The 144,179-nt window shown below is 40.6% G+C and overlaps 6 protein-coding genes and 2 long non-coding RNA genes across 12 annotated transcripts; 4 read left to right on the top strand and 4 right to left on the bottom strand.

Annotated features, from left to right (window-relative positions):
* Nucleotides 1-10,799: 10,799 nt before the first annotated feature.
* Nucleotides 10,800-20,100, bottom strand: LOC145433814 (uncharacterized). 3 transcript variants are annotated; one of them, XM_080311069.1, is made up of 7 exons: nt 19,668-20,100; nt 19,470-19,544; nt 17,281-17,439; nt 16,851-16,886; nt 16,677-16,721; nt 16,532-16,558; nt 10,800-12,336 (listed from the first exon to the last, which is right to left on the bottom strand). In XM_080311069.1, the coding sequence occupies exons 1-7, from the start codon at nt 19,792-19,794 to the stop codon at nt 12,251-12,253; spliced, it is 555 nt and encodes a 184-aa protein (XP_080167195.1). In that variant the 5' UTR covers nt 19,795-20,100; the 3' UTR covers nt 10,800-12,250. The 3 variants fall into 3 exon arrangements, with proteins under 3 accessions (XP_080167195.1, XP_080167196.1, XP_080167197.1); XM_080311070.1 differs by having other exon boundaries at nt 16,686-16,721; XM_080311071.1 differs by lacking the exon at nt 10,800-12,336 and adding an exon at nt 12,349-12,696 and having other exon boundaries at nt 16,686-16,721.
* Nucleotides 20,101-31,362: 11,262 nt separating this feature from the next.
* On the top strand, nt 31,363-54,007 carry LOC145433813 (uncharacterized). Its single transcript, XM_080311068.1, has 9 exons — nt 31,363-31,555; nt 31,618-31,695; nt 32,446-32,604; nt 38,923-39,048; nt 43,625-43,750; nt 43,818-43,940; nt 49,383-49,505; nt 49,584-49,703; nt 53,129-54,007. Exons 1-9 carry the CDS (start codon nt 31,432-31,434, stop codon nt 53,410-53,412), a joined length of 1,263 nt encoding a protein of 420 aa, XP_080167194.1. The 5' UTR covers nt 31,363-31,431; the 3' UTR covers nt 53,413-54,007.
* Nucleotides 54,008-62,176: 8,169 nt separating this feature from the next.
* Nucleotides 62,177-73,681, bottom strand: LOC145433811 (ectonucleotide pyrophosphatase/phosphodiesterase family member 7-like). 2 transcript variants are annotated; one of them, XM_080311067.1, is made up of 10 exons: nt 73,487-73,681; nt 69,393-69,523; nt 68,731-68,882; nt 65,483-65,615; nt 65,427-65,449; nt 64,236-64,381; nt 63,713-63,879; nt 63,534-63,655; nt 62,794-62,892; nt 62,177-62,467 (listed from the first exon to the last, which is right to left on the bottom strand). In XM_080311067.1, the coding sequence occupies exons 1-10, from the start codon at nt 73,588-73,590 to the stop codon at nt 62,264-62,266; spliced, it is 1,281 nt and encodes a 426-aa protein (XP_080167193.1). In that variant the 5' UTR covers nt 73,591-73,681; the 3' UTR covers nt 62,177-62,263. The 2 variants fall into 2 exon arrangements, with proteins under 2 accessions (XP_080167193.1, XP_080167192.1); XM_080311066.1 differs by having other exon boundaries at nt 65,427-65,615; nt 73,487-73,679.
* Nucleotides 73,682-76,343: 2,662 nt separating this feature from the next.
* On the bottom strand, nt 76,344-94,819 carry LOC145433807 (xaa-Pro aminopeptidase 1-like). The gene is made up of 17 exons (XM_080311064.1): nt 94,687-94,819; nt 91,062-91,138; nt 90,873-90,989; nt 88,243-88,411; nt 86,874-86,966; nt 86,649-86,806; nt 84,889-84,970; nt 84,690-84,833; nt 84,173-84,306; nt 84,012-84,098; nt 83,530-83,717; nt 83,274-83,406; nt 83,038-83,212; nt 82,912-82,980; nt 76,857-76,933; nt 76,697-76,795; nt 76,344-76,642 (listed from the first exon to the last, which is right to left on the bottom strand). Exons 1-17 carry the CDS (start codon nt 94,709-94,711, stop codon nt 76,442-76,444), a joined length of 2,028 nt encoding a protein of 675 aa, XP_080167190.1. The 5' UTR covers nt 94,712-94,819; the 3' UTR covers nt 76,344-76,441.
* On the top strand, nt 77,232-79,548 carry LOC145433809 (uncharacterized). 2 transcript variants are annotated; one of them, XR_013913194.1, is made up of 3 exons: nt 77,377-77,965; nt 78,040-78,198; nt 79,372-79,548. It is a non-coding gene; the product is annotated as an uncharacterized LOC145433809 (long non-coding RNA). The 2 variants fall into 2 exon arrangements; XR_013913193.1 differs by having other exon boundaries at nt 77,232-78,198.
* Nucleotides 78,895-80,182, bottom strand: LOC145433810 (uncharacterized). The gene is made up of 2 exons (XR_013913195.1): nt 80,060-80,182; nt 78,895-79,338 (listed from the first exon to the last, which is right to left on the bottom strand). It is a non-coding gene; the product is annotated as an uncharacterized LOC145433810 (long non-coding RNA).
* Nucleotides 94,820-102,407: 7,588 nt separating the features above from the next.
* LOC145433808 (ectonucleotide pyrophosphatase/phosphodiesterase family member 7-like) lies at nt 102,408-132,093 on the top strand. The gene is made up of 9 exons (XM_080311065.1): nt 102,408-102,611; nt 103,653-103,783; nt 113,320-113,471; nt 114,886-115,068; nt 117,737-117,882; nt 129,566-129,717; nt 131,421-131,542; nt 131,615-131,713; nt 131,799-132,093. Exons 1-9 carry the CDS (start codon nt 102,499-102,501, stop codon nt 132,000-132,002), a joined length of 1,302 nt encoding a protein of 433 aa, XP_080167191.1. The 5' UTR covers nt 102,408-102,498; the 3' UTR covers nt 132,003-132,093.
* Nucleotides 132,094-139,773: 7,680 nt separating this feature from the next.
* On the top strand, nt 139,774-141,578 carry LOC145433806 (uncharacterized). Its single transcript, XM_080311063.1, has 4 exons — nt 139,774-139,864; nt 139,974-140,196; nt 140,259-140,404; nt 140,891-141,578. Exons 1-4 carry the CDS (start codon nt 139,857-139,859, stop codon nt 141,420-141,422), a joined length of 909 nt encoding a protein of 302 aa, XP_080167189.1. The 5' UTR covers nt 139,774-139,856; the 3' UTR covers nt 141,423-141,578.
* The last annotated feature ends 2,601 nt before the right edge of the window (nt 141,579-144,179 follow it).

Here is a 144,179-nt window from a genome sequence, read left to right as displayed (position 1 = left end):
TAAATTAAGCAAGAATGTTGACCTACGTCGACAACGTCTGCACAAATATCCCGGCTTATCTCGTATATTTCGGGAAGCACACATCGTTATAGGCTGCTGTCGATTCTGTTGGGGAGCGGATGGCGGGAGCACAAAACTAGATTACATCAGTTACAATTTGACACTTTACGAAGTACCAAAATTAAGGAGCTACCGATGTCGTTTCGAAGGCTGTGGTAGTAATTTATTGAAATCAATCGACTAAAATACGAGATTTGATCGTGAATTCCTACCGAACTGTTGGAAGTTCATCTAGGTCAGGGGTTCCTGTGGACCGTGGCGCCTTTTGGGACATGAGGAAATGTGAAACAATTATTTTATGCATATGCCAAATATATATTGGATCCTAGGACTGCAATTTATAACCGCTCTTGCGACTACTGGAATTAATTAAAAATGGACTAAAATGAAATTTCAGCGAATGTTACTTTTTTAATAATTCCATTTTATTAAAAATAAATATATCTCGCTTTGGAAATACGTAGGCAAATGCTGGTATTTTTCTCCCATGGGTGGATACTATAGGGATGGTGTCAACGTGAGGTTCACGTTCGCGTTCTGCACTGTGAACTTTTTTCATGTAATACAATTTTACACGTCATTATAAGGTCTGCGGTTGAAATTCTTTGCATTTCATCTTCGGACCACTTTCCGCGTGGCGCTGGCCGCATGAAAAGAAATTCAGCACTAAACGAGCGTGCACCTAGCCAATTTCAAACATTAATTCGCTCAAAATTTTGCTCGTAATATTAAGCTTGCCGTTTGTGAATCTTTGAGATAATATCGGGCGCAAGTACGGAAACCGATGTTTCACTCTTAAAAATACACCTGTCCGGTTTATCAGAGTCCTCGTCGAATTTGTTGGTAAATCGATCTTGTGGAATTATTATAGCATTTGATTGTTTCAGTTGATACAATAGGTCGGTGCTCTTCAACCTTTTTCGGCGTGGTATACACTTTCCAAGATCACTCAAAACTCGTGCACCCCTGAATACATATTACGCCGATTCCGTACTAAGCCGAATTTCCATTACATATATAGCATACGGCCGCATTCTAGTGGAGTCGTCAAGGCTCAGCTAGACGACAAATAGCCTACTCATGTGGAATTGGGTACTGGGGACATTGCGCCGCAGAGAACCCTTGGAGTTTTATGTGGCATCACTGATTTCTTCAGATATACCCTGCGTATAAAAGTTTCTAATTGAAGAAGCAGAACATCCCCGCAGGCCCACTATGTGCACCAAGTCGCGCGTATATATGCCCGGAAAAGCTATTGAGATCAAACTTCTAATCGCGCGAAAAAATGTTCTATATATCTCTTGAATGAATTTCGTCGATAATGTTGGTAGTTTCACAAATTGCTGTCAAATTTTATTCATTTGCAGCCCATGTGATCAGATTAACTAGTAGAGCTGATTGAAACGGTGTCTGCGAAAAATTTGGGCACGAAAATATATATTGATGTTATATCTTCCGGTTTTTATTAATCACCTTTTTTTATTTTTTTTTTATTTCTTCACCTCCCATCAGGATTGTCGGTATAGTCAAAATATATTGGAATCGCCCAAACGTAGCAGAAAAACCTCTGTTCGTGAGACGCACACGATTCCAATTTGGTATCTTTATGGATCGCATCATTCTTCTCTGCGCTTCGCATTTGTACAGTGGGGCTCCGACTGCACGGACACTATAATGTTAAAAAAAAAACGAGAAATCCAGTCACCCTGAATCGCGCTAAGCGTTAAGAGGTTGAATTGAAATCTCTCAAATATTTGGGAATCAATTCGTATATTGAAATGGCATATTGACGGCCGCCAAGACACGTTAATTTAATTACGTGTGGACTAGGGTTACCATATTTTTGTAACCCAAATTCCGGACGCTTTTTAGCGCCCACTGGCGGATTTCAAAATGGGGTATCAGCACATTGACGGTCAATATGACGTCACACCAGCAAAGCTTTGTCTAACGACTAGAGGTGGTCACGATCCGGTTCAGGAGTACGTGGTTGTGTGTTGTAAGTTGTAACCAGGGCCGAAGCCACATTTTTCCCGTCCCACAAAATAGACACTGATCTTCGGCCCACCGTAGGGTAATCGATACAACTTCTGGTGGCTGACTATGTGCATCTGGTTTCTATATGCATCTGGTAGTTACATGATTTTTATGAATTATATGCATAATATCGGTTCTTCCATATATTACTATATAATTTGATCCTCTCTCCGCCCACGCAATCAGAGTTAGCGGTAGTGCTGGTGGAGGATTATGACTTCGAAAATGCAAGGAGCGTAATTGTACATCATTAAGTCATGTTCATGTCACACTGATAAGATTATTTATCAGCCTAATGCATCTGCTCACCGCACCACTGAGCTATATAGACACCGCACATCCGGTGGTTTCCATTTCACACGTCCTATTTTCGAAGCTGATTTGATTACGTTCAACACCTTCGCGAACCCCGGGATAAAGGCAAACTACCCCCAGGTTTAGAACCACTATCTTCGAATAAAGCATCCAAACGGCCTAAACCGACTCTATGAATATACCGTTATCTTGTAATTGAGATTACAATTAGACTTATTTCTGTAAATTAATGTTAAATTTTTATTTAATTTTGATCGCAGTTTTTGCGAGGGTGGTAGTCCATATATTAAGACCAACGTGTCTGGTTGGCGAACGTACATTAACGATCCAACTGATGTGGTTAATTCACGATAATATGAATTTCCGGGCTGTGAATTGGGGATATCACAATCTCGATCCGCTGGAGTATGACATGTAGGATGCTTCTAAGCCGCCTGGTATTCTTTCGAGTTGGTATTGAAAGGAAAGGACGTATAGTTTATTTTTGTCCTTGATGTTATGCAGGTCGATGTCGCTGATATTCAACTTAGCGAGTCATCGTGTAACGAGCCCGTAGCACTAGGATTTTGTTGATCTGCCGTTTCCAAGTATACGTTTTTATCAGCATAATTTACCTTTCAATCTATAGCATTTACAGTAGTTAACATGTAATCTCATTCTATATGGCTCAATTAATTCATCTTTTGAACTATATTTATGGGCATCATCCATTTCAGAATCATAGGTATAAAGCAATTACGAACAATTATGATGTGCCATAATTACACACTTTGCCATTTATCCAACACCACCCCTACCACAAGCAGATGGGTCTATAGTTGCAAGAAAACTGGGTATCGTGATCTGAAGCATTTGTTAGGGCGTGTGAAAGGGAAAGCACACCAAATTTCCCAAGCGCATATTTCGAGTGCAGCTGAATACAAATTGTTGGGCAGAGTGAATATCATTTCCAGCTCAAAAAAGGTTATTCCTGGTTTGTTTGCCGGTAAAATGAGCTTGGAGATAAGAAGTGGCATGATCTCTCTCCGGTGACTGTGAGATTTAAATTGCGATACTGCGACAGCAGAAAAGGACACTCTCAAGGCACCTGTCAAAACACACTGGTTTGAAAGCACTGATCGAGACGCAGTGGTTCTCAACCACCGGTCCGCGACGACTTTTCTGCCGGTCCCAGGGTGTTTTAAAACTTCATAGCTTAATCTCAGGATGCAAAATGTTGAAGACTTGTCAATTCATGAAATCAATAAATCATCAACATCAACAACAGATTCAGAACTTCGTGAGGTAACATTAGGCCTGGAAATATGTTCGATTCAACTTGAAGTTCAAGCAATGTCCTTTGACGACATGCGAGCGACAAGAACGAGCTGAATCGGTAAACCGTGCAGCTTCCACGGTCATTCGTTTTCGATTCAATCATTTTGTGGATAAACCCATATCTCGACTGCCTGATGTTTTCCTGCGGCGTATTGCATTCATAGTACGTCTAATGTTAGTGGGAAATGAGCAAGGTAGCACGACAAGGTGCTTAATCCAGTGTTGGGATCAAGTCACTACCTTCGATTCACAAGTCAATTTGAGTCCTTGCACATTCCTACTCGAGTCAAGTCAAGTCACTCAATTTTTGCAGATGACTCGAGTCATGTCGAGTCACAAGTGAGTCAAGTCACTCAAATTTTGGGAATGACTCGAGTCAAGTCGAGTCACAAGTGAGTCAAGTCACAATATCATGTCAAATTTTCTAAGTTCGAGGTATGATTTAACCATTTCATTTTGCAAGGTGATTGAAGCATACATTGATTTACAATGAATTATGAATTGAGTAACGAATACCGAGGCAAATATATATTCAACAGAGCATTGTATGGCTCACATATACGTTGAAGTGGCAGAACTATGTGGCCACGTCAGTAACTGTCCGCCAAATAGATGACAGAATATGAAATCTCAGAAGTTGAAGCAAATTGACATGATCGAATATACAATCCCTTATATATCCATACAATACGATTGAGGCCTGTACCAATTGCTGACGGGTAATATAAATATCTAAACTAGTCTACCAGTCCGATTTCAATTATGCAAGAGGTTCCATAAGATTATGTACTGAGCACTGTTACAGATAGAATACTACTATAGTCTATGACCACGTAAGGTCTAATCATCTCGTTTGCGGTCAATTTATTTGTGACTTGCCGACGGAGGCTGAGTCAAACCAGGTTGCGCAATCGTTGAATGACTAGTTGCTCAACATATCAACATGTCATATCAGCATGTACGTACAAGTAGGGGAGATGTGGTACCGATGGATCAAAAATTGGAAAATGATCGCTGGCCCCAAAATGTTCAGCCGAAAACAGCACTTTGATACAAGCTCTGCCTATCGCGCACATATACATGAATATCCATCTTTTCAAAAAATATTTATGGACGTTCAAAATTTGTTGCTCGAACGTGTCATCGGTCCCCACCCGGTGGGTCCAATGGCACACGACCCGGGGACCTATGACACATATACCCTAAATACCTCAGATGTGACCACTTTTATTGCTCAGTATTATAATCTAAGCTACATTAAGCCAAAGAAGAATGTTTGATCGCAACCGTCAAGAAATAGAATAAATATTAACTCAAATGTTGTCATAAAATCACGTTTCGATTTAGGCTCGGACTTATAAATTTGAGGGTACATACATATTGCCCGAAAATCGACAGTGTGACTTCCAAACACCTCGTTATAGCGATAAAACATCATAAGCAATTATTACATAAAGATTTTCTGTACGTAGGCATGTTTCATTTGTTTTATGATTAGTATGCTTGATTATTTTGCTTGATTTGACTATTGTATCAGAATTTTATACATGAATCGAAAAAAATTCCACTCAAGGAAAGTACTGAAAAAAACAATAGGTGCCATTATATAGCCTGCTAAAAGCACTGCACTTCACAATAAAAATAATGGCTGGTTTGTTCGTGTTGAAGGTTACAAAGAAAAATGTATATGTCGATATAAATTTACTTTACACCCCCCAAAACAAAAAACATCTGTGAGAGACCCCATAGCTCGCGCACTTCGAAAGTTTTTGCATATGAGGAAAGATTTTGCAAGCAAGCAATTGTGGACAAGTTCACGGAGTGTAATCATGGAATTATCATGGAGAATTTTCAAAGTATTTTCGGTCCCAGTGATCCATCGGTACCACATCTCCCCTACAGCGAATCCGTCGACACCGATTATTTGATAACTTGAAATCGACTCGACAATTTCACTTCGAGTCACGAGTAAATCCATATTTTTGAGACGCCGAGTCACGTCAAGTCATTTTTTCAAGTTGAAACGAGTCAAGTCGAGTTATCTGAAATAGTTGACTCGAGTCAAGTCATAACTCGAGTCAGCCCAACATTGGCTTGGTCCGACTCCGAAACTCTTTGTCTCCACATGTTGTCGAAGAGAAGAATATTATTCAAGTTGGCGTAGTTGGGTAATCGACGATCTTTATCGCGAAAGACTGTAATCCAGTGCTTTTCCACCTTTTTGAGCTCCATTCGCACTTTTTTAAAATTTCATTCGCACCAGCCAGCCGGAATTTATTACACAAAAAGAAAATTTAGAAAATTATCTCTTTTGTATTCGAAGAGCTTGTTGGAGGTACAGACCTTCAATATTTTATATTCAGCGTATCGTATCATCGATTAATCAAGTACTAAAATCACTGCAGTAGAAAAATCTCAGATATCGCACTCCCGTTGTTCGTTGCTTTATCATGCAGTGATTTCCTTCAAAGATTAAAGGGCGAACCCAAGAACAATATTGTGGCGGACCTGGTTCTGCTGTACACTTTGTTATTTATGTTATCTGTGGTCATGAACTGTGCGCGTGATTTCTTGTAATCATGAGATTCGCTCTTTCTGGTCGTCTGAGCGCCGGCCTAAGGCCGTTTTATTTTGTGGTGTCGATACGTTGCAGTTTGCGTGTGAAACTCTGAAATAAAGCATTACGAATCTGAAGACCCGGCCGTTAGAATATTCCCTCGCAACAATACCACTTTTCCACTAAATCGAGATGTTACGTTATCGCGATGTGAATGCGTTCGCATTTAGAACGCACAAAAGAGTAAAACTGCACTTGAATCGTAGCATCAATGTTGAGACCAGCCCCTTTGGTTAATTTTCTGACAACATTCGAAAAGATGCTTCACGTTCACCGTACTAAGGTATGTTAGCCGATTGAATCATACGGTGGCCGTTGAAAATAGGAATGCATTACTATACAAACCCACACAGTCGGAGTAATTGAACACGGTTATTTATGGATAGGCTTAGGCTTCATTCACTTCTTAGATATGCAATACACAAATCAACATATCTTTCAGGAACAACGTGCGGTATCCTTGTGGTTGTCACAGCCAACACTTCTTGAATAATTAGGACTTACATTTGCATTGGTTCATTTTCTGACAACATTCGAAAAGATGCTTCATGTTCACCGCACTAAGGTATGTTAGCCTATTGGATAGTACGGTGGACGTTGAAAACAGGAATGCATCCATTCACTTCTGATCTATGCAATACACAAATCAACATATTTTTCAAGAACTACGTGCGGTATCCTCGTGTTTGACAGACTGCCATCTTCTTGAATAATTAATACTTACATAAGATTCATGATTAACACACAGTTATATCGGCCAGGGTTGCCAACTGTGGGATGACTCTTAGGGCAATCGTACAATATTGACAAACTGACTGAAATAATGCCAAATTATCTTTAATATCCCAAATATCCTTATACATAAAGAGGAATAAGTTTCAACAGTCTAATTAAGCTTAAAATGGGCTGCAGAAGGAATGCCGCAAGACATACGTCTTGGTGAATTTGATTTTGCTCTGCAGAGGGTGCTAAAGTTAAATCGGTCGAGTTCGTAATATTACAGAGTTTGTAGTACAAACAAAGGTGGTACGAATACGAGCTGGACAATTTTTCCTGTGAATCAGCAAGCTTAGTAGCATCACCAATCGATTATATATAGGCCTATGCCTTAACGCAGGGCATGGTATGGTATGGTATGGAACGAGAATTTTCCATACTCCATAGTTGCCTTACTCTCTCCATACCATACTTGCAATTTTCCATACCATACCAACATTGTTCCATACCATACTTTCCATACATTCCATACTTTCAAATACTTCAATATCATAAGTATAGTACCTTTTATAGCACCTATATTATTGATATTTCGGATGTCATTATTGCTTAAACTAGCGAATCTAATTCGAATCTAAGTACTGGTAATAGTTTTACAGAGTCTGTTTTGGTGAGGTTTAGTTCACGGTGGTGAGGTGCCGTGTACGTCTACTCTACAGCTTCCGCGAGCAAAATGAGATAGTGAGCAGATTGTTATCTAGTACTGTCCATAAAAGGGACTGGCAACCTACGGCCGGCGGGCCGGATGCGGCCCGAAACAAGAATTTTTCCGGCTCGCGAACAGTTTCCCGTCTTACATAATCACTTGCCTAAACGTAAAATTTTAGTGACTGTATGTTATTATATAGGTGTGCGCACTGTGCAGCGTGCGATAATGGAGGTTACGCGTAAGTTCGTCGAAGCGAGAAGACTTGCATTATCGGCATTCACGATGTGCTGAACCCTAATGAATTTATTCTTGGTAAATTTTGGGTACCGGGCTTATCAAACGCTTTGAAATCTTAATTAAGGATTTCACCGTGAGTTATTTGATCAGAAAGAAGCAGACACGGCGGTGCCTGTATGACACTGCTATATTCTCAAATCAACGTTGTAGTCATTATCGGCGAGAAATGGCTTTGAAGTGACATTGCTGTCGATAAAATACAGTCATTAAATACGATTTATTCCTTGCATACATGGGCGAATAATTTATCCATTCAGCATTCCGGCCCGCCAAGTACCTAATTTTCCTATTTCCGGCCCGCCGACTGGAGAAGTTGCCCGCCCCTGCTCCATGCATATCATCTCATTTCCGGTACATTGGAATGAGGCACATGCAAGTTTGAAGTAAATACTTCCAAATAATTTATAGTATAGGCGCACCCATAATATATCCCAGCTGCAGGCAATCTGCAGCGATCTACATGATTGTTAGTACAGTATTTGGTCGGGGTTAGCGTGGCGAGAATTCCAAACTTACATCTACCCCACTCCCTGATCTATAATCCTAATGCGAGATCGATGATTTAGTTCGTTGCATCATGATTGCTTGTAAGCTGTCGTCACTCAATGAATGAGGTAGTTGGAGTAGCCGACATTACCAATCATTGCGTCACATGACAGACTCTACTCGGAGACGTCGTGTCTCTCTCGACTCGAGAGAATATCGGATCAACTAACTTTACTGCTGTCATTATTACATCACAAAATCATGTCATTCCAAGTGCTCCTAAAACCGTTGCACAAGCGTGTATTTGTTCCTACACAGCGTTTAATAGTTCACGTTCACACATAACAAAAGCGATCGACGATCATATTCCGTGAACAACGAACAACGTACGCTTCATGAAGCTTGCACAGATCACGATAAAATATATAAAGCACCAATGTATGGAAGTATGGAAATGTCGTTCCATACCATAGATTAAAATCTTCCATTCCATACCATACTTGCATTGTTCCATATTCCATACCAAAATATCGATCCATACCATACCATACTTCCATACCATACCATACCTTACCATGCCCTGCCTTAACGATCTAGACTCGGCCTGAGATCATCAGTCCATGAACAGGAAAGCGTGTCTAAGCCTAAATGGTGCAGTTCGCATTACAAACAGGCTATCGTAATGGTCGGTAGATAGACGGCCCAGTGACCTAATAATTCGATGTAATGCAAGATAAAGATTCATCGGACGTAAGACACCAATGTACTCACTCTAATTTTATTTTTAACAGCCTACAATACTTGGTTAGGTACACGAGTAATCAACACTTGTTACAGATCTAATGTGCTAATTGTTATCGTTGAAGAAAGTAGAAATTCCCAACGTGATAAACGCAAAATTCTGGTGCCAACCAACACGAATATGTGCTAAAAATTCCAATACTTTGCATTCAAATATGCCATATGTCAACACTGGCATAGGCTGCTTTCACCTACAACAGAGGTCTTAAACTCAAATGTGATCGAGAGCCAATTTCCAGTTTTTGACGACGCCGTGGGCCGCAGCATCAGCAGGGTAATCTATGTCTTTCCAAGTAGGCCTTATTTGACGGGATGAAATTGTCCTATTCAAAAGCAGCCGACCTAACAGACTGACATTCAACACACATCGCAAAAATGTGATTTACTTTTATAGCAATTTGGACCAGGCACGAAAAAGATAATCACGTTTATAACTATATGAATAGGATTGCCGTTGTACTTGATAGATAATAATTATAAGATATAGATACCATGCGGATGGACAAATGCATGATGTCATCATAAAAGCTATCGCGTTTTTGAAGCTACTATGAATATTTTGAATTTAACAGATTGATAATAGATATTGATCTGATATCACAGCATTTAGGGTTGAGCAGTGTAGCCCAATCCTGGAGTGGGGTACACTCCTGATAACTGGGCTATTAATCTCATGATTGTCCTTGGTCAAATACCGTGGAATATTGGGGCATATAAACAACAATATAAATATAATAATGAATGTGTCATAGTAATAAAAATGTCGGAACGCCGAACATCGTCACATCGTTGGAGCGTACCACTGCGGTATTCAGTACCTTTAAGTGGCCTTAATAACATGGATATAGGGACCCAAGATGTAACAAACAGATTGGCAATTGTTGCCATAACGAGTTGCTCAGATAGCGGAATACCAAGTTACTACCTTCTGATCTATAACTATTCCCCATGACACGTGAATAGTTTGTTGCGTCCATATATTTGTAACCAAGTTACGGCGTTCCGAGTCCACTTGAGTCATTCTCATTTTGACATCGAGTCTGCCGGAGACCGAGTAATTCTACGAAAGTTCCCGTCCAAGTCACAATAACTTACAAATTTCAGTCACGAATCATCTAAGGGTCCGGTTTTATCATCATGAATTGGAAATGTGGCGAGATAGTGAATTTTTTACAGCATGGTAGCGTTTGCAATTGATGTGATGATGAAGTTTGATGAATAGTTTCAGGCTCTCGGAGCAATTTGAGAAGGAATTCTAACTTTTAAACCTAAAAAGATATATATCTGACTTATCTGTCACTTATATATTATTAAATACTAGAAAATCTAAAATGTCTTCGCGGGCCGCACAGAATGATCTGGCGGGCTGCGTGTTTGAGACCTCTGACCTACAAGGTCCGTAAACAGCGGATATTTCCAATCAACTTATACCGACTCCTCTACTTCTTTTTTTTTTCAGGCAGTGACGTAATCCGCTCGCGCGGAAAAACTCTCTTGAACTTACAATATTAACGCACCGGGAGCGTTCCTCACTTGTGAACTAGAAAAGCGCAGCCATCAACAAGTTTTTTAGAATTGCGTCGAAACGACAAAAGTTTCGGACTCACTGTACTTAAAATCCTATCAAGTTTATTTGAATGATTCCACGTCAGAAAAAGTGCGAAAGAGGGACAATTTTGATTCGCCCTCATCCGAAATTTCATTCGCACCATTCGCACCACGCTTGTAATCCGCCCCAATTTTTTTTTTTTCATTCACACAAGTGCGAGCCGTCACACAGGTTGAAAGCACTGCTTTATTTGATGTTTTGACGACTCATGTTATTAGGGAGTCAGTTTGCAATTCAACTGTCCTTTATTTGTATTACTTTTTCTTTTTTCTAATCAACAATCCCAATTGTCCGACTTTATTCGATTTCATTGTTTCATTACTATTTCACTTGTAAGTTCGCTTGCAACATATATTGTCTTTGTGGATCTCTACTTAGAACTTACTCTTCCATAGATCATCAGACGAGCAGGCACTATTGTGAATCATGCTTAAACATCTACGACTTTATATCAACAAAATCTTAATCTGCAATATTCATCGATTTGGATTGCTCGGTTGTATTAAGTTAAATGCAAGGTCGACGTGCAACGTTTGATTAGAAACAATAAAAGGAGATTTCAGCCGAGCAGGCAGGATTCGACGTCTGAGAAATCGGCACTCATTGACATTTGACATTCGTATTTATATATCTTTCGGAAATTTTCAATGACCAGCATAGGCATAATGCGAAATAAAACAACTTCAGGGGATTATAGATACTTGCAATAGTCTGAACTATGTTCTGCGCGCATCCTGTTGATATTTATAGAATATTCGTATGCCAAAGCAATAAGCCCATTTAAAGTGAACTCGGATGTTCCAGGTGCTAACGCAAACAAACTCGTTTGGGTAATTCCTCAATAGAAGAGCTTCTGCGTTTGAACATCTCTACCGATATCAAAAGATATCCGCTGAGACTAGAAATCCGTTGTCAAGGCATTCATTCCCAAACAGGCCCGCCTATGAATGTGCAAGCATATGGTAATTTGCGCAACATACCCCGAAAGCGTGACGAATACATGTTCCCAAGTAACATTTGTAGTGCAACAGATGAACAACGGATAAATATGTAGTGGAAATTGTAGTATGAAAACCCCCCATCGAACATTAATTCACAGTGACATTGCATATTTTAATCACTGGCTGCCCGACATATAGAAATAAAACAAGTTACACACCGACACACCAAATATCGTGCCGAAATATCAATATTATGTAACATTCTGATCTCACTAAAAGTATGGCGTAAGGATAACATTCAAAATCGGTCAATTCCGTCTTTCCAAATGCATCCTCACTATTTGTCATAATGAGATTAGAAGCATTATTGCGATCATGACAAGATAGACGATGTCGTCATATGGTGTTGATGAAGTCGCTCGATTCGTACCTGAATGTGATAATGTATTGTAAGAAGAACATTGCCACAAACGCATGGTTGCATTCTTTCAATAACAAGTGAATTCTTCAAGACAAGAATATGAGCAAAGTATAGTATAACTCAGAGCAGTGATAGTTATGAGTAGTGCGATTTTTTTAAACATGTCAAAGAAGTCAAAATTTTGTCAAATTTGTAGCGTTAGCGTTTACTAAGTCAAAAATTTTTTGCAACCCACAGTCAGTTTCTATCGTAGATGTTTGCACTGTCGGTGAACTTATCATTTAACATAGTGGTTCTTAACCTTTTTTCCTCCAGCGCCCCCTTTCATAAATTATCCTGCTCCAGCACCCCCACCTCATATTGTAAGGACTGTAATAAAGACAAGGGGTAAGAGGGAGGGCCGTAACTAGGGATGGTGTGAACGTGAGGTTCACGTTCGCGTTCTGTGTGTGAACCTTAGTAATTTAGAGGTTCACGTTCACAAACGAACCTTGGTAGGTTCTGTACTGTGAACCTTATTCATTTATTACAATTTTCACTTCCTTATAACACCTTTGGTAGAAATTTGTTGCATTTTTACTGCGGGTCACCCTATGCATAGCGCTCGCAGCATAAAAAAAATCAATATTAAACGAGCATGCACCTTGACAATATCAAAGATTTACTTGATTTGTTACAAAAGCTTGCTCGAAATATCCAACTTTCCGTTTGAGAATATTAATTACCCTTAGTTGCGAGCTTGACCCGCAATCATTATCATACAACATCAAGAGCGAAATACACTACATATATGTAGTAAGCTAATGATGCTTATTCAACCAATCAATGGGATTGATTGATATCGTTATCTGATGTAAAAAAATCAAGCAGGCGTACGGTGTCAATCTTGATTTCATATGTTTATAGTATCATAAAAACCAAATTAGTGCGATTGGCTGTTGGCTTGTTGCTGTATAACTTATTGGTAATGGGGTAATATCGGTAGCAAGTATAAACACCCTTGCAAGTCGTCATCGAAATGGCTGGCGAAGCAACGGAAGATATTGATTTTATGGGATTAATATATGATTCGATTGCCCTAGTCATGAGGTTCACGTTCGCGTTCACACAGAACCTTTCAAAAAGGTTCGCGTTCACACGAACCTGAACCTTTCAGAGGTTCACACCATCCCTAGCCGTAACAGCACTTCGTCAGCCCGCTCAAAAACGATTGCCTTGCACACCAATAACCTGATGAACCAAACTTCTGAGGGCTTCACCCCCAAGAACCCCGTCGCGTGAGTTCGATGGTCAGCAAAGTTTTGGCGGCCTGGTCGCCCTAGACGCCAAAATTTTCTATAATGCATAAATGAATAGGTGGTAATTGCATATATATGTCGTTATAAACTTTTTATCCGCTCAGCCCACGTAATCAGATTTACCAGTAGCGCTGAGTGAGCTGTTATATTGGAAAATGAAGGCCATGTAATTAATAATTGATCATTCGGGCGTGCCCGTTGGTACAATTACTTCGTTACATGTTGTTATTTTGTTACCTCTTGACCGCTATATATTCAAAAGATATTGAAACGCAAACTTTGGACAATTAGACTTATATACATCAAAGTTTACGGTCAACCTAAGGGCAATCATTTTCGGCTAAGGTTTTCTCGCTGACGATCTTTTTTTTGACACACTTCTCGGAGTCCCATATTGGTCCGAACTTCATATGTTTTCGTGCATGATGGCGTGGTTATGGCCGACGCAAAAATGCCTATTTCTATTTTCTATAATTATGCGTATTTTTTCATGAGGGAGTAGTCAAAACATGATGTGTAATTTATGTTCATTCACCAAATAATTTAGGGCACCCTTCGAGCTCACCGGTTTGGGATTTGGGTTGCAGCAGTTTCGGTCCTGGTAAGAAGTCAAAGTTCAGTCGGTCTTTTCGGGACTTTGGTATTGGAAATATTTCAAGCTTTAATCGCGCTCGAGGTCCAATCGACTATAATAAACCATACAATAATTGTGTATGGATATATTCAGGGTCAACTCAAGGTTGTTATACCAACAGTCGGGTACGGTTTCATACTTAGTGGTTCGAGCCATCCTAAATTCACATCGGCGATTGACAATATGGGGAAATTAAGGGTATTGGATTTTGTCTTAGTGGTTTGTGTGATCAAGTAAGTCAACTGAGAATTGGATGCATATATATGCTCGCATTGAATTTAGTATTGCACCCAATTATTAATTTTAACATGAATGTATTCCAAGCAAAGCAACTAATAATATATAACGTTCACTTGAGGCTGTGAACCACAACACTCCCTCAAAGACAAGTATATTTAGTTATTCATTTTGTGCACAAGGCTTCGGAACATATTTTATGTACAAGGGGCTCTCTCACTCTCAAAAGTAGGCCTAATATACTGCCTCCTTGTTCGATTTTAAAACGCTGTGCGCTGCAGGATATAATATATCTAATTAGAAAAATTATGTTTGAAATAACCCTAACAACTGTGACGGCATCCAGTGTCTGAACGGGAAATTGGCGATCTAAAAGTACGCGCAATTCGTTTTACAGAAATTATAATAACCCACATCGCGACCAAAAATTTCGGGATTTGACATTTTTGTGCAATGTTAATTTGCTCTGAATAGCTATAAGGGATATGTCATACTACTATATCATCTACTTCGAAGCCATTTTGCTTCAGCGCCCTCCATATCGCCCCCTGAGCCCAGCGCCCCCCATATCGCCCCCTGAGCCCAGCGCCCCCATTTCGCCCCCTGAGCGTTTCCGCCCCCTTCAAAATCGCCAGCGCTGGAGGCAAGGTTAGGAACCACTGATTTAACATTTTACAGCGAGGTTCGGCAACCCTGGCACCCGCGGAGTTTGGTATAGTGACGCAACACTGCCGTCTGGAATAATACGGCCAGGCTCAGGAGCAAGTGCGTATGAGAGCGAGTGTGTGAAGGCTCAAGGGCTTGCTCAACAATCGCCAATACGCTTGCGGTTTTCGCTGCTCCTCACCTGCTCCCAGACGGCATTGCTGCGTCACAATAACAAACTGCGTTACAATGCAACATTCGAGACTGATTTTGAGGGGTTCTAGGACCACTAGGACCAAGAGCAGAATAAAATTTATAGTTTTGCAATCAGTACCGCGGTATCTTTCGATTGATACCAATTTTATTAATTTTCGCCCTCGGCAAGCCGGTAAAAAACTACCGTGAAATTGCCTTTGGCCAAATGGAAAGCGTGACGTAGACCATTCGCAGTGAGCCGTGAGATTTGCTTGTGTCCACACCATTGTAGGACACTATGATGGTACCGAACACAGTTGACTTGACAACAAACAAATCAACCACAGAAGATCGATCATTACGCCACTAAAATTAAATGGTGCAAATATTACGTATACGTATACGTTAGGCGACAGGTCTAGTGCGGCAGTGACCAAAATCTATACTCTTCGCGACCAATACTGTAAGAATCACTGGCATAACTGATGCCGTAGCCAGCTCCAGATAAGCGGTTGGTGGGATTCCTTGATTTCGACGCTAATATTGACAAAATAAAAATGTTTGGCGAGCCAGTTGGTAATATATGACATTTTTTGACATTTTGGCACACTGCATACGAATATTTACCGACCCCTGTTTTACAGCTTGTGGCCTAATTTATAGGTCTGTCGTTCGTTAAAGACGTCCCATTACCTGCTCATAAACGTTCATATGAAGCAAATAGGTTGACATGGTGCTATGCTCAACGTACCGCAGTATCCTAATTGATGCAAGACTGCGTGGGCATTGGCTCCTATATTATCTTCCGTTGGACTGCATCAAATTTGAATTATTTCCACCATAATGCGTGATGTAACTACTGGAATTATTCATAGGTCCAGATTTCGTCAAAATTAAGTTTTTTCATGTAAAAATTTGTCAGTTTTTAAGTCAAAAAAGTTTTTTCATGCCAAACTACTTCGTAAGGACAGACAGCCCAAACCAGAAATGAAGATAAGCGAATAATTTTAACATTATCTGCGGGAATACCTGATTTGCATACATGAGGGCAAAATTTGATAAAAATCAAGTTTTTTCAGGTAAAAAAATGTCGAGATTTTGATTTTTTTTAGGTTAAAATCTTCTTTTTATAGGTCTAAAAAAAATCCCCCCAGTTATGATAGATGGTTATGAAGATTACTATAACCGCACATACCTGTTGGCATTTCTTCAGTCGGTGATGCTGTAACATATGAATAACGATACTGAGATTTAAAGCATATTCTGACATATACGATACCCGCACACACTCACACACATTTCGCATGAGATGACTAGGGTTCTATAAAGATAACTATAACCGCACATACCTGATGGCGTTTCTTCAGTCGGTGATGCTGTAACCTCTGAATAACGATACTGAGATTTGAAACATATTGTGACATATGCGATACCCGCACATACTCACACACATTTTGCATACTACTGCGATGAGATGACTAGGGTTCTATGAAGATTACTATAACCGCACATACCTGTTAGCATTTCTTCTGTCGGTGATGCTGTAACATCTGAATAACGATATTGAGATTTAAAGCATGTTGTGACATATGTCAGACATCCTAACACATATATGGGTGTAACCATTACAATTTTTTCAGAATTCGGCTATTGAGCGTTGATCTTCAACTTGATACCAATTTAACCAACCTGCTCAATTTTTATTGACACCGAAATCATTACATTTTGTATCCATGTGCTCGCGGCAAAAATGCGTGCTGCACTGTAAAATCGTATTCTGTAGCTAAATGCGGGCCAATCTGGCCAGTGAGTTATCTGCAGTTTTCCTGCATTTTCTGAGACATGATGTGATGGTCCAGATCGAATGCCGTATATTGTTGGAATGTCGCATAGCCAAAATATTTTTCCGATAGTTAATTCCATGCAAAACGTTGGATCACTTACTCTCGCAGGAATATGAAGTATAACTCTTATTCTCCAAGTAATGACTTTCAGTGCATGCGCACGTGTAATAAAGACTTTCGTTATTTCCCGCTGTGCATTCTCCGTGTTCACTGCATGTTTTTACGGGATAGGTAGTACACGCTTTGCTTCCGACAATCGCTAAAAGTATATGAGACATCGAAATGTTGTTCTGCTTTATTCGATTAGGGCGCAGCTTGCAGAAGAACCATGGTTTTTATAAATGTAAATCTCTACAGCAGTGGTTATCAACCTCTTTGACATCCTTTGAAAGGAATAAATAGATCGAGGTACCCTAGTACTTTAAGTATCCTGAGTGCGAGCTGGTGAATGTATGTGTATGTATGTGGAGGAGGGTTAGCCTATGTCTCGGAAAGTGAGACCTTTTGCACCATGCTATTGCTATTGCTATTGCTAATTCCAACTCTACATTTTAGTGAGGGGACAGCCTTTTAATGTTAATGTACGTACACGACACTTAGCGACGACTCGGGCCACATAATGCCACAATGCTGAAGTTCATATTGACGTTTTAAACGTCGCCAAATGTATTAACTGGGCCAATCAAATGATATAATAATCCCATGAAACCAATATCTTCCGTCGCGTTGCCAACAATTTCGACGACGACTTGCAAGTGAATATAAGCTTACTCAAGGGAATATAAGCTTACGCATTTAACGGTAGCCACACCGGACCATGTATTCGGCGTCTGAGTATTGCTACATTAATATTGAGCAGAGTGTAAAACAGGTTTCTATTTGCTACCAATATTACCTCATTAACAAACAAGTTATACAGCAGTAGCCAACACCCCCATCGCACGGATTTGGTTTTCATTATACAATAAACATATGAAATCAAGATTGACCCCGTACGCCGGGTATATATTTTACATCAGACAGCGATATCAATTTCATTGATTGGTTGTGTATTTAGTTCGTGATGCTGTGTGATTGCGGGTCAAGCTCCCCTCCCAGCAGAGAATCACTACATATTCGCAAACGGAAAGCTAAATATCTCGAGCAAACTTTTGTAACGAAGCCAGAGAAATATTTTAGATTGGCAAAGTGCATTCTCGTTTAGTGGTAATTTTTTATTCTGCCTGTGCCACGCGTAGAGTGATCCGAAGTTAAAATGCAAAGAATTTTAACCAAAGATGTCATAGAGCAGTAGTTCTCAACCTGGGGGGCGCGAAGAAGCGGTCAACTACAAACATTTTTCGCGCTCTGCGCGATTTACCTCCAATTCACGCATGCTTCTTTATATATAGAACGATTTTCATATTTTTGAATTCTCTCATCAACAGTCATAACCTTCCACGCCATCAAACAATCTGTTGGGGTTGCTAGCATCCCCGTTGGATTTTGTGATACAACAATAAGGGGAGGGCGAAATTTTTCACTATCAGAAAGGGGGGCGTGACTGAAAAAGGTTGAGAACCACTGTCATAGAGTGACTTGAAAAATTGTAATATATGATAAAGGTTCAGAGTGTGTAACCACCAAGGTTCGTTTGTGAACCTGAACATCTAAATTTTCGAGTTTCACACACAGAACCTCAGGTTCACACCATCCCTAATGGTCATCAATCCAGTCATATCATATTGTGGTCATGTTGAGTAAAAATCGGTAATCAACTTCGCTCAAACTGTCATATCACAGTGTCATAACAACTTGGAGTTGTTTTTAGTGATGACTCGTTATTAGTCGCCAGCTCCCTAGATGCTATGCTACATGTCGACGGCAATCCATATCATCTCATTCTTAGTGCGGCACTGCGTTTTAAAACCACTTCCCTATGGTGTCACGGACAATGTAGTAAGAGTAATTTCAGTATTTGAAACATGAGGAAAATACATAAATGATGATTTACGATTCATTCTGGGATTGGAAAGATATCTTCTAATTCCGTAGAGTGACTACTGAAAACGTTGTTCGGGTTTTCACATAGATTTTCGTATCGATATATCATTGCAACATAATGATTGTTTCACAGCAATAATTTGTAACAATAATTGGCATCTCACTCTTATGTTTCAAGTCATAACTATAGATAATCTCATCCGTAATGTAGGCTACTAAGCGCTGTTCAGTCTGTATTGAGAGGAGAAATTATGGGGTGAACTATCAAGTTTTTCATAGTCCTGTATTCTAGAATTTTAATCTTACCGTTAAAATTCAGGCTTTTACCAGATTTAATACCTTCTTCAACATCTGCGACGGTGGGGTAACCTCTTACGATCTCTGTGGATAAAGCAATGAATTAATACTGGTAACGAGCAAGCGTTGCAGTGAAGAACTGGAAACTGGAAGGCTAAAGTTTCAATAGCTAATTATCTTTCATACATCCATTAACTTTGATCTTACTTGACGTTTCATCTTCAAAAAGTACATAATATAGGCAGTCGGCGTTAGTACAGAACGTTTGGCATGACCTTTCCTGCACCAGAATCAGTAAGAGGACAAAACAATACAAATATATAAATCGACTCATTTTACTAGCAGCCTATATATTCGAAAGAAATCTCCATTAGTTTACTCAATGAAATCAAGTGTTTGTTATTCATTGATTCAGATTAATTGACTAGCCCAACAATTCATCCACTTTAGGAATTGCGGCAATATTTCCATTGTCAAATTTTAATGTCTTCTAACATTATCTATAGACAATTCCACCACTTCGCAAACTAAAAACTATACCGGTATCTTATATTTCGTAACGGTTGCAATACGGAACTTTTTGCTTATGATAGCAGTGAATTCTGTAGAGCCGCCAGCCTATAGTCGCACCTGTCTAGATACATCATCATGTGTACCATTTAAATATGATCTAAAATTAACTAAAGGAGTGGTGTCAACATACAAACGAGCCTGTCATGACGCGTAACGTTCGGGTTTGGCTGGTCTTTTGTTGGTCGTTGTAGCGGTAAGAGGTCTTGCGCATGAACCTATTAATAACATGCATTCGTAAATACGCTACTTCCATTTGGTTGCCCGACATATGAGCATGCGACAAAATGGAAAACGACAGCGGAGCATGGGACACTTTATCTTCCGTCACTTCTATGCTTGTTACTTTATAACCCTAAAATTAACCCTAACCCGAAACATAACCCTGAAATTGACCTCTATATAAATCCTAACCCCAAGTCTTACCCTAACTCAACCCTAAACCCATCATTAACCCGTAATTTATCCCACATGCTCATGTGCTGCATGACCAATTGTCACATGCCGAGGTATCGCATGTTATAATGTCGCATGCTCATATCTCCAGTATGTCCAGTCCACGGACCCTTCCAGCTACCGGATAACCTCTAATCATCAGAAACGTGAAGCAAGAAAAATAGTAGTAACGTACTAATTCAGGTCTGAATCGCTCAAATTCCGTCCATCTTTGGTTTGGACTTGACTGGGAGAATGTCAGTTTTCTACATCATTCCTGTGTTACACCGTATATTCCATACAACTGGTTCCTGACTTGGAAACCGCACATCATCGGTGCCATTTACAATGCCCAATGATACCGTGAGATAGTTAATGCAATAATATACCATTTCCCTATTGTCTTGTTGGACTTTAACCTGTTAGGGTATAAGTTTGTCGCTTTGTTATCCCGGGACTTCGGGATTTACAATTTTCGAGGCACTGCCTATTTTCGGACTAATGTGACGATGTAATGTTAATCAAAGGGATTACCACTTAGCTCCAACTAGACGCATTGCTGTACACAATCTACGTGGAACGAAGAGTAACGGGTGTCCGTTAATGGACATCGCTACGAATAATTGCCAACCGGTTGCAAGTGATATACCTATAGGCAGGGTTGCCATCGATATAGACCCAAAAATAAGGACAGTCTAAAAATTAGATTAGCGTGAAAAAACGTTTTTGAACATACTTTGTATTTATACAAGCCGTGGCATATTACATTCCACACTTTTCGCCAGAAACAGTCTGCTCCAGCAACTCCTTGTTATTAGAAAGTGCTTCGTGGATCTCACGAGAGCTCAGGTCTAGATTTACCTTTACTCAGGGCCGAAACAGCACTTCGTCAGCCCCCCTTCCCAAAAAAACGTTGAACTTGACCCCGCCCATAGGGTGATAAACCAAACTTCTCCACCTCGTTGTGATTAGAGGCGTCAACCAAGATGGAAAAAGGCCACACACCATGTTTAGAAAAATCGTTTTTGAGGGTATGGAGCAAGAACTCGAGTAACAATGCTTGTAGTCTTGGTCCTGGCCGAATAAAACATATTTGCGATGTTGGAATCGGGGAATATTGCTTTGAACAATTGCGATGTGCAATCGTTGGTGAGGAGTGATTGCTGGTGTTTGACGGTATGGAATACCCAGGTACCATCTGCAGCAGCTGCCATGTCGTCTGTGGTCGTTGGTGCTGATCAACTTGTGGAAAATTTATTCATCGACTGGCTCCAATTAATCATTACGACACACTTCTTGTGTTTTGGGGTATCAATGTGAGTAGAAATAGCGGTCTTTCCTATGGCCTACAGGTTAATGTCACAATTGCAGAAATTGCTATGTGCGAAACACTCGCCCTTCAAACTTCGTTAGATACCTGTGAATTCTCTCTCATAATCGTCACGAAAAACGTTTTTACGCCTGCTCATTTTAACTAAATAGATTTAGCCCTATTATTAGCTAAAACTATATGCGCAAGTGCAATATAATTTAGAAAAATTTATCAATGAATAATAGCTTTACTACTTTTTAACCAATGTGTCGACTGCACTGCTCCTTTTTTCACTACGCAATAAATGCTGCCTTCCCCACAGCTTGAGCTTATTCTGCTGTAGACCAAACAGCAGGAACCTAGTACTGCTGTTTACTGCTAAAATGACGTCCGCCATGGTAGCTTGGTACAGACGAAACCACGCACGGGAACTGTCCGAGCTATCTCACCACTTAGAAGTCAAATTTTATGGTGTGAACGTCACGAGAGTTCCTTTCCTTTATGATGTCATAGAATATCGACGCAAAAGCATAATTTATGAATATTATGTAACACAAATACCAGAGGAAAACGATAAAAGTTCTGTAGTGGTTGAAAATAAGACAAAATAAGGACGCAAGTCGAAAATAAGGACATTTCTTAGAAATAAGGACAGTTGAGTTTTCTAAGACGTGGTACTTCAAAATAAGGACAAATCTTAGAAATAAGGACGGTATGGCAACCCTGCCTATAGGAGAGAAGATTATTTTCCATATGCAGCCCAGCCACTGTCGCTAAAGTGGTCGTTTATTCAAAATTGTAGCAATATATTCTCCATTCTATATTCTTAACACAGTTGTCCTTAAACAATCGATCATACACTTAGTCCAGGTTGCTTACCTCTATATGTACCCAATTAGAACTCAATTTTGAGACGTTAGCTGGGCTAGCATGTTAACTGACCATTGTGTTACCCCTTAGTCTGTTGAATATTTGGTTTATCTTGTAACCGCCATTTGTAATATTTGAGTGATGAAAAACTAATTGATAAGTTGGATTGTATACCAACATGCGCAATACCGGCAAACTCATTTTTCATCACCAAATTCTCCGGTATTGGTTAGTTTTATTGTTATTTTCTTCATTTCAAAGCACCACAAAATTGCGATACAATGAAGAGATAGGAAGATGTCGAATCGAATCGCAGTATCGTCTTTCAATCAGACACCCACCTTGTCTGTATGTCAGCGTCAATCCCAAATACTCAGCATGCGTTGTTGTCGATATGACGTCTGATATGCATCGGTGAAATCAAATGGCTGACTGGACGTGGTAAAAATCAGGTCCAAAGAAGTGTCTGACGATGGGAGAATGGTCTGGAATGAACGGTGAAAACTAATGTAAACAAGCTATACGGGATATTACGATACAGGAAAGGATAATTTCCGTGTCATTATTTTCCGACTTGATATGCATCGATGTACATGAAAATAATCCGGGCAGTGCTAAAGTAGTCTTATCAATTCCCTTAATTTAGTCAATGAAAATGAGGGCGTGGTAATACGCTATGCTGATTCTTAAAGATATCTATAACACTGACAAACACCAATGCCTGAAGGAATATCGATAACGACGGTTGGCTTTTCTCGATGGCTCCCAAATATAGGCTGACCAGTGAGAGATGAAGGATGATTTTAAATAACTGCTTTCAGTAGAACACTGCAAATTATGACATTATACGAAAAAATATAGTAAGGATTTGGGGTTTAATTTTTAAGGCAGTGGTGGTCACCCACGTTCGCGGACTCGTTAAAACCGTGGCGGGTGTTAGGCGAGTCTACGAGATTATCAACTAAACTGTATTAATGTGCTGATAAATCGGAAAGAGCAACTTTCTTCCGATTATCTTGGAATCCAGGGATTTTGAAGCTAACGGTTGTTGACTAAAACTAATCATGTTATCTATCTTGCTCTATAATTCCGTATACTTATACCATCAGTCGATTCTCATGTCATCAGACACAAGAACTTCGGTATACCTGTCGCGATTTGAGAATCAACCGATCGACGAGTCTGTTGCGTCACTATGCATACCACCACGAAAGCAGCAATGCAACAAATTATTCGCGGGTCAACGGGAATAATCATGGATCAGAAGGTCGATACCAGACGTGGGGTGATCGCGATTAGTAATCGCAATCGATTCCCTTGATGACAGCATTTTCAAGTTATCGTAATAGCGATCGATTATTTCATATCTAATCGAATTCGTCGTAAACGAATGGTTACTTTTTACTTGCACAAGGACTAAGACATAGACTGAACATTCGAGAACAAGAAATAGTGCGATTTTATATCAGGTTATATATAGCAGAAACGTTGGGTTTTCAACAGGGTTGTAACCAAGTCACAAGGCTCCGAGTCACAAGTCAATCTCAGTTTTATAGTTTTGACTCGAGTCAAGTCGAGTCAAGTCATTTTCAATTCACCACCGAGTCAAGTCCGAGTCCAAGTCACCGAGCAGAGGCTCGAGTCCGAGTCATGGTATTATGACTCGAGTCAAGTCCAAGTCATTATGTTGACTTCCCAGTTTACAGTTAAAGGCTTGTTAAATCCACGTTTTATAACTCCGTTTGGTGATATCGAATGGTTCGCATTTATAATATACTAATTTTCGTCATTTTTAGCAGTTTCTGGACGTGTTTTCAAGTACCAGTACCAATAGACGAAATCCCCATAGTGTGATTACTGTACTATTCCTCGAAATTATAATGAAACGTCGGTCTTGGCCGTCTGAGTCTCGAGTCATTTGACTTGGTTCGAGTCATGCACAATGACTCGAGTCCAAGTCGAGTCAATACTCAAATTGACTCGAGTCGAGTCGAGTCATTTTCGTATTTTGAGAAAATGACTCGAGTCAAGTCGAGTCATCTGAAAAACGTGACTCGAGTCATTACAACCCTGGTTTTCAAACTCCGCTGTTATCATTCACAAGTACTACCTTTGCGCTCGTCACTGCGTATCGAATTATCCATACTGACCATATAGGGAGTAAATAAAGATTTCAGCATGCAGTATGATTGAAAGTACCACCGCAATGCCCAGTGTCAGGTTATAAATAAACACTAGACCAGGCGTTCTCAGCTTCTCATGTATATCGGGCCGCGTGTGAACAGTAAAAGACGCTGCGGGCCGCAGAACATTATTACCATGTATCTGTGTGCGATTATTAAATTTGGGCTAATGTACACTGTACAAGTACAGTCGTATACGGGCATTTAGTACATTTTTATGCATTCTAAAGAAATACCAGACAGTGTTCGTAAGTTATCAGTTGTTGTTTTTTTCGTGATAATATGTATCTTCCAACAGCGCAAGTAAATCCCTTCATGGGGCGTACATAGCATGTAATGCCAAGTCGACAGATGCACCCCCTCCCCCAATCCTTCCACCAGAGAACGGAACACTCCGTTCCAATGCGTGAGCGAGCAAGTATAAAATCACGGTAACTTTGTCGTTACAGTGTGAACTGTCGTCTCGATAATTATTCGCACAAATCGGATTATCTAACAGATATTCCGATAATTCTGCCATCGGCAAACATTTGTTAGATAATCCGATTTGTGAGAATAATTATCGAGACGACAGATTTCGCGTCGTTGGGAGGGGCCGTTCACACTTTCATTTGTGTGCCTTAGAGTCGACTTTTATCAAAATACACCAACCAAAACTCTGTCAACAAAAGGAGTTCGTGTACCACCTAAAAATAATACATTGAACGATCACTCATTTGAAATTTCATGCTGGTTACGTCATATTTTGTGATACGATTGTTGATATACAATGTTCTTCCCAATTCTCTACTAGCTGCTGACGATTACCCCTGACGAGTGTCAGCCGAAAATATTCGGGTTCATTTCAATATGAATATACTATTCAATTGCATATTGAAGGTCTGTACCTCCAAGAAGCTCTTCAATTATACTGACAGTGGCGTAGGAAGGGGTTCGAACTCAAAACCCCTTCCATTTCAAACTTGAAAGCCTGCCCTTTTGAAATAGCGATTGTATATCCAATCGATTACTTCTTGGCTGATTCGAAATTCCGTGAATCGTATTATCAGTTATTAGGTAGTTGTGCGTTAGTTAGTTAGTTGCGAAGTTTTAAAGGTCGTTAGTTTTAGTTTTTGCTCTACTTCTAGTTACTCATTTTCAAAATCCAGTAGTGTGTGCATGTGCAAGTCTGACCATTCGCAAGTTCCGCAACAAATGAATTATAGGCAGGGTTGCCATACCGTCCTTATTTCTAAGATTTATCCTTACTTTGAAGGGCCACGTCTTATAAAACTCAACTGTCCTTATTTCTAAGAAATGTCCTTATTTTCTAATTGCGTCCTTCTTTTGTCTTATTTTCAACAACTACAGAACTTCGATCATCTCCCTCTGGTTTCTGTGTTGCATAATATTCTAAAATTATGCTTTTGCGTCGAGATTTTATGACATCATAAATGAAAGGAACTTCCGTGGCGTACGCACCGTAGGATTTGACTTCGTAGTGGTAACATAGCTAGGACAGTGAGTGGTATAGCAGTTTCGGATGTACCAATCTATCGCAGCGGACGTCATTTTAGCAGTAAACACCATTACCAGGTTTCTACTGTTAGTCTACAGCAGAATAAGCTGTGGGAAAGGCAGCTTTTATTGCGTACTGAATAAGGGCGCACTGCAGTCGACACTTGAGTTAAAAAGTAGTGAAGCCAGTGGTGGCTGTTGGGGTCGGCCAGGTGGGCGGTTGCCCAGGACCCCCTGGTCGACGCCCCCCTCTATGGTCAATCAGCTAATGCATTTGTTAGAAAAGATAATCATCCAGTCTCTGCATGTGGTAGAAGTAGGCTACTTAGTTTTGATGTAGTCAATCCTTGCACCCATGCAATAATAGTTATGACCTAGTCCAGCAGCGCCCGGCTCAAACCTTGACGTGGTGTGTGTGCTGGCTCATTACTATAATATCAAGTATGGAATACGATATGCCACGGCTCGTATTAATATCACGTATGTACAATAACGCTTTTAATACTAATCTAACTTTTCGACTGTCCTTATTTTTAGGTGAATGTCGATGACAACCCTGATTATAGGCAATAGGCTGTTCAGTGTTCATTGCTCAACTATACGATAAGCATTATTAATTATGGCACAAGTTTATGTTCACTCAATTTTTTTTTCTGATATGGCCCTACTTCCACCAATCTTCATTTCGCAATTCTTTACTCAACATATAAATCTTCCGCTGTAGCGAACCGTTGATACACCATGTTAGCGTGGGTTTTAGCTAAAATGATAAAATTGCCCAGGGCGAGAAATCGTCAGCTCTAAAGTACGGCAAATGATGTCACGTTTAAAATGAAAATTTTTTTGTTATACGAGTGCTTGACAATGCAGTCGTATTATTGTCTTCCAACATGTGATCAAGGGTCAAGCTCTAAAATGGACAATAAATGTAATCGTGAGTAATCGTGATCACTTTTCAACGTAGTCGTAATCACAATCGACTACTTACTTCGATATTTTGCTGTAATCATACTCGTAATCGCGTGATTCAGAAGTAATAGTAATCGCAATCGCTTACATTGACAAACTAATTACCCCATTACTGGTCGATACCTCGGTACGGTGGCTTGGTATATTTTCCATACCATTGCCCAATGGTTTTGGTCGTTATTTCTGGTATTCATGGAGTTTGTCGAATACTGATATGGTCATTTACACCAGGCCCATTTTCTTTAATTTTATTCCTCCGAAGCTTCCACGGCCCACTTCTATAGGTTTTTATAAGACACCGTTTCCATCGATGAGATGGCCAGGAGGAGTCTGGATAAACCTCAAACACTTAGGTAGCAATTTCCCATTGGTATTATGTGGCCCATTTGAAGTGTAGTTAGCTGCGTCTTGAGTCCGCCGAGTAATAAACCCAGTTGAATAGGTGAAAAATATAAACTATATCCAATGGCAGTGGCGGCTCGTGACAATATCGGGTGGTGGGGCAAGGGCTGCAAGCGACTTTTTATCAAGATGACGTCACAATGGCGTTTTCCAACGTAAACAAGTAACTTGGTGGTACGGACTACGGTAACACGAACTTCCCGACAACAGTGATTTTAACGTATGTGCCGCGAGAGGTCTGCCGGTGAGCTGTGACTTGAAGTGTGGTAACTGCGTAAACGGCGTACGGAACAAAGATTCGACACGGTTCATGTTCGCACTATACCTGACTAATTATCTGCAGCAATGGAAATGACTATAACTCGAGAGATTGCGTAAGCCTAACTGGAAAGGTCAACGAGTTCGGACACATACGCAATTGTTATCTCATAGATTGGACATGTCATATTGAATCCAAAACATAATTCTGAAGAACTACGGATAGCGGCCTCGGAAATTCGGTCCCGGTACAGCATAGGAGATTTTGGCCTTGAGGCTGGAGACTGTCACACGACACATACGGCTTACGGTCTATACTCTATAGCAGGGGTTCTCAACTTCTCTCGTATAACGGGCCGCATTTTAACAGCAAAAGACTCTGTGGGCCGCAGCACATTATCACCATGTATTTTATGGGCTACTAATAATTTTAGGGTAGTCTAGCCTATTTACTAGTCTTATACGGGTATTCCGTACATTTCTATGCATTCTGTTGCATTAATGGACAGCGTTCGTAAGTTTGCAGTTGCTGTTTTTCTTGTGTGTGTGAGAATATCTTTCTTCTAGCGGTGCAAGTAAGCCACTTCATGGAACATGCATTGCTTTCGTTGCCAAATTGGTGTATGCACCTCCAAGCCCTTCCACCAGAAAACCGAACTCTCTGTTTCAATGCGTGAGCGAGCAAATATAAAATTACGGCTACTTCTTCGTTACAGAGGCCATTATCACTTTGAGCTCTCAGTGATATGAAAAGAAGTCAAGAGCTCTGGCTAATTTCTGAGCAAACCAATCAGCCCTTCTCATTTTCTTACATGGCCGGAGCGCTGCATCAATAATTACAAAAGTCAGCTTTGTCAAGTTGATATTTTTCACTGGTCCCCTTCCCAACTTTGCCTAGTCAGCATTTCCTCCGGAAATATGTCCAGTGTAATAAAATGCACCTGAATAATTAGCTCTGCAATGTGTGTCAAGTAGGTGGATTCGTCCAATGTCAGACTAAAGTAGTCTACGTGGGAACGTGTTCAAGAACATGCGATAAAAATCGACTGACATTGCTGTTAATCTTCTGGTGACGGTTGATCCAGACAACTGTATATAGCTTCGAAATTGGTCAGGCGATGTTGGTCTTGCTGTTAAATTCCGGAAACAGCGAATTTACGCACAGTATACCTTAAAGTTTTATTGAAGTCACATCTTCTCTAGCCTATTCATGGTTTTAGCAATATTCCAAGCAATTTTGAACAATGCGTCTATAACGTCGTCGGCAACTTTAACAATGTCTCGAAATGTGGATTGCTGGGCTTGACACCCAACTATAACAACGTTTTCTTTAACATCGGGCGATATGTTTAACTCCAGAAGGAGCTGGAATCATTAAGCTTTTACGCTTCGTTACAACAACTGTTCTTCGACAAATATGGCACATCGGTCTTCCATAACAATACTGTACCAGTAGTAATTGCGTTCATAATGAAAGATGTCGCGGGCCGCAAAACAATCGTCTGCGGGCCGCATGCGGCCCGCGGGCCGCGGGTTGAGAACCCCTGCTCTATAGTGTCTATATGTCTGCTGCAAAATCGCCTTGGGAAAATATATTACCGAATAAATACGTGGATGAAAGCCGAAAACTTGGTACACTGTTACATGAAATCATCGAGAAATAGCCTCATGACCGTTTTCGGTATGGTACACTGTCAAAATTAATACGAACAGACCAACACCGAATTTTGCGTAAAATTTATTGAGGAATAGGCTGATCAAGCGATCAGCTCTTAGCCGCCATCGAGAACGAAACAGCTATCGCGCTTGACAGGGGTTGTAATTGTAAGCAAATGGCCTGAAGGCCACAATTTCACGGTGAAATTGACATTGGAGAATATAAAATAAAAGTAAATATTTGAATGCAAACCGAGGATGTTAGTAAACTGTTTCATGATATCATCATCTCATCACCTATCTCAGTATGGAACACAGTTAGCGTTAACACAGATACACCGGCTTTTGCGTGAAATCCGCAATGCGTTAGGTGGGCTAAGTGTCAGATCAGCGCACATCTCTACCATACTCGACCTTGATAACGAAATTGCTGCCCTAATCATTGAGTGCCAACCTTGAGACCAGGTACAGCGTTCGATACTAAAATCAAGACATACCATGCAAAAGCTCATGACGGATCTAGGTAAGGAGCATCGTTAAAATCAATGGAGACCAATACCGGCTTTACGTAAAATATGTTTGCGATAAATGACGAGTCAGCTCTCACTCGACTTAGGAAACGAAATTACCACAAACACAGTACAGTGACAAACTTGAAACTTGGTATACAGCGTTCGATACTAACATTAAGACTTACCGTACCAAATGTCATGCGACCGATCTCGGTATGGAACATCGTCAAAATCAATGTATACCAATACCGGCTTTTGAGTAAAATCTGTTTGCGATACATGATGGTCAGCACACACTCAACTTCGGAAACGGAATTACTACCCTAAACTTTAAGTAGAAACCCTGTAACTTGGGACAGTGTTAAATGCCACCATCACGACATGACATACCAAGTTTCAAGAATTATCATGGTGTGAAACACCATCAAAATCGACCTATACCAGCAAAGGTCGACTAAACGGCACGCATATGACGGTTACCGAGTTCAGATATAGATACGATTGTTACATCACACCTTGAGGGCGACTAGGCTATGTTGCCCCGGTTGCTCGGTAATTTTATGAATAGGAGAGAGTAAATCACTGTTTCTTTATTGTGCGCGGCTTTGAGAGAATAGACAGTGAAAGCTTGTTATGAGCGCTACCGGGGCATGCCCCGGCTAGGCATTCGCAAAGCGAAAACACGGAAGAGAATTCGATTTTCGCAGAGACTTCGCTATATATGGGCATTTACAAGCGAAAGGACAAGAAGAATACCATTTTCGCTGTGATTTCGGTATATATAGATTGCTGTGCGTCTCTAAATGGTAAAGAACTGTTATTGAACAGAATTTTAGGTGGGGCAATGCCCCAGTTGCCCTATAGGACGAGCCGCCACTGTCCAATGGAGGCCTTAAACCAAAGCCTTCGCAGAAATGGACAAGGCCTGATGCAAGCACAATATTTGTCAGAATTACATAGGCTCCTTGCTAACAAGAAGACATCTTGGCCAACTACTGATCTCGATTATCCATACTTCTACTATTGATATCGGTGAATAAGGTGGACGGAATTACAAACACCTGTTTGTTCCAAATATCACTATTATTAAGTTTCAATAAGTTAATTTTTTATTTGTATAGTGCTTGAGACTGCAAATTACATTAATCCACGGGCCAAACACGTTGAGGGCCCTGGATTTTTTAGGATATTCTCCGTACACCGATTTTTCCAACGATCGAATTTGAAAAGCGCAAGCAGATATACGAACCAACATATCTATTGCAGGAATTAGTGTATCTTGGTAATATTCCCATCAAACATCAGCGATGTTCGGAAAACTGGACTTTTACATTGTAGCAGTAGGATTTTTGCTATCAGCAGAGGTAACAAGGATCGTTGCCCAAGACTGTCCGACATGCGAATACTACGCGCTATTTGCGAATGAAGGAAGTATACGCATGGCTGCTGTCTTTGTTTCGTAATATGCAAAGCTGACAGTTTGCATTTTTCAGGTCGTCTGCTCCGTGGAAGGGAGACGGTGGATGCACTTAATGCTCTGGTGTCGCTCTCAGCCAGTCTAAGTTTTCAAAGTATGTACATTGTATGTATTTGCAGGGTTATAATCAAGTCACAGGGTTCCGAGTTACAAGTCAATCTCACTCTTAACTCGATTCAAGTCGAGTCATTTTCAATTCACAAACGAGTCAAGTCCGAGTCCACGTCATTGTGTCCACTCTTTAGTTTAGAGTTCCATCCGGTTCAACCCACTTTTTCAACTTTGCTCGAGTGACATAGAATGGAGCGCATTCATAATCCTAGATTTTCTATTGATACTACAAATAGGTACGAAAATACATTCAGTGGCCATGGTATACTCTATATTTAATGCAGTTCTTGTTGAAATTTGATCGATAACAGTAATGTATACTTATCAAAAAACCTGGATTGTAATCCGGCCCGCCAAGTACTTAATTTTCCCATATCCGGCCCGCCGACTGGAGAAGTTGTCCGCCCTTGTACTAGATCCACCAGCAATGAGTGCGAAGTTGATATGTCAAAGTCGAACGTAGGACGCACACGGGAATACGATATCTCTATCGATAGTATTTCATGGTGTTACACATACGATATCGATCATGAGCAATCCGGCAAATGTACATCACAAGACCCTCAATATGAGTTTCCCGTCAGTCCCTGATAGTTCTTTGATCCTCACTCGGTGCATACGTCATAAAGCTCATTGCGATGCTCATTCCACTCTGTTTTCGATGGCATCGTGAAATAATTCAATAGAAAATAATATGCATAGATAAAGTTGGACGTGTAATTTGTTTTTGCAGCCTTCAACGCGACCGAAGCGTGCCCAACACCAGATGCTGACGCCTGTGGATCGAACACAGTGTGTTCAACAAGCGACGGGTTCACGTACGCATTCAAGTGTGCGTGTACTGAAGGCAACTTCGTCGAAGACAGAAGTAAGGATTCGTACGCTTGCAACGGTAATATTGAACTTTATGTTTCGTAGAACAATCATCGGGTTACGGATTCGCACTACTTGAGATTTATTAAACGCTCGTAATTACGGCGGAAACTACGGAATCGTTGTATGCTTATGTCTCTGGTGTGCTGATTATTCAGGCATGATCTGTAATGAGCTAATGCAGTGCTCTTCAACCTTTTTCGACGTGGTACGGCCTTTTAACGTTTGCTCAAAACTCGTACACCCCTTCATTAGGGGTCTTCAAAAATGACTTTTTTTCTCAAATCGTACTGGCTACTTAATAAAGTAGTTAGGTTACCTAACTGAAGCCTACACACCAAATTTTGTTCAATTCCAACCAGTAGCCGCATTGCTACAGAAGAAAGTTCTATTTATAATATAAAAATAAATAACAGAAAATTTGAAAAATTTTCTTCATGAAAGTGTTAGGGTGTCTATAGAAACGATGCTCACCAAATTTGGTTCAAGTCCAACCAGTAGCAGCGGAGTTATTGCCGTCAAAAATTTTGATTTGAATAAAATAGTATTTGGTCACAGAGACTATTCGCAGATAGTTAGGCCGTCCGCCACGCCAATTGGAATTTATTTCGTGTCAGCCAAAAAACAGCATGACATACGAACGATAATCAACCTAAATGTAACAGTATCGGGGAGAGAGTAGGTAAAGCTAGTGCGGCAGAAGCGGTAATTCAGATCAGCGATGATAGCAGACGCACCAGCCTACTGCGTATCAGGCCTGCCCCACACCACACACAGTCGATAGTAGCACACGGGCTGCAAGAGATGTCAGTAACCTCAGATCGTATGCCGCTATACACAGTCTATTGTCGCTAATTTGCATCACTAATAACAAAATACTAAATTGCAAACGTATGGTGAAATACTGGACTTAAAATCGGCATTTTAAAACGAAAGGGTTTCGATTTCAACATGGAAGCTGTTTCGACCCTGGCTGGCTACGTCACTTCATTTATGTGCGTTGCGGTATTTATTAACATCGGGTAGGAAGTACCGATTCATCAAGTCTGAGCTATCGCGACGGTTTCCTCAAAAATCAATAAAAGTAGGGTTACCATACGTCCTCTTTTAAGAGGATTTGTCCTCTTTTTTAACTTTTTTGAAAGTGTCGTTGGAGGACGCCCTTTTGTCCTCTATTTTGAGATTTTGCCCTCTTTTTTTAAAATTTAGGTCACATTTAGAGCAAAATGCGATTGATATGCCGTAAATTAGCACAGAAGGGACGCTCCGGCGGGTATTTCGGAGTGAAAAAAGATGATTTGAGCTCTGAGCGAAAACCTTTTTTTTTTGTTTTAGTCAACCACGCAGCAACGTGGAGAGGAAAACGGTATTTTGAGCTCTCAGCGGAAAGTTGACCTTTTTTTTAGTCTACCAATTACAAAGTGGGAAAAATTCACCGATTTTTAAGAATTCTTCTCCGGTTTTGCAAGTCTCAAATTTCTGAAAAAGTGTCCTAATTTTAGATTTCCAAAATATGGTAAGCCTAATTAAAAGGCAAATGACTAGCTGAACACATGTCTGTTAACTGCATACTTTCCAACACCAAACGGAACCATTGGTCTATTGCCGACGGATAAATGAATAGGAGAAATATTTGCTTATGACATCACAATCAAGCGGTGTACAGTAATACACTTGCGATAACATCGTACGATATTGCTCAATAACCTGTGCGTTAACCTGTAATGACCCATAAACCTGCCTTTGTGATAGCTAGCCATCGGCTCATTGTAATTTGGATCTGGTACACCCCTGTACAGTGTACACCCCATCCGAGTGGTACACCTTTTGCAAATTCTGGTACACCCTAGGGCAGTGGTTCTCAACCGCCGGTCCGCGGACCGGCACCGGTCCGCGACGACATTCCTGCCGGTCCGCCAGGTATATTACTATTTTATACCTTAATTTCAAGATGCAATGTTGAAGGTGATAAGTACAGAACAGATACGAGCTCATTGCTAAACAGTGCGGTTTGCGCGATCATTCGTTTTCAATTCATTCATTTTGTGCAGGGCCGTAACTGGGGCACTCCAAACCGCCCAATTGGAGAGGGGCCGAGCTTGAAAAAGGCCCAAAATTATTTTGCAAAATGAACATAAATCATAGCGTGTTTTTTTAAAAACTTTTTCCAACATTTTTCAATTTCTTTTCGTGCTTTGTGCGATTTAGTGTCACCGAATGCCTTGCATATTAGGTTCCCTTCTCCGAGAAATACGCATGATTGATAGAAATAGGCATTTCGGCGCCAGCCATTAGCGCGCCACGACGTACCAACAGTCCAACACATATAATTGTTTTACGCTAACATGTGACTCCGAAAGGCCGGGTTGTAATGACTCGAGTCATGACTTTACTCGAGTCACGGTATTCGGATGACTCGACTTGATTCGAGTCAGTGTACATGATTTGAACCAAGTCATATGACTCAAGACTCAGACGGCCAGGACCGACATTTCATTGTAATTTCGAACAATATTAAAGCAACCACATGCAATATTGGGATCTCGTCTATTAGTACTCGTACTGGAAAATGCGACCAAAAACTGCTCAAAGTGAGGAAAATTAGAATATTATTAATGTGAACCATTCGTTATCATGAAACAGAGTTCTAAAAAGTGGGTTTACCAAGACGTTAACTGCGAACTGAACAGTCAACAAAATGACATGGACTCGGACTCGAGTCATAATACCATGAGTCGGACTTGACCCTCTGCTCCCTGACTTGGACTCGGACTTGACTCGGTGGTGAATTGAAAATGACTATAGATTTGATTCGAGTCAAAATTATGAAAGTGAGATTGACTTGTGACTCGAAGCCTTGTGAGTTTGTTACAACCCATCCGAAAGGCGTGCCAAAATTTCGGCACGAGAAAACCGATTGAGTCATGAATGATTAAAAATTTTCGCTGTTGGCGCGATTAAGCTACACAAACTTTCTCCTTACACTGAGTAGAATGAATGTGCTCACTAGTACAGGTGAAAACCTCAACCCAACAGCAGGGTCTGGGGCCGAAGCTCCCGGAAGTTTCGCTTATCGTCTTGTTGGGGCCCAAGACCAACGTTTTTGGGAGTGGGCTGACGAAGTCCATTTTCGACCCGGTTCTGTGCATGGCCGGTATAGCTGCTGTAAGGTGTTTTCTTGAGGTACGCATTGTATTCGTATAGCTGCCAGAATAGACTGCATCTGGTGGTAGTGGGCAATGAGCAAGGTAGCACGACAATGAGCTTGATTCGACTATAAAACGCTTCTTCTCTCGATATTGTCAAAAGGAAGAATATTATTCGAGTTGGCGTGGTCGGTTAAACCCATGGCCTTCGGCGCGAAAGACTGTAAACGCCTCTCGGCGGTATCACGTTTATCTGGACAAGGCAATTCTACCTCGACTCAGCAGACTCACTACCATAAAATGTCACTCTCTAGCACCATATAATTGCAAAAAACGGTTGCGTACTCTACATTTTGACTTCATATCAATTTTGAAAGTTCACCGGTCCGCCACACATTTTTTGAAATTTTACCGGTCCGCGGGGTGAAAAAGGTTGAGAACCACTGCCCTAGGGTGTACGACAACCCCGGTTGAAGAGCACTGAGCTAATGAGTATAGGTCAACCTCGCGACATGCTTATTAGCAATTAGTGAACAGAATTTATATGGTAGAGGAATACAGATTGTCGTTTGAGCGTCCTATACTGTATTTGTCTTCACTGCCACCAACGGGAAATTCGGTAAATGACACGGTACAACCATCTTGCTTTTACATTATAGTTTATTGTGCTGATGCGCTACCTTATTTGCATGAATTTGTGAGATCGACTCGGGGAAGATTAAAATGTTTGCGTTCGAGACGAAATCTTTTGTCACCAGCTAGTATTATCCTGTCATCATTTGTGATGAATATTCGTTATTGGATATAAGTACCACGGGTAATTTCCTAAATTTTGAAAAATTTCATACGACTCTCACACAAATAAAATTGCAAATATGCATGGCTTGCAAAAAGTTGCCGACCCCTGTAGCTAAGCTAAAGTGTTGCAAGCTGAACTGTCGTTTTTCATTGTGTCGCATGCTCAAATGAGGGGCTATCGGTTTGATCAGTGCGTGCTTGTATCATCACAGCATTGCCAACGCAGAAAATATGGCTCACGCAACAACTCCCGTGAAGTGAACTTTGATTTCGTGACACTGTGACATCAAGAATCTTAAATTGTGACGTGTTAGTTTATTGATATCGTTGTATGGGTACTTGGAAGTTACAATTGCAAATATCGGGCCGATAAGGCTCTTTTGACAAAAAACGTTCCCGATACCTCGGCTTACACAAATTACGACACTAAGACAGTAAGGTCCATGGTCATCCGTATGCGTCCTTCCTTAAAGTCGTGCATCATGCACCATCGTACATTTTCTGGACTTATTCAATCTAAATCTTTCCCTCACGGGAGAATCTGCTGCCGAGTAGCGTAGTCGAGTCGTACGTTCCACGGCTGTCTTGCTGGTTCGAGTCTGGTCCAGCTCGACTGCAAAATAAATCCCTTCCTAAGTGGCGAGATAGCGTAGTGGTAATCAGTGTTGGGATCAAGTCACTACCTACGAGTCACGAGTCATCTCGAGTCATTGCAGATTTTGACTCGAGTCAAGTCAAGTCAATTGATTTTCGAAGGTTACTCGAGTCAAGTCAAGTCAGTCGAATTTTGGAGGTGACTCGAGTCAAGTCGAGTCAAGTCGAGTCAAGTCACGAGTCAAGTCACAATTCAAGTCAAATTGCATTTTCGAAGTATGAATGATGGTTCAAAGTCATAACATTTTGCCAGCTGTGTGAAATATAGATTAATTTGCCTTTATCTTGAATCAAATAACGAATATAAAGTTAAGTATAGGCCTACATGCAAAAGGTCGTTGTATCGCACACGCACACGTAGAACTGCTACTAAAATACGTGAGTATTTTGGTGGGTAAATTGGTATGGTACAATAATACCCATCTACACATCCGTAAGAATATAAACGCATAAACTGTATTCATTAGATTTAAATGATTCAAGAGGGTTGGTAAATGTGAGCACTGCGCAATGTAAGCACTGCGCCATCTTAGAAACAGTTCTTGGATTAATCTACTATTACTACAACACCGTAAGCTGCGACCATTTCGTTTGCGGCAAATTTATTTGTGATGAAACAATGGAGGACCGGCGGAAGTGGAACGTACAATAAGTGAAAGACTGGTTGCTCTCACAAGTGTCACCAGCGTATCGAGAATTATCCGAACATACACACTTACACATGATACATTGATTTAGTCGACACCATTTACTTATTGATGACTTGAAATTGACTCGTAAATTTTGCTCCGAGTCACGAGTCAATCCACATTTCTGAAGCGCCGAGTCGAGTCAAGTCAAGTCATTTTTGCAAAGTGACTCGAGTCAAGTCAAGTCATACGAAAAAGTTGACTCGAGTCATCCCAACACTGGTGGTAATATCCACAGCTGCATCACCAACGGGTTGCGGGTTCGAGTCCAACCGAGGTCGACTCCAGAATTCCTGCCACAGTGTTGAAGGTTTATGTAGGCTCCTCATCGCGATCTCATCCGTGTAAGCGCTGTGTCTTATAAAGTCATAGAAGTGGGCCACGCTGCAAGTCGGCATCTACGGAATAAAAAATGAAGAACCATAGCAGTTGATAAACACCACGAATACCTACAACAAACAACAACAACAACAACACCAAGTGTTACAGGTGCATCTATTGGTGCGGAGAGGGTCGACAAATTCTCAGGTCCGACTCCGATCCTGTTTTTCAATTCTCTGATCCGGCTCCGGCGAAAAATTAAAAAGTCCCACCGGATATTCAATTCGGCTCCGATCCATGCTCCGCCCTACACGGAACGGTGGTTTCGTGAATATATAAATATGACTCGTTTATTTTCGCACTGGCTTGGCGGTTACTTGCGTGTGAATGGTTTGTGAGTATTTAGTTACAAAAGTCGTGCTTATCAATAATAATGATTCTAGCTGGATTTTAAAAAAAGTACTGATCCGGCTCCGATCCGGCTCCGGCCAAAATTGAAAAAGTCCGGCCGGATATCAAATCCGGCTCTGGTCCATGCTCTGCACTACTATTTATACACCTCATATCGCCATCCGAACAATATAAGCGTAGAACAATACTAGGACGTGCAATATTTTCAGGAGCCATGTTAAAGAATTTTGACATTATGCAATATGCAGTAACCTGATCAAGTGACCATATATATCGAAACGCCACGGATACTAATACAGCGAAAACTATATTATTCAGATGTCGACGAATGCGCGGACGAATCGAATAATTGTCTGCATCAAGCGGTTTGCCAAAATACGGTGGGATCTTACAATTGTGCATGCCTGTCCGGCTACAGCGGTGATGGTGTGTCGTCATGCACAGGTAGGTACAACTCACCTTAAATCAAAAGTGCATAGTTGTAGGATTGCTACTAGTGATATAAGAAAGATACCTATCATGCGGACTAGAAACCAAACAGTTCAGAACTGATAGTGCCCTGATTCAATATATCGAGTTTGCTTATCCGTTGCTACAATTCAAGGCCTGCATATGTTACATAAAACGTACTTCTACTTATTTTAAGTAGTTATGTGGATTTTTGTCGATTTCCACTAATTTCTTAAGTCTTTATACGAATTTACACTATATCCACTTCTTTTCTACAGATTTTGAAATCGAAGCACTTGTAATGTTTCAGATTATGACTGTCACAAAGAAAGTTGTACTTGAATAATATATTCATATTATAATAAACACTAATATTTTCTTCTGACACAGTTCTAGGGTAATCGTCAAAAACTAGAGAAGAATTCAAGAACCTTCGTATCACCAAATATGGTTGTCCGCCCCTTTTGTATTTCATTTTATTACCGTAAAACGTACCAACAATAAAAGTACATTATTTTGATGTGCAAGGCTTGGGTCCCGAGATGTCAATAAATCTCAGATTTGAGTTGCGGTCTAAAAAGTTGAAGAACCACTGACTTAAGCTCAATGCACGATTTCTAGCTTATATACGAAGTTGTATGTAAATAGATTTTCATCACTTTCGTTGGCGGAATAGTCGTGGCAACTGTACGATGCAGACCCTGTATGACGGCAACAGATTATTATTCCGAAAACTGCAACTATTTTGATGGCCATTATAGTCATTCTGTGTTAGCCGCGAAGATGCATCCAGGGTTGTAACAAAGTTACAAGGCTCCCAGTCACAAGTCAATCTCGTCTTTATAGTTTTGACTCGAGTCAAATCGAGTCATTTTCAATTCACCACCGAATCAAGTCCGAGTCCAAGTCAGCAAGCAGAGGGTCGAGTCGGAGTCATGGTATTTAGACTCGAGTCCGAGTCTAAGTCATTGTATTGACTTCTCAGTTTCCAGTTACGGTATTGGTAAACTCACTTTGTTTGGTGATGTCGAATGGTTCGCATATATAATATACTAATTTGCCTTACTTTTTGCAGTTTCTGGTCGCATTTTCAAATACCAGTATCAATATACGAAATCCCAATAGTATGGTTACTTTACTATTCTTCGGAATTACAATGAAATGTCGGTCTTGGCCGTCTGAGTCTCGAGCCATATGACTTGGTTCGAGTCATGCTCGATGACTCGAGTCCAAGTCGAGTCAATACACAGATTGACTCGAGTCGAGTCGAGTCATTTCCGTATTATGAGCAAATGACTCGAGTAAAGTCGAGTCATCAGAAAATCGTGACTCGAGTCGGACTTGAGTCGAGTCATTACAACCCTGAATGCATCCATTTTGAACGCTGTCACAGGCATTGGACAATACGAAAGTCTTCGACGTCTCTTCCGAATCTACCTAAAACCACTCACTTTATACTCACAACTCTTCCTCATACTTGAGAACCGCCAACGACTATACTTTGGAAACCAATTTTTCTGAATCAGTATTAATGTCATAAATTTCGACACAATGACAACTCTAGATTTCGTGACTTCGCAGAATGGTCAACGACGCCGGATATGGATAGAATTTTAGGACTTACTGTGATGAGGGGTAGGAATGATGTGAACCTCTGAAAGGTTCAGGTTCGTCTAAACGCGAACCTTTCTGAAAGATGTGTGTGAACGCGAGCGTGAACCTATGACGTCACATGACGTTATATTGCCAATTCCAACCCTACATTTCAGTGAAGTGATATATTAATGTACAGGTACACGATACCTAGCGACACCTCAGACCACATTATGCCACAATGATTTTTGTATCAACTACAGCAGTGGTTCTCAACCGGTGCGCCGCGGCACCCTAGTGTGCCATTTACGACTCGCAAGGCTGTCGAGAGAGATTTATTCGAAATTTTGAAATTATGCGCAAACTAATTCTAGTCTATAGCAAACAATTAATAATATAAATCGGGCTCGTGTAAAGTTTGTAAATTTGTCGAAACAAAATTGCTGTCACGCCCGCAATCAATATCTTCCTAATCACCAGTGGAAAATGAACTCCTTTGGAAGTGATGTTCACGTTAAAAATTCGAATTATAAACGTAGCCATCCACATTGCGATTACTAGGTAGTGTGCAGTGTCGGCACGGCCGGTAAAATGTAGGCTCGAAGTGCAACGCTATATTACAGGCGACGACTTTGAGAATTGAGAAGTAAAGTTGATCAAATTATATCAGTTAACAAATTTCCCTGCCGCTAAGGTTATTATCCTGGTTTGTTGGAACTGATTGAACTGCGTGTGACTGCCAGTAGCACTATTGAGGCATTACTTTCCTCACGCGTGTTATACGATCAGCGTGGAAATGCATTTTGCATCCCTGCATACAGTGCATAGTGTGTACGCCTCTACGCCGTTGTATTCGTTAGTGGAGATCGTGCTTGGCCTCTTCGATGCAATGGTTAATTACAACGACAATACAGTAGTGGGTAGAGTTTATTGTCATCACACCAATCTTATGAAATAGTATCTAAGCACAACCCAAAGTTTCAATGAGATCGCAGCAGGCCAGTTATGTGGCAGCAGACGTAATAGCTAAAAATTTAAAACCTCACACTGAAACGGAGAGTTATTCTTCCGGCTTGCGCTTGAATTGTAAAAGAAACATGTTTGGGAACTCAGCTGCGGAGGAATTATAAACGATTCCCATGTGAAATGATACCATTCGTGGACGAATTTGTGACATGACCGCGGATTTAGAAGATACCGTAGTATCTTCTTTGAAGCAGAGCAAAGCCTACTTCAGTGCTGCGAAAAGTTGGAAGGTAGAAGTAGTTCTGTGTACGACTGTGGGTGATGCTAAGTATTTTGATAGTTTGCAAGTGCCGTAAGCCAATAAACGTTGAAAACCATTGTGCTAGTGTGCCGCGAACGATTTTCTGTTTTCAAATGGTGCCGCGAGGTCGAAAAGGTTGAGAACCACTGAACTAGAGCAACACTCCCATAAAATTAATATCTTCCGTCTTTTTACCAACAATTTCGACGAGGACATGCGAGGGAATATAAGCGTACGCATCAACGGTCTATGCCAGACCGGACAATGTATTCGGCGTCTGACTATTGCTGGATTGATATTAAGCAGAGTGTTATACAGGTTTCTATACTTGCTTTCAATATTACCAATTAACAATTTAGGGTTACCATACGTCCTCTTTTAAGATGATTTGTCCTCTTTTTTTAATTGTTTGAAAGTGACTTCAAAAGACGCCCAAATGTCCTCTTTTTTGGGAATTTTGGTTAAATATAGGGTAAAATAACTCTCGGGCGGCTATTTTGGGAACTGCACCGGAAAGGTTTTTTTAGCCTACCAACCACAAAGTCGGGAAAAATTACCCATTTTACTCGAATTTCACTCCAGTATTGTAAGTCTAAAAATTTTGAAAAAGTGTCCTCTTCACATATTTCCAAAATATGGTAACCCTATATAGTAACCATTACACCAATCGCACGGATTCGGTTTTTATGATACGGTAAACATATAAAATGATTATGGATCCCGTACGCCAACTAGATTTTTACATTGGACAGCGATGTATTTTTTATAACAATTTCATTGATTGATTGAATAAGCATAATTCGATGACTACTTACATGTAGTGTATTTCGCTCTTGATAATGCGTGATTGGTGGTCGAACTCACAGCAGAGAGTCACTATATATTCGCAAACGGAAAACTGGATATTTCTAGCAAACTTGTAACAAAGCAAGTAAAATTTTTGAGATTGGCAAGTTGCATGCTCATTTGGCGTTGATTTATTTTAGGCTGCCAGTGCCATGCATAGATGGGACCTAAGTGGATGTGTAAAGCATTTCAACCAAAGATGTTATAATGACGTGAAAATTGGAATATATGAAAAAGGTTCACAGTGCAGAACCTACCAAGGTTCGTTTGTGAGCGCGAACCTCTAAAATTCTGAGGTTCACACACAGAACGCGAACGTGAACCTCACGTTCACACCATTCCTAGCGCATTGCCAAGTTTCAAGAATATGTCATTCATAAAAATGATGAAAATCCACCGAAATGTAGTTGCTACGGCGCAAATCTTGGAATGTAGAGAGGTATTAGTTAAAATTAAAGTTGTAGTGGAAGTCGTCTCAAAATACAGCCACTTTATAAATAATGTAGCACAAGCCATCAAATCAGACTTGATCAATCAGGACGAGTAGATGTACTTCGTAGCTGTCGCTGTTGTGTACTAATATAGTCGGTGTCAGTGTGCCACTTCGTTGGCATTTACCACAGTCCTGTAATATATGGGCTTTTTTTTAAGTGATACATCATTTTAAATGTAGCAATTACAATGTACAATGTACAAGTAGCCTCATGTCATATATTTACACATGCGTGTACAATGTACAAGTAGCCTCATGTCATATATTTACACATGCGTGTACAATGTACAATGCACAAGCAGCCTCATGTCATATATTTACACATGCGTGTACCTGTACACTGTACACTGTACATTTTGTTTCTTCGAAAGATATCGATGAATGCGCACTCGATATGCACCTCTGTGGGGATTTAGAACTGTGCGAAAATACGAACGGCTCGTACACATGTCGGTGCAACGACACAGGTTACGCGTGGGATGGAGCTACATGCTCAGGTGCGTGAAAACTTTACATTATCCGTAGGAATATCGTGAGCATGATTACACAATACGTCGTGTACAGATATTGATGAATGCGCGGATAACACCTCGTGCAGCTCAGGTGAGACATGCAGCAACACATACGGATCATTCGTTTGTAATTGCAGTGACGGCTTTACAAGGATCTCAGAGCTCAGCTGCGTCGGTAAGACTCTTTCTAAATTCAGTCGGCAATTTAATGATTGCTGGTTGTATAGCCTTAGGCTTGACGTGAACTTTGTTCAATGTTCATTTCTCACGCGCAATCCGATTCGTCTAGCAATTTCATTTCGAATTTGCAAGGCTACCACAAGCAACCAAACTCCATTCAATCTTATAATTTAATGATTTATAGAGAGATAGTGTGAGCAACTTGTAGCAAAATCTGTGATTCCGAGCCAAACACTTGATGCCGCTATAATAATTAACGTGCAAAATGATAGCGTACGTACCAACGTGCGTAACAATGTGCCAATTTCAGTATTGAAAAATTAAAAGACGACTACCGAGTCAATTATTTATAAGTTCACCTCACAGTTGCAAGAGATACTCCTGAATGCCAAGAGGGGGCCGGATGGTGGAAGGCCGTACACATATACCTATCACACTTGCCACGTGCACCGACAAATGAACAGATATAACAATTGTTGTTTTTATTTCATTCGGATTTCCTAATAAAGGAATCGATTTCCGTGAGCTTGTGCGACATTTCACTTATCGATCCTTTATAACTGGCCGGACATAAGTTTTTGCGTGAACAGAATGCCAATTATATTATTTCGATAATAGGAATACAAATGGTGTCCGAGCTCAATAACTTTATACAGCTAAGAAAATTAAATTTAGTCACATGTTATGTTCTATTAACAAATCGTCCTTATGGAATCGTACAGTTGCGATCTATTCGCAAGGCATGCGACTTCCGTATTTTATTATTATCGCCTCGATGGAGGATATATTAAAAATACAGGCCCACGCTCATGTTCACATTAGTCTGCAATTCGGCATACTGTTGCCACAGAACGATGATATTCAATGTTTTCAATAATCACGCATTTTATCGAATATAAAATAAGTTATAACACAATGTAACAATTTTTTTTGTTTCAAGGTTCTAATCAATTTTTCTTTATTGCTTAGGACCAGTAAGTGTCAAAAATCAACTTTATTCCATACCAACATTTCTTTGGTGGTTTAGAGAATGAAATTCTAAAATCGCACTATTTTTGAGAAAAGAAATAAAAAATATGGCTAAAGAGCATCCAAGATGGATGTTTATCACTTTTTAATGTTAATATACTCTGCAATATTTGCCATTTTATAGATAGATCTGTTTGCAGGGTTGATTTTTGAGGTTTTGGTATTTTATAATTTGCAATTGATTATTTTCTAATGTTTTTTAGGATAACTGGGAAGTAATTGGGGACTTTAAAATGGTAGCGTGTTTTATGGGGATGCAAGAGGGGGTTCACCAAGTATCCTAGGCAACTTTGCCTTTGGCATAGTAGGGCTACCACAGATCACTGTAAAGAGCAAATATGACCAAAACGAAATCAATTTGTTGTTGGAGAGAAAAACGTAAAGCAAACTCGGTTGAATAACCGAAACAAAGTGTTTATGCCTCCCCTTCACATAGAACTTGGCCTTATAAAGCAATTTTTGAAAGCATGGATGAAGATGATGACACATTCCAGTTTCTCGGGAACTTGTTTCCTGGACTATCAGAAGCTTAAGTAAAAGCTGGTGTATATATTGGCCCACAAATTAAAACGATTCTCAAGTCAAATGATTTTATCAAAATGCTTAACGATGTGGAAAAGAAGGCTTGGGATAGCTTTGCAGATGTGGTGAGTGGGTTCTTGGGCAATAACAAGGAAGATAACTATGACGAACTCGTTGTCAATTTGTTAAGGTCGTATGGAAATATGGGGTGCAGAATGCCCATGAAACTACATGCTTGATGCTCACTTGGACAAGTTTAAAGATAAGATAGGAGCTTATTCAGAAGAACAAGGGAAGCGATTGCATCGAAACATAAAAGATTGTGAAAGGAAATACAAAGGGCAATATAATGAAAGCATGATGGGAGGTTATGTCTGGGCCTTAATGCGGGAAAGTGATGTAGCGTACCAAAGAAAATCCCGCAAAAACATCCCATTTTTAATGATTTTATACTCGAACTGTTTTAGCCTGAAATATTTATTTAGTTTTGCATTCAACATTTAACGATGGTATTGATTCGGATGCATTCAAACAATTTATGTGCAAATTTCCATGTACCAAATGCCTGTGATTTGTGATTTGATTTTAATAACAAAAATCTAAGTCGTTGCCTATTATTATGCAAACTCAGAATTAACCCTATGCCAGACACACAAATAGCCAAAAGTTGGCTGTAATTTGCCTTGCGAAAAAGCCATCGATAGCCTATACGACTAACGCGTCAGAATATTTAGGAAATACAATCATAGAATATAACTTCTTAGTCGATGCCAAGCGATTAAAAATGGACTTACAGCGATCAAAGACAGTTTGGTAAATATCCATTTCTTATAGGGTTAATCAGTATCACCATGCACAATATTGCACATACTTGCAAATTCAAAAAATTACTCTCCTAACCACAAAATTCATGTTTGGAATGATATATATTGATTTTTGGAAGTTTCTAGGTCAGAGAGATCAGGAAATACCAATTAAAACCCGGGAACAAAAATCGTGTTACACGGTTTAATTAGCCTAAAACAGGGGTTCTCAGCCCTTTCTTGGCCGTGGCTCATTTTCCGGTTTGAAAATGTGCTGTGGCCCACCTCTTATCTTAGAGTCATAATCCTGTTCAATGCGTGGTAGTTGACGGCGCCGATATGCCTATTCATCTAAAATATGTGCATTTTCCCCTTAATTTACTGATGATATTTATATCTAGACCTCTAGGGACATGAAACCGCGCGAAGCGCGACAAAAATTTTTGAATCGAATAATTATCCTCCAACAAACGACCAACGAAATAATCTTGGGATCCTTCGAGCTCCTTCAATTGGGGGTTTGGGTGTGGCAGTTACGGCCCTTGTATAGATCATAGGCTAAAACTCCTGTGTATATTATGTTCGTCCGCTGCCCCATTCGCGTCGCGAAACACAATGATCAAATCCCCGCATCCACTGTGTGATTAGGGTTTTAGTTCCACTATTGTGGGGAATATTATCATTCTGGGCCAGCTTCAAACAATTCATTAGTGAATGGGGTGCTAGTACTATACAGAGAAGTGGAGAAAGCGTTTTTTAATATGCATGCTGTACAATAATGTACATTGTATGTCTTGTACCAAATCAACTGAAGTTGCAATGTCAGAATATTCAATCCAATGATATAGTCAATTCATGTGACTCTTACATTATGTTCAATGATTTTCAGGCCGGATATTTTAAACCGACTCCAAAGCTTAATGCACTCCGCTAAATCCCCAATCCATTACGATTCGTTGCGTTGGTGCGGTATACCTTCACCAGCAGTTGCTAATAATTTGCAATTATGGCTATTTTTGTCTTACAATAATACGACCTGCCGAAGTACAGTAAATCTATACATCAATTACACTTCATTCCGAGTTTATTGCACCCCCTTTCAGCGGCATACGACATATGACCCTGCCGGAATGCCTGGTTACTTCAGCATTACCTTCCAGTTATCATATACTCGAAATTACTTTAGTTGCTGTTAGCCGTAGGTTGTCATAGCCAGTGGGAAAAGCCGCCGTTTGTCCCCCCCCCCCCCATTTTCGACTTGTACATGCTGACTCCATACGTGCCACTACGTCTCATCAAAGTCGGATGAAAAGTTTATGAATATATTTCTAGCGTTTAACATAACAAATAAAACTAAACTTGCAATAATTCTAAAATTTTCGAAATATATTTGTGGCCCACCTCAAAATGCTCTTTGGCCCACCCTTTGAGAACCCCTGGCCTAAAACAAGTCAATTACCGTACATGTTGCCAAGTCATGTCACTAACAATTGATACATCGTTATAACTGGTAAACGTCAATAAAAAAAGAGTGAATGCCGACTTTTTAGATTGCAGAATTCGCTAAATAATTTTGCAATAAGTTCCCCACCGTGAACCTGTCTGGAGAGACAGCACCATAACCAGTTCGCCCTTGTCTATTATCATATAGAGACTCGAAGGGGCCACAAGTATTTCGCAAATCAACATTTCAAGTTGAGTATTTTTAAGCAGATTTATTAAACTTGAAATCGTTCTTCGCCCTTCGCGCGATTTGATATCACTAGATGTCTTGATTTTAACGTTGGTACCACCCTTGCCGAAAAATAAACATATTTATAAAAAATAGGCATAATTTATAGAAATGAGTCTTTTTTGTGCGTAATAAAAAATATTTATATTACATGCAAATAGGAACTATACCAATATCATTAACAAACTGCATTCCTTACCATTTAAAAATTTCTAGAAATTAAATGCTTAGTACGTCGGTAGATATAAATAGATAATAAATAGTCGGTAGAAATAAATAGACCCTGGCCTGTTACCACTCATTAGGGAATCCAGTACAGTGCAGTTATGAAATGGTCCTCAGAAGAAAAGGTGTTCAATACAAAGTTTGGAGGCGGACAAATAGTCCTGTTTCGGTTTTGCATGTCCGCAATGGTTCTTGGGTTCAATTGGGTTCAATTTCCAAAACATCATAATATTATGAATTTTAGTTCTTCATGCATTGTCCTGGGTGTCCGATAACGGATGCAAAGAATAGAAATATGTGATTCTTTCATACTCCCTTAGTGTGTTAAAAACTATATCCAACCCTCTCACTGCGCCGACAGATATCTCCAACAAGTTTTTCTCCTTGCTTGAGCGGGTAACTGGAAGAGGTATAGAGGTAGCATTAGGATGGATTCCCAGTCACAAAAGTATCCCTGGCAACGAGATCATCGACCGCGAAGCAAAATCCGCGGCTTTGTTTGGCCCCAATCGTCAGGTCCCTGAGGTGACCATCGGAGAAGCTGAGTCACTTGTCCGCCAATATTCGCGAACTCTCTGGCAGGAACTGTACACATGTGAAGATAAAGGGATGCATTATAAGCGTTTCCATAGTTGCATTTCAACTAAATTCCCGTCAACGGATGCATGCATGTCATCATATTCCGTCTGCGCTCCGGTCACTGTAGGCTTGCCTAATGCTCATTCGTTCAAAATAGGATGTTCAGATACTCCGCTATGTCTTCATTGTAATATCGCCGAAGCCGTCGACGATTTTCTACTGAATTGTGCAAGATATGATTTTCAACGGTCCTTTCTCATTGAGTAATCATGACACATGCACATTCACGACTGATACCCTCTTGGTCCAGCCCAAGCTATTCACCCCTGTGGCTGAATTCGTGATATCATGTCGTAGAATCTTTAAATTTTTGATCCGTATATATCCGACGTTAAATAACATTGCAAAGGTACTTATACCAGGTGGTAATTACAGACCGTGGTGCACCAGACCTTTACGGGAGATAAGCGCCACTGCCACTTTTTACCGTACTAATAAAAATATTAATAATGAATTTTAGTATTATAGCTTACATTTATATACATAGATGTGGATGAATGTGCTGATAGCACAGCACTGTGCGACGTTAACGCCACTTGCGTGAACACGGAGGGCTCTTACTTGTGCGAATGCAATGCGGGTTACAATGGAGATGGAATTGTCTGCGATGGTAAGGGTGCTACTTTTAGATGCACTTTGAAGAGGGAAACAATTAGTTCGTCTCGAATTAGCTCATAATTACATTCAGTGTCCTCGGAATGCTACTACGACTACGACTGCCAGATGAATGCGGGATGCGTGTTTTATGAAGGCAAGATGCAGTGCCTGTGTAAGGAGGGCTTTGAATTTACCGACGGTCGATGTGAAGGTACTGAATTCTCTTTTAAAATACCGATGTCGAGGTCGAGTTACTCATCTCAACGAAATATCAAAAACGATACAAACGCTCCGTAAGTCGCCTCAAATTCCTTCAGTACGGGGGATTGCTCTCATATATAAATCGAATTCAAATAAGGCGAACTGTTATTTGAAAACGAGCAGTTATTTCACGCTGATGCCCTCCATGCTTATGTTCACAATCTTGATAAAATTTCCAATGGTTCCCATCGCGCAAAGTAATTGAAACTGTCTTTCTATATGGCGCTCTTTCGGACATATTCACGAATATCATCAGGCGTCGTAGTCTCAGTATATGAATTGGTATACTTGTGTGTTTATGACATGCCTTCCGTATATGTCGAATTGCAGAGTTATATTATGACGTAGTTGCACGAGGTCTCTAAGTGACGTGGACGTAGATCAGGGGCGGGCAAAATACGGCCCGCAGATTGACTCGAGTCGAGTCGAGTAATTTCCGTATTTTGAAAAAATGACTCGAGTCAAGTCGAATCGTCAAAAAACCGTCGAGTCATGACTCGAGTCATTACAACCCTGGAGAACGGTACATTCCTCGTGACGGTAAAGACCATTTGGATGCCCTAATGCCTGGGGTGGCCAACCTGCGGCAGTAGAAAGAAAATAGTGCGGCCGTCGACTCGCAATTCAATTAGTTTGTGTTGGCGGCAGTCGACATGCGAATTCAATTTATAATTTAAATTTTTGAATTGGCTCCCGAATGTTGGAGAGATCTTATTTGATCTTGAAATTTTCTTCGCGCATGACGCGATTCAAGGCCACTATATTTTTCTATTTGAATATAGTAGCATCCTTTGCAATCTGAGGCCCACAATACAGATAGTTACAGCAAAGGAAAATGATGCGAGATGCGCCCCACTTGGAATCGTGTGCTCCTCACGAAAGAAATTTGTTTCTGTTATATTTGGGTGGTTCTAATGTCTTTCCACTACACCGAAAACCTTGATGGGAGGTTAAGAAATAACAGCATTCAAAAAAGTGACTAATAACAATTGGCCCATCCGAATATGCATCATAGTTTATAACTTGCCCAAAATTTTCGAAAACACCCTCTCCGTCAACTCTACAGGTGAATCTGATCACACAGGCTGAGAAATGATCAATATTTGAAAGTAATATGTGGAACTACTAATATTATTGACTAAATTCGTTCGTGAATTCGAAAAATTCGAATCACAGTAACTATTCATAACACGGGAGTTCACTGGAAATAGACATGGACAGTTTAACATGGGTGTTTGGCGTCCAGTTAGATCATTACGTCTGTGCATTTAAAATGTGACCGTAGGCTACATAAATAATCGAAATGTGGACGTGAATAGCAAAAAGGCTCTAATTGCACGGGACAGACGGCGGTTGCGCAATAATTGAGCTCAATTTGATCTAAAACTTTGGGGTTCCGCAGAGGTCCGTGACAGTTCAAGTCCTCGAAGACAAAAAGTTTGAGAACCACTGCTCTAGATCAGTGCTTCTTAACTAGGGTTCGCGCGAATCCCCGGGGTCAACTGACACAGTCTCAGGGATTCATCGGAAGTATAGACTATTGCTGGGCAAAATCGAGTACCTGAGTGATTCAATTCTGAATTGAGTATTTGGCTACGAGTCGAGCATTCGTGTATCAATAATTATGACGCCACAGCAGTATCAATGAAGTAGAAAGTTCAAATATGGTCATTTTGTGCTATCGCAACGACCAAAATGCCAGATAAATCACTCATATAGCTAAGGTGGCACTACTTCGCAGTAGATATTCACTGTAATATTTTTGTTTTGCTGAAATACTCTAGTTTTAATGGTCTTGTTCCTTTACCACTGTTGCTAATGCACAGGTTATATTTTCACCAGTATTTAATTCATTATATGTGCAATGCGGTAGCGTTTAATTTTTGAAACTCAGTGAGAATTTGGAGCTCGCCGCAGGCTTGTGGATTAGAGTTAGGGTTCATCAAAGTTAGTAATGATTAAAAACTCTAGATCAGGGGTTCTCAACCTGGAAGGCGCGCCCCCCTTGGGGGGCGCGGGAGGCTCTCAGGGGGGGGCGCGAGAAATTGACGAAGTCAGTATAAATTGTACGTGTCTGAACATGTGTTTCACATCCATTATGAGAAGACGATTAATGAAGATGAAATTTATTCCATATTCAAGAAAGCTTGCAAAATACAAACTCCAGCAACAGCGCTCAACTGAGTATAGTCTGATTTCAACTTCATTTGAGCAATTTTTTGAAATTCTTTGGAGATATAGAGAGCAATTCCCACGTGTAAGTCATTCATTGCTTCATAGCTTTGACAGTAGCCTAAAGCTTGTCGCGCTCGGCAGCTCTTGTTAGTAGCTTGCGAACTGCACTGCCTAAGACAGACTTAGATGCAACATAGGTTGCCCGGTTTCGGCCTCAATTAGGCTATAAATCAACACAATTAATTCATTTCGAAAACTGATCAAATTTAGCCTGGCAGGACAGAACGACGCCTTGCTCTCTGTACTCACTACCAGCATCAGGATTAGTCTCAGGGTGACCTACATTGAAATTAATTAATGGATGTCTTGTTCAATGTTTTTTGTTATTTTCAAACAAATTTGAAGAAATTTGTCAGCAATGTAAAAGACTCAACAACTGGAATGCAGATTCAAAATTGGCGTAAGACATACCTTATGTATACTATTAGATCAGGGGTGGGCAGCCTGCAGCCGTAGAAGGGAATTCGAGCGGCCGTCGACGCCTAATTCAATTAGTATGTGTTGGCGGCCGTAGACATGCAAATTGCAATTACGAATTCACTCCCGCATTTTCGAGCGATTTTAATTAATCTTGAAATTTTCTTCGCCCTCCGCGCAATTCAACAAGACTTCATTTTTCTATTTTAATGCGGTAGCGCCCTTCTTAATCTGAGCCCGAATGGGAATTGGCAAGAAATAGCAATTCGTTCGCGGCCCGGAAAAATTTCCGCGCTCCGCGCGACAATATGCACCGCCCGGCAACTATTCATAACATTGCTACTCGCGGTTTCGGTGCGTACAATAGGCCATTGTGAAAAGTAGAATAGTCCGGAGTTCACCGGGAATGGATATGGACAGTTTACCGTAGGAATTTTGCGTCCAGATTGTTCATTGCGGCTATGCCCTGGAATGCGGCCTTACGCTACATAAGCAATCGAAATGCGGTAATGATTATCAAAAACGTTGCCCACCTCTGTATTAGATGATGTGCTCTTTTTGACATGACGATAAATGCAAGGGGGGTCAGGGGGACGCGAGTTTTTTGACCATCTCCAAGGGGGGCGCGTGTCAAAAAAGGTTGAGAACCACTGCTCTAGATGAACCGTCATCATATTTTGCCGTGCAATTTTATCTAAAAGTAATTTCGTTGTTTCGATACAGGTACGTCGACTCCACTAACGACCACTCTACCAATGACGACTCCATTAAAGACTACTCCACTAACGACGACTTCCCCGATGCCAATTACGAAGCGGACCTTCCTCCAATTGGTCGCAAGATACCCGCATCTTCATCGTTATCTGATATCTTGGAAAGTGTTCAAAATGGCGGACGCCGAATCTGTTCTACGTCATTTCGCGAAAAACATGGGTCAACACCTCTTCCAATACAGTCAACGAAAGAATCGAGCTGCTGCGGCGCGCAGACGTGGCTACTACTATTAGTACATCACCTTGACTGCATTAATCTATATAGCGGGGAATATTTAGCTGTAATGTAATGTAATGGGCAACAAACGACTAATTATTAAAATAACGGTCCATGTGACAAGGGTTGCATTCAAAACATAAATCAATTTAAAACAAACATGTTTAAAACAATGCCCTTGTTTAAAACATGTTTTTAAGCCATGACGTCACAAATATTCAATTGTGACGTCATCATGGATTGACATTGACAATTGAAAATATTGGGTAAATATAGCTCCTTTGACGAAATAGATATACTATTGCTGTTGAATCGACAATTTTGAGGCTTCCATAACCATCCCATATCGATATACGTCGGATTTATCGGGTGGTAATTGTCCGTAGGCTCGTACAACATGTTTTTGGAAAGTATTTACACAATGATTGCATAATTTTACAACTTGATAAAAACAATTTTTTTAAATGCTTTTGTTTAAAACACCGTTTGTTTTAAATGCAACCCTACACAGGATCATATATCACACGAGTATGCAGACACTGAATATTATATATGCATATAACATCGTTGGAATATTGTATGAATGGAGAATAAATTCTGACTGTATCTGGATACTTCAAAGCTATACTAAATACGTCAATATCCCAAATCTAGTAGTCGTAGATAGATCTTTGACTCCCTATACTACCGTGCGTGAAATCACTAAAATTGCCGATATTTTCACCTCTCATGGCCGATGCCGATATTTCTTCCGAATAGTAATATCGACTCGATGTCATCAGCGAACCATAATCGGTCGGGCTCGGATTAAAATATCCAAGAAAAGTAAGTCTGCAGACGAAAACAGGTAATTTCGTGGAATATGGAGGCACTGTTTGGTTTGCGAGTGCAATGAATACGCCCCATCTTACATCTTCTTTAAAAGTATCGTTGTCAGAGACAAATGCAGTATTTGCTGGGATTGCGCAAGGAGATATTGTAGAATACTCAGGAACAAAACGTTAACAGTTTTGTCACAGGAAACGTCCTTCCCGATAATCAACGAAGTCACAAATTCAATATAAATAAAGCTGGTCTGCGCTCGCCTTAGGGAGATTGATCCACATTAGGGTTACCATATTCTGGAATCGCGAAAGGGGGACTTTGTCCAAATCAAAAAAGTAACCTGATCAAGACTGCTATTTTTTGCTATTTTTGCTGAAAAATTTGTAGAGTTGACTAAAAAAAAGTCGTCACTTTCGCTCGAACGTCCTTATTTGCTATTTAGCGTCCTTTATGCCCATTTCCAGTCGAATCTGTCCATTATCCTTGCTGTAAAAGCTGTAAAGGAGGACGAATCGCCAAAAGGGGGGACATTTAGGCGTCCTCGGAGGACATTTTCAAAAACCTGAAAAAGGAGGACAAAAGGAGGACGTATGGTAATCCTACCCAACATGGACGCTTAGGTTGCACCAAACATTAACCAGCGTCGGATGTGGCTAATGTTACGCAATCAAAACCTAGTGCGCATCATCAGATCTGATTTTTTTTCAGCTTTTATTTACCTTTCTTAAGTGTAGTGGGTAAATAGTAGGGATGGTGTGAACCTCTGAAAGGTTCAGGTTCGTCTTTGAAAGGTTCTATGTTTGAACGTGAACGTGAACCTCGTGACATCGTGTGACGTTATATTGCTAATCCCAACCCTACATTTCAGTGAAGTGATAGCCCATATTAATGTACACGATGCATAGCGACGACTGGGGCCACATATTGCCACAAGGCTGAAGTACATATTGACGTTCTAAACGTCACCAAATCGATCAACTGGGGTAACCAAATCATATAATAACGGAAAGCTGGTTATTTCGAACAAACTTTTGTAACAAAGCAAGTTGAATTGTTGAGATTGTCAAGATGCATGCTCGTTTAATGTTGAATTTTTATGCTGCCAGCGCCATGTATAGAGCGGTCCGCAGTTGAAATGCAATAAATTTCAACCAAAGATGTTATAAAGACGTTGAAAATTGTGGTATATGTAAAAAGGTTCACAGAGCAGAACCTACCCGAGTTCGTTTGTGAACGTGAACCTCTAAATTTCTGAGGTTCACACACAAAACGCGAACGTGAAACTCAAGTTCACGCCGTCCCTAATTGCTACGTTGATATTGAACAGAGTGTAAAACGGGTTTCTATACTTGCTACTGATATTACCCCATCAACAAGTTACATAGCAGTAGCCAACACCTCAATCGCACGGATTCGATTTTTATGATACAACAAACATGAAATCAAAATGGAATTCGTTCGCGTGCTAAATTTGTTACATCAGACAACGATATCTACTTCATTGATTGGTTGAATACCCATCATTCGCTGACTACCTACACGTAGTGTATTTCGCTCTTGATGCTGTGTGATTCAGTGTTGGGATCAAGTCACTACCTTCGAGTCACGAGTCATTTCGAGTCATTGCACATATTGACTCGAGTCAACTCAAGTCAACCGATTTTCAAAGGCGACTCGAGTCAAGTCAAGTCACTTGATTTTTGGAGGTGACTCGAATCAAGTCGAGTCAAGTCAAGTCAAGTCACTAGTCAAGTCATATTTCAAGTCAAGTTGCCTTTTCGAAATATGAGGCATGCTACGTTATGACATTTTGCTAGCTGTCTGAAATAAAAATTGAGTTGTCATTGATTTTGAACCGATGAACGAATATAGGCGCTGTATTGCTCACATATTCGTAGAATTGCTAAACTACGTAAGTATAATTGCATAGTCTCAGTTTATAGTTACCGGCCAAAATAGAGAACGAGAAACGAATTGATTAGATGCAATACATTGCCCATTTACAAATTGGTATGATACAATTCGAGCCTGCGCCAACGATTGAGGACGATATAAACTATATTCGAATTCAATTTCACTGAAACAAGAGGTTTGGTTAAGGTAAGAACGGACGACAGAAATAGACATTTTGCTATTGAATTACTTTGCTATACTAGTTTACGACAACGTAAGCTGTAAGCTTCGATTACTTCGTTTGCGGTCAATATATTTGTGAGAGAACAATGGAGGCTCAGTAAAACGCACGATCATTGAGTGATCGGCCGCTCTCATAGGTAACACCAGCGTTTCGCAAACAATCCAAACATACGCAAGATACAGTAATTTTTATCGAAACCGATTATACTTGACGACTTGAAATTGACTCGTGAATTTTGCTTCGAGTCGCGAGTCAATCCACATTTCTGATGCGCCGAGTCAAGTCAAGTCAAGTCATTTCAGCAAAGTGACTCGAGTCAAGTCAAGTCACACGAAAAAGGTGACTCGAGTCATCCCAGCACTGGTGTGATTCCGGGTCAAGTTCACAGCAGAGAGTCACTAAATATTGGAGCGAACGTTTGTAACAAAGCAAGTAAAATTTTTGAGATTGCTAGGTGCACGCTAGTTTAGAGTTGATTTTTTATGCTGCCAGCGCCATTCCTATTGTGGCCCGCAGTTGAAATGCGATTCCCAGTGCAGAACCTACCAAGGTTCGTTTGTGAACGTAAACCTTTAAATTTCAGAGGTTCACACACAGAACGCGAACGTGAACCTCACGTTAACACCTTCCCTAGTTAATAGCAATAGGATGTAGTGGAGGACGCATGGTATCGTACAACCTTTGCCAAAGCAAGTATTTTGTTTAGGTTTCGACACTGCAATATCGCGGCCCGCGGCGCGTACCAGGTGGGGATCCCCGATGTATAAAATGCCACATTCTGTCTTCGGATCTTACTTTGAGAGATTAATGTATACGATCCTATACTTTATTATTCCAATGCTCCAATCTGGATTTCATCCTGTAGGCCTGAGGTGTCAAACTCAAATTTGCTCGCGGGCCAATTTCCCAGTTTTTGATGACGCCGCGGGCCGCAGCATCAATAATCGGGGTATTCAGTGTCTCTTCAAGTACGGTAGGCCTTATTTGACAGGATAAAATTGTCCGATGGAAAGTGAGCCGAGCCAGCAGACTGACAATCCAAGCACATCGCGAAAATGTGATTTACCACGATATAAATTTACGCTGGGCACTAAAACATCACACTTATAAGTAGGGATGGTGTGAACCTCTGAAAGGTTCAGGTTCGTGTGAACGCGAACCTTTTTGAAAGGTTCTATGTGAACGCGAACGTGAACCTCATGACGTCACGTGACGTCATATTGCTAATTCCAACCCTATCATTTAATGAAGTGATAGCCTATATCAGGGCTGGCCAACCCGTGGCCCGCGGGCCACATGTGGCCCGCGAGAAGGTTTTCAGTGGCCCGCGAGGTAATTTCCGATATTTTTAATATCATCAAAACTGGATTGCACAGATTTTGAGCTTGCAAGGCCAACCAAAAATTTGATTAGTCTGGCCGCAATAGTTGAGATGTGATGACTAAAATATCAGTTCCGACGCATTGACAGATCCATCAGCCATTCACATATTGGTACATCTTCGTACACTACAATAAAGCAGAATAATTTGCGATAGATTTATCAATGGTAAAACTTTTCTACAAGCTTAGCGCAATATGTTGTCACTCGATTTCTTGTTTTTAATATTGTTGCCCTTTTGTGAAAATGGAAGAATACCTAATGTATCAGATTGAGTCTAACTATATTCGCGATTACGAGACAAAGTGTCGTTCAACATATTCGACCTTGCGTTTGCGCTCGCAGTAAGACCGTCCACCGTGAAACCTATAGGCACGACATGATTGACGCAAGTTGGTCACAGCTTTCGATATCGATATGTCCATGCGCCGAATAGCCCAGTCCTCGGAAACTTAGCCCAGCGATATACAGCAGGCCCGCAATATAGTCAAGTGATAATATTATTGACCTATGGACTTCAAAAATTTTTCGCGCTTCGCGCGGATAGTGGCCCGCGCAAAAGTTCGTCAATCGAATGTGGCCCTTTGGCCGAAAAGGTTGGCCAGCCCTGGCCTATATTAATGTACACGATACCTAGCGACGACTCGGGCCACATAATACCAAAATGCTGAAGTACATATTGGCGTTTTAAACGTCGCTAAATGTATCGACTGAGGCAATGAAATGATATAATAATCCCATAAAAACAATATCTTCCGACGCTTTGCCGAAAATTTCGACGAGGACTTGCCAGGGAATATAAGCTTACGTCTTAAAAGTCTAGGCCAGACCAGACAATGCATTCGGCGTCTGATTATTGCTACATTGATATTGAGCAGAGTGTAAAACAGGTTACTATACTTGCTACTGATATTACTCCACAAGTTATACAGCTGTAGCCAACACCTCAATCGCACGGATTTGGTTTTAATGATACAGTAAACCTGCTATATTTGTTACATCAGAAAACGACATCAATCTCATTTATTGGTTGGATAAGCATCATTCGCTGACTATACATGAAGTGTATTTCGATCGTGATGTTGTGTGATTGCGCGTCAGTACTACAGCAGAGAGTCACCAAATATCCACAACCGGAAAGCTGGATATTTCGAGCAAACTTTTGTAACAAAGCAAGTACATATTTTGAGATTGTCAAGCAAGGGGCATGCTCGTTTTGTGTTGATTTTTTATTCTGCCAGCATCATGCATAGAGTGGCCCGCAGTTGAAATGTGATAAATTCGAACCAAAGATGTAATAATGAAGTGAAAATTGTAATATATGAAAAAGGTTCACAATGCAGAACCTACCAAGGTTCTGTTGTGAACGCAAACCTCTAAATTTCTGAGGTTCACACACTGAACGCGAACGTGAACCTCACGTTCACACCATCCCTCCTTATAAGTATCCGAAAAAAATTGTACTTTGTAGAGAGTTAGCATAATTTGTCAACATTATGAGATATAGACACCATGCGAGGGGAAAAATCCATCATGTCATCATAAAAGCTGTCGCGTTATGATAATGCAGCTAGCGGACATTTGACGTGCCACAACTATAGCTAGAATATTTTAGAATTTAACAATCATTTATGTGATGATATCACAGCATTAGAGGAATGTGCTCTAATCCAAGTTTTCAAGTATACTCCCGATTAAGGCTATTGATCATGTCATTGCCCATCAAGTCAAATCAAAACAGCGTTAAAATTCCCATCAAATGTTGGAACAGATAAATTACAACATATATATAATATTAAATGTGTCATATACTAACAGAAATGTACAATCGCTGAACAACGCTTGGTGTTACAGCGGTGGAGCGTATACGTTGCTCGCCACCATTGTGGCATTAATAACATATATAAAGTGTACCAAGATGTAAATAACTATACATTAAGAGGGCTACAGAATGCCAATGGTTCCCATAACGACTTGCATAGATAGCGAAACACCAAGCTACAACTTTTCTGAACTATATCTTCCATGACACGCGAATAGTTTGTCGTTTCCATTGTTTATAGGTCGCTCGGAGTAAAGTCGAATCTTCTTCATCTTGTCATCAAGTCAGACCCAGTTCGAGTAATACTACGAAAGGTCGAGTCCAACTTCAAGTCATAATTTTCAATCACGAATCACCAGCTGTTCATGTTTTATCATCGTAAATAGGCAATGTGACGTATCTCATCTTCCCTCGCATGTTGGTTGCTTTTGAAAGAGATTTGTTAGTGAAGTTGAATGAGTATAGTCTGTCGTTTTTTGAGGCATATTTAGAGTGAATTTTAACTTTTCAAATCAGAAAAAAAGAGATGTGGCACTGAAATATTGTCACATAATCGAATATCCAACATATCGATACGGGCCGCACAAAATGGTCTTGCGGGCCGTGTGTTTGAGCCCACGGCTGTAAGTCATCGCAACGCGATTTGAAGTGTGCTAAATCGAAAAGGACATTATTCGCAAAGTGATTTCGGTTGGCTATATGTCCCTTTCAAGCAAACAGGATTCTGTAATTGCATGTTTTCTGTAGGCATATCCTGAAATTTGCAAAATTCTGAATCCAATAGGACGTCTCGATTGTTGATATACGTATTCAGCGGGCGCCTTCAGCAAATATAGTTCGGGAACTACTGGTATAACCTACTATCACCCGGCACTATGGATATAGCCTACGAAGTATCAAACAGCCCTTTCTCTAGCGTTGGGACCCCGGGAAATCCCGATCCCGGGATTATTCCCAATGAAATCCCGGGATTTGTAAACAGCATTTACAAAGGCTTACGTAGCGCCATATCTCTTATGTTAGTAATAAAGCAGTGTCAAAATTCGGCTGATTGTCTACAGTGGTTCCCAACCTTTTTCGTCTTGTGGCCCCATTGCCCGATATTTGAGCTCAAATTTCCCCCCTATAAAAAATTTGCCTGTGACTGAAAAAGGTGCTTCTTAACGCACAACCATTTGTTGACTGAGCAATTACCGGACAATCATATTCAGATATGTCGAATGCGGACCGCACTGCACTGTGGTAAAGTACAGCTAAATTTGACCTGTTTTTACCGGTCGGGTAGCCGCTGACGAAAAATAAATCACCAAGTCCGCTTGCTATGGCCTCGAGTCAAATCAATGAATTTGATATGTTTTTGACATTAGCTCATATGTTGACTTAGAAAGGTAAACAATTTCACCAGCGGCCTTGTGCTGAATTCGGCTTGACTTTTTCCTGCTTAGTAGCAATTTGGTGACGAGGCTGTCGCGGGCCCAACGAAATCGTCTCGCGAGCCTCACTTTATCAGGGGGTGTAATATCTACGGAAAACATTTAAACATACAACCAGCTGAAAATCCGCCAAAGAAACATACAATTATAAAGAATTAGTTTCTACATAACAGTTCTACCATAAAAATCTAAAAACCTTGTGAACCCAGTCTGTTCGTTTAGAGGTGTTCCTAGTGTGTTTTGACTACAATGGTCATTTTCACCAGGTCAATTTCCTCCATTTTTTTTTCCGTAGCGGCCAACTTATAGGCTTTTATAAGGCACCGCTTACACGGATGAGATGGCAAGGAAGAGCCTAGGTAAACCCCCAACACTTAGGTAGGAATTATGGAGTCGACCTCGGTCGGACTCGAACCCAGAACCCATTGGTGTGGCAGCTGTTGAGTTTACCACTGCGCTATCTCGCCACGCATTGTGAACCCAGTGTATCTTCCGATACAACGCCAAAGCCAGATTCCCCCCTAAAAAATTCAAAATTTCCCCCAAGGGGGGAATTCCCCCCGGTTGGGAACCACTGGTCTAAAACAATTCGCAATAATGTGATAATAAAACCAGCCATGTCATAACGATGAACTACACAATTACTTCCGTCTAGTCTGAAACTTTTTGTTTCGTAAATCTACAGAAAAGCCAAAAGCAACTTGTGTCATGGCGCTTTGAAAGCTTCAGATGTCGCAAACTGGTTCGGGACTTGGTCAACGAGCACAGCAACAAAATCCGCAAATGTGTTGAAGAATAGCTTATTGCAATGAAACGGAATAATGCATGTTTTTCGATCACGTTGGACGAATCAACTTCTACAGGAAACAGGTGGTGCAGGAATTTAAACGCTCATTATCCGGGTGGATTTCGATCGCTGGGTTTCATTCCCATTCACGGGAGCATGATTTTGCGTCAATATTACCAGGAATAATGTTAGTGTATTTTGTATGTGTATTTTACTACTTTGCGAATCCCGGGAAATCCCGGGATTCAGAAGCGAAAATCCCGGGAAATCCTGATCCTGGGATTTCAAATTTGATCCCGAAGTCCCAACCCTCTCTTTCTCTTTCTCAGTGGCAAGTTAGCTACGGTGTTTAAATACAAGGCCATACGGAATTCTGTTAATCGACAAGTCACATAGCTTAAAGTGAAACATGTCAAATGCTCTTTAATTGCAAAACATAGGTTCGAATTAACATTATGTGTATTCATCAATTTACTATAATCCTTCATGCGAATTCCAGTAATCTCTGGATAGCAGGAATTGTTGCCAACATCAAAACGAAGCCAGGTGAATTCCTAATGGATTTTCCTCTCAGTGAGCCAGCCAAAACCTCTAGAGATCCATTATTTGGCGCCGGATTTAGCTCAAGAAGATCGCACATTAGTTCGTATATGTGAATCGACTCAAAGCCTGGTATCGTGAGATTTTTCTGAAAACAGAAAAACAAAATATGCTTAACGCTACCAAGATGCGTAATTATCGCACGTCTCTGATTATATTATTCATTGCGCTTGGCCCATAATTCTTCCAAGTGTTGATACACATGAGTTTAACTTTAAACGATGCACGTATTGAAACCGTATCGACAGAGATTAAGCGAAACTACATCTTCAAATTATAGTCTGAAAGGTATAATTTTACAAAATTATGATAAACGATAATGCTACTTGGAATCGGGAGGTTACCAAGCATCAAGTGTCCAAGGACTCTTTCAGGGTGACTTGCAAATTTTTATTGTCTATGATTAAATACCACCTTGAAAGATGGCCCGAAGGCGTAGAAGCTTCCTCGCATGTCAGGCTCCATTGGGTCGAAACCATGATCCCCGTCATTCACATGTACGCCCGGAAAATCCTATTATCATAAAGGAAATTGCATTATTATATGTATTTTGATATCACCAACGAGACTAATCCTCCCAGGTAGGGAAGTCGGGTGTGTAAAAATTGTTTGTCTTGTTCCATTCCGACTGATAGTGATAGCTGATTTCAAATCTTGTGAATGGCGTTTCCAAGTATAGGGACATTGCGAACGATCGGTTCACATTCGTGAGCGATATGCGAACCTTGATATTTCAAAGGTTCGCGTTAGCAATTGAACCTTAGTAGGTTCTATATAGCCTGTGAACATATATATGTGAAATACCATCATTTTACAGCAATCTTAACATCGGTGATCCGAATTAATTTGGTTTCAACGGCATCACGTCGACAGCAAAGCATATTCAACACAAATCCGAGTGAAACCGTGTGACGCAACAATTTAAATCGCGTTTTGAGAGTATCGCATAATATGTCACGCTATTTAGTTGTTAAATAATGAAAAGCAAGCTCGGAAAGTTGTCTAAACCTGGGCTCCTGTGATCTCCTGAGCATAGTACATTGTAAGTGGGCATTGGGCATGCAGAGTAATACCTATATTAATAGTCCCTTTTCAAATTCCTGTTCTTCAGTTTTGACGGATACGTCGGTAAATTCTACTAGCTCAAACCTTACCCGGTAAATCGTGTAACCCAAATCCGCCATCAGCACGATCGAAGTAACCCGGTCGTTGTTAGCGTAGTGCAGTCTTTCGGGAATGTCCTCCTTATAATACACTTTCATTGGCTTATTGGCATCTTCAAATACAATATGAGTACCAATCGCGAAGTTACGGTACTGAGCATATAAATTACCGTTAAGTTGTTGGTAAACTTTCGACAGTTCGTGAGGATACGGCTCTATCAAGCCTAAAGCGGCGTATGGAAATTGGAAAAAGATATCTGATGCGTTGACGTAGTCCAGAGTAGAGATGACCTCGTCTCCTCGGATTGATTTATCAATTTCCGTCATTCCGTGGTCGCTGAATATATCAGTTTTGGTCAGAAAATTATTGAAAATTAGCACATGGGCAATTGGGCATTACCGTTGTTTTTAATATTTTACATTAATCGATCGTTAAACATGCAAATGTCGCAATTTCAACTCCAGTGATTTTATATATATCTTGTACATTTCAAGACACATTGAAATATTTTTAAAAGGTCTGATAGTATTTGTTTTAAAATTTATATAGATATTTGGTGATTAGACTTTACATATTCGAAAATAGCATGGATATCATGACTATCTAGATATCCCCTCAAAATAGATTCGATTCGCTCTCGATATTCAATGATTTATATATCGTTGTTACGTCGTGTCTGCTATTATACATACCTCACTATTATAACATTCAAGTGGTCTTTCAAACCATTAACCTCTATTTTGTCCAATAAGTATCCGATTGTACGATTTACAAGAGGTAATGCCACATCCGCAATTTCATCTGCATCTGGCCCGTAACTATGTCCGCTACTATCAGGCTGTAACAATATGATGGTTGGAAACAATATTCGACAAGTATTCTCATTAGGGATGGTGTGAACCTCGGAAAGGTTCAGGTACGTGTGAACGCGAACCTTTCTGAAAGGTTCTTTGAGAACGCGAACGTGAACCTCATGACGCCACGTGACGTCATATTGCTAATTCCAACCATTCATTTCAGTGAAGTGAGAGCCTATAATAATGTACGCGATACCTAGCGACGACCTGGGCCACATAATGCCACAATGCTGAAGTCCATACTGACTTTTTAAGCGTCGCGAAATGTATCAACTGGGTCAATCAAATGATATATTAATCCCACAAAATCAATATCTTCCGTCGCTTTGTCAACAATTTCGACGAGGACTTGCATGAGAATATAAGCTTACGCCTCAACTAGGTCAGAACGGACAATGTATTCGGCGTCCGAGTGTTGCTACGTTGATATTGAACAGAGTGTAGAACAGGTTTTACCCCATTAACAAGTTATACAGCAGTAGCCAACACCCCAATCACACGGATTTGGTTTTTATGATACAATAAATTTATGACATCGAGATGGACCCGTACGCTTGCTAAATTTTTTACAGACAACGATATCAATTTCATTGATTGGTTGAATAAGCATCATTCGCTGACTACTTACATGTCCTGCGTGTAGCGTATTTCGCTCTTGATGTTGTGTGATTTCAGGTCAAGCTCACAGCAGAGAGTTACTAAATATTCACAAACAGAAAACTGGATATTTCGAGCAAACTTTTGTAACAAAGCAGGTAACATTTTTGAGATTGTCAAGGTGCATGCTCGCTTAGTGTTCATTTATATGCTACCAGCGCCATGCATAGAGTGGCCCGCAGTTGAAATGCAATAAATTTCAACCAAAGATGTTATAATGACGTGAAAATTGTAATATATATAAAAAGATTCATAGTGCAGAGCCTACCAAGGTTCATTTGTGAACGTGAACCTCTCAATTTTCGAGGTTCACACACAGAACGCGAACGTGAACCGCACGTTCACATCATTCCTATTTCTCATGTTCACCTCTTCAAAATATAACGCAATGAAGTCGAAATCGTCATCACGAAACCACGACATGACGTCGTCAATTCTGGCTTGCCAAGCTGATTCGTCTTTTGGCGTTGTTATCGTTTCCAATATCGAGCGCGATGCCGTTCGTCCACCTATTGTGGCGTTACTGCCAGGGTAGAAGTAACCTCCACTTTTTAGCCCCTGAAATTGTTGCTGTTAGTAAGTTATATGGCTTCGGACGATATGGTCATCATAAACGGCAGGTAGAATAGGCTATACATCGGCATATCCTAAATACGGTTGTACGAAATGAAATCTTCACTGACGGTGGACATTTAGAGATGCACAGAAGGGGTCAGAAGGTAGAGTCACTACGAAGTGTCGACAGCAGGGCACTTTAAGTATACTTTCATTTGGAGTCACATTCATAACTGGAGTTTACGTACCAGCATTTCGATTTCCAGATGAAAGGATATAGGCAAGGTTGCCATCGACACGGACCCAAAAATAAGGACAGTCGAAAAATTAAATTACCATGAAAAATCGTTTTTGTACATACTTTGTATTTATACGAGCCGGTGCTTATCACATTGCATACTTTTCGCCAAAAATAATCTGCTTCAGAAACTCCTTGTTATTAGAAATTGCTTCATGGTTCTTACGACAGCTCAGATCTAGGTTTACCTTTACTCAGGGTCGAAACAGCACTTCGTCAGCCGCCCCACCCCCACCCCCCAAAAAAACACATTAGTCTGAGGCACCCCATAGGGTGATATCCCAAACTTCTTCACCTCGTTGTGATTAGAGGCGGCAACCAAGATGGAAATGGCCGTACACCAAGTTTAAACAAAATCATTTTTGAGCGTATGGAGCATGAACTTAAGTAACAATGCTTATAGTCTTGGTCCTGGCTGACAAAAAGTTATTTGCGATGTTGGAATCGGGAAATATTGCTTTGAACAATTTCGAAGTGCAATCGTTGGCGAGGAATGGTTTCTGGTGTTTGACAGTATGGAATGCCCAGGTACCCTCTACAGCAGCTGCCTTGTAGTCTGTGGTCGTTCGTGCTGATCGACTTTTGGAAAAATTATTCGTCGACTGGCTTCAATTAATCATTACGACACACTTTTTGTGTTTTGGGGTATGAGTGTGAGTTGAAATAGCGGTCTTTCCTATGGCCTCCGGGTTAATGTCACAATTGCAGATGTTGCAATGTTAGAAAAACTCGCCTATCAAGCTTCGTTAGATACCTTTGAATTCTCTCTCATAATCGTCACGAAAAATGTTTTTACGCCTGCTCATTAAGTAATCAGATTTAGGCTTATTAGTAGCTAAAACTATATATGCGCAAGTACAATATAATTTAGTTAAATCTATCAATGTTTTATAGCTTTACTACTGTTTAACCAATATGTCGACTGCACTGCGCCTTTTTTCACTACGCAATAAATGCTGCCTTCCCCACAGCTTGAGCTTATTCTGCTGTAGACCAAACAGCAGGAACCTGGTAGCCTACTGATGTTTACTCCTAAAATGATGTCCGCTGCGGTAGCTTGGTACAGACGAAACTGCTATACCACCACTCCCTAACCATCTCACCACTTAGAAGTTAAGTCTTGTGGTGTGTACGTCACGAGAGTTCCTTTCATTTATGATGTCATAAAATCTCGACGCAAAAGCATAATTTTAGAATTTTATGCAACACAGATACCAGAGGAAAACAATTGAGGTTCTGTAGTGGTTGAAAATAAGACAAAATAAGGACGCAAGCTCGAGAATAAGGACATTTCTTGGAAATAAGGACAGTTGAGTTTTCTAACACATGACCCTTCAAAATAAGGACAAATCTTAGAAATAAGGACGGTATGGCAACCCTGGATATAGACCTACGAGTACTTGGCGGGCGGACTGCTGAAGCACGCGTGGTTAATTGTGGCCAAAGGATTGGTCGAAGCAAGACCCACAGCGCACCCTAGCGAGATCGCAACATTTTTGGTTTCAAAAATAATCAACTTTGAGCATCACTGGTAGTCATTGTCGTGGCGGACATGGACGTTCAGTTCAGTCTGGTTCAGTTCAGTAAATTAGGAATTTCATCTGATCAAACACCACAAGATTGCGATACAATGAAAATACAGGACGGCGTCGAAACGACTTGGCGATGTCGATAAATCAAACTTCCACCCTGTCCTACGAATATACTTAAAACGAAAGAGCGTGTTAAAAGAGGCAAGCAAAAGATTACACGCTCAATGAGAAATAGTCTACACTAGTGCTCTTGAACTTGTGCGCCCCGCGGTGTGTAAAAATCTGCGTGAGGTGCACATGTACGAAAGGATTTACCGGAGTGCATGAAGAACAGGAAGGCTGCATGAGAAACATGAAACTCTTAAGAAGCGGTTTATACGTAGTCCTACTGTGACGTGACCAGTGATGTGGAGTGCTTTTGAGGTTTTTGTTAACAAATTGCAGTTAGGTAGTAAGCAAACTGAAACGCATAATTGGCAGCCAGGCGGATGTAATTAATGTGTCTGGAAGTGCTTGGAACCTAATTTTTAGTCATCACCCCCGAAAAGGGTACATGAGTCAGAGCTACAAATGTAGAGGGTGGACACCACTCATAAAAAGATCGAAGAGCCCTGGACTACACCATTATCAAAAATGGGAAACCGGTGAAGGGCTATGATACAGCACTGGGTAGAGTTGAAGTCGGTGACGTGGCGAAGTTTATCCGGTATTATCGATACGGACGCCAGTGCTTGTCTAGTGGAAGCTGCTTGCTAAGTGATCATATTCGAGGACGCTCTAATATCAACTGTAGTACGGTTCCACCTTCCACGTATTGAACCTATCCGCGTTGAGTGAATGTTTCGTTTTTCTATGACCGACGCCTATTTGTGATAAAGTCGACACGGAGGACGCACGTGAATTAATTTTATGCACGCTAGATCCCGAAGAAGAAAAGTCATCAAATTCAACAAGATAAAGGCCGCAATTGAACTGATACAAGAACTTGGCAAAGTGTAGCTTCCTGAAGTCTTTTTTATGTTCAAGACACCAACTTTTATGAGAATGGAATAGATAGACGGAAAGTGGCACTATGTTGCGTTTGTGTGATACGTACAAGCACCCAAAGTCAAACAGGCTTTTACTTGATAAACTGTAGCCGTGATGCTTTTAGTTTGGTAAAAATGTTCCACAGTCCTGTATTAAGATTATGCTGCTTCTTTTTTTTATAAATTGGTAACAAAACTGCTTTATGACACGTCTCAGTATATTAGGACTGCAGACAGTCCTAGTCTGCTGGCGCAATTACCTGTGAGCTGGCGGTAATCCAAATTGGCTCGTATCCATTGTCCCACCAGTAGTTATTTGCTAGAGTCGTGTAAAAGTTTCCGACGACTATGGAGCTTTCGCTTCTGTTATAATCCACGTTGTGCACAACTCCATGACTTTCCACGTGCAATCCTATACAATCAATTGATGACATAAGGTATGAAATCCATTTCAGAATCAGGCGTCTGACGAAAACGGACCCCACTACAATCCTATCGTTTACAAGGTAAGGGATGTAGATGCAAAACTTTGCACCGGAAAGTGCCGATGACTGTATTTACACGCCTCGGCAGGGTAGAAATTGGTAGAATACAGAGTGTAATGGATTTAAAGAGGATACGCAACACGGCTATTGGCAATATTCAGTAGGATATACTCTGCACATTTAGCGAAGGTCGTTCTGGCCGATAGAGTTGATAGACGAACGTACAGTTTTGTTTAACAAACAAAAACTTAGCATGCAATACATGTTCAAGCAACACAATTCTTAAAGGCTCCCGTGGACCATGCAGTCAATTGCATCAATGGAGTACGAAAGTGATCCGACAATAAGTTGAAGACATGTTCCCCACGCCATACATAATATGATTGGACCTTGTCAAAACCATATGTCAACACATTGATATGAGACAGCAGGCCTACCTGTCGCAATTGTGGTGTGAGAAGGTGATGTTTGTGTGGGGAAAGGTGGTTGAAGATATTCCGCGCGAACGCCGTTCTCTTTCAAGTATTGAAAACTTTGCAAGTCAGGTCTTCGGTCTGCGTAATCCCATCTATCAAAAATATTTCAACCCGCTGAAATATCAGGCTCTCGAGATTCATCTAGGGTTGCATTTAATTTAGAGCAAACGATGTTTTAGATCACTCTGCTTAAAATATGTTTTAAGCAAATACCTATTTCAAAAGAACAAAATTGTGTTGCTGCTGTTGTTTGTTTCAAACATTGTATAATTATGCGATAATTCAGTAAATACTCTCGAATAAACATAGTAGTATGCGTCTATACGGACGATTTGCACCCAATATAGTCGACGTATGCGATATGGAGTGGCTGGAACCCTCGAAATCGTCATCGATTCAATAGTAATAGCATGTAGATATGACCGGCAACCGTAAAAATGCTGCATAACGATGTAGAACAGGTTAAACGTATTTAAGGTCTGTTTATGGCTATAGATAACTAACCTACGGGTATCGGGTATCTAGTATCCAGTACGAGTATCTACTACAGTGGTTCTCAACCGGGGGTCCGCGAAGCATTTTCAGGGGGTCCGCGAGACCTCCAAATTTTCAAAATGATTTATAGCCTAATTTGTATTTTTTTAATTAGGTAAATCACGAGACAGATTCGCTTAATAACTGGTAAAACGTCAAGACTCGTATTACAAAAATGGCCGTCGGAATGAAATATCCTACTGTGCAAACTAATTCTAATTAATAAATTGACAGCAGCCTAATGATACAAACATATGCTGCTATTTGAAGATGCTTTGTTGAGGTTTGTGACAAAGAAAACTTCGAGTCGTAAGGTCAATTAGGGTGACTTCGAAATGTTTACAAGTTGTTAGTCTCAGCAAAGGAGTGAGCAGTCAATATAAATGGTCATTTTTGATCCAATTTCTTCTGTAATATACATCGCTACTATTCAAGAATAACTTCAAGATGAGCTGCTAGATAGAAATGGCTAGGCTGAACGTTCATTGAAAATATGTTTCTCAATTTAGGTGCCTTGAGGACGTTAAGGTGTCAGCGGAAGCGTTTAAGAGCTAATATTACATTAGCCACCACCTATCTTTGTGGAAATGAATTTTCAGCACTCGTTCGTATCATATCAAAAGCGCGGGTTTTCAAGACACGGCCACTTATATCAATAAATGAACCTGAAAAATTTGCTTTGAAATAATAAAAATCGATGCAATTTCTACGTAACTTATGATGTTATTTATGAGGAAACTCATTTTGTTGCTGTTTAGCACTATCCTAAAGTTAAATATTGCAGAAGTCATATCACGATTGCACGATAGTTGAGCTAAATTGGAACGACGGCCAAAAGGGGTCCGCGAAGACAAAAAGGTTGAGAACCACTGATCTATTAGGTTAGTTATCTATATAATGACAGTGGTCGAAAGCCTTTTTCGCCGATGGAGCCCTATTAACCCTATATTTTCAATTGTCAATGCCAATCCACTGTGGCGTCACAATTAAAGATTCGTGATGTCACCGCTAAAAACACAATAAAGCAATATAAAGCATGTTTTAAACACGGGCCATAATCTAAACATGTTTGTTTAAAATTGATTTTTTTTTAATTAAATTACACTCTAGATTCGGCCATGCACTTAAGCAATCTATGATTGGCGTCAGTATGAAGCCATAGCACGCTGTATTGACTTTTTATCTTCTTTCTTGCAGTAACAATTTGAATTTGTTGTGATTGCAGCATGATTGTTAATGAATGATTTTTTTCTGTTCACGTTGGTATAATTTATCATCAAATAGTTGGGTATTTTGATTTAAATATTTCTCTTCTAGATTCTGATTGCTCAAACTTAGGCTAAAGCGTAAATTTGAATTAGGAATAAGACTTTAACGAAAATGGATTTAAAGTTGGACATTGAATGGTTGATCAACTTTGACTGTTATGAAGAATTAGATCGAATCTCAAGACAATATTTGATTTGTAGTTGAATTGAACATGTTGAGAAATAAATACTATATATGGATTTGAACTTAAATTGAAGTACAAATCCGAAACCTGAATAAGATTAAGATGTGTATTAAAAACAGAGGTGGTCAGGGACCAAGTCCTTTTACTTTTTCGGAGTATCAGGCCAGGATTCGCCTACCTGCGCTATACCCAAGTGGTTGTATTTTAGACTACTTGCAGTTATATTGAATGGATTTTGAATCAAAATTGGTCACTCAATACTCTTTGGATTTTGAAAGGTTGAAAGTAGTTGAAAGATCAGTCTGCAACCGAATGGGAGTAATGTCAAAAGCCGAATGGTATGCTGCTCGGTACTCGGTACACACGAAATGACGTCTATTTATTGTGTCGTTAACGTGAAACATTGGTGGTATATTTACTCTGTATAGATTCGAATAACTACAAACAAAATATCGGTTGGCCTATGTCTTAAATATTCGGGAAGTGTTTGCCTCGTTATTTACCTTGCAACAGAACTGCAAATTCTTACGTAGTCACCATAATCTCAACAAAACTGTAACCATGATATTAAACGAATGATATTAGTCAAATCTAGACTTCTTATTGTGGTCTGTGCTGCAAAATTTCCGCATCCTCCAGGATGAATATTCACACAACTGTCACAGCTTTCACGAGGTCAGTCTACCTACACAATTTACGGTTTTTCAGGAGGGGGCTTCGCTCTGAATATAATTACTAGAAACATCTCACCACACCGATACGTGTAGCTATTGCTTCTAATGTGAATGCGACCTCTCTGAAAATCTGGAAGTGCAAATATTAGGGAGTAGCTGTTTAGAAGTACAAGTTCACTACCAGCCATATATCGTTGCATATATCGGCCTGCCCATAAATTTGTTATTTGTCGATAATTACTTTGCAGATATAGCGTGCGCTGGATACTAAGACTAGATTAGACCGGGGATGGGCAACCTGCGGCCGTATAGAAGGAAATATGTGCGGTCATTGACATGGACACGTAATTCAATTAGTGTGCGGTCGTTGACATGGACACGTAATTTAATTTTTATGCCATCGACATGAAAATTGAATTTACGAATTGACTCCATAATTTTTGAGAGAATATTTAAATCTTTGAGAGATTTAATTAATCTTGAAATTTTCTTCGCGCTAGCCGCAATTCAGCCCCACTTCATTTTACGAGTTTAATGTCGTAGCGCCCTTTACAATCTGAGCCACAGAGTACAGATGCGAACAGCGGAGGAAAATGATGCACCCCATATAGAAATACCAACTTGGAATCGTGTGCTCCTCACGAAAGAAATTTTTCTGGTACGTTTGGGAGATTCCAATATCTTTCCACTACACCGACAATCCTGATGGGAGGTCAAGAAATAACAGCACGCAATTAAGTGACTAATAGCAATTGGCCCACCCGAATATGCATCATCATTTATATCTTGCCCTAAATTTTCGAAAACACTCTCTGCATCAACTCTGCCGGTGAATCTGATCATACGGGCTGACAAAGGATAAATATTGGACAGTAATATGTGAAATTCGTGAATCTGAAATAATTTTCACGCGTTGCGCGACCATAACAACTCCCACTAACTATATTCTTTATATAACCACTTGCGATTTCGATGCGTAGAGTAAGACGATATGAAAGAGTTGATTAGTCCGGAGTTCACCGGAAATGGGCATGGACAGTGGACAGTTTAACATGGGTATTTGGTGTTCAGTTAGTTCATTGCGACTATGTCTTGGAATGCGGGCGTAGACTAGTTAAGTAAACGAAATGCGGCCGTGAATAGTAAAAAGGTTGGCCACCCCCGGAATAGATGAATCCGGATCGAGTATCAATTTTAATGATTTAAGGCTAGTGAAAGTCAATTATTTCCGAGTAACGACGATATACTATATTCGACTAGAAATCGAACCATACAAGTGACCATGACCATGACCATGCATAAGATGTTACCAAATTTCATAGATACCTCCGTAGGGGATGATCCCACACTATCGAAACACATCTAAATTTGACTCCCTGTTACTTTCACGTTACCTTAATCCATCGAAAGAGATGAGAAGCAACTTGTGATGAGTTCCAGCGACAGTCGCGGCCTCCCAACAGATTATTGACAGCAGTAGAGAATTCACTGAGTGCATTTTACCAATCTGGTTGCAGCCTTATATTAACTAAACGAACTCAAACTTTGATACAGGGCCCGACAAGTTTGAAGAGTGACAGTATATGTTTGCGAAGGCGCGTTCATTGCAGCGGTTTGTTGACTCGTCTCCAATCACAGACGACGAGAAATAATCACCCTACGATTTTATTCGTACGACGATTATATATCGCGTTTCTCATGTTTTTTTTAATATTCAAGTTGATGTCGACCGCTATGGTCATTTACAGGCCAAACATCTTTATTTTTATTCCGTAGGTACCGACTTGTAGCACGACCAATTTCTAGGCCTGTGCTTGTCAGCCGGTGGGTCGCGAACACGTTCTAAATATTACACTTTCCTATTCAATTTTCCAAATATTCCGAACACTTTATATTCTAAATATTAGAAGATTAAATGCACATTCTCCTCCTCCACGTAAAATTGTTTTGCGCCCATAAGCGACACAAGTCACGTTGCCGTGAACCAGATTTTCGTCACAGTGATGTTGATTGGAGCGTGAAATCCGACAGTGCGTTATTGTGTATGCGTGAGCTCTGAATTCATTATTTGCTCCAAATGCTTAGCGAGCGTTGATCGGAAATGCAGCAATCCAGACCGATTAGGCGTTATAATCAGCAAACATTTGCCGCAGCGGGAGCTACGCATGACCCATTTGACGAATTAGACGAGTTGCTGATTGGATACCCGCTTTCTCGTCTGTTGGGTTTGTGGCATTCATGGTCATTTACACCAGGCCGATATTCTTTATCATGATTCCACATCTATCGACTTAAAAAAACGGTCCAATTTCAGATTTTTTATAACACCGATTAAGCAGAACGATTGCGAGGAGCCTAGATAAGCCTTTCACGCCTGTATTCATCTGTTACATGCAGAACCTCGACTGCCGCACCCCAACCCCCAACTCGTGCATCGTGCTTGAAGAGGGGCCAAAATTATCTCATGAATCAAGATAAATTATGGAGTAGTATATCAAATTTTGTTTGCGCAGTGCGCGGTTTGATATCTTGGTTTAAATAAAATAATGCGCATAATTTATATTAATAAGCCTTTCGGTGTCGGCCATTACCACGCCGCGACATACCAAGACATATGAAGTTTCGATCAGGAAAGGATCGAAACCTTCGGTATATATATGCCGAACTGTCCATTGACGATTGGCGCCTAAATGGCTGTCTCCAAATAATGCTGTTGCCAAAAATTCATAGTAATTGCCAACATCATTGATCGAATGCCATCATGAATTCGGGAATGTATTCACGCTAGGCGCGACCAGATAACTATAACGCACTGACAACGTAAAGACTGGCGCCTACGAGGTGTGATTTGAACATTAGTTGCGAAAGGGCGTCTGGTGGGTCGCGAACTGGAAAAGGTTGAGAAGCCTTGTCTAGGCTTTTATAAGACACTGCTTACAAGGATGGTATGGCGAGGAGGAGCCTAGATAAACCTCAAACACTTAGGTAGGAATTCTGGAGTCGACCTCTGTCGGACCGAAACCCACAACCCATTGATGTTGCAGCTGTGGATTATACCACCACTCTATCTCGCCACGCATTTTCGGTGTCTAAACATCATCAAGTGCCGATGCAACAGAATCTAGGGTCGCTCTCGTTCGCCGCATAGCGTTCCTTCGGCATTTCGCTGAGAGCTATCCCAACTATATACTTATATATATTACGTGAATACTGGTAAAGACATAAACCTAGTAGACCAGGGGTGGACAAACCACGGCCCGCGGGTCGCATGCGGTCCGCAACACCGTTTTGTGCGCCCCGCGAAAGCGTCAAGAAACGTTGCAAAAGTATTGGTAAAATGAGCACTAAAAGCAAATTACTCCGGTTACTTAATTAAAGTATTTCTTACTGTATCTCAACATGATAATGATAAATTATATTCTTGTCATAGTATTTTTTGTGTTATAGATGGCGTGATAGCTCCACCTCGCGGACCATGTCTTTTCATAATAATTAATTGCGAAACATTACAGAAAGTGAAACGTATATGACTTAATTCGGACCACGAGTGTCATTTTAGATTGGCAAAACAAGCAATTTTATTACTTTTGTGCCATGCTTGGAATACTTATTCGCGAGTGTTCGATAGATTCGCTCTTTGTATGTGAAGAAATATTTGTATTTATAATATTTATATATTGTAAAAAAATATTTAAAGGTAATGATTATGATGCTGTCAGCATTGTGTGTCTTGGAGTTAAACCAAAAGTACAATCAGCAAATCTAAGAACAGATCGCTGCTCACAGACTGAAAATTACATCCAGTTCTAAGAATGCGGACAACCTACTTTCATCCCTAATTTAGTCAATGAGGACGACCAGCTTATAAATGCTCGCCCATGTTTCTGACACGAGTATACGTTAAATCATCAAATCAATATTTGCCTTTTTTTAAATATACAAATACAATATGTATCATTTCCATGTCGTCGGTCACTATATAGTCAAATACCAATATTGAATTCTGGCTATGTAGGCCTATCCAAATTTTCTATAAAATAGTTCGGCCCACGAATTTATTCAAATGTTGGTTGCGGCCCGCGAGCTATAAAGTTTGCCCACCCCTGTAGTAGACTGACATAATTTTGTGATATGGGGCTTGAACATCAATCAAGTCTGGCTACCCCTGCTAGCATATCTCGCGATCAAAACGTTGTTTATATGTTTCTTTCGCATAACATACGAGAATCAATAATGGCATGCAATACAGGATTCGATCTCAGTCCATTTCTGTCAGGCTGTATTTTAATGTCAAACCGTTATTGGCATTTTAACAATTTTAAACCAAAATGCGAAGTTAATTATAGATCCTAAAACATTTTCATCGTCACAAACGACACCAAACTCAAGCAAACAGAAGATATTGGAATGACTGATTTTCTTCCGGAATTTCGCACTATAACTTTGGTAGCTTCCGAAAGCCATTGTCTGACATCGCCCTTTCCTTGATTTGTAAGTTCAGCACCAACAGTGTCCATCACGCGAGAATGGTATGAATTTATGTGGTTGAGCTGTAATGAATGTGGAACGGGTTGATTGCATTTCGTGAGTGACTGGGAAGTTACCTGTCTGTCACTCAGCAGTGTGACATCAATCATTTTGCTTTGAAACGGGACCAAGGTTATTGACGTTAAAGTTAAATATCGATAATCCCCGAACATATACTGAAATAGAAAGAGTTTCAATAATGTTGTGACCGAATATTGGCGCTATTTTTCTCGGTACTTTGGTTTCGGCTTCCTCGACAATCACGATGTTTTCCAAACGTATGCCAAATTTTCCGTCTTCATAATACCCCGGTTCTATGAATGTAAAGGATAATTGCATGTTATCTTTTGGTTTTGGATGACGCAAAAGCAATAGGTTCGAGGACAGGTACGAACAAGACATGATGAAGAAATTCATGCAATTAACCGATTGGCGCCGGCTGCAATTTTCGAAAAATTTTACTTCAATTTTCAAAATCGAAAAACTGTACCTTAATGGGATTCGAACACCTTAAACAAGGTGTCGTTGGATTCAGAACTTCAACGCGGATCCGATTGCGCCACTCAAATCATTTCGAGCACTGTGTCTGGCCACTTATATCGAGAGCAAGCCGAGAATAGACGCTTACGTGACCTTTGACACGAACCAATCAGGTTGCAGCAGGATGTAAACAAAGAACAAGCCCGGGCAAGCTTACTATGAGCTCTTATGGAAAAAGGTTGAAAAATGAAGGTTTTAAGCAAGATTACGTTGAATTGGAGATGACTGGCCTTAATGAATAGTAATAGCGTAGAGCTAGTATGTGGTTGCAGCTTTTAATCTAGGATGAACATGAATGGTGGCAAGTACGCACCAGCGTGCTGTGTCCAAATGCACGGGTTTTTGACAACTTTTCTGATTAAGCGACGATTGTTGTATACTATACTATAGGATTGTGGTAATGCATATTTTGACGATTTCATAGGCTCCAGGTCTCGAGCAAAATTTTCAAGCATATCTCATGTTCAGAAATATATATACTATAAAATATAGCTGCTGCCACACATCACAATTTTTGTGTATTGATTATGAAACTTGAAAGCTATGGAGATTCTATCGAATTTATGGATTTGAGTGGAACAGCATCTTCTTCTAACACCGCGGAGAAAGCTACGAAGTATTTCATGGAGCGCTATGCACACGATTTAGGGATAAAGATTGAGGAGACAATCCACTCTTTTTAGAAGCAATATTCTAGTGAACAGCCAATGTTATCGCAACTTGCGGAAAAGTGAGATAACACACTCAATGGAAATACACGTTCTCGGAAAATCCATTATTGATCGGTCTTGCACTTGTAAGACAGGGTAAGTAAGGAAAAAGACATTTTTTCAGAGACTCCTTCAATAGATATTTTAACCATGATTTATTTTCATATTAGGTTCTGATATATGCTCTCATGCATATGCATTGATTAAGACAATCCAGCACCTGAAGCTAAAAGGACTACATTGTGATTTGCATCAGCATCAGTGAGCTCCATCGTGATTGACAAGCAATCTCTCCACCGTACTCGCAACCGATCAACTCCTGCCTCAAGGTAGATTTTGGTGTATCTGGTGTCTTCAGTTTTATAACATTCCATCAAACACAAATAATCCTAGAACATTTTCATCTGGAGAATTGTTCATTCAACAAATTGGGCATCTAAATGAGCTTTAATAATGCACACCACTGGAATATCTAGACATGCACTGTTGGTACAGACTGACCATGGCACCGCGCAATTACGATCCGTAGCATGCTATTAGGCATTACGATATTGACAATGGAACTGAATTTGCACAATTGCCGAATATGTTGCGTCATTCATTTTTAATTTTCAATCTTGAATTAGAGTATGCAATTAGTCCATATATATTTGGTTAGTTGTGATGCACAATGCTGCATAGTATGACACCAGACAAAATTTTATACTCCTTGATTCTTCCGATCAGCTGTTCAACATGAATACGTTCTCTCTCCATCTTTCTTGTTGTGGAACAGTCTGGCTCAGGCATTTGACGGTGTGTAAATCACGTGCAGGAATATTTAAATCTAGATTCAATTTCTTGATATCAGACTCAATGGTGAATCCCTTTTCTGCCATGATAGCATTGCCTGGCTCACCATAGCTGAACTCCATCATTTTCTTACATTCCTTGTCGAATCCACATATTTAACTAATATTTCGATCTGAAATGCTCCCTGTGAATAGTTCCTGCATAAAAGTAAGTGTACCACAATCCATCAATCCTTTCAAAGTTGTATGGGATTTATTGACAGTCAATAATCATTCTAGATTTGAGAAATCATGAATGAATGCAAATGGTGCATTTTTAAGAACCACATATCTACATGGCCAAATCGCGATTTAATGAAGCAGTTACATATGGCTGACCCAATGGTTAAATACTATGCTTACAGCAATACTATAAATTTGACGTCAGTAGGATAAGTCGTGCAATTCAGAAAGAATTTAATGTAGTCGAGCATAAAATTTCAGCTTCTCCGCATCTTTTGACATTATGATGCTCCTCTGAGAACTGAACTTCACTAGCAATAATTGTCCGTCAATTTGTAATTTTCCTGGACGAGTTTACTGTTTTGTGCTTCTATACTTCTTCCAGAAATTTGATTTTCTTGCGTTTTATCCATCGACTTCCTCTTTCTGCAGCTTCATAAAAGATATCCATCAAGCCTGCACAAAATATATAATATGTTTATTTTACAGAGCAATACTGCTGTGCAGGCACCTATCAAGGCGTACTCGTCCGACTCATACAACGTATCACCGCTACCAATTTCAACTATTCGTCTCATTATTGAATATATTGTTTTCAACAATTTCAATACATTACACACCATCAAGCAACAAAACTGGAGTGGAATAAAACGAGACACACACCAAGTCGATTGTGGCATCAAGTGTGACTGCATTTCAGATTGGACTCATTTTGAAACACAGAATTGTTTCATCTAGATCAGTGGTTCCCAACCTTTTTCGACCTATCGCCCCCTTTTCAAGGTCAATACCGATCATCGCCCCCCAAATTTTGTGTACCGAAAATTGGGCATACAAACCTGTAATCACCGGCGGGTTGACTAAAAAAAAGGGTCAAATTTTCGGCTCGATGTCTAATTTGACACACGTTTGTAACTAAATTTCCATGGGTTGACTAAAAAAAAAAAATGTCAGCCGTTTTGACGCGTCATCGCCCCCCGTCGCCCCCTTTGTCCATTTTCGCCCTCCTGTCGCCCCTTCGTCATTTTCGCCCCCCTAGACCGCCAAATCGCCCACGTTGGGAACCACTGATCTAGATTCTAGATTATGTCACGATTCAATATTTTTGGTACAGTAATAGATACGTCATTTTCTTAATAAAATGAGAATTCAGATGACTACAAGGAAGTCCACATGCCTTTATCCAGATTTTACATTCTTCCATGCATGTCATTGGCTCTGGGAAAGGTAAAAGCGCACACCAGGAACGGTCTGGGTAGCCATCTCCATGTTACACAGGCTATTAGCGCAGTGTTTATCCGGCATTTATCCTGATAGATTCAATACACGAGCTAGAACAAAATATGACGATTTCAGCTGGGAACGGATCATGTTGCCTAACATATATCATATTAATATGATCATTGAATATGCAGACAAGTGTCCAGTGTAACAGTAATTTGCTAGATAATGATACGACTGTAGACTACTATTTACAAATGTCGATTCCATAAATAGAACGCATATAACGCCACATAATGGATACCACACATATCCTGACTCACTATTCCTCTAATACATTCTATTCGGTACGACAATCCTATAGTATACGACTAAGGATAATACAGCAATAGTTGCTTCATCCGAAAAGTTGTCAGAAATTCATTCATTTGGACATACCATGCTGATGCGTGCTTGCCATCATTCATGCTTATTGTAGGTTATAACACTGCATATACATACTAGCTCTATGTTATTACCATTCAACAAAGCCAGCTATTCCCAATTCAATGTAATTTTGCTAAAAACCTATATTTTTCAACCCTTTTCCATAAGAGCTAATAGTAAGCTTGCCCGGGCTTGTTCTTTGTTTACATCCTACTGCAACCTGATTGGTTCGTGTCAAAGGTCACGTAAGTGTCTATTCGTTGATGAGAAACGTATTACATTTACTGTACTGTTTATAAACCTTAACATGGATATCTGGTGACATAGGCTTCTTGTGAATCATATCGGCGAGGAAATCATGATCATGGAGATGGCTCAGTCGATCTAATACGCCCTAATATCGCCATTATCCAATAGATACAGTTCTGAGGGTTTGCACAATAAACACGCGCCAGACCGCAGAGTGAATGAGTCATCGGCGAGTGAGCGAGTGACGTGCGTGTATTTATTAGGTAGCGTAGCCTTCCAGGGCATTTACAAACCTTATAGAGCACGTAAATGGGTCACTTTAGTATTGATAAACGGAGATTGTCAAGACCTAACCATAAGGACAAACCACAAACGCATATCTTACTACTACGTAAGGTTTATGACGTTAGTTGGTAGCACGTCATACAAACATGATACACACGTTTGCGGGGAATACACAGCGTGTAGAATTGGTCTTGTTGCGATATATACATCACTATTAGCTGTTAGTCTGATGTAGATATAATGTTATGGGCATGTACTCTCCACAGAAACAATCTAAGAATGTCTACTACCGATATAATTCAGGATATAACACATTATGTTACGGATATTCGTGCCTGCGTTTGACACTAGTGTGGTAGTCTGCAGGAATTCTCTTCACGATTTTTAGAAGCGGTCTTGGGGTGACATAGGCATAACTAATGTTGTTTATTTTAGCCTTGAAGGTGGAGATTGGCTAGTTCTATTGAAAGAGACAATCCGTAAATGCCTTTCATTACTACAACGAAAGATATATATCGTTACACGACAGCTCTTTGTATATACTGATGAACACTTTTGCGTAGGTATATGCGCTGAGTAATATTGTATTTAGCCCGAATTATACTTGACTATAAGACATTATTTAGAATCGTATAGGCAACAACTATTCACAGACACAATCTATGAAGGTATATCACTATTAGAACTCGATACATATCCCGTTATGTGACCAGTATTCATCCATCTGCTTGAAGCTGGTACGGTAGGCTGCGAGAATTCTCTTCCCGGTTTTCAAATGCAACCTTGAGCGATGCAGACATAACTAGTATCGTTGTTTTAGCAAGAAAATCAGAAGCTGACAAGCACTATTCATAGAAACAAACTACAACAACTGGCTATGACGAATAAAACCAAATATACGACAGGGTATATGACGGGTATCGGGAACGCACGTTTCCGCGAAATGATGCGGTCGGCGGATATCTTTGTCACGCGCTGACGCGCCTATCACATAGATTTTGAACACCTTATATGTAACTAATATCAGATACGAAGATATGTGTGAACTTGTATGGACACTAGCTTTTCACAGAAAGAAACAACTATGCTCTAAGACGGCTAGAACAAAACATACAGTACGTTATGTGAGAGTGGTCAATGACGCGCGCGTTGCTGAAAGAGTGTATTTTGCAACATATTTATCTACGGTATTTGATATCCGATTTCGACGTCTTAGATATAATATATATCAAATATTATGGTATCAATGAACTTGCACAAACAATATCTATCCGTAGAAATAAACAGCAACGACCTAGCACGATTAGAACGGGATATATAGTGGTTCTGATACAGTACTCTTCCCTCTAACGGCAATGGGTAAAAATACCAACGCCGGCGCCAAACGGTTAAACAATCCATAACAATCCTTGGGGGCTGCTAGACTCCGTTTATACGTACGGCATATTGTGATCTACACAGGTATGTTACAGTATTATATCACCCCGTTGTATCATTGGCATGCCGCGCTAAGCCAACATGCCAATATATATCACGTGTCTTCAAATGTAAAATTATCAACTCTGAAAATCTGCCGAAGTCACATAGTCATGGCACAACTACATGCTATGGTGCGCCACTGTTTCTCTGCCGTTAAAAAACGTATTCATGTAACGTGTGATTGAAATAAAACAATATCTGTAGGCCTATTCAATCTAAAGGGCAGGCACATAATACTAACAATGGAGACGTCTTAATATCTATATTCTATATGTACACAATGAATATCAAATGCTTATTAATCCCATCGCCTGAAAGAATGCACCCTGGTGATCCGACATAGAAGTGAAGCTGCGAGCATGCACTCACCGTTGCTCGTAAACATTCCAGGTTGAAATGGGTATCCTTCAGCTTGCGCTCTTCCTATCGCCGGAGGATCTGGCAATGAAATCACAAGATATACAAAATTGAAACCGCATGTTTAGGCCAACATACATTCGTGAATGCTCAAATAATGCCCGATGCCATGACCGGTACCGTGCCGAAAATCTAGTCCTACATCGTAGAGATGCCTTCTGCCCAAGATGTCAATGTCATTGCCATCCAGAGTTTCGGGAAATATTGCCAATTCTATATCTGTCTGCGCCATCAGCACTCTCGTAAACGCTTCCTATACACATTGAAAGTGAGGTTTCGATTATGAAATTAATATTACGAAAGGCGGAAAGCACCTTTTCAAATGCGGTAGGCGTTCCGAAATGTAGTGTCCTAGTAACGTCCGTAGTGCCTTCGTAATACTGTCCTCCAGAGTCGATGAGATAAAGGTCGTCTGTTGTCAGTTTGGTATTGGTTTCATTCGTGGCCCTGAAGGTAAAATTTGGATGAAGAATTTGATATGAAAGGTACAACGCGGAATAAATGTCGATGCTCAGGACAAATTCAGAGGCACGTTCCCGTGAAAGTCTGGATGCGGTAACGTCAGGCTACCTGTAATGAATTACAGCCGCATTGGCTCCTACAGCAGATATAGATGAGAAGCTGATTCCTTTGCTTTTTTCTTGTGCGAGTCTAAGCGATTTTAATTTTTCAGCTCCACTCAATTCGTCTACTGTCCCTCCCTGCACCGTTTGCTCCAGCCACATTAGATACTCGCAGAGAGCTACCGCGTCGTAGATCTGTTGAACACATATCGTAAATACATGATGGAATTATTCTCCGAAATTATTCATCATCTTGAAGAGACTGGAAAACCGTTCAAAAGCATTCATGCATCAGAATTCGTTAGTGGTGATCGTGGCAGTCTCTTCTTTGTGATGGTTAATTAAATTGACGATGTGTAGTGACACTAGCCCCCTAACGTAGCGACTGACCTCATTTTTCATGCGACTGACATTATTTTGTACGCAACCGCCTCCCACTATTTCCTACCGCGTCCTCGTCTGATGTAGTTAATGAAAAGGGGGACTTACGTGTGCTTTTTTCATTCCCTCTATCTCCACCGCATTTTTGACTGATTTTGGCATTTTCACGGGGGATATATTTTGTACCTGTTGATCCTACGGTAGAAGAACAAAATAGTTGGACGAGTCCTAAATCAAACGCGACAGAACATTACGGAACGAGCTCATACCTTGTCCACCGCGCTGTACATCCCGTACGTTGTACTCTCCGAGCTCATCCATACCCTTCCTTTTACTTGTAGAAGATCGTTCCGAGCCACGTCTGTGCCAGCAGTGACCACGCAGGTATCCGTTACTTGACAGTCTGCAATCCAATGTGCAAGGCAAGGCGATATTTACAAAGGATTTGAGGGGTGTCGTTGTGATAATGACCCTGTATTTCCGTACGGCACGGGGAACGATTTCAACATACAAAAGCGTAACATATCCACATGAAACTAAACCAGACGCTTTTCGAACTGTCAGTCGTTAGTGAACGTGTAAGGCTTAGAAATTGCATTCATTGGCCAATACCGAATCGCATTATGATGAAGCCGTCTAAGGTTTTGAGGGATTTTGTATTTATCAACCTATTTCACGAGATACCTTGACATAGTTATGCATATGAAATCGTAACTGGTACCTGTCCTGGCCCATCCGTCACGGCAATGACAGCATCGTATAAAAATATACTCAATACCAACTCACTTGCAGAAGAGAGATAAGCGTCTAGTTCAGCGGTATCAAGTAGGTCCATATCGGCATACAGCTTGACACTGGTCATTCCTAATAAGGCGTACGAGGTAAATACAGGAATGTTGGATATATCATTCCCTCTGAGATTGAAAAGCCCTAAAATCGATAGCATATTACAACGGTATCAATCGTCTCCACTACATTTATTCACATGCAATCTCTTCTAGGCTCGTGAGAAACAAATACTCGGCATTCACGTCGACCATTTCTGATCGCATGTCTTTGACTTTATCCTGCAGATACAAAGAGTTATGGAGCCAATTTCGTAGGTATTAGTAAAGTACAATGCCTAATTTCGATACTCATTTGCCAGACATTTATGAGCATGAGGATGCGGCACAGTGAAAAACGACACCTTAGCACAGGTACTTATGAGCATGCTGACATGTCATTATGGGGACACATGAACATGCGGGCCAGACTTGTACAAACTACTGAATTTTCAAAAGGCGCAACTAGAACTAGAACTAGAACTAACGATATTTAAATATCGGCAACTAACTAACTAAAACACAACTAACTAAATTTAATTCTCAATCAGCTCATTCATTTTTATTTTATTCGAATTCGGCGTTCCAGCTTTCTACATGAGCGTCGGTACAGAGAAATAACTGAAAAATCAGACAGACAGAACTATACTGTAATCAGTACAGGATAAACTTAACCATTTTCTGCAGATGTTGCTGATTGCAGCGAATCAACATGAGTCGCGAAAATGTTTTTTCTTCGAATTTTGCCCTCTTTGGGGAATACAAAATCCCAGCATGCGAGAAAGCCCCTTCCACTTGGCGCAGATGTCGCAGTCATCCCAAGAAAATTTCGCCAAGTTTCATAATTCTGGCAAGTCGGTCATATTCCGCCAACAGTTTAGCACATTCTGACCCGGGGTAGTCACTGTTCCCTGGCATACTTTTTCACCTCAGACGGGCCTGATTTAACTTCAGGAGGACGACACTGACTTTGAGGTAGAAAGTTGAAGAGTGAGAGTCTCGGTTTCTTGTGCGTTGGAGAGCCAGTAGGAGACGACCCAGGCAATTTATGCAATTTCCTTTGTAAAGATACCTTGGGCGAATCCAGATCGTCTTCTCTTTGTGCCTGGGCAGGCATGGTCGGCATCATCATCACGAATCAAATCTCGTAAGTTTAACAGATGCGACAGCTTAGTTCCGAGATAATACTCGCCAGCGCACAGTAGTAGATCACTAGTTCACATTCCAATTAGTAAACAACCTCAGCGGGAGATCGCGTGTCGCTGCGGACTGTCGATTGTTGTAAATTTGCCGAGTTATCAGTAAACTCGGCATAATCAATGTATTAACTATGATCCAACAATGAGCATTGATCCTTTGTCATGATCACATCAGTAACCCGCAGTAGCCTCACTTGTCACGCGAGGAGAGTTCTCATCACGCAGGACACACGAGTGTTTTCTAGTTGATCGGCAACTAATATTTTTTTGAAATGCGCAACTAAAACTGGAACTAGAACTACTGAATTTTCAAAATCTGCAACTACAACTAGAACTAGAACTACGCAATTTTCAAAATCCGCAACTACAACTAGAACTAGAACTACTCAAAAAACTGTTAGTTAGTTGACTGTCATGTTTAGTTTGTACAAGTCTGATGCGGGCGCATCGGCATTCGACACTTGTGCAAGTGAATATACTGCATTACCCCAAACCCAGCAAATGCCTCTATATCCCCAACGATTGAGAATAGCCAATAATCAAGTCCCGGTTCGACGCCCCAACGGTAAACCACCACGTGCTCATGTGTCCTCCTCCCCGTATGTGCGGTCATGCTGATGTTTCCCCGTGCTAACGTAACGCCTGGACTGCATTTGTGTCGCGTGCTGATATGACTCCAAGGGAACGCCGAGTGTTTTATTGCGAATATTGCCACCACTCACGGGAAAGCTTTTGCCGGCGTATTCGAGTGGATAAATAACTATTTCGTCGCCGTCAGGAGGAGGTCTGTCTTCCCAAATCAGATCAATTATATCAGAAAAAGACTGATTAAATGTGATCTGGGATCTTCCGAGATATTCGCTTTGATACAGCCACGAATCTGGAAACATACGATTCACAGTTTATGCATCTAGATCTGTACAAGAAAACTGTGGAAAGTAGTTCACCGATTGAAAATACGAAAGGATTTGCTCCAACCGCGTCGCCGGACGCGAGCTCCGTCGCTATCCATTCTTCGATAGTTGGAACTCCTGGTTCGCCTGTAGGACATACGTTTGGAGTACTCACACACACAGAACCCGCTTATCTTCGCTAAAGGCTAACGTTGGGCTACTTCGGAGTAAAGGTGCGATGGGCATTACATCGAGCGAATTATGAAAGCTCGGAATTCATGCGAAAAATTAACGAACAAAAGTCTCGCATCCGAAAAGATTCTTGGAGGTACCGAACTTCAAGGTACAATTAAATAATATGAATATTCTATTAATTTGAATATATCATATGAACTAGCCTCGCATCTCTACGCTTTTAATATTAAAGTATAATCGCAATAATCGTCAGATCATATGTTTTCACCCGCTGAAGATACACACAATGTACAATGCGATATACAAGACACAGTGGGATGAGCTGATAGCGTCGATATGGCTATCAGACATTCAGTTGCCGTCTCTTAACCTGGCATCCACTTTTGGCCTAGTGACCGATGTCAATTGTTCGATGTTAATCTTTATTCGACTGTCTTTCTCCTTCGGGCGCTTTGCCTTGCTCTTCCCATTCGCTTCTTTGAGTAGGCCTACCTCCTTCACCTGGTATTTTTCTGGGCTTTTTATCAACGTAAGAACGAAAGGCATATGGCATAAGGAGCCCAGATAAGCCTCCCACGAATCGAGCCAGTATTGTAAGAGTAGCTGGCGCTATTTCAAGTGGAATAACTGTCACCAACGTTCATCAATATAGTTTGCGGCGTTCGCCATTAGTAATGAATTTTAAGGCTCACAATCCAAGCCATAATCATAGGGTCTTTGTTGCTTTCACACTTTATTTAACGTCCACTTGCAAAGTAATAATTATATTTATTACTTTTATTTTTTATTATTAAATATAATTATTACTTTGCAAGTGGACGTTGAACAAGGTGTAAAAGCAACCAAGATCTTATTATTATCTATATCGTCTGCTATCGGTTAAACGAATTATTCAATCCCAGCCCTGAAATCTAAAATGCTCTTGTAGTAGTAATCGATAAGTAGTTCTTTCCATGCGGTGGGAATATGTATCACCTATTTCTACTGTTGACTGGCGACATCTTATGGTAAATTTCTAAAGCTATCGCCCAGTTACAGAATGCTTTAAATCACGAAATCGTAGGCATTAGCGTATGGATAGCCGGATAAATGTTTAGATCGCAAGGTCTTTGGATGAAGAAATGACACTAATACTATACATTTTACCGAAGTCATTTCGCTGCCTCCGCTATACTCGTAGTTTGACTGCCGCAAAACGTATAAATACAGAAAATAGTCTGGGCTTTACCTGAGCGCATTAGTATCCAGTTGCAGTCCAACTGCTGCTCTGCTTGCAAAAAGTATCTTCCGTCAGTCCATACAGCGGCTTTCGTCAGCGTTACGACGGCTGTTCCCGAAGATCCACTAAATCCGGTTATCCAAACCCTTTTCTTATCTCTTGCTGCGATGTATTCACTCTGAGCAATATCGAAAGGATATGTTTCTGAAGGCGAAATCGCATTTCCACAACAACCGTATTGTAGTATTCGATCATACTGCTTCGGAGGTTGAAATGTTTTTCGGATAGCAATGATTACACTGGTCAACAAAATGAAGAAAAAAGTTGGCAGAACATCTGAGAGCCGTTTCCGGGGTTTTCGAGGTTGCTGATTACGAATATCACATTAGTTGTGCCAGATTTGCTCTTGTTCAGAAGGTATTTGTACTTCTAAAAAAAGCCAAAAATTACCGTATTCAAGTGATGGTGTAAACCTCTGAAAAGTTCAGGTTCGCGTGAACGCGAACCTTTTTGAAGGGTTCTTTGTGAACGCGAACGTGAACCTCGTGACGTCACATGACGTCATATTGCCAATTCCAACGCTTCATTTCAGTGAAGTGATAATTTACCATACCTAGCGACTACTCGGGCCACATAATGCCGCACTGCTGAAGTGCATACTGATTTTTTAAACGTCGTCAAATGTATCAACTGGGTCAATCAAATGCTATAATAATCCCATGAAATCGATATATTTCGACGCTTTTTCAACAATTTCGACGAGGACAAGCGAATATCAGCTTACGCCGGAACGGTATAGGCCAGACCGGACAAGTATTCGGCGTCTGAGTGTTGCTGCGTTGACATTGAGCAGAGTGTAAAACGGGTTTCTATACTTGCTACCGATGTTAACCAATAAACAAGTTATACAGTAGCCAACACCCCGATCGCGCGGATTTGGTTTTTATGATACGATAAACATATGAAATCCAGATGAGCCCCGTACGCTTGCTACGGTCATCATCATCACAACATTCATTCCGTACCAATGATCTATATTTAGTTGTTTAACAGACTATTTCGAGGGTTCCAACCATCCCATTTCGTACACGTCGGCTATATTGGGTGGTAATTGCCGTCCGTAGGCTCATACAACATGTTTTTTGAAAGTTTTTACACAATTATGGCGTAATTATACAACTTTCAAAATAACAATTTTTTTTTAATGGCCTTTCTTTGTTTAAAACATGTTTTTGTTTTAAACTAAGTATTTCAAACAACCATTTGTTTTAAATGCAACCCTACATGCTCGTTTGGTGTTGATTTTTTATGCTGCCAGCGCCACGCATAGAGGGACGCGCAGTTGAAATACAGAAAAATTTCAACCTAAAATGTTATAATGACGTGAAAATAGTTATATAGGAAAAAGGTTCACAGTGTAGAACCTACCGAGGTTCGTTTGTGAACTTGAACCTCTAAATTTCTGAGGTACATATGCAGAACGCGAGCGTGAACCTCACGTTCACACCATGCCTAAACTATTCACCCTTGAATATTTCACTTGATAGGAAGAAAATCGTAGTTTTTTCTAATTTTATACTGCTCATAAATAGATAATTGACAATCAAGAACCCTCATATCGTTCTCAGTCATCCTATCAATATAAACATGACCTGGTGCGAAATGTTTTTCTTTGTCAAAAAAGCAGTTTGTCAAGCCTAAAAATTGTACTTTTGCACTACGAAAATACATATTCTCCTGTATCAATTGGTCATTCTACCAAGATTAAAGAGGAGTATAGACGCATAGTGCTATAAAATTCGTCATTGAAAAGCCTAACTACAATACTTAGATGCATGACTAGAGTTTATTTATGTACATGATATCCGTGAAAGTCTATAGCTATGATAAATCTAATACCCGGAAATATAGTGCTGTTGCTGTGTTTTGATATAAAATGGTCTTTTGTGTGTAAAAATAACAAGTAGATTGAATTTCTAAACTTTATAGTACGACTGAGCCAATTTTCTATCTAGCCATTACAGCGAAAATGGGAGATGTTGATCAAAATAGCCCCATGGGTTATCTCGAAAACAAGAGTCAATTTGAAAAAACTGAGGTCATATTAGGAATCAGTGCCCTTCAGAACCTCCAAAACCACTCTTACGTTGTCTGCCTAAAAATATGTGTTGACCAGTGTTATGAACGGACGGCTGACTGCCTGCGAGAAACACTCCATTCTTTCGGTATAGTTAGTAATTACAAGCATTTACGTTGTTTAATATTCATGATGGTTCGACATCGACGATCAATTGGATATCTACCTCAGGCCTAAATTATTTCCTATGCTTTCTCAGCACGACTCAATTTCGAGCTAGGCTCTTGTAAGGCATCCTGCACGTGGATCGGTCGGGGACGGCCCAGGCAACCCTCCAACACTGTTGCTGGAATCGAACTCTGTCGAACTCGAACCTGCAACTCATTGATGCTGCAGAAGTAGAATTTACCATTACAGAACTATAGCCATTTACCCTCATTATTTTTAACCCATACATAAACATTAGTGAAGGACCGTGGATAACTTATAGGATTCAATTTAATTCTGAGATTAAATCACGATTGAATAATAATGCTTTGCAGACAATTATTTCTAGTCTCACCAAATGCTCGTCTTCGGACGGAACAATGTAAGCTACGAAGCTTTTCGACGTCATTTCCGATCGCAGGTCTTCGAGTCTCCCAGTGGTATCCGTGGCGGTTGGCGGTAAGTATATATTCTGATTGTAAAGTTTTATTTTACTGGAAACTATGTGTAATGTGCGCGAATATTGCATGCGCTCCTAACTTACGTTTGGATCATCACAATTTCGTACATCCGGATCTTGGCAATTTGCTGGTTGTGCGGCATGAAGAAGAAGCAGCGAAGCTGGTGAGTGGATCGAAATATAATGTAAATAATCATCATGTTGACATTTACATATGGGCCTACAAACAATATCACTCTTATGAGGAGCAATTTATGAGCAGAAGTCGCAACAGATAAGCGGCCGGTAGTAATATAGATACGGCTATAGAAGAACAGCGACAAAAATCTGCCCTATAGTGATGTGATGACACTATAAATCAGTGGTTCCCAACCGGTGGGGAATTCAGTGGTTGAAGGTGGGGAATAGACCATAGACGGGATTCAGGATGTATATGCAGGATAGTCTACATATTTACCGATACACATGCGCGATTATGGTTACCACTTAACTCAGGGGTCACCAACACGCGGCCCGCGAGGTCATCTTTTGCGGCCCGCGACATGATTTGAGATTTCGGAAGAAAGCTAAGAAAACCATTTTGAAGTGCTGAAATTGACTACAGGTTCAATATATTTTTGTTGTGTTTCAAAATAAGCTATTTTCATGTGCCCAGCATCACTATTTGTCACAGGCTAAAACGGCTTTGGTGATGGCAACAGCATTCCATTGAGGCAGAATCAGATGATATGAATGAGCATGGGCATATATTGCCTTGACGTGCAGAGGCTTAAACACTGCCATAACCGAGACGCTAAAAAACGGCCTATGGCAGTGGTTCTCAAACTGGGGGCGTGAAAGCATCTGAAGAAGGGCGGACCTGCGGTCAACTGAAAAAATTTTCGAGCTACGCGTGATTTACCTCAAATACATGGTTATTGCCCTGTGTGAAATTCGGAATTCATATCATACATTTCTCTAACCAACAGTCATAACCTTCCATGCCATCAAGTTATCCGTTGGGATTGCTAGCATTCTGGTTTCATTTTGTGATATTTCGATACGGGGCGCGCAAAATTTTTCAGTAAGGGGGACGTGTCTAAAAAAAGTTTGAGAACCACTGACTCAGTGCTTCCCCATAAGATCAAGCTTACGTGGAGATGGTCTTTCAGCTAGTAACGTTCCCAGGTATCATGCACAGCTCAGAGTTCAAAATAAATGAAATTGATGATAGTGATTTTTGTTGCATTTGTTACCCTTTAATAAAATATTATTTCTAATGTGGTCACAATTCCCATCGCCTATGTTAGGTAGCACAGTGTTGTACTGACGTAGGGTTTTGACACGTGGTTTCCTATTTGATATTGATACTGAATTCATGCGGCCCGCGGCTGCTACAAAATTTGAAAAGTGGCCCGCGACCCATTTTGAGTTGGCGACCCCTGACTTAACTGCTCTGAAATATGTGTATCGAAAATTATATTGCTTCTTGTTCACAAAAACTTATTATTTAACTCAGGATAACCAATGATGGCGTTATAAACACACCCAGCGTGACCAGTATGACGCGAAATAACGCGTTCGCTAAATTTTGAGAGTTGCCGGTATCGGTTCAAAAACCGTATTATGATGCAGTTATAGGCGATTGTCTTGCGTCCTGGTGTAGATTTACAATACCAATTCCCTGCTAAACTTCTGGCTAAATGTTATGGAGGGGCATTTTTAAAGGGTATTTAGGAGTTTTTGGTAGTGGGGAATGAAGACTCGTAATAAATCAGAATTGGGGGATGAAGCCAAAAGGGTTAGGAACCACTGCTATAAATTGTAGATCCACGTCATCGTCGCAGTGGCAAGCATGAGTGCTTACAACGTTTCAATACAAACAAAGACATCGTTACTTCGAACAGGGCGAGGCAAATTTGCAAATATTTACTGACATGTCAATTCGATTTCTCTCTTGAATTCAAACACTAAAATAGGAAATGCAGTCAGTCACTAGAGAAAGAACAAAATGGGCAGAATATCACATTTCAACACATAAAGATGATGGATTATATCATTCGAATATTTCCAAAAATCGTGTAGCGTGGGATGCGGAGTGATTTGGATTTTACATATCACTCGATCTCGAAATACGGTATAAATACGGTATATAATCATGTGATTACTGAAATTTTACGTTATGTTATATTAACTATTGGTTGCGAGCCACGGTCACCGTGATGGGGACTCTGCTTATAACCTGAATTATAACTATGTGATTCCGAAATAAGCGAGAGACGGATGGCGGGTGGTTAGCTGATATTCATTATACGACCTAGACCAGTGGTTCCCAACCGGAGGTCCGCGAAGCATTTTGAGGGGATCCGCGGAACCTCTACAGTTGTTAAATGCTTGATGACCTAATTTGTATTTATTTTTAATCAGGGAAAGCATGAGACAGTTTCGCTTCGTAATTGCAAAAGCTTTAAAACTCTCATCGTTAAAATGGTTGTCTTAGACGAAATACCCAACTGCGCAAACTCATTTTAGTTGTCAAATTGTCAATATCCTGGCAATTCAAACACATTCCTGTTTAGAGGTGTTTAGTTTGGGTTTGTAAAAAAATGAAATGTTGGAGATAGCAAGGTCAAACATGGGTGACTGCGAAATGTTTGCAAAACATTTTGGATTTGGAGTTGCCAGTCTCAGCAAAGTGATAAACAGTCGTTTGAAATAGAAATTCCTGAATTTTTTACTGATCTGTCCCAATGAACGAATTGAAAACTCCAATCCATTTGCTCCTGTGATATATAGCCACTAAATAACTTCAAGATGGGATGCTAGATAGACATGTATATAGGCTGGACGCGATATGTTCATAAAAAACTCACACCAAAAGCTGTCGTCGGAAGCGTTACGCGTTAATATTACATTCGCCAGCACCTTTGTGGAAATGGATTTTTGGCACTCGTTCATTTCTAATCGAACACGCGTATTTCCAAGACAATACATACGGCTGATACATTCGCTTCGAAATCATAGAAGTCTACCCAATTTTCACATATAGTGTAGGCGAATCTTCAAGAAGAGTCATTTTGTGGCTGTTTATCACTAGCTTACAATTAATAATTGCACAAGACAGATGACGGTTGCACGATCATTGAGCTTATTTTGAACGAAAACTTAAGGGGTTCCGCAGGGGTCCGTGACGGTCCAAAACGGAGCTGCGAAGACAAAAATGTTGAGAACCACTGACCTAGACTAACGTCATGTGGAAAGTGGGAAGAAATTATTTATCTTAGTATTTGTAAAATTTGAATCTGGTCAGAAAAGTAGGCGAGCATTTACACCGACAGCTGGGGAAGGATATTATTTCAATATGATTTTCATTTGTTGTGTCAGTCCATGGCCTGTTTCAATTACAGGCCATGGTCAGTCGCAATCGCGTCCTCGTCGTGGAAGTTAACAATTTAATGGACTGAATGATCTATTCCGATCGCTGTGTGGGAATACGATTTGTGACAACACCGTCCTCACACGATTCCACTTAAACTTAAACTTCTCCGGTCTATGAAACGGCCTTTGCTCTCCCTGGGATTGTTACTCGAGTTCAGCCCTCTACATAATTTCACCGAAAGAAATGCTTGTCACCCAATCAATGCAAGCATGGCAGGTATTACTTTTACACAGTTGGTGTATTTAACATCTGTAACTAATATAAAATGTATGAAACTTCGAATCTACTTACCTACAAGAACGAAATCGTACCCCATATTGAATCAAACCCAGGTTTGCTATATCCACAGAACATGAGCTCTTACATGCACGGCATGCACTACACAGTATGGTTGTCATTCATGGATAAACTTTTATTGCGCTATACAATATAATTTTCGATCAAACACATGCAGTGTTTGATTATGTTCAGGGAAATATGATATATAGGCCTTGATCAAATACCTCAACCTGAATCCATTGTTGCCGTAATTTCCCCATTCTATAATGCCCACACATCATCCTGGTGATTCAATACAAACCGATTTGCTGATATGAAATATATTTCGTGCGTTATGCTCTTCGATAGGAGTAATAATAAACTATTATCGCACTGGAGACGGTGTTAAGATCTAATAAACAAACGCAAGGTCGCAATAATAGTTGCACAACTGATATTGCACGTTGCCGTTAACTCTTGGACAGGGGCACACAAAAGCTTCCTTGAGTTTCACATTTCATGGAAATGCAAGTTGTTGTGAAAGCAATCTTACTATTGCGTGTTGTCGAATATACGGCCCGCTGGACGAGTTCGCCCGGATATCGAAAGAATACTGAGTAAACGAAAAAATTCCCGTGTTATCTGGCACATTTCCCTCAAAAATTGACATAATTATGAAGAAATTCTTCCACGTAAATGACCTCCGTAGATGTTACTTCGAACATGTTTATTGTCCAAATGTCCATATACCACAGTATAATCATTCTAGCCCGTATTATAACAAGTCTGTGATATCGAGACCAAATTCCGAGAAGGTGAATATACGCCAATGCTAAACTGCTAAACATGTTGTGTATGCAATTTACATAGTGCTCACAGAAAATAAGGCACATATCTGTGATGAGAGCTTTTTGACACAAAAGGACGCAGGCCTGTCAAGGCTATCTGGTCTAATCTATTTATCAAATAAAAAGTACAAAGTATGTTAGTTACGGGCAGACAAATTCTATGCAATTAATTTTCTTCATAGTGCTGAGTTGGTTCAGCGTGCCGGTTTAATACCAGTTTTATGTCGTGACTAGAAATAGCAACCGCAGTAGTATAAGTACCCGCTCTTGATTCGTAAAATACAATAAACAAACAAAGACACCGGAAATCAAAAACACAGCATTCTGAGGTGCTTGGTGCGCAAAAGGCGGCATGTATCGTTCCGTGAAATATAATAAATAAACCAAACACCGGAAATTCGGAAAAGCGTGCTGTGGCGCTTCGTGGTACGCGAGTTGTGTATTTCGTTGAACTAATGACTCTGGATATCCGTGCATATGGCTGATTTTCCACGTGCGGATTTCGAAAACAGGTGTTCGAACGCTTAGTGAGAGAGAGAGAGATGGATATTCTTTCTCGCCTGCACCATCGAGATGCTTTGGCGACGGAGTTGCGATACGGCCCCATGAGGTCATGTAGTCTGCACCCCCGTTTTTTCTCCTCCATGCTGTCCGTGATTGCTGAGCGCCTAGCAGGATAGCTGCGGATACCATTTTTTGAGTCTTTGGTATGACCCGGCCGGGGATCGAACCCACGACCTACCGCTCGAGAAGCCGGACGCATAACCATTACACTATCTCGCTCGGTGACCTACTCATTATGCGCAACAAATGACTCTGACATCCTGACGAGCCCAATAAATACTAGGGATGGTGTGAACGTGAGGTTCACGTTCGCGTTCTGTGTGTGAACCTCGGAAATTTAGAGGTTCGCGTTCACAACAGAACCTTGGTAGGTTCTGCACAGTGAACCTTTTGATAAATTGTAATTTTCACTCCATTATAAGATCTTTGGCTCAAATTTATTGCATTCCAACTGCGGGCCACTCCATGAATGGTGCTGGCAGCATAGAAAATCAACACTAAACGAGCATGTACCATGCACCTTCACAACCTTAAAAGTTTTACTTGCTTTGTTGCAAAAATTTTCTCGGAATATCCAGCTTTCCGTTTGTGCATATTTAGTGACTCTGCTATGAGCTTGACCGCAATCGATATACGTAATAGTCAGCGAATGATGCTTATTCAACCAATCGATGACATTTATATCGTCTTCTGATGTAAAAAATCTAACGGTCGAACTGGGTCAATCTTGACTTCATATCTTTACTGTATCATTAAAACCAAATCCGTGCGATTAAGGTGCTTGCTACTGCTACATAACTTGTTGTTTGTGGTATCGGTAGCGAGTATAGAAACCAATTGTACACTCTGCTCAATATCAATGTAGCAATACTCGAACTCCAAACACATTGACCGGTCTGGCTAGGATCGTTAAGGCGTAAGCTTATATTCCTTGGTAAGTCCTCGTCGAAATTGTTGGCAAAGCGACGGAATGTACTGATTTTATGCAATTATTATATCCTTTGATTACCGCAGTTGATACTTTTAGCGACGTTTAAAACGCCAATATGTACTTCAGCATTGTGGCATTATGTGGGCCGAATCTTCGCTAGCTATCGTGTACAATGTACATTAATAGAGGGCATAGTCTATCACTTCATTGAACGAAAGGGTTGGAATTAGCACTATGACGTCACGAAGTTCACGTTCGAGTTCACACAGAGCCTTTCAAAAAGGTTCGCGTTCACACGAACCTGAACCTTTCAGAGGTTCACACCATCCCTAATAAATACCTATGGTAAATGTGATACGGAAAATCAACGTTTCGCAAGCTGTATGTAAGATTAACCATACACGCGATTAGTTGCACGGTGCACGCGTTATGTAGACGTGATAAATATAGAAGCGCTCAACACCCAACTAACTCCGTATGACATCACGCGTGGATGTACGATCACTGCGGTAATTTTCCTAGCCGAAATTAAGATGAATCCAAGTGTTATATTGCAAGATATCGTGATGCTGTATTACAGAATGGCATGTCGTCATTATCAGCTAATATTTCACAAACCTAATCGTTTAGACTAATCAAGGCTAAAGTTGAAACAGCAGTATCAGGGGGTCAAAAAATTCACAAAATGATTTGAAACTCAACTCAATCAGTGATCTGTTTTTCCCGTGTCAAAATTGAGTATCGGAAAATGCTATCGCCATTGCATCCCGAAATATCGACATCTTACACGACCTGACAAGGCCAATTACTGACAGATGGCCATGCGTTATATCCAATTATACGTTGCCCATCTAACTGAACCGCTGTATGTATGATAAAATAAAAGTTGCGCGAGAATATAGCGTACGGCCGATTTTGCATGTCGCGGGTTGAATAATGCTTGAATTCTTTCGTACTATCTAACGTGCCCAATGTAAAACATCCTGGGTCTACAGATTTATTACTAACACTTCCATCATCACAAAAGCGATTGATAAAATGTTTATTACATGCATTCTAATCAGGCGGACTTACCTTATATGTACATTGCAGAACGGTAAAGTGATCGGAGATATAGACTACACTGTGTTTTGTCTTGATGTTCGTTAGTAGTATTGATGCATTTTATTCCTTTCTATTCTCCAAAATAATTGTCATTGCGAAATCTAGAAAACTAAAGAGCGTTGCTTGGGTAATATGAATTCGAGTTGGCATTAAATTCCTAACACTTTACTACAGGGTAGGCTCAGGCTGCAACAGTTCTGATTTAGCAGACGCTGGTGACAAGGGTCTCGCCCACTCAACGTATTTTAAAGTATCGCATACTCACATCGAAAACACTGACATTAACGTTTACCCCAAATATTCTTTGCCGCGTTACTATTTCCACGATATCACTCATCAAATATTACATATTATGTTTTAGTGTGACACGGGGTAGAACTGGATCACACCAAACTCGACGGTGCATTCCTGTGCGTCATGTTATGCATACTGGCAAAGGCGATAGCATTTTCCGATACTCAATTTTGACACGGGAAAAAACAGATCACTGATTGAGTTGAGTTTCAAATCATTTTGTGAATTGTTCGACCCCTTGATACTGCTGTTTCAACTTTAGCCTTGATTAGTGTAAACGATTAGGTTTGTGAAATAGCTGATAATCACGACATGCCATTCTGTAATACAGCATCGCAATATCTTGCAATACAACACTTGGATTCGCTCGAGATAAAATCATCTTGATTTCGGCTTGGAAAAATACCACAGTGATCGTATATCCACGCGTAAGATTGTCATACAGAGTCAGTTGCGTGTTGAGCGCTTGTATATTTATCAGGTCTACTTAACGCATACGCCGTGAAATTATGCCATAATTGTGTAAATACTTACAAAAAACATGTTATATAAGCCTACGGACAATTCCCACCCGATTTAGCCGACGTATATCGATATGGGATGGTTGGAACCCTCGGTTCAACAGCAATAGTACATTTATTTCGTCAAAGGAGCTACTTTTACCCTATGTTTTCAATTGTCAATGTCCATCCACTATGACATCACAATTGAATATTCGGGGCTTCAAGGCTTTTAAAAAACATAAAAAAAAAACAAAAAAAAACATGTTTTAAATTGGGGTCTCGTTTTAAACATGTTTGTTTTAAATTGGTTTTTGTTTTTAATGCAACCCTACTCCCAATACTGACGTATAAATTCTGGAGTCGACCTCGGTCGTTTACAGTTACAGTTACAGTGACGTGTACAGTTAAATCCGTCATACCTCACACGCAGCGCCAACGCCGCATCCCGACTAAATCATAGAGAACAGCGTGAAACTACTCCAACGTAATAGCCCCTGTGATCTGAAATATTCCGTAGTCATGAATATCTAGGGTTGATAATGAAGCATTACATTATAAAGCAAAACTATTGATTAGGAGGTAACGATTCGAGATGATTTGTCCGGTTTGGCCCGAAAGCGATTTAAAAGTTGAATATGACGCGCAACCTGAATTTAATTTGACACTCTATATACAGAGAATTGGTCATGATCCTTGGAACAATTTTCAAATAGAGTGCATTGCACATTGAAATTAACGACCACGAAAAGGAAATGAACTGAAAAGCAGGTAAAATACGGGTAAATTTATTTCTCAAGTGATAGTCATATCTAGAAGTAGTTTTTGTTGGACCAATTTAGATTTTACGAAATCTATCCCAGTTATGCAGGGCATACCGATGTCTCTCTGCCTTAATCCGGGGCTGTTCACGAAGTACCAACATTTAATATTCATAAAAGTCAAGTAAAGCCCAGAAATTTTGTTGCGCTTCGCGCACGGTAGTTATGGAGTGACGAATATGTTTTCACGAAAGTATTAGTGAATATAATTTAGGTACCGGATTGCTTGGTTCTGCTCACACCGCATTGTCGCCCATATCAAATATATCATCACAGTAAATATGGCCCACCGTAACGTTTGAAACTACCGTTTCGCAATCTAGCAATTAGCTATCATGTCGTAATCTAGCGGCCCATGACGCGTCCTGCTAATCTGGAAAATCCTGCATTATTGAACGTTACACCTGTTTTAGCAGATCACCTTTGAAACTTAATGGAAAAAAGACATGAAATATATTTTACGCTCTTTAGAAGTGGTATTTGTATTTCGCTTTCCAATTCCGAGTATCATACTTTCATTTCTAATTACTTTCAGTTCTTTTGTCTGCAGAACCTACATGTTGAAGCATAAAAGCAAGTGTAGTAATGCCTCTATTTTCCGAAAATAAAGCTATACTAAATATACATTTTAAGATCCACAATATTTGTTATTAACATATACTAATCGCGCAAAGTGTTGAAGCCGTATCCGATACAACTTTTCCGTATTGCTCTTCACCTAAACTTGTAGTCTTATAATATGGGGTAGGGCGCCATGCCATGATATCCTCTAAAACGGGGTCTTCCAGTAAACAAACGATTAGTATCGCATTTTCATTTACATATTATAATTTGCATTCCATGATGCGGGCAAATGCTTATTCAGTCGAAAATTGATACCTCCTTGGGATGCATCAATACGAATCAAGCTCTCTGAGCCTTCCGCATAGCTCAATTTGCAGCTTTTGACAGTCCATGCGAACGAATTAAGACTGTTTTCAAAACTACTTACTTACTTGAGTAGATTTAAAGTCAGTCAATTCTACTTCTACCTCAAGTAGTTTTAGGTGGCTTATGGAAGAAGTACTTCTACTCGTACTTGAGTAGATTCATTTTTCGCTAATTCTACTTCTACTGGTGTAACTTTCTTGACTACTTTGACCACCTCTGGACATCAGTTGCATTCCTCAACAGGTCAGTGTTCGAATATTTCTCTGCTACTTGACATTGATGATCCAGATCGGTAAAATGGTGCTGATTGCGATTGAGAATGGGCTATGCCAATGAATAGTATTCATGAGTTACACTTCCCATAAGCGTTGATACTAGAGATTTTTATGTGCTCGATGCTTTGCGACCTTCAGGGAAACTAAATGGTAACCCACTGAGCGTATAAAGCACATTAGTCATTTTCTGGTCTTTCAATATTACATGAACCCCCCTCTTTTCATAGAGTAATAAAAAGCATTTTTACCACGATATATTGATACAATTAGATGGTATTCACCGAATGTGGAGGATGAAATGAAGAGAGGACGACAAATTGTTATAGGAATAAGATCTGTCACTATGCCCATTAGTCTTATAATCCGCCAATGAGAGTACTATGGAAGTGCTGCAGAGCAAATGATAGAATATCATATATTATCAAATTGTATTGTGTAGAAATATACATTGAACCGACAAATAATATAGATATTGACTATCACTTGAGAAATATATTTACCCGTATTTTACGTGCTGATTATCGGTTCATTTCCTTTTCGCAGTCGTTAATTTCAATCTGTAAAGTAGGCTACTCCATTTGAAAATTATCTCACCATCCTTTTAACGTGACTATATTTCAATGAAGTGGACTAATTTCCAGCTAATCCGTATACACTGGCGATTTCTTCATCCAAATTCCACCATAGGCCCATGTCAATATCAAAACAAGAGGGAAAGACATCCCTGCCTCCTCAGGTATACCTGGAACACGATTGTTGGTCACGCCGGTGTTACGAAATTTGGGTCACCGTAAATACTAATATTTCAAAAATGACCGAAATTGTCATATGACTGACCTCCAAACCTCCTACTGGTTGGAATTGAGTCAAAATTGTTGTGCAACGTTTTTTTTAGGTAACTTGACGATTTGACAACCAAGCCGATAAAATTTGAAAAAAGAGTTCATTTTGAACATCTCTAGTGTACAGAAATGATTTTCGCGGTTTTGCTAATTTCGAATGATTTCGGGATGGACCGACAGGGATATCAAGAAAGTTGGATCCTAAATCAACATTTCTTCAATACTTCAACAGTTGTCCCGTGTCTTCTCATAGCGAGGGGAGGCGACTTACGCAGTAAACGACCGCGCTACGGCAGCAATATTGGCTGGTTCGAACCCCTTGCAAGGGCAAACTTCTATGTGTCGGTGGTTTATCTAGCCTTCTCATCGTCGAACCCATTCTACTAATGGTGTCTCGAAAAGCCCATCAACACAGTATTGCCAAGCCGTAAATTGTTGGCAGCAGAGATCCGAAATCAGACGCATGCAAGAAAATCTGTCTGAAGAGTGAGAGGTCACGATTGAAAAAGAATACAAAAGTCAAAGATACCGATATATATTCATAGTCAATGACACTGAACTATACAAATATGGATGTCTTGGTGCACAAGGTCTATAAAGGCTATAAACGTCACCGTAATAACGCCTTGAATTAATAGTAATAGTTCCCAGGATTACTACGGATATGCGAGGTAGCCTAATATACTGAACGTGGCGACGCGATTGCTTTCCGATTCTATTTTCAGGTGCTCTGACGATGGAGGCATCGCTTCGAATTTGCGGTCGAGCTCTAGTATTTCTGCTGCTGAGCAATATCGGATACGGAGCCGCGCGCTACAAACTTCTGCTGGTTTCCTTCGACGGGATGAGGTTTGTGCGATTGTCGTAAATGCTTATTTATGATCTTAGCACGAATTTGTTAATGAAAACTGGAAACATCGGTTTAGCCTTAGCTTGTCACGTCTTTAACTGCATATTCATTGGCTGGGAGTAAGTAACCGCCACTCTGACTTCTCATGAGATTTTTCTCGGTGGGATAGTTTGGCGGTAAATACCGAATATAGCGTCAAGCTTCTCAATCGGTGGATTGTGAGTTCTAGCCCCGGCCAGTTAACATACTTACTTGCAAATCCGCTACCCGTGGAATCTCCGCCTTATAGCCTTGTACGATTCTTAAGCCGCTCTTTCTTCCTGGTGCGTTGACGGTGCAGAAGATATATCCTTCCTTACTGCTTAGACGGTGGAAATCGACACCCTGCATAAAACGTCAATAACTGGGATGGCGATCGTCTGTCGATGTATTGTTCAATCTCGAAACGGTGCTTAAATAAAGTGAAGCAGCCTTTACGTAAGCTGCGAAATGAATCTCTAATAATTTTTTTTATTTTATAGGAACGAAGATTAGAAAGCCTTCTATAACACTAGCGTCAGGCTTGATAAATCGATGGTTAAAGTTAGTTCAACGTCTGACGACTTGTGATTTTTTGCAATCATGACCTGCAGATTAACTGCCCTTGGCAGGGACGAAGAGTCAGAGAAACTGGAGGCGTCTCTACCCCCTCTAAATCTTTTAATTCGACGTCGTGACGGCGTATTTGTTTCCTGCGTCACACATAATCCATGATATCATATCATTGCTACAAAAAATCATCCCCAAAATATTTTCAGTCTGGTTACACCTATGCCCTATAAGCATCTGATCGGCACTGCCAATAAGCTATTCATAATTTGGAGGAAGTTATTATCACAAAGTAAACGTTTAGCGTCTAACTCCAAAATATATATCGAAATATACTAAGAGAACTATCGGTAAACCCCGTACCCGTCAGATAATATCCCGGCATCCGATACCTTCGTCGGCATATTTACGATCTGGGATTCTCAACTGAATGCAACAATCTACATGTACAGATGGGACTACATATACCGGAGACCGGATTTGAAAAGCTTCCAGTATCTAGAGTTGAATGGCGTTAAGGCAGATTATCTAACACCGCCATTCCCGACCCAAACATCGCCATCTCATATTACAATTGCCACAGGTAAGCGGCTCATAGTATACTGCTATTTCAAGCAGGGCTGCGGAGTCGGAGTTTAGCTAATTTGCGCTTGATGGAGTCGGAGTCGGAGTCGTGAAAACTGTGGTGGCTGGTGGCTGGATTCGGAGTCAGAGTCGCGGAAAATTTACTGACCGGAGTCGGAGTTGGAGTTTGTGAAAATGACCCTGACTTCGACTCCGACTCCGACTCCAACTTCTTTATCATGAGAACAAATGCTTTCAAAGATATCTTTAAATTACTAATAATAACTATAATAAGATTTTAATGTACCATCAATCAGGGCTTTGGAGCCGGAGCCCCGGAGCCGTGCATTTTTACCGGAGCTGGAGCCGGAGCTCTACATAAAATTCAGCCGGAGCTGGAGTCAGTTATTTGAGGGTAGCTCCGGCTCCGACGTATTTCATAAGACGCTATTATATATGCAACAACCATATCTGTTGAGTTCAGATAATTCAACAGCAGACCTTCGAGAAATTAAGAATATTTTCCTCTTTGGCGCTATACGTTTTCCGACTGACTATTTTCCTTGGGATATAACAGCAGAGCAGTCATATGTTCAATGTTTAATTTTCATACATGAGTGCCGAGCCTCGGTATGCTAAATATGCCTGTGAATATTGTGAGTATTCGTCATACCCGCAATTCCATCCTCAGCACAACCTTGTTTGCCACTTGTACTGTTCGAAAATAATGATCACTATGTATTACGCGAAATGGGAGAGAGGATAAAAACGTGATTTCGTTGCACATGTAGATATGACGAGAACGAGCCGAGAAATTCCATCTCATCGTTGCTATGAATCGGATGAGCAAATACTCCCTCTTTCGTGATAGTTCTTTAATCGGGCCGCGAAATTGGACAGTGTTATTGTGTATGCAATTATGCATGCGAATTTGAATTCATTACCTCGCATGATCGTCATTCACTTCAGTGAGGATTTTCGAGCGTAAATAGGGGATGGCAGAAGAGTAGCCCAAAACGCCGTTACGCTGAGCAAACAATTGTCGCGGTGCGAGCTACTCAATGCGATGTCAGGACCCCATGGTATTTTATGTTGGAGACAAATTACTGATTTGATACACGATTTCCAATTTGTAATCATCTGTTTCGTAAATTCATCCTTGATGTCTGCTTGATACTCTAGTATTCCCGGATTATTGCGCACTGTGACTTGTAAATGTACATTGTGCAATGTGCATGCTGCATAGTTTAATTCGTTATGGGCATTGCGCAATGTGCATGGCGCAGCGTTGAATTCGATTATTCGATTCGTTTAAGCGGGAAAATATTATATTCCGGTAAATTTGATCGACACCGAATGGATTGGTAACGAGTTCACCAGTACCGAACGTTAAACCACTGGCCATTTGAACAATTTGGTAGAAATCGAATTTTTATTGATGCGGTCGTGATATCCGCCCATATTTCTCTTACTACAGTTACAGTTGAATAATAATCGCACATTTAAAGATTGAATTGAGCTGTATGTATGGCTTAATGCTAACGAGTACAGCGCCAGTGTTAAAACGCCGCGTCAGAATTTTAATGCTGTACACAGCAATGGCATGGAGTAAAGTGCGTTCTGGTGCAACTATGATGTTATCGACAATTGACAAGTAATCATTATGACGTCACAAGCTGACACGGTGGCACCTATGTCTTCGTTGCTGCATCCGATGTTACTGACGGCTGACCGACCCTAGATTACTATAGATAACTAACCTGCGGGTAAATTAGTAATGTGTATAGACTAAGGGGGCCAACGTTTTCGGCTAAAGGGCCACATGAAATTAACGAACGAGTGCGCTGCCCACTAGCCTCACCAGCCGCGTAAAATTTTCAGTTAACATTAATATTACTTGGGTATATTGCGGGTCGACTTTATACCGCTTGCTGGGCTCAGTTTTCAAGGACAGGACTATTCGGCATCTGGACATATCGATATCGAAGATTTCCGCTAATATACAACAATCAGTTTTTGCCTACATTTCATCTTCGACGATCTCTCTGCGAGCGCAAACGCGAAAAGACTTTCTCTCGTAATTCGAATGTGGTTAGACTCAATCGGCTATATCAAGCGTTTTTCATTTTCAGGAGGGGGTAGGCTACAAAGAAAGAAATCGAGTGATAATTAAACACGCGAAGCGTGAAGAAAAATTTTACTACTCTTTTAGTTTCTTGTAACGTAAGATGATTTACTAAAAATGTGACTGGACCCTGGATCTGCCAATGCGTCGGAACCGGTATTTTAGTCATCAACATCCCAAGTGTCGCGACCAGAAAAATCATATTTTTGGTTGGCCTTGCAAGTTCACAATCTGAGCAATTCAAAATCGATAATATAATAGGATTTCGATGATATAATGGGAAGTTAGCTCGCGTGCTACTCAAAACCTTCTCGCGGGCCACATATGGCCCGGAGGCCGCGGGTTACCCACCCCTGAAATAGACAGACATCTTCGATAGTTTTCAGAGCCGGAGCCGGAGCTGGAGCTGGAGCAGTGATGATAATGCGGCTCCAGAGCTGGAGCCGGAGCTATTGTATGATGGAAGAAAACTCCGGAGCCGGAGCTGGAGCAATGCAAATTTACGGCTGCTCCAAAGCCCTACCATCAATCACTGTTATTAGTAATGAATGATACAGATCAGAGGCGGCCAGACCGTGTCCCACAGGGCAAAGGTGGCCCGCGAGAAGGTTTTGTGTGGCCTGCGAGGTAATTCTCGAAATTGGATATAACATCAGGTAAAATTGCAAGGCCGAACAAAATTTGATTAGCCTGAACGCGAAATTTGATGATGACTAAAACATCAGTTTCGATGCATTGGCGTAACCAGGGGCCAGCCACATTCATCGCAGATCTTCGTATATGACCATGAAGTAGAATATTCCGTAGCAGATTTATTTAACTTGAAATTTTTATTACAACTTCGTATGATTTATTGTCACATTTCTTGTATTTAGTATAGGAAAGCCTCCTGGAGATTATTAATACGCGTAATTTACATAATTGAGTTCAACTATACTCGCAATTAGGGAATAACGTGACGTCCAACATGCGACTTGGCTTGTGCGTTCGAAGCGAGATCGTTGGCGATGAAACATTTGTACAAAATGACAGAGACATGTTCACCGAAACCGTCGATATTGCTATGTCTAAAACGCTAATTAATCCTGTCCTTGCCTAATGAGCCCATTGCTATACAGAGGCGACCCCCAATATATGCAAGTAAAATATTTATTGATCGAATTCTTTCATCACCTTTAAAAAAATTTCGTGCTTCGCACGACCAGGGCATGACTGCACAATGTACAGATGTACACTGAGTTTTCATGACATAATTGCTATCAATTCTAAAGCGTAGTCATATAAGTCTTGTTTTCAATATTACCGAATTCGGTTCGTTCCTATCGGGCGACTAAAATAAGGTCATCAACATACAAGTTGCCCGCGCAATGGTTCGTAAATCTCATGTAGCTATTTGGCCGATAAATTTGACCACCCCTGACATAGATAGCATTGGACATAATTTGCAAATTACAATTCAGTTGCATAGAGTGAGAAAGAAGCAATATGCATCTTAGCCATGCAGTCACAAATTGATGTAATTTGTGGAATTATACCATGATATTGTGACAGAGCAAATATATCGTCTGGTTGTAAAATTGATGTAAATATAACTAAACGCTCCTTTCCACTTGACAAAATTAAAAATATTGGTAGTGTAGCATAGCAGCTGTGGTCGAACAAATGAGTAAGAATGACTGCAAGTCCCAGTCCTTGAATGCTTGACTAAGTGCATGTAGACTAGACAATAGACATATATGCTAGACCATTGGCACCGAGTTACGGGGTGGCGGGGTGGCGCAGTCACCCCAAGACACATTTATAGGGTGGCGACCACCCCATACAAAATGCTTAGACGCCCGCCGCCGGTCAGTTAGCGAGTCCGCGATATCGACGACGGAGACGACGAACTAGCGCTTAAAACGCTCCAATAAATTGTAATCCATGATTAGTAATCATAATCATACAATCGAAGCGACCTCGTTTACGACATCGATTTGAACATGCGTGCGCCAACACAATATCCTTTCTCGACCAGACGAGCGAAGTCACGCTCTACTTGTATTTGCGCGCATATTCGATTACCAAATAATTCTTGAGCTACTTTCGTGAGTCTCTTTAATTGGATAGCGAAATAGGACAGTGAGTTTGTGTATGCCTGCGAATTGAAAGTCGTTCCTGCGCAAAGTACGTATATTCATTACTCTAGCTCAGGGTCGGCCAACCCGTGGCCCGCGGGCCGCATTTGGCGCGCGAGAAGGTTTTGAGTGGCCTGCGCGGTAATTTTCGAAATTAATAATATTATCAAAAATGGATTGCCTATATTGGGCACTTGCAAGACCAACCAAATATTTGATTAGTCTGGGCGCAACACTTGAAATGCAACGACTAAAATATCTTTTACGACGCATTGGCACATGCATGGGCCAGTCGCGTTTTGGTAGATCTTCGTACATCACAATAAAGCAGAATATTCTGCGGCAGATTTATCTAAAGTTAAAATTTTATTTCCGCTTCCCGCAATATAATGTCACTCGATTTCTTGCTTTTAAGATATTGTTACACCTAACCCCCCTGAAAATGAAAGAACGCCTAATGTACCAGATTGAGCAATTACGAGAGAAAGTGTCGTCCAACATCATGTATGTCGCAAAAAGACCGTAGACGATGAAACCTATAGGCACAACATGATTGACGCATGTTCGCCGAAGCTTTCGATATCGATATGTCCAGGCGCCGAATAGTCAAATCCTTGCGAACTTAGCGCAGCGATATACAGCAGACCCGCAATATACTCAAGTAACAATATTATTGACCTATAAACTTTGAAAAATTTCGCGCTTTGCGAGGCTAGTGGCCCGCACGCTGGGACGTCAATTGCATGTGGCCCTTTGACCAAAAAGGTTGGCCACCCCTGCCCAACAAGTCTTTGCTAACGTTTATCGAGAAATGCAGCTCAAACTTCGTTATAATGAGCAAACAATCGACGAGATGTCAGACTCGGAACCCCATTGTGTTGTACGCAAGTCGAGGAATCACTGATTAGATGCCCGCTTTCTGGTTTGCCATCATCTATATGTAGGCTATATGTAGGCTACCTATTCTTGTCTGCTTTATACCTCGTATTCCCTCGATGTCACTTGTTAGTGTCTGATTTGTTATTGATACTGCACATTGTGCAGTACGCGGCGTCGCATTACGTTCTCAAATATTTATGCTACGTGAGATTCTCGGTGGCGCAAATTCTGAATTTATTCGATTGGTTTGAGTGGAAACATTCAGTTCCAATAAACGTCATTGCTGGACTGACTCTATCGGGCACAACCATATCGCGGATCCATCGAGATTTGTATTTCTAATCATAAGGTCGCGACATGCGCCTATATTGCTCTTGACGCAATAACACCTGGATAATCATAATCACACCATTTTACGATCAAATTCGACTGGCTGGTCGGGACCTACGTAGGCCCTTGGCTGATATTAACCAGCGCGTTATTGCTATTAAAACCCTATGTGCGTAGCCAAGGAGTTTCTCAATTAAAATTAGGAATACCTTCTTTTGAAATGCCAATTCAATACTTTGTATTATCGATGCTGCGTACTGCACATTAGTCAGAGTCAGAATGATTTATTTACGAAATGTGTCATTGACATCTGATGTGCGCGATCGTCGTTGGTTTGATTTAGCGCGACAGCATGCAGGCCTGCGCGCTATAATCGCTGGCATGAACTATAACGTGCACCAGGCTTAGTGACGAGCATCGGAGCTGAGTCGGAGTGGATTCCGAGCGGGGTTTTGCCGATTTTGAGACAGTCGGAGCGGAGTCGGAGTTTACTACAGATATTGTTTCGGAGAATTCGGAATATTGTAACTTTTGTCTCCGATATCTTTGGATAGCTCTGACCAGAATACACTCTTGATTATGATTAAAAACCAAAACACAGACAGTTGACACCTTGTAAAGTTGTAATATGACAGGTAACATGCAAAAATGATTGCCAAGCGCATAAAAATCAGCAGTCATCTGCACTGCAATTGGGGACTGGAGAGTAGACAATACTATGAGGCCAACCATATTATCACATTAATTTAGTAAAACACATTACCAAGTGTACCATGCTTGCCACTGTTTCGGATACTTGACGAGATTCATCGGAGTATCTCGGAGTCTGGGATTGAGCTTTCAATTTACTCAGAATGGCTCGCGGGCCGGATGAAGTGGTCTGACGGGCAGGATGCAGCCCGCGGCCCGTATGTTTGACACCCCTGTGCTAGATAGAAATCACCAGGCTTGACGTTGTATGTACATTGAAAAAAAATGCTTTTCAATTTTGGTGCCATATTTGTTGCGATTATACCCAAATGTGTCGTCGGAAGCATTACACGTTGTAATTACATTCGCCATAACCTAAAATTATGGGAATGAATTTTCGGCGCTCGTTCATATCAAACCGAAGACGCGTATTTTCAAGACATCACCACGTATTTTAGGATATGCAGTTGCAGAATTTGCTTTGAAATATCAAAAGTCCCAATTTCAACATGAAGACTATGATCTTATTTTCAAGAAAAGTCATTTTGTTGCTCTTTATCACTAAGCCTACAGCTATCATTTGCACAAGTCAAATGGCGATTGCATGATAATTGAGCTAAATTTGATCTAAAACTTCGTGGGGGTCCGCGGGGTCCGTGACGGTCCGGAAGGGGTCCGCGAAGACAAAAAGGTTGAGAACCACTGGCCTAAACTATAAGCGTCTGCTACAAGCCTCGCATGATTTACCTGCTATGTCTACATACCAGCGTGAAATTAAATAACTTTGAATCGGCGCAATTGACTACGAACGGACTCGAACGGACGTATTTGATTAGCGCTAATACTAAAACATCAGATGTGTGTTATGTGTTATGTGCCAAGTTATCAAAAGATCCGACAGGACTGAATCACCTGAAATCGGTGCCATTACAGAACAGATTCCACAGCAGACATCAATCGTATTAATTTGGGAAATTGTCGTCACGGAGGTAGCGTATTCAATTGTTCGCGCGCGTGTTGGTAAATAGATGTTGTTGAAGCGAGACCGAGGAATCGCTAATTACCCGCTAGACTCGCTGGCAAGCTTACGCGCACCTCTACGCGTAATTCTTCAACACGATCAAGCTTTTCCTATCCATGTATTATGGTCAATAAACATTTACGCATGTACTTAACTGTAGTAAATTGATGCTAACTTGGTAAATTTGAAACAATTCCAAACTCCTCCCTTTTTATTCAAACTCCTCCCAGTTTTCATCTGCCAACCCCATGTAAAAATAAAAGTCGGCGCCTATGTATTAGACCAGTGCTCTTCAACCGGGGTTGTCGTACACCCTGGGGTGTACTAGAATTTGCAAAGGGTGTACCACTCGGATGGGGTGTACAGGGGTGTACCAGATCCGAATTACAATGAGCCGATGGCTAGCTATCACAATGGCAGGTTTATGGGTCAGTAAAGGTTGACGCACAGGTTAATGAGCAATATGGTACGATGTTATCTCAAGTGCAATACTGCACACCGCGTGATTGTGATGTCATAAGCAAATATTTCTCCTATTCATTTAGCCGTCGGCAATAGACCAATAATTCTGTTTGGTGTTGGAAAGTATGCAGAAGAAACATGTGTTCAGCTAGTCATTTGTCTTTCAATGATTTTTGAGGAAACCGCCGCGATAGCTCAGACTTCTTGAATCGGTACTTCCTATCCGACGTTAACAAATACCGCAATGCACATAAATGAAGTGACATAGCCAGCCGGAGTCGAAACAGCTTCCATGTTGAAATCGAAACCCTTTTGTTTAAAAATGCCGATTTTATGTCCAGTATTTCGCCACATATTTGCAATTTAGTATTTTGAGATTAGTGATTCTAATAAGCGACAATAGACTGTGTATAGCGCCATACGATCTGAGGTTACTGACATCTCTTGCAGCCCATGTGCTTCTATCGACTGTGTGTGGTGTGGGGCAGGCCTGATACGCAGTAGGCTGGTGCGCCTGCTATCATCGTTGATGTGAATTACCGCTTCTGCAGCAGTAGCTTTACCTACTCTCTCCCCAATTCTGTTAAATTTAGGTTGATTATCGTTCGTAATGTCATGCTGTTTTGTAGGCTGACACGAAATAAATTCCAATTTGCGTGGCGGGCGGCCTACTGGCTGCGAATAGACTCTGTGACCAAATACTATTTTATTAAAATCCAAATTTTTGGACGGCAATAACTCCGCTTCTACTGGTTGGAATTCAACCAAATTTGAAGAACATTGTTTTTATAGACAACCTAATACTTTCATGGGGTGAATAGAAAAATTTCAAATTTTTCGTTCTTTATTTTTGTATAATAAATAGAAACTTTCTTCTCCCGTAGCAACGCGGCTACTGGTTGGAATTGAACCAAATTTGGTGTGTAGGTTTAAGTTAGGTAGCCTAACAATTTTATTAAGTAAGCCAGTACGATTTGAGAAAAAAGTCAGATTTGAAGACCCCTAATGAACTGGGGTGTACGAGTTTTGAGCAAACGTTAAAAGGGTGTACCACGTCGAAAAAGGTTGAAGAGCACTGTATTAGACTGCTTCCTAAATTTCGTTTATGACCAATATCTATTAGTAATGAGAGTGTGTGTGCTTGTAATCAGTACAGTGTGTAATGAGAAAATAAGTAAGATCCATCTCTGTATTAGTTGCTGACTCATACATAAGAGCAACAGTCCGATTGTTTTATCTACATTTTAATTATACAGGCTTAGATATATCTCGATTTTGAATGATTCATACATATAGGTTATTAGAGAGTCCATGTAATGAAAACTGATAAAATATGAATAAGGAAGGAAATTTAGAAAGGCAATCTTTCGTGCGTAGTGAATAATTCGAGCTGTGCCAAAATTAAACAATTTCGCATGCCAGCGTTAATCATATGTTTGCATATGTTTATTGGTTATATATAATAGTCATTTAACCGTCACTGTGGCATATAATTTTCGAAGTAAATTGGTAATACTGTTGGAGTCGGAGCCGGAGTCGGAGTCGGTACGTTTGAAGACTTAGGAGTCGGAGTCGGAGTCGGAGTCGGAGACGGTCCATAGAAAATGTGTGGCGTCAGAGTTGGAGTCGTTGGTAACATTTACCGGCTCCACAGCCCTGATTTCAATAGTCCACGTATGTGCTGTGCAGTGGGCAATCCCAATGCATCATATAAATAACGTATAGCAGCCCTTGGTAACCGCTATGTACTAAATTTCTGAAATGATCATAACTGAGACAGCCGTACAGAGCGATCCGACCTTTTACCTTCTTTTACTTACTCTTTTCGCGTGTCCTGACAGCTTGAGTTTGAAAAAAGTGTAGCCTGCTCTCAAGAGCAACATAACTGCTCAGTGCTTATATATCGAACAGTTTCGCATGTTTGCCTGCAGGTTTGTACCCAGAAAGTCATGGGGTGGTGCTTAACGCATATTACAACCGGAGTGATAGCACTGATCCTATTGACGACTACTACTCTACTCTCAGCATCCCGGAATGGTGGGACAATGGATACGAACCGATATGGTCCACGGTTTCGTCGCAGGTATAGTAGAATACGACGACACGGTGTATTGTTGCAAATTCATCCTTTACCGCAACGACCGCGCGATTTTACAGTGAAAGCATTGTCGGGTTTCTTGATTTCACCTTCAATAACTATGGTAAACCTTAATTTACCTTAGTTTATCTTAGTTATCTGTAATTTTACTTCCGCCATTTCGCTATATTATAATCGTAATGAATGGTAATTAGGGATGGTGTGAACGTGAGGTTCACGTTCGCGTTCTGTGTGTGAACCTCGGAAATTTAGAGGTTCGCGTTCACAACAGAACCTTGGTAGGTTCTGCACTGTGAACCTTTTTGGTAAATTGTAATTTGCACTTCATTATAAGATCTTTGGTTCAAACTTATTGCATTTCAACTGCAGGTCACTCTATGCATGGCGCTGGTAGCATAAAAAATCAACACTAAACGAGCATGCACCTTGACAACCTTAAAAATTTTACTTGCTTTTTTTATACAAAAACTTTCTCGAAATATCCAGCTTTCCGTTTGTGAATATTCAGTGACTCTCTGCTGTGAGCTTGACCCCCTATCACACAACATCACTAGCGATATACGTAGTCAGCGAATGGTGCTTATGCAACCAATCAATGATATTGATATCGTTTTCTGGTGTAAAAATCAAGCGGGCGTACGGGGTCAGTCTTGACTTCATATCTTTACTGTATCATTAAAACCAAATCCGTGCGATTAAGGTGCTGGCTACTGCTGTATAACTTGTTGTTTGCGGTATCGGTAGCGAGTATAGAAACCCGTTTTACACTCTGCGCAATATCAATGTAGCAATACTCAGACTCCGAAGTCCGAACACATTGTCCAGTCTGGCTAAGACCGTTAAGGCGTAAGCTTATATTCCATAGCAAGTCCTCGTCGAAATTGTTGGCAAAGCGACGAAATGTATTGATTTTATGCGATTATTCTATCCTTTGATTACCGCGGTTGATACATTTAGCGACGTTTAGAACGCCAATATGTACTTCTGTAATGTCACATTATGTGACCCGAGTCTTCGCTAGGTATCGTGTACAGTAATATAGGCTATCACTTTATTGAAAGACAGGGTTAGAATTAGCAATATGACGTCACGTGACGTCACGAGGTTCACGTTCGTGTTCACACAGAACCTTTCAAAAAGGTTCGCGTTCACACGAACCTGAACCTTTCAGAGGTTCACACCATCCCTAATGGTAATACATTTCATTCAGTACACTGCAAGCCTAATTAATATACGGCTACGTATAGCTTCCAGAATTCCATTATCGAATCGATTTCATTTCGTAACCACGATCACGACGTCGCGGTTAAATTTTCCGACAAACATGGACCATATTCGATGAAACGCCACACGGATATCAATTCATCGCGTTAGCGTTGACGCTTATGTCTATTCACAGGGTTTAAAGAGCGGAGTGCATCTTTATCCAGGAGGCAACATGACAGTCGCCGGAAAGAAAGCTTCACTCGTCTATAATGGAAACAGCGAAGTTGATGAGCCAACTTTTCGGAAACGGATCGACACTGTAATGGAATGGCTTCGAAACGACAGCTTTGACTTCGTAGCGCTTTATTTTGAACAAGTATGCTTAAGCAATCACATTGCACTTTGTATTACCAAATGCTTTTGTTCTGGCCTACTTTGGGATCATTGTATGCAAACGATACTCATGCAGAACCGGGAGGGTAATTCAACCACGCCGGTTATTTAGTACCACATACCATCATTCACGTGCATTTACAGTTTACACACGTGCACGCTAGATGACGAATATACAGTTGTTGTCAAATAATTAAATATCTGTTTTGGATCGGATCGGATCAGACAAAGAATAGAGTCAAGATATTTCGTTCAAACATACAATGCTTCAATAATCTATTTATTTAATATGCCATAAACAGCGTGACGTCGTCACATCTCGAAAATGCCTGATATGAATTCAGTCTGAATGAAACACTTTTTGGCAGCTTCAGACAGCTTTCTATTAGGGATGGTGAGAACGTCTGAAAGGTTCAGGTTCGTGTGAACGCAAAACCTTTTCGAAAGATTCTATGTGAACGCGAACGTGAACCTCGTGACTTCATATTGCTAATTCCAACCCTACGTTTTAGAGCAGTGGTTCCCAACCTTTTTCGACCAATCGCCGCCTTTTCAAGGTCAACACCGATCATCGCCCCCCAAATTTTGTGCACCGGTAATTGGGCATACAGACTGTAATGACCGGCGGGTTGACCAAAAAAAAAGGTCATCTTTCTCCGCTCAGAGCTGAAAATAACGTTTTTTCGCTCCACATTGCTAGGTGGATGACTAAAAAAAAAAAAGGTCAGCCGTTTTTACGCGTCATCGCCCCCCTATCGCCCCCTTCGCTATTTTCGCCCCCCGTCGCCCCCTTTGTCTATTTTCGCCCCTCCGTCGCCCCCTTCGTCATTTTCGCCCCCCTAGATCGCCAAATCGCCCCCTGGGGGGCGATATTGCCCACGTTGGGAACCACTGTTTTAGAGAAATGATAACCTAATGTGCACGATACCTAGCGACGACTTGGGCCACATAATGCCGCAATGCTGAAGTAGGCCTACATATTGACGTTGTGAACGTCGCCAAATGTAGGAACCGGGGCAATCAAATAATATAATATTCCCATAAAATCAATATCTTCCGTCGTTTTGCCAACAATTTAGACGAGGACTTGCAAGTGAATATAAGCTTACGCCTTAACAGTCTATGCTAGACCAGACAATGTATTCATCGTTTGAGTATTGCTACGTTGATATTGAGCGGACTGTAAAACGGGTTTCTATACTTGCTACCGATATCTCCCCATTAAGAGACAGCAGTAGTCAACATCCTAACACCCCGCGCGGATTTGGTTTTTATGATACAATAAGCATATGAAATTAAGATTGACAACGTACGAATTCCATATTTTTGATATCAGACAACGATATCAATTTCATTGATTGGTTGAATAAGCATAATTCGCTGACTACCTGTACCTAACATGTTGTGTATTTCGCTCTTGATGTTGTGTGATTGCGGGTCAAGCTCACATCAGATAGTCACTAAATATTCACAAACGGAATGCTGGATATTTTGAGCAAACTTTTGTAAGAAAGCAGGTAAATTTTTGAGATTGACAAGGTGCATGCCCGTTTGGTGTAGATTTTTTAAGCTGTCAGTATCATGCATAGAGTGATGGAAAGTTGAAATGCAAAGAATTTCAGCCAAAGATGTTATTATAATGACGTGAAAATGGTAATCTATGAAAAAGGTCCTCAGTGCAGAACCTGCCAAGGTTCGTTTGTGAACGTGAACCTCTAAATTTCCAAGGTTCACAAATAGAACGCGAACGTGAACCGCACGTTCACATCATCCCTACTTCGAATATACTCAGAATCTACTATGATGTTTAAGCTGTTTGGAGGGATTTTATAGTGCAACTTTTTGCAACTTTTCTCTATTTTTCAAGCCAATTTGTACTGCAACTTTTATCAAATATTGCGTTGAAATGTAAAGGGGTGATTAAAAAACATGGTATAAACTATTTCTAGTATGGTCACCTTTTTCAGGCTATTGCCTTTGTTAAAGTCACCGAGAGTGAGTTTTTCTGTAATGCCTTGGGTCAAATTGCAGACCTAGGGGGTTTTGGGTGAGAGAGAGAGAGAGATATGATATTCTTTTTCGCCTGCACCATCGAGATGCTTTGACGACGGAGTTGCGATACGGCCCCATGAGGTCATCTAGTCTGCGCCCCCGTTTTTTTTCTCCTCCATGCTATCCGTGATTGCTGAGCGCCTAGCAGGATCAATGCGGATACCAATTTTTGAGTCTTTGGTATGACCCGGCCGGGGATCGAACCCACGACCTACCGCTCGAGAAGCCGGACGCATAACCATTACACTATCTCGCTCGGTGTGTTATTTTACTTGTTTTAGTGGGAGGGGTGATCGCTATGCTGTTTGGTTTTTGGGGGGAAACGATTCCAGCATTGCGGAATTTTGTGTCGGAAAGAAGTAATTTTTGGCAGCTTCGCCATAGACCGTGCGTTAAATATCAATAAAGTAACAAATTAGACAGCTCCGCAGGAACTAGATTATACAACGGAACCTTTCGAGTATCTCACTCCCTAATAATTCAACAAAAATTATAACTGCAACTTTTTACTGCAAGTTTTGTTAAAATTAAATGCAACTTTCTCACGATTTTAGTGCAACAAAAACTTGCCCTAGTTATCCCTAATCTGTCTCCAACAGCCGGATGAGGATGGTCACGCCCGTGGGCCTTACAGCAAAAGCATTGCAGATCGTTCCATGCCGATGATCAATCGCACAATCGCCTATTTGATACGAAGTATTGAAGATAATAACTTAAGCGAAGAGTTGGATGTTATTATTGCAAGGTAATATGGACTTTGAGCATTCTATGTCGATCGCCAGCACACTGACCTGAGCACGCCATGTCACCCGCGTAAGCGGAATCTTACTAACGCCTAGAAGTGCGCCGTGCTACAAGTCGAAAGCTACATAATAAAAATAATAGTTGACAAACAACATGAATATCACAAACAGCAACAACACGCGATCTCCCTCTGAGATTGTTTTTCATTTGTGCGCGAAATTAGGTGATTGATTGATTGCTTGCTCGCGCCATCTTCGCTTGCCCGAACAAAAGCGTCTGCAATAGGCTTGGTGCGCACGATATCACCATTGACCTGAACAACCGCGTCTGCAATAGGACTGGTGCGCAGATATTATCGCTGACTTGAACTACCGCGTCTGCTATACGCTTGGTGCGCACAATATCATCGCTGGCCTGAACAGTGGCGCCTGCAATATGCCTGGTGCACACGATATCATCGCTGGCCTGATCTACAACAGACAACATGCTGTGACTACTATCTCTCCATGGCTTGGATCAGTGGTTCTCAATCGGGGGTCCGGGGAGCATTTTCAGGGGTCCGTGAAACCTCTAAATTTGCAAAATGATTGATAGCCTGATTGGAATTTTCCTAAATTAAACAAATCGCTTTCAGTTTTAGTTTCCCTTCATAACTGCTGAAACATCAACAGAATGAGCGTAAAAAATGAAATATCTCACAGTGCAAATTCATTTTATTTGCCTAATTCCCAATAGCCTACCGATACAAACATATTGCTGTTTAGAGATGATATATTGGGGTTTGTGGAAATAATAAAAAGAGTTGGGGTAGTATAAGGTCAATATTCGAAATATTTACAAAACATTTTTGATTTGCAGTTGTGAGCCTCACCAATTTAGTGAACAGTCGTTTGAAATAGAAATTTCTGAAGTTCCTTTCCTCATCTGTCCATATAAAGAAATTGAAACCTCGCCGCGGAATCCATTGTCTCCAGTGATATACATAACCGCTATTCCAGAATAACGTCAAGATGTGGTGGCAGATAGAAATGATTAGGCCGTACATGCTTCATTCATTTTCTCAATATGTGCCATGTATGTCGCAATCATACGCAAAGTTGTTGTTGTTGGAAGCGTTAGGCGATAATGCTGCATTCGCCGCGCAACTCTAAACGGCGGAACGAACGGACAACAGAACTGGCGTAACTTGCTACATTAATCAGTGGGCCGAGCGGAACCGCGAACCGCGAGGACCAAGACTAAATGACTCAAACCTAAACGGTGGAACAAGCGGGCCGCGTATTGGATGGTTTTCGCCGTCTCAGCACAAAGCAATTCGGTGTTCACACGAGCATACCAGGCGAAGCAGCTTTGATCAGTGTTTCCTCGGTTAAACTGATTCAAATGTCATCTTGGATGTAAGATTTGTTGCATGCAATTGCAAGACATATATTTTGCAATACGATGGGTTGAAAAGGCAAAATTGAGTCGTAACTAGATTTTACACAATTACATTACTTGACACGATTACATTGCTTTACAAAATTGTAAAGCAGCTGCAGAATCCGCATTGAAATAATTATAGTCCACACACTGTCTACATATACTAGGATGTTATTTTCGAGAAAGTCATTTTGTTGCTGTTTAATCGCTAGTCTATAATTAATATTTATACAGATGACGGTTGCGCGATGAGCTACATTTGAACTAAAACTTTTGGGGGTCCACGTCAGGGTTGTAACAGAGTCACAAGGCTCCGAATCACAAGTCAATCTAACATTTTTGGTGTTGACTCGAGTCAAGTCGAGTCATTTTTAATTCACCACTGAGTCAAGTTTGAGTTCAAGTCAAGGAGCAGAGGTCGAGTCCGAGTCATGGTATTATGACTCTAGTACAGTGCTCTTCAACCTTTTTCGACGTGGTACACCCTTTTCATGTTTGCTCAAAACTCGTACACCCCTGCTCATTACGGGTCTTCAAAAATGACTTTATTTCTCAAATCGTACTGGTTACTTGATAAAATTGTTAGGTTACCTAACTTAAGCCTACACACCAAATGCGGTTCAAGTCCAACCAGTAGCCGCAGTTTCTATTTGTTATATAAAAATAAATGACTAAAAATTTGAAATTTTTCTGTTCATTCCGTGAAAGTATTAGGTTGTCCATAAAAACGATGTTCTTCAAATTTGGTTCAATTCCAACCAGTAGAAGCGGAGTTATTGCCGTCTAAAAATTTGGATTTGAATAAAATAGTATTTGGTCACAGAGTCTATTCGCAGCCAGTTAGGCCGCCCGCCACAAAAATTGGAATTTATTTCGTGTCAGCCCAAAAACAGCATGACATTACGAACGATAATCAACCTAAATGTAACAGTATTGGGGAGAGAGTAGGTACAGCTACTGCTGCAAAAGCGGTAATTCAGATCAGCGATGATAGCAGGCGAACCAGCCTACTGTGTATCAGGCCTGCCCCACACCACACACAGTCGATAGTAGCACATGGGCAGCAAGAGATGTCAGTAACCTCAGATCGTATACCGCTAAACACATTCCATTGTAGCTAATTTGCATCACTAATAACAAAATACTAAATTACAAATGTATGGCGAAATATTGGACATAAAACCGGCATTTTAAAACAAAAAGGTTTCGATTTCAACATGGACGCTGTTTCGACCCTGGCTGGCTACGTCACTTCATTTATGTGCATTGCGGTATTTATTAACGTCGGGTAGGAAGTACCGATTCAACAAGTCCGAGCTATCGCGGCGGTTTCCTCAAAAATCACTAAAAGACAAATGACTAGCTGAACACATGTTTGTTAACTGCATACTTTCCAACACCAAACGGGTCCATTGGTCTATTGCCGATGGCTAAATGAATAGGAGAAATATTTATTTATGACATCATAATCAAGCGGTGTACAGTATTACATTTGAGATAACATCGTACCATATTACTTATTAACCTGTGCCTCAACCTGTACTGACCCATAAACCTGCCTTGTGCCCTATGCCAACCTGCCCTGTGATAGCTAGCCATCGGCTCATTGTAATTCAGATCTGGTACACCCCTGTACACCCCATCCGAGTGGTACACCCTTTGCGAATTCTGGTACACCCTAGGGCAGGGGTGTCAAACATACGGCCCGCGGGCCGCATCCGGCCCGCCAGACGATTTCATCCGGCCCGCGAAGCCATTATGAGTAGATTGAAAAATGCTTGATTTTCCAGCACATGTGTAACAAATCTTCAAGTTTTTTTTCAATACTACATACTTCCATTAAACAATCCCTCAAGACAGCAAATATCGAGCATCTTCAATTTCCATGGCAACATTATAGGCAGCAACAGTGACACCCAATTTTAAGAAGGAAAAAGTGCACACTGAGCTCAGGGTTTTATGGGAATGGAGCAAAAAGTAGTTATTCACAGAAGCGAAAACGCAAATGCGGAACTGTGATAGGCATTAGGCAGTTTACGTGGACATTATATATGGTACACAAAAATAAATATTAAAATTCTGTGGCTACACTGCTGTGTCACTTCCGACTCAAAAGGTCCATGGACTCCAGAGATACCCGAAGTGAGATATAATAAAAAAATACATTCGAACGTCTGTGGCTACAGTTAAATCTTTTGCATTCCTCACAACGCATGCGCCGGGCTAATGCAAGATCACGGTTGAAGCACGGTCAGCATAAAAATATGTCAAGTTCCAACTTATATCGTCGTAAGCGTCACTGTTTTAGAGGTTAATAAACTGTATTCAACCAGCCAAGCATGGTATTTTTGTCTATATTCGATCGTTCCCGCATAAAGGTGTTGCTGATTGATAGAATGAAACTCACTGAAATCCCTGGTGCAATGTAGGCCTAATATATACTATTACGACAATTGTCTATGCTTTGTAATAAAGTATTCAAGTGAAAAGCAAGGGCATGAGATAATCGAAACATGGACTGATCCGGCCCGCGAGCGATTTGAAGGTTTGAATCCGGCCCGCGACGCAATTTGAGTTTGACACCCCTGCCCTAGGGTGTGCGAAAACCCCGGCTGAAGAGCACTGCTCTAGTATACGACTCCAAGTCATTGCGTTGACTTCTCAGTTTCGATTTATTATTATTATGTATAAAAACATTTAGTGGTGCTTTTCGCAGTGGTTCACACATGAAATAAACCAATTTTCCACACTACTCTAACAGTTTCTGGTCGCATATTCAAGTACCAGCACCAACAGACCAGAGGTCTCAAACTCAAATGTGCTCGCGGGCCAATTTCCCAGTTTTTGATGACGCCTTGGGACGCAGCATCCGTAATAGGGATCTTCAATGTATAATTTCCAAATAGGCCTTATTTCCGAACCCCTCGGGCTTCCAATAAGATTTCTTGTAGCCCCTATTCATTTTCAACACAATTTCTGATGGTACCTATATTGAAATCAGAAAATCGCGCATATCGCGAAAACCCTTTTCCAGTTGAATAAATTGGCCAAGAAAATATTCCACAGCATATAGGCCCAATTCCACAATACATCTCGTACCCCCTGATGTTGACCCAAAGGGGTCTACGGACCCTGGTTAAGAACCCCTGGAATATAAATGGCTAATCGCCGATGAATTCATTGGTGTTACACTGTTACAGCTGTAGACCGTATTACTATCTTGCTCGCCACCGCTAATAACATGGATAAAGAGAACAAACCACACCCAGCATGTAACCAACTATAGGTCACGGAGGTTGCATAATGATGATGGTTGCCTTACTGACCTGATTAAATAGCTAGATACCCTACGCAACGCAAGTTATGACCTTTTAATATATTACTATTCCCCATGACAGTTTCATAGATTGTTGCGTCCATAGGATTACCAAGTCACCGTTCCGACTCGCAAGTCCTTCTCTGACTTTAACGTTTGACCTGGTTCAACACGAGTCATTTTTATTTAATCACCCAGTCAATTCGAAATCGAACTAATTTTACGAAAGGTCGCACCAAACCAAATCACATATCTTCAGTCACGAATCATCAGCGGGACATGTTTTATCATAACTGATCTTCTACCGCATGTTGATAGTGTGGTTTGTTGAGATTTCAGTGTATTTTATAGTAGTTTTATGGTGAACTTTAAGTTCTTATAAATATAGAAGATATGTTTCACTTTAATATATTGTCGAATACTTGAAATTCCAAAATGCCGCTGCGGGCCGCACAAAATGTTCTTGCGTGTTTGAGACCTCTGCAATAGACGAAATACCAACAGTGTACCAACAGTTACTATTCTTCGAAATTACAATGAAATGTCGGTTTTGGCCGTCTGAGCCTCGAGTCATATGACTTGGTCCGAGTCATGCGCAATGACTCGAGTCCACGTCCAGTCAATACACAGATTAACTAGAGTCAAGACATTTCCGTATTTTGAGAAAACGACTCGAGTCAAGTCAGGTCATAAGAAAATCGCGACTCGAGTCATTACAACCCTGGTCCGCGAGGGTCAGTGGCGGTCCAAAAGGTGTTCGCGAAAATAAAAAGGTAGAGAGCCAAGGGTTTAGACCAGGAAAAGCCAACTTGTCGCGGCGATCCTGGTATCTGAGAATAGTTTGTGGCGACTTAACATTTTTTTAGTCAACTTTCATAGCAGTTCCACAATAACCCAGTGGCGAGACAACGTATAGTGGTATATGATCCTCAGCTGCAAAACCAATACGTTGTGGGTTCGAGTCCGACCGAGGTCGACTCCCAGATCATTCCTAAGTGTTGGAGGTTAATCTAAGCTCCTCCTCGTCACCCAATCCACGTAAGCGGTGTCTTAAAAAAGCATAGAAGTGGGCTGTGCTACAAGTCGGCAAATACGGAGTTGAAAATAAAGAATATCGGCCTGGTGTAAATGACCATTGTAGTCGAAAACACCATGACTATCACAAACCACACAATAACCCATTTTTCACATGAAATTTGTGCCGGTATCCGGTTGCAGGGTAGTTAAATATAGCTGGCTGGACTTTCTAACATTTTCTCCCGCTATCGCCGCCTTCGTAAGTTTTCGTCCCCTAATCACCCTCTCTGTTACTTTCGCTCACGTTGGGAGCCGCTGGTTTAGACACAATGCCGTTAGTTGTCTACTTATTAACGATTGTTTTATCCTACTGGTCCAATAGTGACATTGCGAAACTGAATAACATCGAATCTCCACAATGCGTTACCAAAGATGGGAAAGGTCTGAATCACCTGAAATCGGTGTCATTACAGAACAGATTCCACAACAGACTTGGACATTTTGATTTGCGAAAAACGTCGCCCATGTAGCGTAAATTGTTCACTAGAGATCAGGGACTCGGTAATTGACAGCCGCCTGACTCGCTGGCAAACTTATCATACGCGCACGCTCGTCATCACGAGAAGCTTGTATAATCGGCATTTATGCACGTACGTAACCCTAATAAATTGATACTATATTGGTGAATTTGAAAACAAGAGCCCTCCTTTTTTTGTCCAAACCCACTTTTGCGCCTTGCCACGCGCCAAAGGGCACATAAATGGAATAATGCACGATCTAATCCTAATCCTGCGACGCGAAATCTGTCGTCTCGATAATTTTTCGCATAAATAGAATTATACATTAAATGTCTTCCGATGCCAGAATTCATGATCATTGCCTGCTCTGATTCTAGCTTCAGTAAATTAATCAACTACGACCTTTTCGGTATCGAAATTCACTCGCGACTTCGTTTCTTTCTTTGCTCCGCTCCTTCGCTAGTGGGCGCTAGCGCTGGTTACCATGGTAGGGCTGGGCAAAATCGAGTACCCTGAGTGATTCGATTAGCGAGTCAATTAGTCAATTAGCGAGTCCGTGATAGCGCGTAAATGCCAACTATTTACCATTAACCTATACGCGCGCCAATAATTGAATACGCAGCTTCGTTGGCGACAACAAATTGTAATCCGTGATTAGTAATCAAATCAGACAATCGAAGCAACCTAGTTTACTACGTCGATTTCGACACGCTTGCGCTGAGAAGCACCATCTTCTCTCTCGACCAGACGAGCGAATTCACGTTCTCCTTCTCATAATTGAATCGCATTTTCGCCCATATTCGCACAAATAATTCTTGAGTTAGTTCCGTGATAGTCTTTTTAATTGGAGGCTTGGAGCGCGAAATAGGACAGTGTGTTTGTATATGCCTGCAAATTGAAAGTCATTCCTGCGCAAAGTGCGCATATTCATTACTTCAACAAGGCTTTGCCAAATTTTATCGGGAAATGCAACTATGCAGCTCAAATGTCGTCATAATGTGCAAACAATTGTCGCGATGTCAGACTTGAAACCCCATTGTGCTGTACGCAAGTTGAGAAATTACTGATTAGATGCGCGCTTTCTCGTTTGCTATCATCTGTAGGCTACTAATTCTTGTCTGCTCCATACACTCGTATTCCCTCGGCGTCACTTATCAGTGTTTGATTTGTTATTAATACTGCGAATTGTGCTGTTACGTTGTCAAAATTGGTGTAACACGAGATTATCGGTGGCGCAAATTCTGAATTTATTCGATTAGTTTGAACGGGAACCTTCCATGTTCCAAAACTTCATTGTTTGATGGACTCAATCGAGCCAAACCATATCGCGGATCGAATTTCAAACCTTTGGGATCTGTATTTCTATTGATCACGTCGCGGCATGCGCCCATATTGCTCTTACTGCAATAACACGTGGATAATTAAAAGCGCACCATTTTACGATCAAATTCGACTGGCTGATCTGGGCCTATGTAGGCCGTGGGCCCGGGATTATATTAACCAGCGCGTTGTCGGCATAAAAACCTCAGCTGCATAGCCAGTTAATTTCTCATTTATAACTAGAAATCCCGTCTTTTTTGGGATCCCAATTCACTAATTCGTATTATCGATTCTGCGTACTGCAAAGTAGCGAGAATAATTTGTATGCGAAATGGGTCGTCGATATGTCATGTGCATTATCGTTGGTGGTTTGATTCAGCGCGTCCACATGCAGGCCTGCTACAGTCCGCAGAAACACTTTCGCCAAACAGCAAACTAACGATCCTTATCAGATGTACAAATTCGACCTCATCGTTAGAAACGCAGATTTCATCGCGAGCTCTGAGAAACACCATCTCCTATCGCGATTTGATGACCAAATATACGCACAGCTTCTGCAAATTTAAGTGCATTATTCGCATCGATGAGGTCTGCAAGCCGCGTCCAAAATATTTTGTGAACTATTTTTGTGATAAATATTCTCGGAACGAAAAGTTTAACAGTGTTTTATTGTGTGTGCCTGGTACTTGGAATTTATCCCAGTGCCCATAATGCCGCGACGCAGTCAAAATCGATGTTTTAATCAGCAACCAATTGTCGCGATGCGAGCTATACGCTAAGTAAAATCCCATCGTGTTGACTGTAAGGGATAATTACTGATTAGCCGCGCGCGTTTGTAATCATAATTCTGGTCTGCCTTTTGCGTTTCAGAATTGTCGCGCCGTGTTAATGCTCAGTCCAGCGACGAATGCAAAATCAATGAGCTAAATTCGCAATCATCTCAGCGGGAGATCGTGTCGCGTTGCATTGTGCGATGCGTTATGCGTGCACAAACGAATCTTGCTAATTGGTCGCGGCCCCGCTTAACACTGATAATACGACTTGTGGAATTGCAACTGAATATTAGCGTCAGAATGGTCATCTCAAAAGGATGGGGTTTTGCATTTCAAAAGGAGAGAGTTTCGACACCCTCTGGCTACGCGCCTTGCCGCCACCCCATGCAAAAATAAAAGTCGGCGCCTATGAATAAGTATATATGTATATAGAAAATGTTTTAAAAACTATGCATAATGTACAGAAATGAGTTTAGCGTATTTGCAGTTATGAAATAACGTCAACCGAATATCGTAAGAAACCGTTTGAATGCTTTAGTCTGGGAGTGTTCAATGTGCAGCCTACAGGAGCAAAAATTATTAACCGGCATTTCGGCGCTGGGCATTTCCACGCTATATAAGATACGACCTAGACATAAAGTTTCGGACAACATGCGGCCATGCGACTCCCGTGCGGTGTATGCGTTGCCAAAATGATTGGCAGCGATAAAACCTTGAAGCAAAATAGCCACCGCATGCTGGCCAAAACGTTCGGCATTTATATGTTCACTGCCAAGCAATGTTCCCTCTAGTTTTGACGAGTCTGCGCACACTCACTAACTCAATGCGTAGACCTTTGGACAACAGTGCGCAACGACGATAAAAAAGGTCATCACTTCGGATTTTTTGTGCGCAGCTTAGATTTTCTGTGCGCAGAGACCGTGTCAGCACTGCGCATTTGCGCACGCGCGCAGCTTAGAGGGTAAATTGCTGCCAAGGCGTCAAAATGACCAGCGCCGAATAGTCCAGCGCCTGCAACTTGAGCCGCACGTATCAAATGATACCTGCCGAGGAAAATAATGAGCCCCGTGTCGAAATTCGAATTTGCAATCGTGTTCGTCTCTCGGAAGGAGATATTTTTTTAGTTTAGTATGGTGCACAAGCGATTCCAATATATATGGAGCAACGACAATCTTTACCGCAACCTTTGCCGACAAATCTAGTGTCAGACCAATCTTAATGTGACACCAAACCGATTTGAATGATACAGGGCTGGGCAAATTTTTCATCATCATCAGACCATATCATCGTAACACCACTGATTGGCCTGTCACTTATTGGATATGGTGCCGAACACAGTGGACTTGAAAACGACCAAATCAACCTCAGAAGATCGCTCATTGAGCGACTGTAAATAAATTATGCAAATATTTCGTAGGTGTAAGCGATAGGTAGGGTGCGGTAGCGACCATAATTTACTCCCTTCGCGACCAATAATAATTCAAGAATCACCACCGTAACGGATGACGTTGCCAGCTGCAGAAAAGCGGTTGGTGTATTCCTTGCTTGAAACGTTAAATATAAAAACAATTGAATGTTTGGAACGCAAGCTGGTAAAAATTTGACATTTTTTGACATTTTGGCACGCTGCACACAAAAGGTTGCCGGCCCCTGCGCTAGACGCAACTTTGAAGCTTTGTACGTACAGTAGCGGCGGTAGTTTCTCGGTCGAAGGAGCTTTATTTACCCTATACAATCAGTTGTCACTATCAATCCACTATGACGTCACAGTTGAATATTCGTGCCGCTGTGACTTAAAAAAACATGTTTTAAACCAGAGGTCTCAAACTCAAATGTGCTCGCGGGCTAATTTCCTAGTTTTTGATGACTCCGCGGGCCGCAGCATATATAATAGGGGTATTCAATGTAAAATTTCCAAGTAGGCCTTATTTGACGGGACCTTGCAGACGGGTATTTCACAAGCAGCGTGAAAATGTAATTTACTATTGTACTATTCACGCTTGGCACGATAAAAATCACATTTTCAAATACGGTATTTGAATAAAATTGTTTTTGTGCCGGGCATAACTTGTTAAAATAGCAAGTTATAGACATCATGCGAGAGGATGCATCATGACTTCGTAAAAGCTTTCGGGTTGTAATATTGCAGCTAGTGGACCTTTGAATCGCCAAAATTTTATGTAGAATATTCTAAAATTTACTGAAGATTGATCTGATATAAGAGCATTTGAGCGGCGTATCCTAATCCGGGTTTATGATATAGTCGTGATAAGTAGACGATTGTTACTGTAGTTACCAAAGTCAAATTATATCAGGGTTAGATTTGCCTTCGACTATCATTGGGACAGATCAATAACATCTTAAATATAATCATTATTGTGCCATAGTAATAGCATTGTTTCCTAACCTTTTTAGCGATCGTACCCTTTGAGCTTTCAATAAGATTTCTCGTAACCCCGTCCATTTTCTACGCAATTTCTGATGGTACCTATATTAAAATGAGAAAGCCCATTCACATAAGAATATTTTTCAGTTGAATAAATTGGCCCAGAAAATATTTCACGGCATCTATGCCTAATTCCACGATGCATCTCGTACCTCGGAGGGGTCAACGGACACCTGGTTAAGAATCCCTGGAATAGAAATGTCCAATCGTCGAAGAATCCATTGATGATACCGCTGTGGAGCGTACCACTACCTTGATACTCGCCCGCCACCGGTAATAACATGGATTAAGAAAACAAACAACACCCATGATGTAACCAACTACACGTCACGGGGACCATAGAAAGCCAATGGTTGCTATACCGACTTAATTAGATAGCTATATACCCTACGCAACGCAAGCTACGACCTTTTGATATATTACTATTCCCTATCACAAGTCACCGTTCCGAGTCGCAAGTCATTCTCTGATTTTAACGTTTGACCCGACTCAACTCGAGTCATTTTTATTTATTGCCCCAGTCAATCCGAAATCGAATAATTTTACGAAAGGTCGCATTAAACCAAATCACAATTTTCATTCACGAATCATCAACAGGTCATTTATTATCATCATGGACTAGAAATGTGACGTAATAGCTGATATTCTACCGCACGGCAGCTTTTAAAAAGTGTTGTGATAGTGAAGTTTGTTGAGATTTCAGGTTTTTGTAGTTGTTTTAGAGTGAACTTCTTGAATCTAAAAAAGATATATGGCACTTGAATATATTGTCGAATACCAGAAATTCCAAGATGCTGCGGCGGGCCACTCAAAATGGTCTCGCGGGCCGCGTTTTTGAGACCTCTGTTTTAAACAAAGGTCTTGTTTTATAGTGACCACGGTATGAGTAAATTGGATGAGATTGGTATCCCCATAGCACCGCATGTTAACGCGTCTGACATTCACTTCAAATTCCTATACGGCGCAATGGCCCTGATCGAACCAGGACCAGACAAAAAGGAAAAGGTTTATTCGGACTTGAAAAGTAAGTTCAATTTTATGAACAGTGGTCGTTAACTATGCACGTTATTTCATGTGTCTAAAATATACTACATTATGCATACGACTTAGAGATGAGCGTCGCTTTAGCTTTTGTAATTGGCGTCTCTGACACAATTTTTCGACGAGCAATTCTTTCTCTCACATTAAATGGCTGGATGAATATTATCATGATAAACACTTTTAAAAAAAACGTGTTTTAAACAAGGGCCTTGTTTTAAACATGTTTTTTATAAATATATTTTACGTTTAAATGTAACCCCAACTATACGGGCCTGTTTATGCCAGGAAGGGCACCATACCTTCACATTTTCTGAGAGCGGGCACTGGGAGTGAAAAAAAGGTAGAGAATCACTATTCTATAGCAAAGGTCGTGGCCTTATGTTGTTTAATATATATATATATCCTGCATATGATGTATAGCAACTAGGGATGGTGTGAACCTCTGAAAGGTTCAGGTTCGTGTGAACGCGAACCTTTTTGAAAGGTTCTGTGTGAACACGAACGTGAACCTCGTGACGTCACGTGACGTCATATTGTTAATTCCAACCCTATCTTCCAATGAAGTGATAGCCTATATTAATGTACACGATACCTAGCGAAGCCTCGGTCCACATAATGCCACAATGCTGAAGTACATATCGGCGTTTTAAACGTCGCTTAATGTATCAACAGCGGTAATCAAAGGATATAATAATTGCGTAAAATCAGTACATTCCGTCGCTTTGCCAACAATTTCGACGAGGACTTACCAAGGAATATAAGCTTACGCCTTAACGGTCTTAGCCAGACCGGACAATGTGTTCGGAGTCTGAGTATTGCTACATTGATATTGAGCAGAGTGTACGACGGGTTTCAATACTCGCTACCGATACCACAAACAACAACAAGTTATGCAGCAGTAGCAAGCACCTTAATCGCACGGATTTGGTTTTAATGATGCGGTAAAGATATGAAGTCAAGATTGACCCCGTACACCCGTTCGATTTTTTACATCAGAAGACGAGATCAATGTCACTGATTGGTTGAATAAGTATCATTCGCTGACTACGTATATCGCTCGTGATGTTGTGTGATTGCGGGTCAAGCTCACAGCAGATAGTCACTAAATATTCACAAACGGAAAGCTGGTTATTCCGAGAAAATTTTTGCAACAAAGCAACTAAAACTTTTAAGGTTGTCAAGGTGCATGGTGCATGCTCGTTAAGCGTTGATTTTTTATGCTGCCAGCACCATGCATGGAGTGGCCCGCAGTTGAAATGCAATACATTTGAGCCAAAGATCTTATAATGGAGTGAAAATTACAATTTACCAAAAGGTTCACAGTGCAGAACCTACCAAGGTTCTGTTGTGAACACGAACCTCTAAATTTCCGAGGTTCACACACAGAACGCGAACGTGAACCTCACGTTCACACCATCCCTAATAGCAACACAATCCCAGCTCTCTGCACTATCTGCATGTGTCAGTTTCCACGTTTGGACGTTCTATAAGAGCAAAACTACTTACTTGCTTGAGTAGTTTTGATAGAAAGCAAGTGCTACTTCTACTTGTAGAAACTTCGAAAAACAATACATCTGCTGGAGTAGTCTTTTTGACTACTTTGACCATCTCTGTTACTTCTTCAATAACTACTAACTACTTCTAGAACGACCTCTGTTACTCTCAATATTGTTGAACCTTATTCAGACTCAGGTCTTCCGATCCAAGTATTCTATAAAGAGGAACTTCCAGAAAGATTTCACTTTTCCAACAACGATAGGATAACATCAATCATCGTCATCGCACATCCCCAGAAAGCCTTATCTTGGGTAACTCAATATCGTTTCGGTAGTGAGCTAAAAGCCTAACACCGATCAGTTTCAAGCTTTATGCGTTGACAGAACTCTACGAAAGTCGGATACAAAGGGAATCATGCCGGTTTTGATAATATGCTCCCGGACATGCGGTCGATATTCTACATGATTGGACCGTCTTTCAAGGTATCGATTAGTTAATAATAGAGGAATTAAGTTCCTTCACTTCACTTAGTTTCATAATATTATACAATCTGAATACTTTATGCAGAAGAACTTCAAACTGACGGGGTTTGAGTCCGTACACATTTACGAGTTGATGTGTAAGTTGCTCGATCTGAATCCAGCACCAAACAACGGATCGCTCGATGTGCTGCTAGGCGCTCTCAAGGAGAATTCCTGTGTTTCAGGCGCATTGAATTATAACGTCATTACATTGTCGTTGCTTCTCACAATTTTCTGCTTTTCGTGGTGAAAATTATGCCCACACCTTTAATGTCATTCTGACTGATTCATAAACTGATGCAATGAAATGCTATCTGAATAAATTGAACCTGTATAATGTGTACGTACATATTCAGACACCATATATCTTATATCATATTGTGTGTGAGTGTGCAATATATTAGTATCCTTTGATGATAATCAGATCCACAAGGGGGGGGATAGTGACTCGAAAAAAGAAACTTCATTACGGTGGATTTGAACCAGACTCGGACAACTAGATAATTATAATCTAATTTGTAAAATGTTGCTATGCTCTAATTCTAATTCTGGTCTAATTTGAGAAATGCTCTTAAGCTCTAATTCTAATTCTTATCTAATTTGTGAAATGTTCCAATGTTCTAATTTTAATTCTAATCTAATTTATAGTTTTCCCGAGAATGCCTAATCCTAATTCGTAAAACAAGTCAATCAGTGCTCGCGAATGGCGAGTACTATATAATTCATCTCTCATCATGTATATCACCCATAAAGAGTAAAATTGCATGTCGAAAGAAAGATAGCCGAAAACTGTAATTCGAAGAAGGTTGGAGCACTAAGTATTTGTATGCTGGAGTTAGGGGTTAACCTGCCTTTGAGTTTTACCGAGCATGTCGCCGAGATTAAGGATTTTAATTATGACTAAATCGAAACACTCGGTCAAGGGAGGGCATATTTCAGAAAACTGGAAACTTCGCTCAACATCAAAGCTATTAGAGCTGAACACTGCTCTGAAGGCAGTGACCGAGACAATAAACATTGTACTACGCCATATACATTTTAGTGCAGTGATTCTCGAACTGGGCGTGAACGCATCTGAAGAGGGGCGCGAAGCTGAGGTTGAAAGAAAATTTTTTTCGCGCTCGGCGCGATTTAATCCGGCATTATGGTGTTATAGGTATGGCTCAGTGTATTGTCCCACTTTGATGTTTCAGAATTTTCTCATCATCAGCCATAACCATCCATGCCATCAAACCATCCGTGGGAATTGCTAGCATTCTCGTTGCTCGTTTTATTATTTTGTGATATCTTGATAAGGGGGTCGAAGGTTTTCACTATCATAAAAGGGAAGCGTGCCTAAAAAAGTTTGAGAACCACTTTGTAGTGTCTTGATAGAATAACGTGGAGAGGGGTTTAAATGGAGTCAAAATGTATCATGTTCAACATTGTTTCGAGTCATGACGACAAATAGATAATTTATTAATTAACCGCCAATTTCTCATTACGTAACATCAACACATTCACTGAGCAGCATTAATAGCAATGAAATTTATGAATAAAATTGAAACACGCTGTAAAATATAGCTAAATTTTTTCACTCGGCCCGCCAACGTGTTTTGTATTTCTAATTTGGCCCGCAGAGGAAAATAATTGCCCACCCCTGCTGTTCAGTGTACACTCGTACAACAGTCATAGTAGTTACTGTGACTAATAATAGCCCGCTAGCATAGTAGCTTGTAGTCTGCGAACAACATTCTAGTTTTTAAAACTTTACGTTAGTTCAACGCCGTGCTGACTAACACGAGCGATGCTCATGGTTACCACAAAAGAAGTAATATAAGTAGTACAAATACAACAAGAAATATAATGATCATAAACGTCATTTTATTTTGAACTCCGAGTTGCGCACGATACCCGACAACGCTTTTCAGCGACTAATGCAGCGATATCGGGGCTAGCCAGACATGCTAATAGCTGAAAGACTATTTCATCCTAAAGATTGATCATGTGGGGTCGTCCCATTCCGTTTTCTAAGCGTCTATTTCTCTATATCATTGGTCTTGGCAGTGTCTAGGCGATTGCACGTCAAGGCAATCGGCTTACTGATATCCGCTGACTCTCCATCGATGGAATGCTGTTGCCATCGCCGAAGCCGTTTCAGCTAGTGTGGAATAGTGTTGTTGGGCACAGGCGAATAGCTTAGTTTGAAACAACAACAATAAATTGAAACTGAAATCAATTTTAGCACTTCATAATGCTTTATTCCGCGTTCTTCCAAAATCACAAACAGATCGCCGGCTGCGATTGCGTTGACCGCAGGTATAGTACAAAAAAGATCCAACCTTGATGCAATGTTCCCTCCAATTTTGGTCGAGTCTGCGAGCACTCACCAACTCACTGCGCGGTCCCTTGGATCCCTCGGTTATGGTAATGCACTGTGATTTGATACGGGCTTATTTTTCCTGAGTTTATTTCCCATTCGCAACTTCATTCAATTTCCAAGTTTTTGCGAATTCAGTGATTCTAATTCTAATCTAATTTGGAAAAAACATGTGTAGCTCTAATTCTAATCTAATTTGGAAAGAGCTGTGTCGCTCTAATTCTAGTTCTAATCTAATTTGGAAAAACTTGTGTAGCTCTAATTCTAATTCTAATCTAATTCGGAAAAGCTGAAATATCCTAGTTGTCCAAGTCTGATTTGAATGTCCTGCTCCTGACCTTTCGCACGTCGGTGATGAGATCGGAATTTTCAACATTTTGCATGATACATTGACTACACAAGACTAAGTTTGTTGGATTCTTGACGTTGGAGAGTCTGAGTAATTTCTCAGACAGCATTTGGGACTATTAGCTGGAGCATTTTAGCATCTATATATGAGCTCTCGTTCAAGTTACTCAATTTTCGTACTTTTGGAGATTTAAAATTGTAGTTTTAGAATTGGTATGCGCCATCTTCTCATCTGTGAAATCGTCATCAACACTTGGTAGTATTACTCCTGTAATGTATTCTCAAGATAAACATTCGAAATGGCATTTATATATCGAATCGTTACGCAAAATTTCTCTCACACATTTGTAAATTGTCACCACGGGCTATTATGAGTAATAAACATATCAAAGCCGTTGTTTGTGAAAAGTCTACCATGTGCTGCCAGACTTGGACAAGTAGAAAATTTTCAGCTTTCTGAATTAGATTAGATTAGAATCAGAGCTGCACAGTTTTTTCCAAATTAGATTAGAATTAGAATTAGAGCTACTGTTTTTTTTTAAATTAGATTAGAACTAGAATTACTGAATTCGCAAAAACTTGAAAATTGAATGAAATTTTGAATGGCAAATGATTACAGCAATAATCAGTTGATATCAAATCACAGTGCGTTCCCACACCATGAGAATGATTAACGTCTGTACATCAAGCTTGGCTCGTTTTTCACTATACCAGGGGTCACCGCAATCGCGGCCGGTGATCTGATTTGAGATTTTGGAAATACGCAAAATAAAGCATTTTGAAATGCTAAAACTGAATGAATGACATCATGACAAAAATAAAGTACGTCCTTTCCTGATTTCAGTTTCAAATCATTGTTGTTGTTTCAAAATACGCTATTCGCCGGTGCCCAACAACGCTATTCCACACTAGCTGAAACGGCGATGGCGGCCACATTCCATCGATGGAGAGTCATCTGATATCAATAAGCATATTGCCTTGACGTTCAGTGACCCAGATACCGCCAAGAAAACGCTTAGAAAACGGCATAGGACGTCTCCACAAGATCAATCTTTACGATAAGATAGTCTTTCGACTAGTAACATGTCTAGCTAGTAGGGATGGTGTGAACCTCGAAAAGGTTCAGGTTCTGTGTGAACGCGAACGTGAGCCTCATGACGTCATAATGCTAATTGCAACCCTACACTTCAGCGAAGTGATATGTACGATACGTAGCGACGAACGGGCCCACATAATGCCGCAATGCTGAAGTACATACTGACTTTTTAAACGTGACCAAATGTATTAACTGGAGCATTCAAATGATATGAAAATTCCATTCATTCAATCAATATCTCCCGTCGCTTTGCCAACAATTTCGATGAGGAGATATATCTTTTATAAAAGGGAATATAAGCTTACTCGTTAACGATCTAGGTCAGACCGGACAATGTATTATGCGTCCGAGTGTTGCTACGTTGGTATTGAGCAGAGTGCACTATGGGTTTCAGCCCATTAACAAGTTATACAACAGTAGCCAACACCCCAATCGCAAGGAGTTGTTTTTTATGATACAATAAACATATGGAATCGAGATGGACCACGTACGCTTGCTAGATTTTTTTACTTCAGGCAACGATATCAATTTCATTGATTGGTTGAATAGCATCATTCGCCGACCATATACCCAGCACTGTAACTGCCGCACCCCAAACCCCCCAATTGGGGGGGCGAGCTCGAAGGGGGCCCAAAATTATTTCGTGAATTAGCATAAATCATAGAGTATTTTTTGAAAATTTATGCAATTTTTTCAAATTTTTTTCGCTTCGCGCGAATTCAAGTAGCCATTTGTCTTTATTATTGGGTATTGGGCCATTACCGCGCCACGACCTACCAAGACATACAATCAAGTTTTGGGCCATATAACAGGCGACTCCAAGAATTGTGCCAGAACGATCGGCAGCGAGAAAACCTTGGCTGAAAAGGTCTATGCCAGTGATTCCAAAGCGCGGCCCCCAGATAGCCTTCTTGTGGCCCCAAAAATATATTAGGAAATCGATTTATGACAAAAAATAAAATTTATATTTATAAAATGCACTTGCTTGGCTTGGCCTCTGTAGTTTTTAATTATAGAATTGCAGGAAAGTTGTCAGTATAGACTGCTAACGTTAAGTCACTGCTGTTTCAATGCACTGTGCCCTAACTTTCCAGATGAACGCGCAGTAGCTATAGATATAAATAGGTATTGATAACTTTCAAAACCGGAGGAAAATCCTGAAAAAATGGTAGATTTTTCCCACTTCGTGGTCGCTTGACTAATAAAGAAAAAGAGGCTCAGCTCCCGGAAAATACAGTTTTTCTTTCACATTAACAGGTGGTTGACTGACAAAAAAGGTCAACTTTCCGGTCCATGCAGATCCCGAAATAGCCGCAGTAGCGTTCCTACAGTGTTGACTTAATGTATATCAGTCGAATTTGGCCCTATATGTAACCAAAATCCTCAACAAAGAAGACAAAATCTCAAAAATAAGACATTTTTGCGTCCTCCGAGGACACTTTAAGAAAAATCAAAAAAGAGGACAAATCATCATAAAAGAGGACGTATGGTAACCCTATGATAACTAGATGTGCAACACGTGACTCACGGTTGAATACGCCGAGATGCATACTGCTTAGCCGGCTAAAAGCAGCATAATTGGTAGTCCTATAGTCAGGGCCGTAGCTGCCGCACCCCAAACCCCCCAATTGAGGGGGGCCGAATTCGAAGGGGCCCAAAATTATTTCGTGAATTAACATAAATTATCGAGTATTTTTTGAAAATTTATGCAACTTTTTCAAAAATTATCCGCGCTCGGCGTGATTTTAATTTGCCACATATCTTGATTATTGGGTACTCTTCCCCAAGAAAAAATACGCAAGATTTAGAAAAATGGGCATATCAGCGTTGGTCATGACCGCACCACAACGCACCAACACATATAAAGTTTTAGGCCATGTAACGTGACTCCAAGAAGTGTGTCAGAACGATCGGCAGCGAGAAAGCCTTGGCCGTGAAAAACTGCTTTTATGCTGACCAAAAACTTCGAAATACCAAAAACTACGTTATATATACAATATACATATAGGTTTATTTGTTCATATAGGCGCCTAAATGACTGGCGTCGAATGTTCTTGTCTTGGCAATCTGAACCTCACAAGACAAATACCATACCGCAGGAAAGAAAATGAGGCTATATGCCAGTGAAGAAATGCCAATCTGAAATCGTGTGATCTTTCAGTTTAGTAGGTTTGGGCGATTCTATATTTTTTGTTATAGCAGACTGGAAGTCACGAAATAACATCATGTAACGAAGTCATATCAACGGGTCCGCCCGCCGAAGATGTTTAATTATTATTTACGGGCCCTCCCGTTTTCAAGACACTTCACTCGGCTCTACCGGTGAATCTAATTACGTGAATAGAGAGGACAATAAATTGATAGCATAATATATATGCAATCGCCGATCTGATTGACCGATTTTATCATAAATTATCGAAAATTTTCGCGCTTCGCGCTGCCTCACAATACGGTACAGATGATTTCGTGACAAACGCGAACAACGTGATGGGGGGGGTCGTTTTACACCCTATGGGAGCCCAAGACCCACGTGTTGGGGGGCCTGACGAGGTACTGTTTCATTCCTGCCAATGAGTATACGCCCGAAGATGTTTAATTATTATTGAGTCGTCCTACCTTTTCAAACTCACCTCACTCAGCTCTACCGGCAAATCTGATTACGTGAGCAGAGAGAAGATAAAAATTGATAACAATATATATGCAATTCCCGATCATACTGCCCGATTCAATCATGAATTCTAGAAATTTTCCGCGCTTCGCGCGCTTAGGCGACAAAAGCTGATTCACTAAACAAACTCTCATCAATATGATAAATAGCGGTAAACATGGTATCGCGGGAGTGGGGTCTGGGGGGCGAAGCCTCCCGAAATTCAGCCTATAACCCTAAGGGGGGCCCGAGACCAAAGTTTTGGGGGGGGGGCTGACGAAGTGCTGTTACGGCCCTGACTATACCTACACTACATGTAGCGTATTTCGCTCTTGATGTTGTGTGATTGCTGGTCAAGCTTACAGAAGAGAGTCACTAAATATTCACAAACAGACAGCTGGATATTTCGAGCAGACTTTTGTAACAAAGCAGGTAGAATTTTTGAGATTGTCAAGTTGCAAGCTCGTTTAGTGTTGATTTTTTATGCTGCCAGAGCCATGCATAGAGTGGCCCGCAGTTAAAATGCAATAAATTTCAAACAAAGATGTTATAATAACGTGAAAATTGCAATATATGAAAAAGGTTCGTTTGTGAACGTGAACCTCCAAACTTCCGAGGTTCACACACAGAACGCGAACGTGAACCTCACGTTCACACCATCCCTACTAGGTAGCCCCAATGTCGATTCATTAGTCGTTTTAAAGCGTTGTTCTGTATCGTGCGCAGCTCATATAGTTCAAAATAGAATGGCGTTTATGATTATGATATTTCTTGTTGTAATTATACTACTTTAATGAAACATTACCATACTTCTTTTGTGGTAACCATTAGCATCATCCCTAATGAAGGTCAGAGCGGCGTTGTACTAACGTAAAGTTTTAAAAACTAGAATATTGTTCGCGGACTACGAGCTACTATGCTAGCAGGCTATTATTCGTCACAATAATTACTATGACTGCTGCACTGGATTTTCCTGCGCGAGACGGATATTCTCGGTAACTCGATGCAAAATGCCTCGTACAAAGAGGCGTTTTAAGGAAAACAATAAATTAGATTAGAACTAAAATTAGAGCATAAGGACATTTCACGAATTAGATTAGAACTAGAATTAGAGCATGGAAATATATCACAAATTAGATTAGAATTAGATTACTGGCTTTTCGCTCTAATTTAGTGAAATTAGACAACTAGAATTATCTAGTTGTCAAAGTCTGTGCGCTGCCACACGTGCCAGAATCCAGCATGGGCTGGGAATTGCAAATGCATAGGATTTACGAACACAAATATGGGCACCACACCATAATGGCCGATACAAAGAAAAACTGTAGCAAGTGCGTAGTATGTATCAAATTAATAAAACTAAATACAGCAATAATGTCGCACTGTCTAAATGCGTATCGGAACGCGTAGTGCTAGTAAAATGCTGACAAAACGGACAAGGCAAGAGAATCTCGTTTCAAGGTTTGCGGTTAGTCGGCGTAACCGCGAGCAAATTACAATCGAGAGAACAAAAAAAGTTTCCAATACGTTACTCTTATAAAAACTCATCGCCACTTGGATTTAACAGAGAATCATATCGGATAGCCTTCGCAAAGATATCAATTATACCAATTGCCTACGAATATCTAAAACTTTTCATACACGGCGAAACACTATGAGCTGGTGAGTGCATTAATTTTGTTCGCTCAAGATCCATATTTCTGAGATCAGTACAGTCGTGAAATTGCTTAGTATGAGCTTGTGACTCAAGTACCCATTTTTCTATTTCAAGGCAAACCATCGTCGAACTTTCGTGTGGCGAGCAAGATTGGTTCGAGGTTCGGGAAAGTTTCGTGCGCGCTTTTCATCACTACCCTTTGTACAAATACCTGATACCTGACGACCAAAAGAGGCCGGAATTTCTGAGGAATTATCTGGAAGCCATATACGAAGTCACCGTGAGAAACGGCGATTCAATTCTAGTCGCCGTAAAGCAAAGAAACTGTTCTGGCGAGGTAAATATTCTTGAAGTTGCGCTTTCAAAAACGATAATGCTGACTGAATAATTTCATTACAGACCAGAATTATTGGAGGAGTGTTATTTGTCCGTCCATCGCAAACCTCGGGAGGCTGGCAGTGCGCTAAAGATCAAGAGTTTTGGGACGCGTACGAGAAATACAATGTGAAGAGCATCGACGAAGATGCGTTTGAACGATTAGAAAGGTGTGTACCTTGAAGCATGTTACACTTGAAAGCGAATCTCATCTTGTTATAGGATATTTTACTCCCGTCACGAAAGGAACCATTGTGTACCAGCATATCTATGTAGATTTAGATATAGGGTAGAAGGCTTGCAAGCTGGATGCCCTGGCAAATTTATTTCGCACAGTGACGACACAGCGTCCAAAATGTGCAGGCGCGGGTTTTTCTTGGATTCCCTGCTTGTTATTACCCTGCTGAATGATAAGTCATAGCAATGAATATTTGTCTTAAGATTCTCATAGATATCGTAATTTTTGCCTCTATTCATCTGCACCGGTACTTCGTCATAAAATGTTATTGGCAATTAGATTTCGAATGTAAACTTGAAAACTGTTATCGATATCCTCATGAACCCCACATAGGTTGTGTGACGAGAATCTTTGCCTTTAAGAGCCAATTACGTATTTGCATTCTCGATCAGAATCTAATGTATCAATTCATCTTCAGGTACGAAGAATGGGAATACGAACGCATCAGCAAGCACGTCTGCGCGGGAGACATCCCTATGTGGAACGGAGTGTATTGCGCGATTGACCCGACGTACGCCGGGCAAGGTTGCGGCAGCATCAGCTATTCGGAATGTATCAGACTCATGTCGGCACCGCCTTCGACTAAAGTCACTTCGAAAACTTCAAGCGAGCGAAGAGTGAAGACCAAGGTTCAAAGTTTTTTCAAAAAGTGCAACCGATTCCTGACGAATAAAGAGGTTATCGGTAACGATAAACATCGGCATAGTCCTCCCACACTGTTCGTGCTCAGTCACAGCCGCAGCGCGGTGCGATTTCATCAGAAAAACGGACTGCAGCTGGTATCGTCCATCCCTTACGAATCGGACAGATCAAATCCAGCATTCGACGTCAGCATTTTAGTGTTAAGTCCGCTTCGGTTTTCTCGCGATCGTCCGATGGAAAACACATTCCTAAACAGCAATGTTATTCGGGACAATACGGAGCAAAGATATTGTGCAGCGGTGGCTTGAGAATGGCTAATCAGATTAAATTATATCTTATTCTTCACGCGGCTTTTCTTCGTCAATTATTGCGATCGTCAGCTTTTATATAATTGCCTTTTGTGTTTTTGCACATGTATTTGTCTTATTTGATTGCATTAAATATATTTGAAGCATATTGAGAAATGTTACTCTTGAAAGGTCATGACTTTGACTAGTTTTGTAGGGAAAGTGAATCGTGTTATAATTTGGCAGCACAGGCATAATCAAAAAGAATATCGACCTGGTGTTACGTGAGCTCAGATGTCACAATAAATACCAAAAAAAAACAGATTCCGATATGATAACGGTGATTGTCATATATACATTAAAGGAGCACTGCGCTCTAAAAATGATGTGGTCTCAAATTGAAGGTAAAAACGAACAAAAATTTTAGGCCGCAGCCATTTCCTTCAGAACGCCACCGTAATGGAGCTGCAATTTATTGAAATTTCTACAAGACCAGCTGCCGCGGCTGCTTAACCCGTTACAGGGCACAATGTCTTCATCGTCGCACTTGTTCGACGCGAAAAGGCAGTCACGCAGAGAACGAAACTTGGACACATTTCCTTCATAACATCGGCTGACAACTATCTAAAATTCGTTCTCTGCGTGACTGCCTAATCGCGTCGAGCAAGTGTGACGGTGAGGATATCGTGCCATGTAACGGGTTAAGCAGCCGCGGCAGCTGGTCTTGTAGAAATTTCAATAAATTGCAGCTCCATTACTGTGGCGTTCTGAAGGAAATGGCTGCGGCCAAAAATTTTTGTTCGTTTTTACCTTCAATTTGAGACCACATCATTTTTAGAGCGCAGTGCCCCTTTAATGTCTTCACAGGCATAACTTTTGAACCAGTTCGAAAAGGTTTGTAGTTGTTGAACAAATGATGCGTTAATACTGCTAGTGTGGAATTATTGCACATTGGCAGGTGTTATTTGGTATATTATAATATCCCACGCAGTGGAAATAAGCAAGGGCATTTGTAGCATTGAGCGAAACGGGATCTGGAATTGCTATGACGAAGTTTCTTTGTGATGCACAGTGTCACGACGTGTACTGCATATGGTCAAATGAAACCCGGGGTTCACGTTTATTGCAGACTTCAGATCGAATCGGCAGATAGAAGCTTTATTGTTTATAATCGAAATTCATGAATAGGTGACAAATGGTGTCATTTTGACGATTGATAGCACCGCAAAAATACCAACAGTAAAACAAAAACTTTGAATATCCCTTTTTTGTGAATCAAGTGTTGTGAGGCTATGCTTTTTATAACAATAAAGTTCACTATTATTCTGTCATGTTCATCCATTGCACTATTTATACTAGACCGTACCCTGACAAATCTACATTGTAAAGTTATATGTGATATTTTCCCACTCATGAAACTAAATGCTTGCCTTGCACGCGTTTTGTCTGATTCTTCCTAATTTATAACAGACTACAAATGCAAATAGTATTGTTCCTCCGCGTGAGACAAGTCTGTGCAAAACCTTCTCTTAATACTAAATTATCTGGCACTCCGACAATCCTGTAAAATTGATTTGGATTTGTTTGCCGTCCTTGGAATCGTCTTGAAAGATTATATATATATAACTATCGGGCATCGTGATTATTTTACAAATTTGACTACCGTATGTCCAGGGATATGTCAAAGTTGAGTTTGATTTTTTTTCACTGTTGGGTAACCCGACGCCATACCGTACAAAGTACATCGCATTGATGCTAACCATTTATATCTAGGAGTATACACGGAAAAAATTCGACTCGAATGTAACCATCGTCATGAAAATACTGCTGCACAATATGTGCAAGTTCGTGACCAGTTAAATCTTTGATAAATTTCAAGTCCTCGTTCGTGCATTTGCGGGCAAATAATCCTGAGTTTTGGAGAGATCAGGTACGTTTAATCACGGCAATAAATGTCATCTTCATAAACGAAATCCTGTTTTGGAGCGTTAGAAAATTAAAGTGTACACTGCGTATAATAACCATATGATACATTTTCTCCTTCGGCCCATTTTGATATCACAAAACGGTATTAGTTTGACTTTACTTTGTTTGATTTTGCTGGTGTGTAAGTTTTTTGCCCTTTCTGGGGATCAAAAAGGATATCGCTCTTTTTAACATTGTTCACCGCATTGCATATTCTTGTGGCTATTTTCTCTATATGGATATTTTGACGACCTTTGCTGTTTGTCGTACTAACAACACATAGCAGATACTCATTATTATACTGCATTGTCTTTTCAATTGAGGAAATTACTGAACTATTGCTATAGCACTTTTATCATGTATCACAAGAAACCACCTAATACGAAGAGAGTATAAATGACGGGGATACCTATCATATAAGGAAAATCGCTATCGGGCCGACCAGCTCATAATAATTATATAATTGCGAGGTTTATGATCACAATAACTCCAATTCAAAAACCACCAAGAAAAGCCACTACGTTTAATCAGATTATTATCGCTAACGTATTTGGAAAACTCGCGCGTGTTGCCTCTAAAGATTCTTCTTAACCAAATTAGATAATAGCAAAACATTACGACATTTTCGGAAACGGAAGCACGCATTGTGTATACAACTATACAGTATTATAAAATATATGCAAGTGATGTCATGCCTTGGTAAATATACAATTAAATATATATGACGTTGATGTATTTTGTTGACATTTACCACTAAGTAGTGTCATTTAACAATAGAATTAGTACAAGTTCAAATGATCTATGTTGTAGGAG

Source organism: Botryllus schlosseri, chromosome 2 (genome assembly GCF_051294905.1).
Source record: "Botryllus schlosseri isolate E-star chromosome 2, Bs_hap1, whole genome shotgun sequence".
In the NCBI taxonomy this organism is placed as follows: domain Eukaryota; kingdom Metazoa; phylum Chordata; class Ascidiacea; order Stolidobranchia; family Styelidae; genus Botryllus; species Botryllus schlosseri.
Note: the sequence above shows the minus strand (reverse complement) of the source record. Positions and strands in the feature narration are given on the sequence as shown.

What these genes read in the sequence shown, in the direction of transcription:
- LOC145433813 (XM_080311068.1), top strand. Translation starts at nt 31,432, where the DNA reads ATGTTCGGAAAACTGGACTTTTACATTGTAGCAGTAGGATTTTTGCTA. An exon ending in GGATTCGTACGCTTGCAACG is followed by an intron (nt 32,605 to 38,922) that starts GTAATATTGAAC and finishes TATATTATTCAG; the next exon opens with ATGTCGACGAATGCGCGGAC. An exon ending in AGATGGAATTGTCTGCGATG is followed by an intron (nt 49,506 to 49,583) that starts GTAAGGGTGCTA and finishes AATTACATTCAG; the next exon opens with TGTCCTCGGAATGCTACTAC.
- LOC145433811 (XM_080311066.1), bottom strand. Translation starts at nt 73,590, where the DNA reads ATGCACTCAGTGAATTCTCTACTGCTGTCAATAATCTGTTGGGAGGCC. An exon ending in TTGCGTTATATTTTGAAGAG is followed by an intron (nt 64,382 to 65,426) that starts GTGAACATGAGA and finishes ATATTGTTACAG; the next exon opens with CCTGATAGTAGCGGACATAG. An exon ending in CCTTCGGGCCATCTTTCAAG is followed by an intron (nt 62,468 to 62,793) that starts GTGGTATTTAAT and finishes TTCTGTTTTCAG; the next exon opens with AAAAATCTCACGATACCAGG.
- LOC145433808 (XM_080311065.1), top strand. Translation starts at nt 102,499, where the DNA reads ATGGAGGCATCGCTTCGAATTTGCGGTCGAGCTCTAGTATTTCTGCTG. An exon ending in TCATATTACAATTGCCACAG is followed by an intron (nt 103,784 to 113,319) that starts GTAAGCGGCTCA and finishes GTTTGCCTGCAG; the next exon opens with GTTTGTACCCAGAAAGTCAT. An exon ending in TTGGATGTTATTATTGCAAG is followed by an intron (nt 117,883 to 129,565) that starts GTAATATGGACT and finishes CTTGTTTTATAG; the next exon opens with TGACCACGGTATGAGTAAAT.
- LOC145433807 (XM_080311064.1), bottom strand. Translation starts at nt 94,711, where the DNA reads ATGGGGTACGATTTCGTTCTTGTAG. An exon ending in GCGGCTGTAATTCATTACAG is followed by an intron (nt 83,407 to 83,529) that starts GTAGCCTGACGT and finishes TTTTACCTTCAG; the next exon opens with GGCCACGAATGAAACCAATA. An exon ending in TCGAGGAAGCCGAAACCAAA is followed by an intron (nt 76,796 to 76,856) that starts GTACCGAGAAAA and finishes TTTCTATTTCAG; the next exon opens with TATATGTTCGGGGATTATCG.
- LOC145433806 (XM_080311063.1), top strand. An exon ending in AAAGAAACTGTTCTGGCGAG is followed by an intron (nt 140,197 to 140,258) that starts GTAAATATTCTT and finishes ATTTCATTACAG; the next exon opens with ACCAGAATTATTGGAGGAGT. An exon ending in GCGTTTGAACGATTAGAAAG is followed by an intron (nt 140,405 to 140,890) that starts GTGTGTACCTTG and finishes ATTCATCTTCAG; the next exon opens with GTACGAAGAATGGGAATACG.
- LOC145433814 (XM_080311069.1), bottom strand. Translation starts at nt 19,794, where the DNA reads ATGAGTCGATTTATATATTTGTATTGTTTTGTCCTCTTACTGATTCTG. An exon ending in TTTTGAAGATGAAACGTCAA is followed by an intron (nt 19,545 to 19,667) that starts GTAAGATCAAAG and finishes CTTTATCCACAG; the next exon opens with AGATCGTAAGAGGTTACCCC. An exon ending in TAAAAGCCTGAATTTTAACG is followed by an intron (nt 17,440 to 19,469) that starts GTAAGATTAAAA and finishes ATATACTTTTAG; the next exon opens with CGATTGTCGGAAGCAAAGCG.